The following is a 121,896-nucleotide window of genomic DNA, read 5'->3' on the forward strand; positions in this document are numbered from 1 at the left end:
CTGTACACACGTGCATGCATGCACGCGCACACACACACACACGCTTCAATAGTTTTGCTCCTCTAGAGAACCCAGCACGAGACAATTGCTACCAAGAGTGGTACTAGAGGGAAAAAAATCATAACAATGAGTTTTCTGAATTGGTTCTCAAGTTTTGCTAGCCTTAAAGGTGCTGATAACTCTGCCTCCATAGTAAAGAAACCAGAAACCCATTGTCGTAGAGTCAGTTCTGACTCATAGATAGTAAAGAGGACATTGCAAATCCATGCCGTGAGGTGGCAATAAAAATATACAAAATGTCATCACCAACAGATCCGATATTTGTGAGTGATTTGTGGGTGTGTTATGGACTGAACTGTGTCCCCCAAAAAGATGTGTCATCTTGATTAGGCCATGATTCCCAGTATTGTGTGGCTGTCCTCCATTTTGTGATTGTAATTTTATGTTAAAGAGGATTAGGGTGAGATTGTAACACCCTTACCCAGGTCACATCCCTGATCCAATGTAAAGGGAGTTTCCCTGGGGTGTGGCCTGCACCACTTTTTATCTCTCAAGAGATTAAAAAAAAAAAAAGGAGGGGGAGGGGACTTTATACCACCAAGAAAGCAGGGCAAGGAGCAGAGCGTGCCCTTTGGACCTGAGGTTCCTGCACTGAGATGTTCCCAGACCAAGGGAAGACTGATGACAAAGACCTTCCTCCAGAGCCAACAGAGAGAGAAAGCTTTCCCCTGGAGCCAGTGCCCTGAATTCAGACTTCTAGCCTACTGGACTGTGAGAGAATGAACTCTTTGTTAAAGCCATCCACTTGTGGTATTTCTGTTATAGCAACACTAGATGAGTAAGACAGGGTGATTGCATATTTGATACTTTCCCACAATTTTGTCACAATGGGAAGCATAAGGAAGCTGGTTGTCCTAATGTCAACAGACAAAGTGCTAAAAGAAAGAGATGAGCACAGGGCTTTGGAGTCACAGCTCAAACACCACATAAAAGACTTGAAATTTGCCATTTGTGCCCTGAAAGAAAGCCTTATTTCTTGTAGTAATGGAGTTGATATTGCCAAAAATCAAACTCAGAGTCTTATCATAAGAGTGGCTTAATTACAACGCCAAATTAATTTCCAATCTCTAATGGTGTCTGAAGCAGGTTTAGAACTGATTGGGAACAGTTCAGTAATTGCTGATGTAAAAATTACTGACAAAACTGTGGAGAGCAACACACATTTGAAGTGGCACAGTCCGCCACCGTCTTTGAGGAGGGCACCATTGTTTGTTTCCTACTTTTTTTTTTTTACTTGGGTCAAAATCCCACAGGCAACAGATTTGGTTGCAATGCTACATGTACACTGCCCTCGTTTATGCTGGGAATTACTGCACCTTCTGATCCAGTTCGAAGCCCTGGTTTAAAGTTAAAGTGAGGGCATTGATTGGGAAGAAATGGGATCCTGAAACTTGGAATGTGGACATATGGGCAGATAATCAGGAATCTGGGGGCACTGAGCCTCTAAATTCCATTGTATCACTCCTGCCAACAGAACCAGCTCTCTCATTCTCATTTTAAGAGATTACTTCTACTTTGTTGCTAAGCCACCTTCCCAGTCAAACAATTATCCCTTCCACCTTCATCTGATGAGATTAACCCAGCTGTACTTCAGGACTCTTTTTCTGAGATAATGCCTAGGGCAGCACATGAGGTGTTGCCTGGGGCATCACCTAAGGTAGATGCCTTATAAGACAATGCTGAAAGTCCCCAGGACTCTCCGCCACCACCCATTTTTGCTTCTAGACCTGTAACTAGGCTAAGTCCCAGAGAGCCCCAAGAGGTAAAGTACGAAGTGTGACCCAGTAGAAGTTACACCACATTCCAAAAAAACTGCTTGATTTTTCTAATATGCACAAACAGAAACCAGGGGGATATGTGTGGGATTGACTATTAGGGGTGTAGAATAATTGTTCAAGGAACATAAAATCTAAGTTTATTGATATGAGCCCACTAAGCACAGACTCTTCATTCAATGTTTCAGCTCGAGAGGCTTTTAAAGGATCAAACAGTTTATTTGGTTCACTGAAGCATGCATTAAGTGCTGGTCTACACTAATTAAATTGTAATGTCAGATCTGCCTTGGTATTCTGTAGAAGAAGGTATTCAAAGGCTTAGGGAAATTGGCATGTTAGACTGGATTTATAAGGTTGGACCCACAGACGGACCCAGAGGGTGCACCTTTTACCATACTAGTGAGGAACAAATTTGTAAAGGGAGCCCCAGCATCCTTGAAGACTGCTATGATTGCTATTTTATGAAAGTCAGATTTGATGGTGTACGGTACTCCGGGTCACTTTTTTGTGGCCTTTCTAGCCATGGTCTTGTAACTCCCACCCAAATGATTGGGTGAGACTGTGTGATAGGGTAATTGTGGCCCACACAGGGTATTGGTCAGCTTTGCCATCCTGCTGGGCTTGAACTGAGCCACCCCAGAGGCAGAAGAGAGAGGATCCCACCACCACCAAGGCAGAAAAGTCAGAATGGAAAGCATGTCCTTTGGACCTAGGATCCCTGCACTGAGAAACTCTTGCAACCAAGAGACCAAGACAGAGAGAAAACTGTAACCCTGAAGATGGTGAGAAGCAGTGGCAGAAGAGACCACCAGGAGATCGTGCAGTGGGCTTCCTGGCCCACGGAGCCAGAAAGCCAAGTGCCTGGGGTTCCTCTAGGCACTTAGTGGCAGGGGCTAAAAGAGCTTTGTAACACTTGCCTGAACAGGGCAGAGGCCTAGGGCCAGTGAAGTGTGCCTGCGAGTGCAGCTGAAAAGAGGGTGTCCTGATGGAAGAACTGTATCTGACTGTTCCTGAGCCTGAATTGTAACCTGTTACTTCCCTAATACGCCACATAATCGTGAGTATGGTCTGTGAGTTCTGGGTGGCCATTGCAATGAACTATTGAACCCAGAAGAGAAGTAGAGAATGCCATGGAGGATGGTTGGTGTCAGAGTTGATAATGATGGTGAAGAGAGAAGGCATGTCTGACCTTCGCCTCACAGGAAATCAGCCTTGGACTGTTGCTCTTCATTCTCCTTTCCCCTTGCGAAGTTAGAAGAGGTCAGACATTGACCCCATGCCATTTTTACACAGTAGGAACTTCCCTAACTAAATTAAGAGACCTAATTACCATGGGGCTGATTGGACCCCTTGGTGGTAGGGACCAAGTGGCATCAGTTAATCAACAAAGACAAGGTGGATGTGGTTACTGTAATGGGCAGCAGAGCCAAAGCAGTAATCACAATAGTCTGACTCATATGGACTTGTGGTGCTGGCTACTTAATCATGGTGTCCCTAGCCATGAAATAGATGGGAAATCTACTAAGTATTTACTCGAACTGTACAAGTGGAAGAATTCTAGGTCAAGTGAACAGCAGTTTAACTAGCATAGACAAAACACAGAGTCACGACATCTCAATCAATTCCCAGACTTAAGCCAGGTTACAGACCCACGACCCTTTAAATGAAGGGGAGGCCAGGCCCCTTTGAGGAAGGCCCCTACTACATTACCAAAAATGTATACCATTAATCTTTCTCCCAGTTTTCCCCAAAGGAATCTGGGGCCTTTTATGAGCGTGACTGTTAATTGGGGAAAAGGAAATAATCAGACTTTTAGGGGATTACTAGACACTGGCTCGGAACTGATACTAATTCCAGGAGACCCAAAATGTCACTGTTTCCCACCAGTCAGAGTGGAGTTGTATGGAGGTCAGGTTATTAATGAAGTCTTAGCTCAGGTCCACCTCACAGTGACTCCAGTCGGTCCCCAACCCCATCCTATAGTGATTTCCCCAGTCCTAGAATGCAAAATTGGAAAAGACATACTCACCAGCTGGCAGAACCCCTACGCTGGATCCCTGACCAACGGAGTAAGGGCTATTATGGTAGGAAAAGCTAAGTGGAAGCTGTTAGAACTGCTCCTACCTGGGAAAATAGTAAACCAAAAGCAGCACCACATTCCTGAAGGGATTGCAGAAATTAATGCCACTATTAAGGACTTGAAGTATGCAGGGGTGATGATTCCCACCACAACCCCATTTGTGTTAGGCTGGGTTCTCTAGAGGAGCAAAACCAGTGAATCCAGAGAGCTTTGTCAGAACATTCATATATATTGGAGGCAGACCACACCCCTGAGGAAACTCTCCTTACTACCGATTGACTGATCACATCAGGTCACAAAATGGAGAATGACTACATCAGATCACAAAATGGAGGATGACTATATCATTACATAACTGCCAAACTACTGGGAATCATGGCCCACCCAAGTTGACACACAATTTTAACCATCACACCATTCAACTCACCTATTTGGCCAGTGCAAAAAACACATGGGTCTTGGAGAATGCAAGTGAATTATCGTAAACTTAATCAGTTTTTTTTTAACCAGGCGATGACTCCAACTGTAGCTGCTTGTCCAGTTGTAGTTTCATTGCTTGAGCAAATTAATACATCTCCTGGTACTTGAAATGCAGCTATTGTTCTGATTAATGCCTTTTTCTCCATCCCTGTTTTGAAGGACCACCAGAAGCAGTTTGCCTTCAGTTGGCAAGGCCAGCAATACACCTTTGCTGTCCTACCACAGTGGTATATCAACTTTCCAGCCCTATGTCATAATTTAGTCTTCAGGGAACTTGATACTTTTCCTTCCACAGGACGTCACACTGGTCCTTTACATTGATGACATTATGCTGATTGGACCTAGTAAGAAAGAAGTATCAATGACTCCAGACCTATTGGTAAGATGTTTGCATGCTAGAGGGTGGGAAATTAACCTGACAAAAATTCAGGTACCTTCCACCTCAGTGAAATTTCTAGAGGTCCAGTGATGTACAGCATGATGAGATATTCCCTTTAAAGTGACAGATAAGTTGTTGCATCTGGTCCCTCCCACAAATAAAAAGGTGGAACAATGTCTGGTGGCTTGTTTGGATTTTGGAGGCAACATGTCCCTCATCTGGGTGTATTACTCTGGTGTTATCCTATCACTGACAGGTTGTACTTCAGGATAGATCTTGAAATGTTCTTTTTGACGATGAATGCAATGCCATTCCTCTTCAAGTTGTCATTCCTGGCATAGTATACTATATGATTGTCCAATTCAAAATGGCCAATACCAGTCCATTTCAGCTCACTGATACTTAGGATATCGATGTTTATGTATGTGTTCCATTTCAATTTTGACAATTTCCAATTTTTCTAGATTCATACTTTGTACATTCCACATTCTGATTATTACTGGTTGTTTGCAGCTGTTTCTTCTTATTCTGAGTCATGCCACATCAGCAAATGAAGGTCCCAAAAGCTTGACTCCATCCACATCATTAAGGTTGACTCTACTTTGAGGAGGCAGCTCTTCCTCAGTCATATTTTGAGTGCCTTCCAACCTGAGGGGCTCATCTTCTGGCACTATATCAGACAGTGTTCTGTTGCTATTCCTAAGGTTTTCACTGGCTAATTCTTTTTAGAAGGAAGCTGAGGGATCCTTCTTCCTAGTCTGTCTTAATCTGGAAGCTCAACTAAAACCTGTCCGCCATGGGTGACTCTGCTGGTATTTGAATACCGTTGGCATACCTTTCAGCATCAGGGCAACACATAAGCCTCCACAGTAAAACGAACTGACAGACACTGTTAGTTATAGGATAATATCCACACGACTACAAGGAAGACAAGTTAATATGATTATTATTCAAATTTACACACCAACCACTAAAGCCAAAGATGAAGAAATCAAAAATTTTTACCAACTTCTGCAGTCTGAAATTGATCAAACACTCAATCAGTATGCATTGATAATTAGTGGTGATTGGAATGCGAAAGCTGGAAGCAAAGAAGGAGGATCAGTCAGTATTTGGAAAACATAGCCTTGGTGATGCTGGAGATTGCATGATAGAATTTTGCAAGACCAATGACTTCATTGCAAATACCTTTTTTCAACAACACAAACGGCGACTATATACGTGAACCTCACCAGATGGAATACACAGGAAACACGTTGACTACATCTGTGAAAAGAGACGATGGAAAAACTCAAATGATCAGTAAGAACAAGGCCAGGGCCGACTGAGGAACTGATCACCAAGTGCTTATGTGCAAGTTCAAGTTGAAACTGAAGAAAATTAGAACAAGTCTATGAGAGCCAAAGTACAACCCTGAGTACATCCCATCTGAATTTAAAGACCATCTCAAGAATAGATTTGGCACATTGAACACTAATGACCAGAGACCAGACAAGTTGTGAAATGACATCCAGGACATCATGCAAGAAGAAAGCAAGAGCTCATTAAAAAGACAGGAAAGAAAGAAAAGACCAATATGGATGTCAGAAGAGACTCTGAAACTTGCTATTGAATGTGGAGTAGCCAAAGCAAAATGAAGAAATGATGAAGTAAAAGAGCCGAACAGGAGATTTCAAAGGGCAGCTCAAGAAGACAAAGTAAAATATTATAATGATATGGGCAAAGACCTGGAGATAAAAAACAAATGGGAAGAACACACTTGGCATTTCTCAAGCTGAAAGAATTGAAGAAAAAATTCAAGCCTTGAGTTGCAGTATCAAAGGATTCAACAGGGAAAATATTAAATGATGCAGGAAGCATCAAAAGAAGATAGAAAGAATGCACAGAGTCACTATATCAAAAAGAATTGCTCGACTTTCAAACATTTCAGGAGGTAGCATATGATCAGGAATTGATTGTATTGAAAGAAGAAGTCCAAGCTGTACTGCAGGCATTGGCAAAAAACAAGGCTCCAGGAATTGATGGAATACCAATTGAGATGTTTCAACAAATGGATGCATCGCTGGAAATACTCACTCATCTATGCCAAGAAATTTGTAAGACAGCTACCTGGCCAACCAACTGGAACAGATTCATATTTATGCCTATTCCAAAGAAAGGTGATTCAATAGAATGTGGAAGTTATCCAACAATATCATTAATATCATGCGCAAGTAAAATTTTGCTGAAGATCCTTCAAAATGGTTGCAGCAGTACACTGACGAAAAACTGCCAGAAATTCAAGCCAGGTTCAGAAGAGGACATGGTACCACGGATATCATTGCTGCTGCCAGATGGATCCTGGCTGAAAGCGGGGAATACCAAAAAGATGTTTAAAAACCTGTGTTTTATTGGCTATGCAAAGGAATTTGACTGTGTGGATCCTAACAAATTATGAATAACATTGCAAACAATGGGAATTCCAGAACACTCCATCGTGCTCACAAGGAACCTGTACATGGATCAAGAGGCAGTCATTTGAACAGAACAAGAGAATACTGAGTGTGTCAGGGTTATATCCTTTCACCATACCTATTCAATCTGTATGCTGAGAAATTAACCTAAGAAGCTGGGCTATGTGAAGAAGAATGGGGGATCAGGATTGCAGGAAGACTCATTAACAACCTTCGTTATATAACTGACACAACCTTGCTTGCTGAAAGTGAAGAGGACTTGAAGCACTTACAGATGAAGATCAAAGACCACACCCTTCAGTATAGATTACACATCAACATAAAGAAAACAAATATCCTCACAACTGGACCAATAAGCAACATCGTGGTAAATGGAGAAAAGATTGACATTGTCAAGGATTTCGTTTTAATTGGGTCCACAATCAACAACCATGGAAGCAGCAGTCAAGAAATCAAAAGACACATTGCATTGGGCAAATCTGCTGCAAAAGACCTCTTTCAAGTGTTGAAAAGTAAAGATGTCACCTTGAAGACTGACTAAAGTGAATCTGACCTGAGCCAAGGAGTTTTCAATCGCCTCGTATGCATGCAAAAGCTGGACAATGAATAAGGAAGACTGAAGAATTGACACCTTTGAATTGTGGTGTTGGTGAAGAATATTGAATATACCACGGACTGCCAAAAGAACAAGCAAATCTGTCTTGGAAGAAGTACAACCAGAATGCTCCTTAGAAGCAAGTATGGTAAGACTATGTCTCATATGCTTTCACCATGTTATCGAGAGGGATCAGTCCCTAGAGAAGGACATCATGCTTGGTAAAGTACAGGGTTAGCAAAAAAGAGGAAAACCCTCAAACAGATGAGTTGACAGTGGCTGCAACAATGGGCTCAAGCATAGCAAAGATTGTAAGCATGGTGTAGGACCAGGCAGTGTTTCGTTCTATTGAACCACTTATGAGTCGGAACCAACTTGATGGCACCTAACAAAAACAACAACAACAATGCTCTGGCATACTTACCAAGTGATTCAAAAGCTGCTAATTTTGAGTGGGCCCCAGAACAAGAGAGGGCTCTCCAACAGGTTCAGGCTGCTGTGCAAGCTGCTCTGCCCCTTGGGCCACATGATCCAGCTGATCCAGTGGTGCTTGAAGTGTCTGTGGCAGATAGACATGCTGTTTGGAGTCTTTGACAGGACCCTATTTGTGAATCACAGCAAAGACCCTTAGGATTTTGGAGCAAAACCTTGCCACCCTCTGCAGGTAACTACTCTCCTTTTGAGAAGCAGCTTTTGGCTTGTTACTCAGCCTTAGTAGTGACTGAACGGTTAACCATGAGCCACCAAGTCACCATGCGGCCTGAGCTGCCCATCATAAGCTGGGTGTTGTCTGACCCACAGACCCAAAACATTGACAATGCACAGCAGCACTCCATCATTAAATGGAAGTGGTATATACAGGATTGGGCTTGAGCAAGACCTGAAGTCACAAGTGATTTGCTTGAGGAAGTGGCCTCAGTGCCTATTGTCTTCACTCTCGTCACATTACTTTTCTTCTACCAGTTTGCACCTATTGTCTCATGGGGAGTTCCTTATGATCAGTTGGCTGAGGAAGAGAAAACTCCGTCCTGGTTTACAGATGGTTCTGCACAATATGCAGGCACAACATGAAGGTGGACAGCAGCAGCACTATAGCCCTTTTCTGGTACCTCCTTAAAGGACAGTGGTGAAGGAAAATCCTCCCAATGGGCAGAACTTCGAGCAGTGCACCTGGTTGTTCACTTTTCTTGGGAGAAGAAATAGCCAGGTGTGCAACTGTATACTGACTCACGGGCTGTGGCCAATGACTTGGCTGGATGTTCAGGGACTTGGAAGGAACATGGTCAGAAAATTGGTGACAAGGAGGTATGGGGAAGAGGCATGTGGACAGACCTCTCTGAATGGGCCAAAGAAATGAAGATATTTGTGTCTCATGTGAATGCTCACCAAAGGGTAACTTCAGCAGAGGAGAATTTTAACAATCAAGTAGATAGTGTGATGCTTTCTGTGAATACCAGTCACCCTCTTTCCCCAGCCACTCCCCTCATTGCCCAGTGGGCTCACGAACAAAGTGGCCATGGTGGCAGGGATGGAGGTTATGCACCGGCTCAGCAACATGGACTTAAGCTCACCAATGCTGACTTGGCTACATCCACTGCTGACTGCCCAGTCTGTCAACAGCAGAGACCAATACTAAGTCCCCAGTATGGCACCATTCCTAGGGGCAATCAGGAATCAACTAATACGCCTTGTGGCAGGTTGATTATATTGGATCACTTCCATCATGGAAAGAGCAGTGTGTTTTTCTTACAGGGATAGACACTTACTCTGGATATGGATTTGCCTTCTCTGCACATAATGCTTCTGCCAAAACTATCATCCATGGACTTACAAAGTGCCTTACCCACTGTCGTGGTAACTTCTTAGTTATCCAGTGCTGCTATAATAGAAATATCACAAATGGATGGCTTTTACAAACAGAAATTTATTCTATCACAGTTTAGGAGGCTAGAAGTCTGAATTCAGGGCACTAGTTCTGGGGGAAAACTCTCTCTATAGGCTTGGGGGAAGGCCCTTTTCTCCTTTCAGCATCTATGCACCTAGCATTCCTTGGAAACCTCCATATGTCTTGGCATCAATCTTCCTCTGGGTGTAGGAGGTTCTCAGCAGAGAATCCCCTGGTGCAAATGACATGCTCTGCTCCCAGCTCTTATTTCTTGGTTATACTGGAGTTCCTCTCTCTGTTTGCTTCTCTCTCCTTTTATCTCTTGTGAGATAAAAGGTGTGACTCCAGTACAGGTGTGACTTGAATAAAGATGGTAAGGGTGGTGACTGGGGTAAGGACAGTGACTTGAGTCACATCCTCTAGTAAGGCAGTGACTCAAGATACCTCCCACCCTGACTCTGCCTCTTGAACATGACAGACAGCTGTCTCCCAATAGGGACCATAACCACAGGCATAGATGCTAGGATTTATAACACATCACAAAATCGGGGATAGCTGCATCAGATCACAAAATGAAAGACAACCACACACCACTGGGAATCACATATTTTGGACCCATATTTTGGAGGGGGACACAATTCAATCCATAATAGTATCCCACACAGAATTGCCTTTGATCAAGGGACTCACTTCACAGCAAATGAAGTGTGGCAATAGGCCCATGCTCATGGAATTCGCTGGTCTTGCCATGTTCCCCATCATCCTGAAGCAGCTGGCTTGATAGAACGATGGAATGTCCTTCTAAAGATACAACTATGGCACCAGCTAGGTGGCAATATCTTGCTGAAGTGGAGCAATGTTCTCCAGGAGAATATACATGCTCTAAACCAGCATCCAGTATATGATGATGTTTCTCTCATAACCAGGATTCATGGGTTCAGGAACAAAGTGGAAGAAATGGGAGTGCACCACTTACTATTACCCCTAGGGCCCACTCACAAAATTTTTGCTTCCTGTCCCCACAAGCCTATGCTCCACGAGTCTAGAGGTCTTAGTTCCAAAGGGAGGAATATTCCCACCCGGAGACACAACACTAATACCACTGAACTGGAAGTTAAGAATGCCACGCGGCCACTTTGGGCTCCTCATTCCTCTGGATCAACAGGCAAACAAGGGAGTTACCATATTGGCTGGTGTGATTGATCCTGACTACCAAGGGGAAGTCAGGTTGGTGTTGCATAATGGAGGTAAAGAAGAATATGTCTGGAATACAGGAGATCCTTTATGGCATCTCTTAGTACTACCATACCCTGTGATTAAAGTCAATGGAAAACTATAGCAACCCAATTCTGACATGACTAATAATGGCCCAGACCTTTCAGGAATGGAGGTTTGGGTCACCCCACCAGACAAAGAACCGTGACCAGCTAAGGTGTTTCCTGAGGGCAAAGGGAATATGGTATAGGTGATGGAAGAAGGTGGTTCTAAATACCAGCTATAATCATATAAGCAGTTGTAGAAACGAGGACTATAATTGTTTTTAGTATTTTTTCCTTGTTTTGTTATAACTGTATGTGTGTGTGTGTGTGTATCTATATATATGTATATATTCTCAAGGTTGCTCAGGAGCAGATGGTCTTTGGATGTAGACAGCTTTTACAAGACCAGTGGAACAAGTAACCCAATAGACTTTTTAAACATTCTTTTAATAATGAATAAGTTGATTGTGTTTGTTTGCTTATCCCTGCTCATATTTAAAAACCAAACATTGGAAGATAATTCATTTATTAGATTAGTCAGAAGGAAATTTGACAGATTGTTGAATTCGCCACCCTTCTCCCTGCTCAGTACATTCTAAATCATACCCTTTAGCTTTACACATCCTTAATTACAGTGGAATCCCAAACTCCACTGTCAAGTCAACCATCCAAGTAACTCACATAATTCGAGATAGACTCTGGTATCCTCCAAATGCCCAATATTATTTAACTGCTTGTCTTAGGCTGGATTCTCTAGAGAAGCAAAACCAGTAAAGGGTATAAATATATATAGAGAGAGAGATTTATATCAAGGAAATGACTTATGTGATTGTAGAGGCTGGAATGTCCCAAGTCCATTGGTCAGGATAGAGGCTTCTCCTGATTCACGTAACCACAGGGGCTGGCGAACCCAAGACCAGCAGGTCAGGGAGCAGGGCTCTTGCTCACAGGCTGTGAAGACTGACGAATCCCAAGATCGGCAGACAAGACAGCAGGTAAGCTGCTAGCTCAAGTTCCAAGAACTGGAGGTCAGGTGAAAAGGAGCCAGATGCAGGATCCAGAGTGAGCAACAGCCCATGAGCCTTGACAGAATGTCCACTTATATTCAATGCAGGCCATACCCCCAAGGAAACTTCCTTTCAACTGACTGGTTACTCACTGCAGATCCCATCATGGAGATGATCTCATTATATCAAATCTCATTATGGGAGTGATCACATCATCATACAACTGCCAAACTACATCAGGACTGCCAAACCACCAAGATCACGGCCCAGCCAAGCTGACACACAACCTTAATGATCACACTGCTTCTTGCTTTAATCTCACTGAAATGAAAAACATAACCAATAACCATTCAGAATACTGAAAGTCAAATGGGATAATTGGTGAAACTTGGCCCGATTATAAAGATTGGGCCCCACTGGAATTTAAGTATTATAAAGGGATCCCTCAAACATTTAAGCTTTGCCAGATTTGGGTTCCATCCCTACAGAACAGGAGCTTAGATTTCCTAGATGAAAACTGTCCTTCAGAGGAAAATTCGAAGCTTTATAAAAGAGACACTTAAGTCTGTCAGGAGTTCCTCACTCCCCATGATTAGGGAAGACTCTTCATTTGCAATCATTCTCTTTCTGACAATTGGTTAATTCAGGAAAATAATACCATTCCCTATAATGGATCTGCTAATAATATTGCTGGAGCGAGTATCCTCTGTTCACCTAAAGGCTGTGTTTATCTTTGTGGAGGATCTAGCTGGTATAAAGACCATGAAACTCTTCCTAATTCAAATGAGTCTTGGGCCCTTCAATGCCTCAATAGCTGGAGAATGTCAGGAAGCTGGGCTGCACTCTTGAAATGTTTGGGGTCCCACTAGAACTCCACTCATACAATGAAAGTATACACTGGACTAGCACCCTAAATTTTTTTGAAAGAATTAGAAACAAATGAAATGTCTTGCCAGAAGGTGTTACCCCCAAAGTCTTTAGTTCCTTTGTTAGGTCCTTACTTCCCTGGCTGGGAATCAGTGCAAATGAAGTCATGATTTGTAACCCGCCTCAAACTATGGCAGGAATAGCTGGCTGTACAGCTAAGGCTATACGAGCTCAACAGAAGTCACTCAACTCTTTAGTTAGAGTGGTGCTAGATCATCGAATTACTTTAGATTTACTTCTGGTCCCACAAGAAGGCATCTCTGTGATAGCTAACACTTCTTCTTGCACGTGAATAAATTCCAATGGACAAGTTGAACAAGCTGTAACCAAAATCTAACAATAAGCACACTGGTTGCACCAAGTAGAATCTCATTCCAACTGGGTCTTTGATCTTGAATGCATTCTTTAATCTAAACAGGAATTATAATTTTTTTTAATTTTTTTTTTGATAACTTTTATTAAGCTTCAAGTGAACGTTTACAAATCCAATCAGTCTGTCACATATAAGTTTACATACATCTCACTCCCTACTCCCACTTACTCTCCCCCTCTTGAGTCAGCCCTTTCAGTCACTCCTTTCTTGACAATTTTGCCTGCTTCCCTCTCTCTCTATCCTCCCATCCCCCCTCCAGACAAGAGTTGCCAACACAATCTCGAGTGTCCACCTGATATAATTAGCTCGCTCTTCATCAGCGTCTCTCTCCCACCCGCTGACCAGTCCCTTTCATTTCTGATGAGTTGTCTTCGGGGATGGTTCATGTCCTGTGCCAACAGAAGGTCTGGGGACCCTGGCCGCCGGGATTCCTCCAGTCTCAGTCAGACCATTAAGTTTGGTCTTTTTATGAGAATTTGGGGTCTGTATCCCACTGATCTCCTGCTCCCTCAGGGGTCTTCTGCTGTGCTCCCTGTCAGGGCAGTCATCGATTGTGGCCGGGCACCAACTAGTTCTTCTGGTCTCAGGATGATGTAGGTCTCTGGTTCATGTGGCCCTTTCTGTCTCTTGGGCTCTTAGTTGTCGTGTGGCCTTGGTGTTCTTCATTTTCCTTTGCTCCAGGTGGGTTGAGACCAATTGATGCATCTTAGATGGCCGCTTGTTAGCATTCAAGACCCCAGACGCCACATTTCAAAGTGGGATGCAGAATGATTTCATAATAGAATTATTTTGCCAATTGACTTAGAAGTCCCCGCAAACCATGTTCCCCAGACCCCTGCGCTTGCTCCGCTGACCTTTGAAGCATTCATTTTATCCCGGAAACTTCTTTGCTTTTGGTCCAGTCCAATTGAGCTGACCTTCCATGTATTGAGTGTTGTCTTTCCCTTCACCTAAAGCAGTTCTTATCTACTGATTAATCAATAAAAAACCCTCTCCCACCCTCCCTCCCTCCCCCCCTCATAACCACAAAAGTATGTGTTCTTCTCAGGTTTACTATTTCTCAAGATCTTATAATAGTGGTCTTATACAATATTTGTCCTTTTGCCTCTGACTAATTTCGCTCAGCATAATGCCTTCCAGGTTCCTCCATGTTATGAAATGTTTCAGAGATTCGTCACTGTTCTTTATCGATGCGTAGTATTCCATTGTGTGAATATACCACAATTTATTTACCCATTCATCTGTTGATGGACACCTCGGTTGCTTCCAACTTTTTGCTATTGTAAACAGAGCTGCAATAAACATGGGTGTGCATATATCTGTTTGTATGAAGGCTCTTGTATCTCTAGGGTATATTCCTAGGAGTGGGATTTCTGGGTTGTATGGTAGTTCTATTTCTAACTGTTTAAGATAACGCCAGATAGATTTCCAAAGTGGTTGTACCATTTTACATTCCCACCAGCAGTGTATGAGAGTTCAATCTCTCCACAGCCTCTCCAACATTTATTATTTTGTGTTTTTTGGATTAATGCCAGCCTTGCTGGTGTGAGATGGAATCTCATCGTAGGAATTATAATTTTAATTATGATTATTCCTTTCTGTGGAATGAACAAAGCTATTACAAATTGTCTTCAGGGTGTTTGTAACCAATCTACCAACGTTCATTCCCTCCACAGAATAATGCTTTCAGAAGAACTGTTTTGTCTCTGACAGTAAAAAATAAACAAGCCATAGAGCCTTAACCCCCTTGATGCAGTTGATGACATTTCTCAAACACATTGTTACTCCATTAATCTATCAATCACCCCCTCTACCTCTGGTTACCATTGTCTGGAGAGTTAGACCTGGAAATAAGAGGCCATCGTCAGATATCGGTCAGAAAGCCCATGCCAGGAGAAGACCCAAGACAGGGCAAAATGAGATGCCAGTAACTTGATCAAAGACCTTCTTTGAAGGTCTTAATCAGAAAGGTGAATTGTAAAATCAAATAAAAATGAAATCGTGTGGTTGGCAAAATGACATCAGTGGTCAAGTGGACAATGCCCCTAAGACTTGTGCTTATTGAAACTTAAGCCTAGCTTTCCTGTAAATCAGGCCACCTTCATTGACCAATGAGATTCTGATAGTGCTTTCACCCTCATTGATCAATGAATCCTGACAGTGTACCAATAGTAAATTGTATAAGACAATCAGAAATAAGCTTCTTTTAGCTGGTAATAGGGAACCGAAGATCTAGAAGAGAGAGTGTTGATATGTTGTGGCGTTGATGATCAATGCCATAAAACAATATGTGTATTGTTTAATGAGAAGCTAGTTCATTCTGTAAACCTTCATCTAAATTACAATTAAAAAAAAAAAAGAAATAAGCTTCTTTCCTTTCACTTTTTTCCCATAAAATGCCAGTTACTGCTGATACTCAGTGGAGTACTTTTCCACATGTGGTGTGGTGCTACCCAATGCATGAGTTTTCTACCCAAATAAACCTCATCTAACAGATTAATTTTATTATTGACTCAGTTTCTTTGGGCAATATATAAGCACGATGGTGTGTGTTTTGAAGGTAACAAAACAGGATAACAGGAATGCTCAGAAAAGAGGCTGGGCATGTATAATCTAGTGAAGTCTGACCTCATCTAACTTCAGGAAGAGGAATGAGAACCGCCATCAGCCCAAAGCTGATTCCTATAAAGTGGAGGTCAGATATACCTCTACTTTCCAACTTTTCCACCATTTCTGACACGAGCTGTCCTCCTCATAGCACCCTCTACTTCTCTGCTGGGTTTGATAATTCATTGCAATTCCCACACTGAACTCACAGACCATACTCATGATTGTTGGGTTTATTAAGGAAGCAACAGTTTACAATTCTCAGCTTTTACAGCCTCTGGGCCCCTGCTCAGGCCTACTGCCGCTGGGTCCTTCACTCATACTGCTATTGCTGTCTCATGCCGTTTTCAGTGTTACAGCTCTATCTGTCTCCTGAGTCTAGGAAGTTGTCAGCACAGGGGCCCCAGGTCTAAAGAACATGCTTTGCTCCAGGTTCTTCTTCCTGATGATATTGAGGTCCCGCTCAACCTCTGTGGGATTGGCTTTTGAGCCTAGCAGGATGTCAAAACTGACCAATCCCCTTGGTAGGCCATAGCCACCTAGTTTGCGTAGCAATTGACCAATCCCTGCAGTGGTTTTACATGCCTTATTTACATTATTAACCAAACATTTTGCAAGATTGTGGTCTGGCAAATCATCTTAGCACAACTACAAACCCGGGGCCAGAAAGGAGATCTATAGAGAGAAACAAGTTGCCCTGCAGCGTATAATGATAGTTGCAGACCTTGAGTCTAGAGGTCACAGTGGAAGAGTTTGAAAGATCAACACTGGCTGGAAGACTGGGTCAGATCAGTGGATATACAGTATGGGAACGATAGGGACACTGGGTGGCACAGCTGACACTCTACTACTAACATAAATGTTGGCCATTCTAACCGACCCAGCGACACTGAGGAAAAAGGCCTTGCGATGTTCGTCCATAAAGATTACAGCCAAGTAAACCCTATGGAATTTGGTTCTACTCTAACACATGGGATCGCCGTGAGTCAGAGTAGACTTTACAGCAGTGGGTTTTGATTGGTTTTTTGTTTGTTTAATGGGGATGATACATGATGATGAATTAAGCGACCTGGTCTAGGAACCTAACCAACTTGCTTGTTTCTATGGGAAAATATGTTCTGAGTTCCGAAAAACTGATAAAATGAACTTTGGTAACACAACAACTTTGCAAGTTGGGGACTGCCACCTTGCAGTATTGTTTTAATATTATATAGTATTATTTAAAAACTGATTGTCATGCTGATCACACCAAGATGTTATAGACCTAAGGCAGACTAGATATTCTGGGTTCTAATTCCACCTCGTTCAGGACCTTATTCTTGGGCCTCGTTGTCTCATCTATAAAATAGGAGTGATAATATTTTGTCTGCTTAGGAAAAAAGAGGCTGGACCAGCTGATCTCCTATGCTTCATTCTGGAGTGAATATTTGAGATACACATGTGGAAAAGGAACCAAAAACGTAAGGAGGACAAAAAGGGTAATCTTATCTCTGAAATTCTTTAAGAATAATGTAAGAAAAGTATTATATGTCCAATTCATCTACGAACATCGACGCAAAAATTCCTAATAAAATACTACTTAACCAAACATCAAAGTGTATTTAAAGAGTAATACATCACAAACAAGTACAGTTTATCCCACGAATGCAGGATTGTTTCAATACTAGAAAACTCACCAATATATATAATTAACCACATCAATAGGCTAAGGAAAAAAAATCAGACAGTTATCTCAATCGATATTAAGTAAAAGCATTTGATAAGGTTCAATGCCTACTTTTGATAACAACTCTTGGTAAACAAAGAGTAGAAGGGAACTTCTTTTACTTAATGAAGAAATTTTAGGTTCATCCTTTTATGCTTGGGGAAAAAGACAAAGATCCCCACTGTTATTGCTCTTGTTGGCAAAGTCCTGGATGTCTTGATCAATGCTACAAGGAAGTAAAAGAAATAAGAAGTGCAAGATTGAAAGGGGCAAAATTATTTGCAGATGATATAAACATGTACTTAGAAAAACCAATAAAATCAATAGAAAGACTATTAAAACCAGTAAGTGTATTCAGCAAGTTTGCTAAATACAAGATCAACCTACCAAAAAAAAAAAAAAAAAAGTATTTTACTACACCAGCAATAACCAATTAGAAAATGAAAGTGTAATAAGTGAAAAAAAATGTAATTGATTTGGCATCTAGAATTAACCAAGTATTCAGAGACCTCAGTGGAAAAAAAAAAAAAATTAGTTCTCATAAAGGACAGAGAAGATGATTTGAATAAATAAAGAAATAGTCCATGCTCTTGAGTAGGACGACTTAATGCCAATTTTCCACAGAATAATTTATACTTCTATACATACCAATTAAATATCCAACTGGTGGTTTGTGTTTTTTTTTTAATAAAGATGTTAAGTTTACTCCAAATTTGTATGGAGCAGCAAAACACCATAAATGGTTAAGTCAACATTAAAAAGTAACAGTGGCGAGAGCCATAACCTTCCAGAAATTTAAACTTACTACAAAATATCATTTAAAAAAAAAAAAGGAGGGGACTTCACACCACCAAGAAAGAAGTACCAGGAGCAGAACACATCCTTTGGACCCTGGATTCCTGTGAGAAAAAGCTCCTAGTCCAGAGGATGATTGACAAGAAGGACCTTCCTGCAGAGCAGACAGAGAGAAAGCCTTCCCCTGGAGCTGACACCCTGAATTTGGACTTCTAGCCTGCTAGACTGTAAGCAAATAAGTTTCTCTTTGTTAAAGTCAAAAAGCAATGTGTAGTATTCGTGCAAGAACAGAAAAACAGACCAATGCAAATACTTGTATATATCAGAATTTGATATGTGGTAAATGTGGCTAATTAAAAACAAAAATTAATTGGACCCCTAACACCTAAAACAAGGATGAATTCTAGATAGATTAAAAAGACCTAAAAGTGAAAAGTGAAACTATAAATTTACTGGAAGAAAATTGTAGGAGGATATCTTAGTGATACATAGATGGAAAGTAACATAAACAGATTTTCAAAATCACAACCCACAAGGGGATAAACGGTCATCTTGATAGCACCAAAATTAAGGATTTCTATTAAATGAAGTTCACCAGGGAAAAATTACCAGGCAGACTACAGGATGGGAAAAGATTTTTAACATGTTCAAATCTGATAAAAGGCTGATAGTATTTTTCTTAAAAGAATTCTTGCCAATCAACAAGAAAAAGGCAACAGCTCTAACAAAACACAGGCAAAGAATCTAAAGATGGAATTTATAGAAGAGGAAAACCAAAATGCTAACAAGTGCTTAAAGGGATGCTCCAAGTCCTTAGTAATTAGAGAAAGCTTCAGTAAAATATCACTTTTCATCTATTACACTTTCTCATTTATTTAATTAGTATCTCATATAGTTCATCTGGTTAAAATTAAAAAGAGTGACTGTCTTAGTCTGGGTCCTCTAGAGGACCAAAACTGGTGAAGCATATGTATAAGTATATAGAGAGAAATTTTCTTCAGCGAAATGGCTCACACAATTGTGGGGGCTGGGAAATCCCAAATCCTTGGGTCAGGTGGTAGGCTGGAAGCCAATGCTGGCTCACTGGGTCACAGGGGCTGGTGAATCCAAAATCTTCAGGTCAGGCAGCAGGCTGAGGACTTCCGTAGGTTTACGTCCCAAGAACGAGAGCTCAGGTAATGAGAACAGTGTCGGGTCAAGAGAGAGAGCAAGCCTTGCTGGAACATCCATTTATATACTGGAGGCAGGCCATACCACAAAGGAAACTCCCCTTTCAACTGATTGGCTAATCATACCAGGTCACATCATGTAGATGATTATATTACATTACGTTATGGAGGAGCAACCAGTCAAACGTCTGCCTAACTGCTGAGAATAATAGCCTAGCCAAGTTGACACATAACATGAACCATCACACTGACCATCAAAGTGTTGGTGAGGGTGCAGAGGAACTGCAACTCTCCTACACTGCTGGTGTGAATAAAAAATGGTACAACCACTTTGGAAAACAGCTTGGCAGTTTCATGAAAAGTTACCTTATAATCCAGCCATTCTACTCCTATGTATTTCCCAAGAGAAATGAAAGCATATGTCCATACGAAGCTTTGTACATAAATGTTTGCAATAGCCAAAAACTGGGAATGGTCTAAATGTCTATCAGCAGATGAATGGATAAACAAACTGTGGTATACAGGTCGTCCCTGACTTACAACATATTCAAGTTATGATGAATCGCACTTGTGACCATCTGTTCTTGTTTGGTACATTTTATCATTAGTAATACGTATATGCATATGTATGTATTAAAATATATCTCAGGGCCAAAATCAAAGAATTATCCCTACAACCTGAACAAATAGAAAGAGGGCAACAAAAGAAACCCTCAGGCACCAGAAGAAAGCAAATAATAAAAATTAGAGCAGAATTAAATGAAATAGAAGACAGAAAAACAATTGAAAGAGTTAACAAGACCAAAAGCTGGTTCTTTGAAAAAATTAACAAAATTGATAAACCATTGGCCAAACCGACAAAAGAAAAACAGGAGAGGAGGCAAATAATCCAAATAAGAAATGAGATGGGCGATACTACAACAGACCCAACTGAAATTAAAAGAATCATATCAGATCACTACAAAAAATTGTACTCTAACAAATTGGAAAACCTAGAAGAAATTGGATGAATTCCTAGAAACACACTACCTACCTAAACTAACACAGAGGTAGAACAACTAAATAAACCCATAACAAAAGAAAAGATTGAAAAGGTAATCAAAAAACTCCCAACAAAAAAAAGCCCTGGCCCGGAGGACCACTTCACTGCAGAGTTCTACCAAACTTTCAGAGAAGAGTTAACACCACTACTACTAAAGGTATTTCAGAGCACAGAAAAGGATGGAATGCTCCCAAACTCATTCTGCGAAGCCAGCGTATCCCTGATATCAAAACCAGGTAAGACACCACAAAAAAAGCAAATTACAGACCTATATCTCTCATGAACTTAGATGCAAAAATCCTCAACAAAATTCTAGCCAATAGAATTCAACAACATATCAAAAAAATAATTCACCATGACCCAGTGGAATTCATACCAGGTATGCATGATGCATTCGTTTTTTTTTTGTTTTTATGCAGGGATGGTTCAACATTAGAAAAACAATTAATGTAATCTACCACATAAAACAAAAGACAAGAACTACATGATCTTATCAACTGATGCAGAAAAGGCATTTGACAGAGTTCAACACTCACTCATGATAAAAACTCTCAGCAAAATAGGAATAGAAGGAAAATTCCTAACATAATAAGGGGCATTTATACAAGGCCAGCAGCCAACATCATCCTAACTGGAGAGAGTCTGAAAGCATTCCCCTTGAGAATGGGAACCAGACAAGGATGCCCTTTATCATCACTCTTATTCAACATTGTGTTGGAGGTCCTAGCCACAGAAATTAGGTTAGATAAAGAAATAAAGCGCATCACGATTAGTAAGGAAGAAGTAAAAGTATCTCTATTTGCAGATGACATGATCTTATACGCAGAAAACTCTAAAGAATCCTCAAGAAAACTACTGAAACTAATAGAAGAGTTCAGCAGAGTATCAGGATACAGGATAAACGTACAAAAATCAGTTGGATTCCTCTACACCAACAAAAACAACATTGAAGGGGAAATCACCAAATCAATACCATTTACAGTAGCCCCCAAGAAGATAAAATACTTAGGAATAAAATAAATCTTACCAGAGACGTAAAAGACCTATACAAAGAAAACTACAAGACACTACTGCAAGAAACCAAAAGAGACCACATAAGTGGAAAAACATACCTTGCTCATGGGTAAGAAGACTTAACATTGTAAAAATGTCTATTCTACCAAAAGTGACCTATAGATACAATGCAATTACATTCCAAATTCCAACAACATTTTTTAATGAGATGGAGAAACAAATCATCAACTTCATATGGAAGGGAAAGAGGCCCGGATAAGTAAAGCATTACTGAAAAAGAAGAACAAAATGGGAGGCCTCACACTACCTGATTTTAGAACCTATTATACCGCCACAGTAGTCAAAACAGCCTGGTACTGGTAAAACAACAGATACATAGACCAGTGGAATGGAATTGAGAATCCAGACATAAATCCATCCACATATGAGCAGCTGATATTTGACAGAGGCCCAAAGTCAGCTAAATGGGGAAAAGGCAGTCTGTTTAACAAATGGTGCTGGCATAACTGGATATCCATCTGCAAAAAAATGAAACAAGACCCATACGTCACACCATGCACAAAAACTAACTCAAAATGGATCAAAGACCTAAATATAAAATCTAAAACGATAAAGATCATGGAAGAAAAAATAAGTGTGAACATTTTTCTGGTATTCTCTGCTTTCAACCAATATCCATCTGACATCAGCAATGATATCTGTCATTCCACGTCCTCTTCTGAATCTGGCTTGAATTTTTGGCAGTTCCCTGTCAATGTACTGCTGCAATCGATTTTGGAAGATTTTCAGCAAAATTTTACTTGCATGTGATAGCAATGATATTGTTCTATGATTTCTGCATTCTCTTGGATCACCTTTCTTTGGAATGGGTGCAAACATGAATCTCTTCCAGTCGGCTGGCCAGGTAGCTGTGTTCCAAATTTCTTGGCATAGACAAGGGAGCACTTCCAGCATTGCATCCGTTTGTTGAAACATCTCAATTGGTAGTCCATTAATTCCTGCAGCCCTGTTTTTCGCTAATGTCTTCAGCGCAACTTGGACTTATTCCTTCAATACTATTGGTTCTTGATCATATGCTACCTCCTGAAATGGTCGAATGTCGACTAATTCTTTTTTGGTACAGTTTACTCTGTGTATTCCTTCCATCTTCTTTTGATGCTTCCTGGTTCGTTCAATATTTTGCCCATAAAATCCTTCAAAATTGCAACTTGAAGCTTTGAATTTTTTCCTTCAGTTCTTTCAGCTTGAGAAATGCCAAGCATGTTCTTCCCTTTTGGCTTTCTAACTGAACCTGTTTGCACATGTCATTATAATACTTTATTTCGTCTTTTTGAGCCACCCTTTGAAATCTTCTGTTCAGCTCTTTCACTTCATCATTTCTTCTGTTCCCTTTAGCTACTTGATGTTCAACAGCAAGTTTCAGAGTCTCTTCTGACATCAATTTTGGCCCTTTCTTTCTTTCCTGTCTTTTTAATGACCCTTTGCTTTCTTCATATATGATGCCCTTGATGTAATCCTACAGCTCATCTGGTCTTCGGTCATTAGCGTTCAGTGCGTCGATTCTATTCTTGAGATGGTCTCCAAATTCAGGTGGGATATACTCAAGGTTGTATTTTGGCTCTCAAAGACTTGTTTTAATTTTCTTCAGCTTCAACTTGAACTTGCATATGAGCAGTTGATGGTCTGTTCTGCAGTTGGCCCCTGGCCTTGTTCTCACTGATGCTATTGAGCTTTTCCATTGTCTTTCCACAGATGTAGTCAATTTGATTCCTTTGTTTTCCATCCAGTGAGGTGCACTTTTATAGTAGCCATTTATGTTGTTGAAAAATGCTTTTTGCAGTAAGTCCTTAGTCTTGCAAAATTCTATCGTGTGATCTCTGGAGTCATTTCTATCACCAAGGCCATATTTTCCAACTACCTATCCTTCTTCCTTGTCTCCAACTTTTGCATTCCAATCACCAGTAATTATCAATGCATTCTGATTGCATGTTTGACCGATTTCAGGCTGCAGAAGTTGATAAAAAATCTTCGATTTCATCATCTTTGGCATTAGTGGTTGTGCATAATTTTGTAAAATAGTCATATTAACTGGTCTTTCTTGTAGGCGTATGGATATTATTCTATCACTTACAGCATTGTACTTCAGGATAAATCTTGAAATGTTCTTCTTGACGATGACTGCAACACCACTCCTTTTCAATTTGTCATTCCTGGCATAGTAGATCATACCATTGTCTGATTGAAAATGACCAATACCAGTCCATTTCAGCTCACTAATGCCTAGGATATTGATCTTTATGCTGTTCATTTCATTTCTGACAATTTCCAATTTCCTAGATTCAAACTTCGTACATTCCACGTTCCTATTATTAATGGATATTTGCAGCCGTTTCTTCTCATTTTGAGAAATGAAGATTCTGAAAGCTTTATTCCATCCACGTCATTAAGGTCAATTCTGCTTTGAGGAGGCAACTCTTCCCCAGTTGTATTTGGAGTGCCTTCCAACCTGAGGGGCTCATCTTTCAGCACTGTATCATACAATGTTTGCTGCTATTTATTAGGTTTTCACTGCCAGGTCCTTCTTCCTAGTCTGTCTTACTCTGAAAGCTTAGCTGAAACCTGTCCACCATGGGTGACCCTGCCGGTATTCGAAATACTGGTGGCATAGCTTCCAGCATCACAAAAACATGCAAGCCACCACAGTAAGATGAACTGGCAGATGCATGGTGGAATGGAACAGTACTCAGCAATAAGAAGGAATAAACTCTCAATATACTCAATAACACAGATGGAGCTCAAAATCATTATGCTAAGTGAAAGGAGCCAGATAAAGAGTACATTCTGTATGACTTCATTTACATAAAATTCTAGAGAATGCAAACTAGTCTATAATGACAGAAATCAGATCAGTGGTTGCCTAGGGGATGGAGGGTACGGTCAGAGGGAGGGATTGCAAAGGGGTGCAAAAAAACTATGGCGGATGATGGATATGTTCATTATCTTGGTTGTGGTGATGGTTTTACAGGTGTACGTATATATCAAGCATACTTAATTGTACACTTTAAATATATGCAGTTTATTGTATGCCAATTATATGTCAATAAAGCTGTTTAAGAAAAAGACAAAAACAATAAACCTGTGCAATTCAATCCATTATAAGCACTATATAAATAGTATAGTATTAACTCTCATTAAAGGCCTAAGATATAGATGCTGTCATCATCTCCCTTCTCATTTTACAAATGGGTAAACAAGGCACAAAGAGCTTAGAATACTGTACCTAAGTACAGAGCTAGGACTCAAACTCAGGCAGCTTGGGCTCAGCAACCATACTCTTCTATGCTGCCCCTGGGTGGACACTGAATGTTGAAGAGAATGTGGCGGTAGAAGAAAGATCCCGCACTGCTGATAGAAGCGGAGACTCGAACAACCATTCTGAAGAGCACTCTGGCAGTACTTAGTCAAATGAGATATCCATACACCCTATGACTCAGCAAATTTACACCTGGAGATAGGTACAAATATCAATAGATATAGACAGAACCAAAAACCAAACCCATTGCTGTCACAATTATTCATGGCCACCCCATGTGTTACAGAGTAGAGGTGAGCTCCACAGGTTTTCCTTGGCTGTAGAGGCAGTTCTACTCTGTCACATTAGGTCACTATGAGTTGACATGCAACAATAACAATCTTCACAAAAGCAGATCTCACGTCCTTTCTTTTTAGGAGCTGCTGGCTGGGTTCAAATCACCAACCTTTCAGTGTGCAGCCGAACACAAACCACTTGCACAACCCAGGAACCTTGACATAGACACAGGCATAAATATATCTCCAAAGAAGTTCTCATAAAATGTCGATTCTACACAAAGCAATCTACAAATACAATGCAATCCTGATCCAAACACCAACAACATTCTTTAAAGAGATGGAAAAACTAATCATTACCTTTATATGGAAAGGGAAGAGGCCCCGGGTAAGTAAACCACTACTGAAGAAGAATAAAGTGGGAGGACTCACACTACCTGACCTCAGACCCTCCTATACAGCTACAATAGTCAAAACAGCCTTGTACTGGTACTATGATAGGCACTGATCAATGGAACAGAATTGAGAACCCAGATGTAAATCAATCTACCTACAGTCACCTGATCTTCGACAAAGGCTTGAAGTTCATCAAATGGAGATAAGACAGTCTTTTTAACAAACAGTACTAGCAAAACTGGGTGTCCATCTGCAAAAAAAAATGAAACAGGACCCATACCTCACACCATACACAAAAACTAATTTGTAATGGATCAAATACCTAAATAAAATAAAATAAAATAAAATAAAATAAAATAAAATAAAATAAAATAAAATAAAATAAAATAAAATAAAAAGATCATAGAAGAAAAAATAGGGTCAACGCTAATACAAGGCATAAACAGGATACAAATCATAACTTACAGTACACAAACACCAGAAGATAAGTCAGATAATTGGGATCTTCTAAAAACTAAACACTTCTGCTCATCAAAAGACTTTACCAAGAGAGTAAAAAGAGAACGTACGGTCCGGGAAAAAAAAAATTTGCCTATGACAAATCTGACAAAGTTATAATCTCTAAAATCTACAAGAAAATCCAATACCTCTACAACAAAAAGACAAATAATCCAATTTAAAAATGGGCAAAGTGTATGAACAGACAATTCACCAAAGAAGACATTCAGGCACTAACAGACACATGAGGAAATGCTCCTGATCACTAGCCATTAGAAAAATGCAAATCAAAACCACAATGAGATACTAGCTCACCACAACATCACTGGCAGGAATCAAAAAAAGCCAGAAAGTAGCAAATGTTGGAGAGGTAGCAGGGAGGTTAGAATTCTTATGCTCGGCTGATAGGAAAATAAAATGGTACAACTATTTTGGAAAACAATATGGCACTCCTTAAAAAACTAGAAATAGAAATACCATATGATCCAGCAATCCCACTCCTAGGAATATATCCTAGGGAAATAAGAGCCGTCACATGAATGGTAAATACACACCCAAGTTCAATGCAGCATTATTCACAATAGCAAGAAGATAGAAACAACCTAAGTGCCCATCAACAGAGGAATGGATAAACAAACTATGGTACATACACACAGAGAAATACTACACAACGATAAAGAACAATGATGAATCTGTGAAGCATCTTATGACATGGATGATTCTGGACAGCATTATGCTAAGTGAAATAAGTCAATTACAAAGGGACAAATATTGTATGAGATCACTAATATAAAAACTCATGAAAAGGTTTATGCACAAAAAGAAACAACCTTTGATGGTTATGAGACAGGGGAGGGGTAGGGATGGAAAAACACTAAATAGACAATAGATAAGTGGTAACTTTGGTGAAGGGCAATCTTCTCACAACACTGGGGAAGCCAACACAACTTGAACAAGGCAAAGTCATAGAAGCTCCATAAAAAAAAAAAAAAATGCCATCGAGTCAATTCCGACCGATTGGGACAGAGTAGAACTGCTTAATAGGATTTCCAAGGAGCAGCTGGTAGATTCGACCTGTTAACCTTTTGATTAACAGCTGAACTCTTAACCACTGCACCACCAGGGCTCCCATCCAAACTCCCTGAGGGACCAAATTACTGGGCTGAGGGCTGGGGACCATGGTCTCAGAACATCTAGCTCACTTGACATAGTTAACAAAGAAAATGTTCTACATTCTACTTTGATGGGTAGCGTCTGGGGTTTTAAAAGCTTGTGAGTGGCCATCTAAGATACTTCACTGGTCTCACCCCATTTGGAGTAAAGGAGAATGATGAAAACCAAAGACACAAGGGAAAGCTTAGTCTAAAGGACTAATGGACCACAAGTACCACAGCCTCAGCCAGACTGAGTCCAGTACAACTAGATGGTACCTGATTACCACTACCGACTGCTCTGGCAGGGATCACAATAGAGGATCCTGGACAGAGCTGGAGAAAAATGTAGAACAAAATTCTAACTCACACACACACACACACAAAAACAGACTTACTGTTCTGACAGAGACTGGAGAAACCCCAAGAGCATGGCCCCTGGACACTCTTTTAACTCAGGAGTGAAGTCACTCCTGAGCTTCACTCTTCAGTCAAAGATTAGACAGACCCATAAAACAAAATGAGACTAAATGGGCACACCCAGGGGCAAGGACAAGAAGGCAGGAGGGGACAAGAAAGCTGGTAAGAGGGAACCTAAGGTTGAGAAGGGGAGAGTGTTGACATGTTGTGGGGCTGGTAACCAATGTCACAAAACAATGTGTATTGTTTAATGGGAAACTAATTTGCTCTGTAAACCTTCTTCTAAAGTACTAAAAAAGAAAGAAAAAAAAAAGATGTTCTCACAGGCTCCATATGGGACCTTGTATGAGAATGTTCATTGTCATATTATTTGTGCAGTTTGACAACTGGAGATCACAGGTGTCCATCGATGGGAATGTGAGCAGGTAAAATGCAGTGCCCTGGTAGTATGGAGTACTACGCAGCAATGGATTTGATAATCACACAACACCACGAGTAGATTTTTAAAACATAGTGCTTATTGAAAGTAAGAGCAGCGTGAGATATATAACAAGGCTCTATTTACATTAAGGTAAAACTATTCGCACACAAAAAAATTCACATTTTGCAAGGGCACAAATAAAAAATAAACGTTAAATGCACTGGAATGGTTGCCCATTCAGGGAAGAAAATTAAGAAAGGGGTATGGAGATAAAAGAGAATGATTTAAAAAAGAAAAATAAGATGAGAGGAGTTTTGCATAGATCAATAAAGACACTGCCAAGATCTGTGTCATTAATTCAGTCCTCTGCACCTGAAACCCAAATATATAACACAATATAGTGAAGGGACAAAGTCAGGAGAGATGGTGTCACTGGACCTCAGGGGTCAAGGTCTCCCCCCAGAAACTGAAAGCAAATCTGGCTGATAGAACAGGAGTTGGAGGAAGAGAGATGGGAAGGGGGGGATATCTTGGCTTTCTTCTGCCCTCCAATCTCACTTACCATGGGCTGAACCCAGTCAGAAGCCGGCAGACACAAGAGCTTCCAAAACCTAAAGCCTGCAGATTTCAGCTCCCTTTGATATAGAACAAGAGTCCTGGGGTGGTGCAAATAGTTAACGAACTGCTAACCAAAATGGTGGAGGTTCAAATCTACCTAGAGGCACCTTGGAAGAAAGGCCTGGTGATCTATTTTTTTAAAAACAGCCACTAAAAATCCTATGGAGCACAGTTCTACTCTGACACATAGGGTTGGAATCAATTCGACATCAGCTGGTGTGTGTCTGTGTGTGTGTGTATGTATAAAGCAAAATAAGAGAGGAGTTTTGCATAGAACAATAAAGACACTGTGCCAAGATCTGTGTCCTTCAGTCCTCTGCACCTGAAACCCAAGTATACAAACACAACACAGTGTCTGTGTATATATAGAGAACTTAGGAAGGGCTACAGTTGGTTCTGAGATCAAATGGGCCAAGGGTCACTCTACAAGATTCACACACATGCACGCCAGTGAAAAGCTCTCACTTGTGTCGATCCTCTATCAATCAACCTCTTTCCCCATCTTCCCTGCCATTGTTTCCTTCTCCCTCCCAACTCCCTCTTTATTCTTATTATGTCTCCTCTTCTACTTCCCCATCACTTTCTCCATAGATTTTAAACCACCTCACTTCCTGGATCTACCCCTTACTTGCTCTCTTGTTTCCACTTGCTCTGGGGTTTAAACCCCTAGAAAGGTCCATGAGAAGCAACAGAAGCAAAGCACCTGAGCCAGGGCAGGAGTGTACCTCGCCCTGGGTGGCAGGACCAGACCCCGGGGCGCCCTGCTCTCCTCCTACTGCACTGTCTTTTCTTCTGCCCCCAGCCTGTACCTTCCTCTAACTCTTTCCTCACAGCACCTTTCTCAGCTCCTTTTCCCTTTCCTTGCCCTCTTCCCTTTGAGGTATTTTCTGCGTCCAGCCCCACGGGCTTCCTTGTCTTTGAGCTATAGGCCAGCTCCCTTGTCTTCCAAGTCTCCGGCATCCCCCCGTTCTCCTTTTACCTCTCTGATGGGCCCCTCTTTGCTTCCATCAATCACTTCTCCTCCTTTCCGCTCATTAGCAGCTGATCCTCTCCAAGGCTCATCCCACAGGTCTTTGCCTATACTCCCTCAGCAGGTTGGCTAAATCATCTGCCAGATGGCTCCCTCTCTTGATTGCTCCTCAGTCTGCACTCTTGGCCATAAGAATTAGACCCTTATTTCATTCATTCAACAAACATTTCCTGAGTCCCCACTCCTAGGCTAGGTGCTATGGATACAGAGGTAAACAGGACCTTCTGCCCTTGAAGACGAAGTGCAGAGAGGAGAAGAAAGGATGATAATATATTATCTGTGGGGACACATAGCTTTCTGGAGGAAAGCCAAGGAAGACTTCACAGATAGGGAGAGCTTTTCTGATGGGTGCATAGAATTTCTCCGATATTCCAAACCGTGGGATTAGGATGGGAAAGGCACCAAGGGGGTGAAGCAGCATTGTGTGGCCTGGGTACAAGAGGTAGTTAGGTGTTGGTTGAAACATGAGGGCAAGAAGGTGAGGTAGAGGTGAGTGAGACATCAGAAAAAAGAGAAAAGGCAGGAGGTTTTGCTCACTCTGAAAAGGAATCTGAACTTGTCTCGGGGGGCAACAGAGAGTCAGTGAGGTTTGGGTCAGGGGCTGATGGGATCGGAAAAAAAAATTTTTTTTTTTAATCTGCCTTCCCGGTAAGGAAAGAGAAAAAGCAGGGAGACCAGTCAGGGTGATGGTGCTGGACTAAGCTGCCAGCAGTACAGGTGGAGAAAACCAGGTGAACGTAAGTGTTTACGAGGTCAAAGCGCCAAAGCTGGTAACTGGATAAAGGAGGCACAGGACAGGAGGAATCGACGATGATTTCCAGGGTTCCGAAGCCCTGATGGTGCAGTGGCTAAGAGCTTGGCTGCTAACCAAAAGGTCGGCAGTTCAAATCCACCAGTCGCTCCTTGGAAACCCTACGGAGCAGTTTTGCTCTGTCCTGTAGGGTCGCTATAGTCGGTATCAACTGGACAGCAACGGATTTTCCAGGACTCCGATAACGGTGACTGGGTGGCCAATGGGGCCATTCACTGGGATGAAGAAGTTAGGAGGAGCAGCAGTGTCGGTCCAGGCGGTAGCCGGACATGCGGGTCTGGAGCTCCGAGAGGGTCCTGATGTCACCGAAGCCTTATAAAGAGGAAATGACCGGGAACATGGGCCGGAGACCACCCGGCCCGCTGCGCTGCGGGTCCTCGCTTTCCCTCCAGGTGGCACCATCGACCTGCGCTTCCACACCCGTGTTCTGAGCCGCGAGCTCTCTGTATCCTGGGTGTCCGGCTCCTCTCTCCCGACACGCAGAGCCTAGGTCGCGCCCTCCCCGCTGGGCAGGATTTAGCTGGAGATCTAAGCCACAGCGGCCTCGGGAGAGCGTGTCCGAGCCGACCACGCGGCCAACACGTGTGGCGGCTCAGGGACCCTAGGGCTGGTGGCGTGGTCGGCATGACCACCCGTCCCTGGGGCCGCCTCCAGGAGCTCCGGGGGGGAATGAGTGTGAGGACGGGCCGGACACGCAGTGCCCGGGGCAGGAATGCAGGGAAAGCCAGGACCACAGAGCCCGCCACCGGACCCGCTAGGGACGGAATTTCCTGCCCCCAGAGCCACCCCCGCGTGGGAAGCTTGTCCCGGGCCCTTTAAGGTTCTATCTCCTTGCCCCCTCCCACCCCCGCCGGGAACAGGCCGGGACACTCGGGACCTGACATTTGGCGGCTCCCAACGTGGGAGCTAAAAATAGCCGCCTTGGGTTACTTGCGGCCATTGCTCTGCAACCACCCCGCAGCCGGCCCGCGTGAGCGGCCTCGTGCCCCCCGAGCTCCCCCCGGGCCGTACACCTGGCCCATCCCCTCCTCTGGGACCCCGCGATCCCCCCGCGGCGCCGGTCACTATCCAGCTGCAGCGTGCACCTGCTGGTGGGCGGAGCTCAGCACGTGAGGGGGCGGGTCCTCATCAGCTTGGGCCAATCGTCCGCGGTGAGGGCGGGCCTTCTGTGCTCCGAGAAGACTTTTCTCAAAAGTTCCCAGCGGGAGGAGGGCGGGAGCCCGAGGGTCGCGCCTGGCGGGCCGAGCCGCCTGCGCTTACACTAATGGGCGTGGAGGGGGTGTGGCCACACTGCCCCGCCCACCGCCTCACGCGGGGCTGAGGCCTCGGCGGGGGGGCGGGGCTTCCTGGATGTGCGGGCTTCTGGCCAATGGGTGCTGTGACGGGCGTGGCCGCAGTGTGGTGGGGGGTGAAGGGGTGAAGCTGCGGGGGCTCCTTGGGTCCTTTCCCGGCTCCTCCAGATCCCCGGGAGCCCGGCTGCCCTCTGCCTTCTGGGCTTGCCGCTGTGGGTCCCGCCAGGCTCGCCCTCTGCACGTCGCCGAGTCCTGTGGCCCCGCGCCCTCCTCTGCCCTCCAAGCCGGGGCCCGCAGACCCTCGTTGCCGACCTGTCGTCTACCGCAGCTCCTGCGCCGCCAGCTCCTGAGACAGGATGCCGTCGGGCTTCCAACAGATCGGCTCTGAGGTGGGGTTCAGCGCGCGGGGCGGGGAGGGGGCGCAGGTCCGGCTTTTCTCGGGCTGGGGTCACGGTCGGGGTCAGCTCGGGAGCGGTCCCTGAGTTGGTGCAGGGGGTGGGTGTGGGAGGCTGGCTATTTATACCGGGGCTGGACAACCCGTGACTGCCGGATTCCAGGCTGTCAAGAGGCAGAGTGGGTCTGGGGGACCGTTCCGGGGGCGCGGGGCACAGCCGGATTCTGGGACCCCGGGGTTCATCCGTTCCCTAGTACGCGGCACGGGATCGGTGACCCCTTGTCATTGATGCAGCGTGGGAAAGCGGATCCCACAGGCCTTGCCCTCCAGGAGCTGTCCGTCTGTCCCAACTCTCGGGCAATTTTTCGAGGACTGGAGGCTCCCGGGGCGGGGGGGTCCGCCTCCACTCCTGGCCGTCCTCCAGGACGCTGAACTTTCCCTTGGCCGCGAGGTTGGTGGAGGGGCAGAGGGGAGTGTCAGCCCCCCCCCCCCAGCTCAGATTTCCGCTTGGAGACAGTCTGTGCCGCCAGAGAGCAGCCACCACGCCACCGCCCCTCACACCACCTTCCTGCCCCGCTCCCCTGGGCATGGCTCTCCGGGGTAAAACCCTGGCACAGCACCACCACCTCTTGTCATAGCTTAGAGGGGGAAGGGAAGCCTGGGCGGAGACAGAGAAGGCCACCCCTCACCCCCGGAGCCATAGGCCGGGAGGAATGACCCAGACGTCCTTTTTGGAGTTGCCCTTCTTGGACCTGTTGAGGGCCTCCTGGAGCAAGCTGACAGGGCCCCCAGAGGAGAGGAAGAGGACCCTGGCTAAGGATGATAATGCACTAGTCAGCTGATATAGCCAGCACTGTCAGGGATAGTGTTGCCATTTGCTTTTCATTTTCACTGACCAGTAGCCAAGGCCATCAACATCATCCCCATCTCACCAGTGAAGAAACCTAGAATCAGAGTGGAGAAGTGACTTGCCCAAAGTCACACAAATCTTAAGTCAGGTCTCTTAAGGCCAAGCCTGTCCCAAAGTCACAGAGGAATCTTGAGACCTAGGTCCCAAAACATTTCTCTGCCTCCTGGACTCAAACACCCAGTGTCTTGTTCATGCCCCAGTTGCTGTCAGGTTCTGTCTGCTCCTGTTTACACTGAGATCTCCCTCTGATTCCTAATATGGCCCAGTTTCTCTTACTCAACATGTTGGATGGAACCCAGCATCCTAAGGCTCCTGCTGAGCCTGGGCCCGTGGAGGGAAGAAAAGGGACCATGATTCCGCATGACCTGTCCCTTCTCTGCTTCTGCAGGACGGGGAACTCCCCCGGCAGCAAGTGACGGGGACACTGGTCCTTGCTGTGTTCTCTGCCGTGCTTGGCTCCCTGCAGTTTGGCTATAACATTGGGGTCATCAATGCCCCACAGAAGGTGAGAGGCTGCAGCTGGCAGAATGGAGTCCCCAAACAAGGAGGGCAGGGGACATCAGGGGTGAGTGGAAAGGAAAGGGTCTGCAAGGACTCACTCCTGTGCTATTCTCCCCTCAGGTGATTGAACAGAGCTACAATGAGACATGGCTGGGTAGGCAGGGGCCCAAAGGGCCCAGCTCCATCCCGCCAGGCACCCTCACCACCCTCTGGGCTCTCTCTGTGGCTATCTTTTCTGTGGGCGGTATGATCTCCTCCTTCCTCATTGGCATCATCTCCCAGTCGCTGGGAAGGTATGGAGCTGGAGAGCAGGGGCGGGGGACCGGAAGCAACCACAGCGTGGGGACCCTAATTCTGATGGCCCCACTCTGTCTCCTGCCAGGAAAAGGGCTATGCTGGTCAACAATGCCCTGGCAGTGCTGGGGGGTGCCCTCATGGGTCTGGCCAACACCGCTGCCTCCTATGAGATGCTCATTCTTGGACGGTTCCTCATCGGTGCCTATTCAGGTACCCGTGGGCACCACCACACTGCCCAGTGCCCAGCTCTCCTTCCCCACTCCTGCCCTCAGAGGTGGGAGTGGGCAGCTGCCTTCAGCACTTTCTTCTTCCCTCCTCCCAGGGCTGACGTCGGGGCTGGTACCCATGTACGTGGGGGAGATCGCCCCCACTCACCTGCGGGGTGCTTTGGGGACACTCAACCAACTGGCCATCGTCATTGGCATTCTGATTGCCCAGGTGACTGGGCTGGCCTCATGGGGGCAGTTAAGCAGTGGGCTGGGGTGGGGCCCTGGAGAACAGGGAGATTTGAGGGTATGGCAGGAGGGCTGTGAGTGACCTGCCCTCCTTCCCCCCTTCTCCCACAGGTGCTGGGCTTGGAGTCCATGCTGGGCACTGCCACCCTTTGGCCACTGCTCCTGGGCCTCACAGTGCTGCCTGCTGTCCTGCAGCTGGTTCTGCTGCCCTTCTGCCCGGAGAGCCCACGCTACCTCTACATTATCCGGAACCTGGAGGGGCCTGCCCGCAAGAGTATGCCTTCTGCAGTCTAGCCCAGGGCTCCTCCCCATCTGTATCATACCTTCCCCTCCCAGGCCCCCTGCCCTGCCCTCTCAGGCTGACCTTCCCACCCCCAGGTCTGAAGCGCCTGACTGGCTGGGCTGATGTATCTGGAGCGCTGGCAGAGCTGAAGGAGGAGAAGCGGAAGCTGGAATGTCAGCAGCCACTGTCCCCGCTCCAGGTCCTGGGCAGCCGCATCCACCGGCAGCCACTCATCATTGCAGTTGTGCTGCAGCTGAGCCAGCAGCTCTCGGGCATCAACGCTGTACGTAGGAGTGATCTCCAGGAAGGGCAAGGGCCAAGCAATAGCTCAAGAGAAGGGGAGAAGGGAGCAAATATTTTTATTAAAACTCCGGATCAGTCAGGCTTGGTTTAGCTGGTGGGGAGGAAGGGGCATCCCTGCCATCCTCCTGTTCTTCTCCCCCTACCCCTAGGTTTTCTATTATTCAACCAGCATCTTCGAGACGGCAGGGGTAGGACAGCCAGCCTATGCCACCATAGGAGCTGGTGTGGTCAACACAGTCTTCACCTTAGTTTCGGTAATGCGCCCCTCTGGAGTGGCCCCTATCCTGGCTTCACATCCCTTGGTGTCCTGGCAGTCCTACTCTTGGTTACTCCCACCTGCCCAGCTCCCCCTACTTCCTATAACCTTAAGGGCCCCCTGCCAAGCTCTGACTCTCCCTGCAGGTATTCTTGGTAGAGCGGGCTGGACGCAGGACACTCCACCTCCTGGGCCTGGCAGGAATGTGTGGCTGTTCCATATTGATGACTGTGGCTCTGCTTCTGCTGGTGAGGCCTAGGAGATGGGGAGGGGCAGTAGCCGAACCCATGGGACCTGTCCCAAGAGGATCTGTGGTCAGCTAGGGCCACTGTTCAACACCCATGCCTTTAGTCCTGGGTCCAGCCAGTGTGCCAGGACCGTGGGGGCTTGGCACAGGAGCCGGTGGCACTGTGGTCTGTGCTCCTATGGGACCCAGACTCCAATGGGTCCTGCTTCAGAAGGAAGTTAAAGCACAACTCTGACAACCAGGAGGGAGAGCCTCGGGAGCACTAATTCCTAAGGACCCAGCTTTAGAGCCAAGGGGGAATTGAGCACCGTAAGAGCTGAGAAACCACACATCCCCTGTACCCTGAATCTGCATGGGGTAGCCAGCAGAATGCCCGTCTCAGAAATGCTCAAGGGCCTGTTCTAACCAAGGGCAAGAGGCCCCCCCATGAGCTACTGGGAGGGGCAGATTTCAGTCTTCCTCTGGGTTGAGGCCAAAGGGAGACTCAGAAAGGCCTTACCTGAATTCCCCACCTCCCTGCCTGGCCCCCAGGAGCGGGTTCCAGCCATGAGCTATGTCTCCATCGTGGCCATCTTTGGCTTTGTGGCCTTCTTTGAGATTGGCCCTGGCCCCATCCCCTGGTTCATCGTGGCCGAGCTCTTCAGCCAGGGACCCCGTCCAGCAGCCATGGCTGTGGCTGGCTTCTCCAACTGGACCTGCAACTTCATCATTGGCATGGGCTTCCAGTATGTTGCGGTAGGTTCCCTATCCCAGCCTGCCCCCACCCTAGGCCAGAGGGGGCAACTCACAGCTAGCCCACTTGCTTGCCAGTCAGGGCCTCCCCCAGCCTACGCACTCGTGGTCTGTGGCTCACTTCGGTGGACTCCCTGGGCCCTGAAGACCACCCGCTCCACCAGAATCATTGGAAACGGTGGAGATGTGCTAGATCAGATAGCAACAGAGTTGCCTTCAAAACATACTGGGGGCATAACTTATTTAGGCCAGGAATAAACGATAAACTTGGTTCTTAACACTACAAATGGCTGGGAATCCACTCTGAGTGCAGTGCCGCAGGACGGTGAAGAGAGCTAAAAACTAAAGGAGAGTTGGGATTCGAGAATGCTCTTTTGCCTCTACATTCTCGGCCCTGGTGATTTCCACTGCCCTACCCAGGAGCCACCTGCTTTCTGCAGCACCCCCAGACCCCTAAGAGGATCTTTAGTTCCTGGCTTACTTGAGACCACCCTTTCCCTCCCCATCCCACCCTGGCAACACCTCTTTCTCCACCTGTCCCAGGAGGCTATGGGTCCCTACGTCTTCCTTCTATTTGCGGCCCTCCTGCTTGGCTTCTTCATCTTCACCTTCTTAAAAGTGCCCGAGACCCGAGGCCGGACATTTGACCAGATCTCAGCTGCCTTCCGCCGGACCCCTTCTCTTTTAGAGCAGGACATAAAGCCCAGCACGGAACTGGAGTACTTAGGGCCAGATGAGAATGACTGAGGGGCAAGGCAGAGGGAGAGCCAACCTCCCTGTCCCCCCAGAGAGCCCATCCTTTCCTTCCTCTGCAGCACTTTAACCCTCTCTTCCCCAGTACTTCCAGGGTGGAGAAATCCCCTTCAGCCTGGTAGAATTGGGAAGCTGGAGGGAAGGGTGGTCTAAGCACCCCCTTACTCGCCTCGTGTGACTCTTGGATTATTTGTGTTGTGGTTAGGCTGTGGCCATCGGGATGGGCCAGTTCCCTCTCTCCCCCTTCCTCCATAGCCCAGCCCCTTCCTCCCCAGCCTCAGCTCCAGGATATTTCCTGTGGCTAGAGGGGGGCATTGGAAGGAGGGGAGCCTCTAGGACTGACTTTTTCAGTAGGGGCTGAAACTGAAGCAGAGGGCAGGGTGGGTGAAGTCAAGTTTCCTGCCACCTTAGACTCCTCCCAGGATCTGGAACTCTGAATTCTGGCCACCTAGGCTCTGGGGGCAGGGGGCTCTCAGTCTCAACCCCTCCAGGGCAGAGGACACACCCCTCCCCAGGCCTGATTTCCCCTCTCACTGTAGGCTCAGCCCTCTCAGCCAGCCTTCCCAGGGCGGCGGTGGGCGACAGGGAACACGAGAGTACATGCCAGTGTGTGGCAAGAGGAAGGGACCGCAGGCTCCTGTCTCTAGACTTAAGGTTCCGGGCCTACCTGATTGCTTACCAAGGCTGCCAAGTGAGGGCCCAGCTTGTTCCTCCTCTCCCATCCTGGAAGGATGCTGTACCCACAGGCTTTTGACCAGCTAAGGAGGAGAAGGGGTTTGAAAGGCTGCCTCTATAAACACTGGGCTGGGAAGAGCCTTATTTTTGTATGCTTGACAGAGGAGTAGCGATAAGAAACCAAGGGTCTGTTGTACTAAATGTATATATCTGTATCTCTCTATGTATAAAGTCACTGTATGAACACCAGTGTCCTGTTGTGGAAACAGTCAAGGGTGGGCTGAGACAAGGATAATAACTGCCCCCAATCTTCTTCCTCCCTCTTGGTTCCTACTTTAGCTCAAGGCCAAAGAATGTTCACGATGCTGTCACTCACGCCCCCACTTACATTTCTACTCATTGCTTTTATTAATAATAGTGAATGCTGAATAAATGGTAGCTGCAAGTGGCAGGCCCTCCCCTTGACACTGTACAAACACTCACCCTACAAGGTAGATGTTATCCCCATTCTACAGATGGGGAAAGTAATCTCACAGGGATTGAGACTGAAGCACTTGTCCATAGCTGCACCGCTAGAGATGTTAGAACAAGGATTCAAGACCAGGCTCTGCCCACTGCCCTGCATCCCCCTCTAACAGCAAGTTACCAGTGATTCTTTGAACAGAAAAGAGGCAGAGACCAAGACAACAGGAAAGCCTGTTTTTGTTTTTTACTGGAGGCTCAGGTGGCACATGACAGTTCATAAAATGGCTTCAGAGGTGGGGAGGTAGAGGGGAAACAAAAAATAAACTGGGGTGGGAAAGAAAAACAACCAGGAGGTGGCAAGAGCTGGCTGCTTCCTTCTCAGCCTGATTTAAGAGAGGGAGTTGGTGCCTCTGAATGATAAGGATGAATCCCTTCCTTCAACCCTTGGTAGGGGAGAGAAAAAAAAGCAAAAGGCTGTTGCTTTGGCCCTCCTGAGTCTCAAGGAAAAGGGGAAAAGCTGGTGTTTTGATGTCACAGATTATGGGAAAAGGGGAGGGAGAAGGGTGCAGGTCAGTTGGAAAAACTGGCAGATACCTGAGAGAGAAAAGGAAACAGACAAGTCACTAGTAATCAACTTATCCCGCCCCAGTCCTCAACTTCTTGGCCACCAGCCTTGGGTATGCCTCGGAGCAGCACTCACCAGATGGTAGCTCTGGGTGTCCTTACTCCAGTATGGTGGTGGGGGGATCCCCACTGTTGATAGAGGCTGAGGTCTACAGAGAACAGAACAGGCACAGCCAACTGAGATCCGCTTGTTCTTGAAAACCCCAACTTCAACCTTCTCCCACTCCTCCTCCCATTCCTCCCCAGCCAACTCCCCCGATTCACAAGCCAATGTGTGGCCCTAAGCAGAGCTAAGGGGTGAGTCTGCAGTGGTGACAGGGTGGGGGCGCCTGCCAGGAGTGGACCCAGCAGCACTGGCTCTTTGGCATTAGCCTGCAGGAAAGTGGGTGTGGGTGGAGGTGGACTGGGCCAGGGGAGGGGAAGAGCAGGGGAGGAGAGGACAGAGAAAGAAGGGAAGGAAAAAGAAGAATGGGAAGAAGGGAAAGGGGAAGTCAGCCAGCCTTTCATCCCACCTCCCTAGGAGCCATCCCAAGGTCTCACCTCCGGGGCTGTGGGCTGGCGGCCAGGGGGCTGCTGCCGTCGCCGCTGAAAGTAGGGGCGGTTCCGTGGGCGCTGGGGCTCAGGCCGGGAACCATCAGCGGGGCCTTGGCTGGGCTTGGTCTCACCATCCCCACCTTCTGTGGTAGGCTGCTGGGGGGGCCTGGGGCGGAAAGGCCTATGGAGAGAAGCAAGGGCCCTGAAGAGACAGGGAACCCAGTCCAGATGTCTCCCTGCTCCCAGGACTCCTCTAGTGGAGTTGGACTAGCCCTCCCAGTAGCTAGGCAGTGGTCTCTTAACTAGCCAGCCCTCCTTGCCACTGGCTTCAGGCTTTTCCTAGAACTGAACCCTTCCCCTTCCCATCCTCCTATCCCCTTGCCCCTGACTCAAATATAGGATGGTAAAGGAAGAGGGAGAGTTCCCGAAAGAGATCTTACCTTCGGTATCTGGGCCGGAATCTGGGTGGGGGGACCCGCTCATCCCCCTGCTGTTGGTCCCCCTCCAGTGGGGCTGTCTCTTTGGGTTCTACGCCATCAGTGCCCTACCGAAACAAAAAAAACCAAACCCGTTGCTGTCAGGTCAATTCCAAGTCATTGCGATCCTGGGAGACAGTAGAACTGCCCCGTAGGTTTCCAAGACTGTGAATCTTTATGGAAGCAGACTGACACATCTTTTTCCCGTGGAGCAGCTGGTGGGTTCGAACCACCAACCCGTCAGTTAGCAGCTGAGTGCTTTAATCACTGCACCACCAGGGCTCCTGTCAGTGCCCTAGGGATACAAAAATCTGGGCGAGCTATGGGAATGCTGACCGCCCAGGACCAGGTATCACAGGCCTTCCCAACCCACAGTTCCACTTCCTCTGGGGATCCCGTGGTCTCTGTACTCACCAACTCCTGCTTCTTTTCCAGAACATGGTAACTGGCTCCCCTACTCCCAGCTTCTCCTCACCTCTATAGGCTGCTGCTGGTTGGGGGGCCGAGGGCCTCGCACAAATCGCCGTCGGTAGAAGAAAGGTGGTGGGCGTCGCCGTCTGGGCCGCTGCCCAGAGTCTTCGGCCCTCTCTCCTTCGCTGCCTGGTTCTGTCCCACCTGAAGGAGCCTCTGCCACCATGGGTGGTGGGGCAGCTGGGCGAGGCCGGGGGATGAATCGGCGGAACCTACGTCGATTGGGGGCATAGCGGCTGCCCTTCACTGGCACCCCCCCAGGCCCAGTGACATTAGCAGCTTCTGCACCCTGGAAAGGAGGCAGAGAACGACTGGTCAGAGCTTGTTCCAACTCCAAATCCATAACATTCCCAAAAGTGCTTGAATCAAAGTCTTCACCCTCCTCCAGCTGAACTCCTCTCTCAGCCTTTCCTTAGCTCCTCTAACTCCCACTTCTTTCTACCTTCCCCTGAGGGTAATGGAGTGTTTGCATCCTTCTAGGAAGGCATAGGAGCCCTGGTGGCACGGTGGTTAAGAGCTCCGCTGCTAACCAAAAGGTAGGTGGTTCAAAATCACCAGCTACTCCTTGGAAACCCTATAGAGCAGTTCTACAGGGTCGCTATGAGTTGGAATCAACTTGACGGCAACAGTTTGGTTTTTTGGTTAGGGAGGGGCAACCTTTGCAACGTATCCTTTTGAAAACAGCTGCTACTCAACCCTCTTGAGTTTAAGCCGTGGGGGCTGTGGCACAGAGAGCGATCTGGCAGCAACATGTGCACCTCCATTCATCTTCTGCTTAGGGACGGCTCTGGGGTACACACCTGGGGGCAGGGGCCATGTGGAGGACAGACGTGGAAGTGCTTGGTGAACTACTGAGGAAAAACCCAGATGTTACCAATGGATGACGACAGGGACACATTCTTTAGGACAACCCTAACAGCAGCACTAGTGTTGAGGAAGACCGAGTAAGAACACAATCCCACTCCTAACAAACAAAAAAACCAGTTGCTGTTGAGTCGATTCCAACTCCCGGAGATCCCAGGTGTGCAGAGTAGAACTGCTTCGTAGGGTTTTCAATGGCTGTGGCCTTTCAGAAGCAGATCACCAGACCTTTCTTCCAAGATGCCTCTGGGTGGGTTTGAACCACCAACCTTTCCGTTAGTAGTTGAGTGCTTGACTGTTTGTGCCATCTGGAACTCCTCCCATTCCCACAGCCTGGGCTAAAAGGCTAGAAGCCAGAGGAAGAGCTGGCCCTAAGAGGGCCAGAGCCTGGGCTGACCTCCAGGCCACCATCTCACAAGCCAGCGGACTCTGTACCCCACAGTAGCCCCCAAACCTTCTCTCCTTCCACGACATCAAATTCCACAGTCTCTCCATCTCCAACGCTGCGCAGAAACTTCCTGGGGTTGTTTCTTTTAATAGCTGTCTGGTTGGGGGAAAGGCCGTGAGAAAGGTGAGGACAGCAAGATAGGAGGCCCTGCTGGGCCCACCTCCTCATTTGATTCAACATTTTAATTGGGGGCTGGGGCTGCAAGGAGGATCAAGAAAGGAGGTGGTCAAAGTTTAGTAGGGGAAAAGCCGTGAACTTGGGGCCTCAGGAATGACTATGCAGTTACCACTGTCCCCAGGACATATTCCCTCCCCCTCTCGTCCCTCAGGGATTTCAGAAAGGGAGGCAAGAAATATGAATGCAAAAGCCAAGCAAAAAGCAGACAGCCTTAAGTTGCAAAGTAGGTAGAACCGACTGTGCCTCCTACCTCACTCCCACTGAGAGCGCTTTCCACCACAGCACTGGTTCTCAGACTGTGGCATCATCAAAACCACCTGGAGGGCTTGTTAACACAGGTCGCTGGGCCCCACCCCAAATTTGACGCAGTAGGCCTGGGGCGAGGCCTGAGAGTTTGGGTGTCAGGTGATGCTGATGCTGCAGGTGCAGGGACCACACTTTGAGAACCAATGTACCCACGTAGCTCTAGCCTGTGTCCTTTCCCTGGGAAAATCGCCCAGGCCTCATCCCCGTAGTGTTAACAGACCCTAGTAGGTAGTGAGCACGCCATGCCCGGAGGGCAACACCTACACTTCTTGCAGAGACTTTCAGTAACCCAAGTGGTGCTCATGGAGGTTAACACAGGCACCTGAGACAGGTGGAGGGGACAACTATTTCTTGGCGGGCACCGCTGTGATGTAAAAGCTGGAGAAACCGGCTCAGGCTGCTAAGGATTAAGGCAAAGGCCTTCAAAGAGGGTCAGTTCCTCCCCTCAGAAAGCCAACCTAACTCTTACCTGGTGAACAAAGACATCCTCCTTGGTGTCATTCCTGCAGAACAGGATGAGTCATTAAAGGGGTGACTTTGAAAAAGTGCTCACCTCCACTGAAACCTGGCTAGCTGCCCATTCCTAACCAGTGGGCCCATCCTCTCCAGCATTCCACTGCTACCTGGGGGTAGGCAGGGCCCAGGGAGTGAGAGGCAAGAGCTAGCAAAGCCTCCAGGAGCTGGTATAGAGAGAAATACACCTAAAGCTTCAGTGAAAAACCTGGCCTTCCTGAGGAGAGGGAGAGGTGGGAGGCAAAGGCACCTTGGAGGAGCTGGGACGGCTCTTTACTTGCTGAGTGCTCCACCTTCTGCCCCAGGGCCCCACCCTCTACCCTAGGGGCACCTTAGAGCCCGGTGGTGCTGGGTGTAACTGTCCCTAACCAGCACCCCCTCCTCCCCCTCATCATGGTTGGAAAATTCCACTGTCTCCTTCCTTCTACACACAAGGAGAGAGAAAGCAGGGACAGGGACTAGAGAAGAACAAGTTTGAGAAGGAAGACAAGATACAGGAGCTTGCTTCAAACAGCCACAAAACCTTATTCTCACCTTCAGCCTGGGGTGAACCCAAGTGTTAGGCCCCTTTCAACATATGAGGGACCAAGGGTGAGAAAGAAAGTTTTGTCCATTCTCTATCACTCCTTTGCCTATTACCCCAGTTTATCCTAGCGCCCCAATCCTAGCACCCCAATGGGAGGAGAGCTGTGGAGAGGTTTTCCTTTAGCACCACTCTGGAAGCCTCAGTTTCCAGAATTAGGGTGGGACCCTTCCCAAGAACAAATGTTCTAGCTTGAAAGCACTTGGGTGTGCACAAAGGTCAGCTTGCTAAGAGGGAACTAGGGCCTCCCACCGGGGCTGGACTGGGCAGGGTGCCCAGGCTGGGGAAGAGCCCACTGGGGGAGACCTGGCTCTGATTAGAATCTACAACCACAGCCTCTTTTGGGTGCTGCAGGGGGTGGGGCTGCTGAAGAAGGCAGCTGGCTCCAGCTGGGACTCCTTTCCCCCACCCAGCCTCGATCAGGTGGGGGATACAAATGAGCCAGCAGCTCTTTAAGGACGAAGAGTTCTGAGAGTGATATGTGTGCAGCTCCGAGCAGGAAACCAGTGAGGATTCCATCCTGAACCCTGAGGCACAGAGGGCGCCTGTACATTCTGCCCGAAGGCATAGCAAACTAAAAATAAGGAGGCAATTCCAGAAGGTGAGACTCAAGCTGGGAGGGTCAGAATCAGGTTTGCCAAGTTCCTGTAACCCTCTGCTGCCCTTGAAGATGTGAAGAAGGCTTCATCTTGCCACTAAGCACACATTTGTGCTGCGGTTAAAGACTTTCAATCAGCGCCAGCTGGATATTCAGGAGGGCAACCATGTGCCTCAGCAGGGATAAAGATGAGGTCGGGAAGGTGTCCAGTCCCACAGGCCTGTTCGACAGGCACCCATTCCACCCCCTCCTTGGGTTCCTCGGATACCTGTTGATGAATCCATAACCATTCCGGACGTTGAACCATTTGACAGTGCCCAGGACTTGGATTGCTGCCAGGCAGAGATGCAATGGGGACAGTAAGACAAGGGGAAGAGAGGGAGAAGGTCTCAGTTTTGAGACACTCCAAAATCTAACCTACCTTCCTATTACTATAAAACAACTTCAAGCGAACCCAGTGGGTTCTAAATGGCAGTGCCCACACATCAGGGCTCAGGCTCTTAAAACCCAACACTAAAGCATGTTCCCCACATCCGTACAAATCCAGGCGCTTCACCTAGAACTACGTACTCAGCAGGCCCACGAGGTGGGCACGGGTCATGACCGAGGATTTTTCTAGCCCTCCCAGTACAAGGGTCCTAGTTCACCTGCTTCCCCACCTCACGGATTTACCTAGTACCAAGCGAAGTCAACCGAAACCAAGTTTCCCGCCCCGGGGGCGTGGCCAGTCCCTGAGCCTTTACCTCCACCCCAAGGCCCTAGCTGGACCTTCCGGCCTTATCTAACCCCTCGTGAAGGCCCGGCAGGATTCCCCACCAGGGGAACCCACTTTTTTTGGTCCACTGCCCACAGCCCAGCTAGTATTCTGGGTCTCCGGTCTCCACCAGGCTCCATGCTGCCCCTCCCCCAACCCGGTCGACCCCTTAGAGCCGCCGTGGCGCGCGCCCCCCCTCACCCAGCACCGGCTTGTCCGCCTGACTCCGGGCCGGGGGCGCGGGGGTCCCCGAGGCCGCCGTCGCCGGGTTGCCAGGAGTGCGGGGGCCCGGCGCCGAGGGGGTCCCAGCAGCGGGGCCCGAGGCAGCTCCGCCCCCGCCGCCGCCCGCCCCGCCGCCTGCTTTCTGAGGCTCCCCCGCGGGCACCGGTACCACCACCGCTACCACCCCTGCAGCCGTCGCGGGCACCGTCGCCGCGGGGGCCGCTGTCGCCACCGCTGCCGCCTCCGCCTCGCTCATCCCGCCGGGTCCAGTACCGGCCCCCGCCGCTGCCACCTCCTCCGCCGCCGCCGCCGCCTCCGCCACCGCCCCGGCCCCTCCCCCCGGCTCGCGAACCCGCCGCCCCGCTCGGTCCTCGCGCCCCGAGCCTAGCCCGCAAGCCGGCAGCGGGCCTTGAGCCGAGGCCAATCGCAGCCCGCAACCGCGGAGCGCGCAGACCCCGCCTCCCGGCCACAGGCCAATCCCGGACTAGCAGCCCCCGGCCCGCAAGCCGGCCCCGCCTCCTGGACTTCGCACCAAGGCCGTGGCCCCCGCCCGCTGCCCCGTAAGTACACCTGGGCCCCGCCCCTAGTGCGCCACGTGACCACGCCTCACCCAGCCCATTGGCCGATAGCCCTTTTCCCCTCCCCCCCGCCCCTTTCCACCGGCCGCGGGAAATCAAACGGGCTCGTCGCGCCCCAACCGCCACCTGGCCTCTGCGCGATGGGCGGGGCCAGGGGAGTGGCTCCGAGGTTGCCCCTGACGACGGGGTCGGGGCTAGGGGGCGGGAGTCCTCAGCTTAGGTTCTGGCGGTGAGCGGCACCACCGCTGCAAAGCGACCTCCACCCTAGAGGCAGACCTTGCCCGCATCCTGCCCAGTGCAGGCGCCGTCTCCCAGCCCACTCCCGCTCTCGGTACCCTCTATCTAGAGGACGTCCCCAGTCCCCAGGGCTGCGGCGTCTCCTCGCGATGCAGGAGGGAAAGCGGAGCCGAGCCATTTCTTCAGCTCCGAGTTGCTCTCACCATCCGGGGCCCCTCACTTTTATTTGGTTTGTTTTTGAGGTAAAATTTACATACAATGCACAGATCTTCAGTGAACGATTCGCTGAGTCTTGATAAACGTGTCCATCCTTGTTACCAAGGCCCGAGTCACGGTATTTTTCTGTCGCCCCGGGAAGCGCCCTGGAGCTTCCTTCCTGGCCATCCCAGCCTCCCGCCACGCCGCCGCTGCTCTGATTCCTGCGGCGGCCTTTCGCTTCAGGGCCCTCACTCGGCCTCCCGCAGGCGGGCCTCCTGCTCCCACCCAGCTCCCTGCCCTCGCCCCGCTCCGTCTTCTCGCCTCCAGCTGACCAGGAACGTGTCCTCCGCGTCTCTCAGAGTGACTCTCTTCTCCTTCAAGTACCAGCGTATGTATCACTCCTCACAATCACTTCATCCTTTATTTTTCTCACGACATATTTGGAAATTCGTTATCCTGTGCGTTTGCTTATTTATCCTGCTTCTCCCCTCGCCCCGCCCCTTCCCACACACTAGACCTTAAACTCCAGCAAATAAGAACCTCGTAATTTTGTCATTATGCCTGATGCCTGGAGCAGTGCCCGGCACAACGTAGGCGCTCAATATTCACTGAATAAGTGACTGGTCCCCATTCCCCAGATAAATAAGACTGAGGCCCTTTACGAGGCTTGTCCCAAGTCTCTCAGGAGCCTGGGAGACCCAGCCAGGGAGCCTCAGTCTCCCTCCCACAATAATGCGGCTCTTCCCGAGGGCCGCTTCCCCCACCCAGGGTGGCGGCGCTGGGCAGCGCGCCCGGGACAGCATAAGTGCCCCCACGCGCCCTCGAACCCTCGTCCTGGAGTCCCGGGCCCTCCCTAGGCCGGAGACCGGGCCGCCACTGTCCTGGTCCCGGCGCGCCCTCTGCTGGCCGCTCCCGGGGGCCTTCCACTCACCCAGCAGCCACCCGACTCACCCCATCCAACCGGCCCTTTTGGAAACGTTGTGAATCCCAGGGCATAGGACACAGTGGACAGAAAAAGGGAAAAGATGAGAAAACAACCAAATCACAAGGCAAGGCCGTGAAGGGTTCAAAAATGAATGCCTGTCCTCATTCAGCCGGCTAGGAATCAGTTTGTCTGTGCCAGGCCCTGAGCTCAGAGGACTCTAGAAAGAGAAGTCCCAGACCCTGCCCTCCAGAGGCTCGTGGGCTGGGGGAAGGCAAGTAATAAATTTCACAGCGTGACCTCGGCCACAAAAAAATCATTTGGAAGTTAGAGAGGGAGCTCAGGTGTAGACTGGTTAACTAAAGGTTAAGGCGAGATGAGAAGAGGCTAATAAGAAGGAAGGGGTGAGCTCTTTCTGTAGTAAGATTATGTCAGGAGAACAGGGTGGGGGGCTTCGGGGAAAGGCATTCCAGTTAGATGACCTGAAGGCCAGAAACAGCACCATTTCCAACAGTCCCATGCTCTCTAGCCCCATGGATAAGAATTAGCAGATGCCACAGAGAGATGTAGTTAACTGCCTTGTTCAGTTGAAGGGAGTGTGCTTGTAAATTTCTGGTTATTTAACTTTTTTTTTTAATACTAGAGGTAACAAAGGCATCCCCCTTTTTCTGTTACTCCCTTTCCCTTTGCTCCTGGCCACCTGACGTTTTCTGTGACCCATCTGCCTTCACTATTAAAATTTTACCTGCCTTCTTAACTGTTGCCCTATACATCTCCATCAATTCATCAGTTTAACACCAAACTTCCTAAAAGCAATCTTTACTGTCCCCACTTCCTCATCTTTTTCTCACACCCCACCCACCCATATCTGGTTTCTACCCCACTGAGAAGGTATCAGCAATTGTCCACAAAAAAGGTCCACAGTCCCTTCCTAAATGAGACATTCAGTTGATGGTTGTTGGTCCTTTTTCTATTCCGCCAAGTGAAGTGTTCCTGCCAGTTTCCACAGCCCAACCTTCCCCTATCCCCTCACACCTCACTCTCTCTCTGTTTTTTTTTTTTTTTTTGGTGGCTCCTTTTCCCCCACCAGCCCTGATGTTTCCTGGGCTGTCTTCTCCTGCAAGGTCTTTTCATCGACTATCCTGGCTTCAGTGACCACCTTCTCCTGATGTCTCCATCACTGATTCCCTCCAATGTTCTGGCTGGGCTCTGAGTCAGAGACTCTGCAGCCAGTTGCACCCCAGGCTTCCGAAACTTAACAAGCACACAACTCAGCTTCTCACTGAGTTATATCATCACCACTCACCCACAAACAGTCATCCTTTAGTGCCCATTCCTTATTTGTCAGAAAGTCCACCTGGATCCCCAGATTCAGCAAAAGTGAAGATTTACGGTATCAGATTAAGATATGATTTTTTTTTCAATGGGTTACCTCTGCACCCTAGTATTAAATACTCCCAGCAACCCCGCCCAATTCTCTGGCTGCAACCCAAATCAGAGTTTATCTCTTCTGTCCTCTAATACCTGCTCTAGCTGTTTCTCACATTTGCTGTCAACTGCTACAGAGAGAGTGTTCCATACCTGCGGCCTTCATCCTCTCCTCTCCCGTTCACTCTTTAGCTGCTCTTATTGCTGTCCTATAATATTTATCAGTACCTGATACTTTCTCACTCATTTGTTTAAGGGTTTATAATGTGTGAGCTTGGGATCTTGTCTGTCTTGTTCCCGGCTGTATTTCCAGCTCCTAAAACCATGCCTGGCACCTAGTAGGTGACCAGTAAGTACAGGCTCTGCTAGCACTCTGCCAGATCTGTGGCCTTTTCTCAACCCTCTCCTTGACCTGGCTGCTATATCCGATGTCATTACTCACCACTTCCATCTTGAAACCTCCTTGCCTTGTTTTTTTTTTTTTTTCTCCCTATTTTTTAATAGTAATAGTAGTAAGAGTTAACATTTATTGAACACTTAGTATGCACCACACACTGCACTAAGCACTTTAGATACATTAGGTCATTTAGTTTCTACAACAGCCTTAGGAAGCAGATACTATTAGAATTATCCCTATTTTATAGACAAGGAAATATAGAGAAGTTAAGTAACTAGCTTAAAGTAACACAGCTGAGAACAGGCCAAGCTGAGATTCAAATACTTATCAGCCTAACTCCAGAGACCATGTTCTAAGTGACCAGCCTCCACCCATTGTACTGGGACTATACTTTTCCATCCTTTCCAGTAATAACTTGGCCCCACATCGCCTCTAGAACTTTCTATGTGTCTGGCCTTTCCTTCCAAATTTGAATTTCTTTTCAAGTTCATGAAAAACTGCATTATGGAGACTCTGCTTCTTCCCTGGGCCCCGGCTTTCAGGAAACATGCTAACATCTGACTATTACGTAGTTTAGTGGACACGTCTTTGTTCTTCTACCTTTGCCCATGTGACTAGAGACTGCTTCCTTCTAGGCTTCTTCCTGGGCTCCTAGGTCCTTAACTTGCCCTTTCCTAAAGTTTAGGGTCCCAGGAGCCATCTTCAGCTTTCTGTTCTTCTGAGTCTATAACCTCTCACTTGGGTAGCTCATCCACTCCCAGTGCCTCTGGTACAGCCCAAATGCAGATGACTCTCAAGTCTGTGCCTCCAGCCCAGATCACCTTCTTAAGCTCCAGACCCACAATGGCCAGCTGCTGGCGGAATGCCTTCTGTAGCCCCTGCCTTCATAAAGGGCACCACCATCTCTGGAGGCAGAGACATGCAAATCTTCCTTGACACCCTGCCTCTGCCTCAAGTCCGGTGTCTGATTCTCTCTAGGTCCCATCGGTTTTGCATTCTCACCTCCATTTATTTCTCCCCATTCCACTGCCTACTTCATTCATGCCATCATCATGTCTCACCTGCATTACTGCAGTAACATTCTATCTACCTGGGCTCCATGCCTCCAGTAGTACCCCCCTTCCAATCCGTTTTCCATGAAATACCTCGCAAGCAAAGTAGCCCCCCACTCATTCTGCCCTACTGCCCTGCTTTATAATTTGTAAGCTTGCGATCTTGTCTGTCTTGTTCGCTGCTGTATTACTAGCACCTAAAACCTAGTAGGTGACCAGTAAGTGTTTCGTGAAATGAATGAAGGCAGCCAGAAAGATCTTTCTAAGATTTTTTTTTCTTAAAATACTTAGACACATTAAATGTATACATTCCCTATTTTTTTTTTTTTTTAATGACCCAGCAATTCATCTCCTGGGCACATGACCCAAAGAGATGCTTTTACAGGTCCACAAGGAGACATGCAGGAGAATGTAAAGATGGGAAGCTGGAGGCAACATGGGCCTCCTTTGCTGGGAGCCTGATGGGTGAAGTGTGGTGGGTGTACGCTATGCAGCAGTTGGAAGCAACGGATTTGATCTATGATGGCAAAATGGATGGATAGTAAAAACATAGTGCTTAGAGAAAAAGGGTAAGAAACAGAATGAAATATATGTGATACCATTTACATAAAGAAGACACCTTCCCACAAATAACAAATCATATCTCATTCCAGACCCACTGCCATCAAGTCAATTCCAAGTCATAGCAACCCTACAGGACAGAGTAGAACTGCCCCATAGGGTTTCCGAGGCTATAAATCTTTATGGGAGCAGACTGCCACATCTTTCTCCTGTGGAACAGCTGGTGGGTTTGAACCACTGACCTTTCAGTTTGCAGCTGAGCGCTTTAACCACTGCACCACCACAGGTCCTTCATATCTCACTAACCTGTCCGACTCTTACCCACCCTATAGGACAGAGTAGAACAGCCCCATAGGGTTTCCATGGAGTGGCTGGTGGATTTAAACTGTCAACCTTTTGGTTAGCAGCCAAATGTTTAACCACTGCACCACCAGGGCTCCTTCAAATCTCATTAGAATATAGAAAAACAAAAAGATATGCAATAGCATAATAGCCTGTGGAGGGGAAGGGATGGGAATGGGATAAGGGTTAAAAAAGGAAAAAAATTAAGCAAACTTATGAATGAATGAAATGATTTTTCTCTTTAAAACTGCTTAGTGACTTCCCACTGAAGATTTACAGGCAAAGCTCAAACCTCTTAGGTTAACTCTAGGGACCAAGATCCAGCCTTCTCTGTTCTAATTGCCGTCCTACCCATCCAGCCCCCAAGCACTCCCTCCCAACTGGTCTCCCTAACAGTGGTCCGTACTGTTCAACATGGTAGCCACGAGCTACATATGGCTTTTTAAATTTAAATTACATCAAGCTTTCAGTTCCTCAGTCATACTGGCCACATTTCAAGGGCTCAGTGAGATATGATTTGTTATTTGTGGGAAGGTGTCTTCTTTCTGTAAATGGTATTGTTGCATATATTTCATTCTGGTTGTGGATACCGTATTAGTGCAGATAGAGAACTTTTCCGTCATCACAAAGTTTTACTAGACAATGCTGCTATCCAACCATCTCTTTAAATCTCAGCTTTCATCATACTAAATCTTCTGCTCACAAAGTTTCGGGGACTCCCTATTTGAATTAATTTCAATGATGTTTATTGAGTACCTTTCTCTGACCATCTGGTAAGGGAGCCAAGTGCACTAATAACTAGTGATAATCACAGTGCTTGCTACTTATGTAAAAGTGTAACTCTGTGAGTCTTCTAAAAACCTCTCAGGTAGTTTACAATAAAATATGAATATTCATTGATTTATTCAAACATTTATTGAGTACGTACTGTATGCTGGTTACTGTAAAGTGTGCTGAGAGTATAGTAGTTAATAAAACACGCAAGATCCTTGCCCTCACAGAGCTCACATTTTAGTAAAGAAGACATGAAGTAAGTAAACAGATACACAAGGTAATTGCAAATGTAATAATAGCCATGAGTGAAATGTACGGATTGATGTCATAGAGAATAGGGGGATGAGGGAGGATAATTTAGACTTAGGTAGACAGGAAGATACCCCTAAAAAGTGGTCTATTTATGCTGGAACTTGAAGGATGAGAAGAAGGCAGCCAAATGAAGGGATAAGGGAATAGAGTTCCAAACATACAAAACAGCTATTGCAAGACAATAGATAAGTGCTAACAAAGGTGAAGGGTAAGACGGTACACAACACTGGGGAAGCCAGCACAACTTGTCCAAGGCAAGGTCTTGGAAGCTCCATACGCACATGCAAACTCCTTGAGGGGCCGAATTACTGGGCTGAGGCTGTGGGGACCGTGGTCTCAGGGAACATGTATCTCAATTGGTATAACATTGTTTATAAAGAAAATGTTCTGCATTCTACTTTGGTGAGTAGCATGGGGGTCTTAAAAGCCTGTGAATGGCCGTCTAAGATAATCCACTGATCTTGCCCCATCTGGAGCAAGGGAGAATGGAGAAAACCAAAGACACAAGGGAAAGATTAGTTCAAAGGACTAGTAAACCACAACTACCACTGCCTCTAACAGCCTGAGTCCAGCACAACTAGATGGTGCCCAGCTACCACCACCAAATGCTCTGACAGGGATCACAATGAAGGTCCTAGACAGAGCTGGAGAAAAAAGTAGAACAAAATTTTAACTCACAAAAAAAAAAAAAAAAATTTAACTCACACACACACACACAAAAAAAAACCAGACTTACTGGTCTGACAGAGACTGGAGAAACCCCAAGAGTATGGCAACCATATACCCTTTTAGCTCAGTAATGAAGTCCCTCCTGAGGTTCACCCTACAACCAAAGATTAGACAGGCCCATAAAACAAAACAAGACTAAATGGGCACACGAGACCGGGACCAAGAACAAAAAGGCAGGAAGGAACAGGAAAGCTGGTAATGGGGAACCCAAGGTCAAGAAGGGGAGAGTGTTGACATGTTGTGAGGTTGACAACCAATGTCACAAAACAATATATGTACTAATTGTTTAATGAGAAGCTAGTTCACTCTGTCCCCCATGTGTCTGTCAGTTTGTCATACTGTCGGAGCTTGTGTGTTGCTGCGATGCTAGAAGCTATGCCACCAGTATTCAAATACCGGCAGGGTCACCCATGGCAGACAGGTTTTAGGTGAGCTTGCAGACTAAGACTAGGAAGAAGGACCTAGCAGCCTACTTCGGAAAAGAATTAGCCAGAGAACACCTTATGAATAGCAGCAGAACATTGTCTGATATAGTGCCAGAAGATGAGCCCCTCAGGTTGGAAGGCACTCAAAATACAACTGGGGAAGAGCTGCCTCCTCAAAGTAGAGTCAACCTTAACAACGTGGATGGAGTCAAGCTTTCAGGACCTCCATTTGCTGATGGGGCACAACTAAAAATGAGAAGAAACAGCTGCAAACATTCATTAATAATTGGAACCTGGAATGTATGAAGTATGAATCTAGGAAAATTAGAAATCATCAAAAGTGAAATGGAACACATAAAGATTGATATCCTAGGCATTAAAAAAAAGCTGAAATGTACCAATATTGGTCATTTTGAATCAGACAATCATATGGTCTACTATGCCAGGAATGACAAAGAGGAGCAGTGTTGCATTCATCATCAAAAAGAACATTTCAAGATCTATCCTGAAGTACAACGCTGTCAGTGACAGGATAATACTCATAAAACCTACAAGGGAGGCCAGTTAATGCGACTATTATTCAAATTTATGCAACAACCACTAAGGCTAAAGATGAAGAAATTGAAGATTTTTATGAACTTCTGCAGCTGAAGTTGATGGAACATGCAATCAGGATACACTGATAATTATTGGTGATTGGAATGCAAAAGTTGGAAACAAGAAGGATCGGTAGTTGGAAAATATGGCCTTGGTGATAGAAATGATGCTGGAGATTGAATGACTGAATTTTGCAAGACCAACAACTTCTGCATTGCAAATACCTTTTTTCACCAACATAAACACCAAACCATACACATGGGCCTCTCCAGATGGAATACACAGCAGTCATATTGACTACATTTGTGGAAAGACACGATGGAAAGGCTCAATATCATCAGTCAGAACAAGGCCAGGGGCCAACTGTAGATCAGACCATCAATCACTCATGTGCAAGTTCAAGGGGAAACTGAAGAAAATTAGAACAAGTCCACGAGAGCCAAAGAACAAACTTGGGTATATCCCACCTAAATTTGGAGACCATTTCAAGAATAAATTTGAAGTGTTGAACACTAATCACTGAAAACCAGACGAGTTGTGGGATGACATCAAGGACATCATACATGAAGAGAGCAAAAGGTCATTAAAAAGACAGGAGAGAAAGAAAAGACCAAGACTAATGTCAGAAGAGACTCCGAAACTTGGTCTTGTATGTCGAGTAGCTAAAGCAAAAGGAAAAAATGATGAAGTGAAAGGGCTGAACAGAAGATTTCAAAGGGGGCTTGAGGAGACAAAGTATCATGATGACATGTGCAAAGACCTGGAGATAGACAACCAAATTGGAAGAACATGCTCAGCATTTCTCAAGATGAAAGGACTGAAGAAAAAATTCAAGCCTCAAGTTGCAATTGTGAAAGATTCTTCAGGGAAAATATTAAACAACGCAGGAAGTATCAAAAGAAGATGTAAGCAATACACAGAGTCACTATACCGAAAAAGAATTTGTCGATGTTCAACCATTTCAGGAGGTAGTATATGATCAAGAGCCAATGGTATTGAAGGAAGAAGTCCAAGCTGTACTGAAGGCATTAATGAAAAGCAAGGCTGCAGGAATTGATGGAATACCAATTGAGATGTTTCATCAAATGGATGCAGCGCTGGAAGTGCTCTCTTTGCATGCCAAGAAATTTGGAAGACAGCTACCTGGCCAACTGACTGGAAAAGATCCATATTTATGCCTATTCCCCAGAAAGGTGATCCAACTGAATGCAGAAATTATCGAACAATATGATTAATATCACATGAAAGCAAAATTCAAAAGCAGCTGCAGCAACACATTGACAGGGAACTGCCAGAAATTCAAGCCAGATTTAGAAGAGGATGTGGAAACATGGATATCATTACTGATGTCAGATGGATCCTGACTGAAAGCAGAGAATACCAGAAAGATGTTTACCTGTGTCTTATTGACTATGCAAAGACATTCGACTGTGTGGATCATAAGAAATTATGGATAACATTGTGAAGAATGGGAATTCCGGAAAACTTAATTGTGCTCATGAGGAATCTGTACATGGATCAATAGGCAGTCGTTCAAACAGAATAAGGGGATACTGCATGGTTTAAAGTGAGGAAGGGGGTGCGTCAGGATTGTATCCTTTCACCATGCCTACTCAGTCTGTCCCACACGTGTCTGTCAGTTTGTCGTACTGTGAGGACTTGTGTGTTGCTGTGATGCTGGATGCTATGCCACCAGTATTCAGATACCAGCAGGGTCACCCATGGAGGACAGGTTTCAGCTGAGCTTCCAGACTAAGACAGACTAGGAAGAAGGACCCAGCAGTCTACTTCTGAAAAGCATCAGCCAGTGAAAACCTTATGCATAGCAGCGGAACACTGTCTGATATAGTGTTGGAAGATGAGCCCCCCCAGGTTGGAAGGCGCTCAAAAGATGACAGGGGAAGAGCTGTCTCCTCAAAGTAGAGTCGACCTTAATGACGTGGTTCGAGTAAAGCTTTCGGCACCTTCATTTGCTGATGTGGCACGACTCAAAATGAGAAGAAACAGCTGCAAGCATCCATCAATAATCAGAACCTGGAATGTATGAAGTATGAATCTAGGAAAATTGGCAGTCATCAAAAAATGAAATGGAACACATAAGCATTGATATCCTAGGCATTAGTCAGCTGAAATGGACTGGCATTGGCCATTTTGAATCGGATAATCATGTAGTCTACTATGCTGGGAATGACAACTCGAAGAGGAATGGTGTTGCATTCATCGTCAAAAAGAACATTTCAAGATCTATCCTGAAGTACAACGCTGTCAGTGATAGGATAATATCCATACGCCTACAAGGAAGACCAGTTAATACGACTATTATTCAAATTTACGCACCAACCACTAGGGCCAAAGATGAAGAAATAGAAGATTTTTATCAGCTGCTGCAGTCTGAAATTGATCGAACATGCAATCAAGATGCATTGATAATTACTGGCGATTGGAATGCAAAAGTTGGAAACAAAGAAGAAGGATCCGTAGTTGGAAAATATGGCCTTGGTGCTAGAAAAAATGCCAGAGATCGAATGATAGGATTTTGCAAGACCAACAACTTCTTCATTGCAAATACCTTCTTTCATCAACATAAATGGCAACCATACACATGGACCTCGCCAGATGGAACACACATAAATCAAATTGACTACATCTGTGGAAAGAGACGATGGAAAAGCTCAATATCATCAGTCAGAACAAGGCCAGGGGCTGACTGTGGAACAGACCATCAATTGCTCATATGCAAGTTCAAGGTGAAACTGAAGAAAATCAGAGCAAGTCCACGAGAGCCAAAATATGACCTTGAGTATATCCCACCTGAATTTAGAGACCGTCTCAAGAATAGATTTGACACATTGAACACTAGTGACCGAAGACCAGATGAGTTGTGGAATGACATCAAGGACATCATCCATGAAGAAAGCAAGAGGTCACTGAAAAGACAGGAAAGAAAGAAAAGACCAAGATGGATGTCAGAGGAGACTCTGAAACTTGCTCTCAAACAGCGAGCAGCTAAAGCAAAAGGAAGAATTGATGAAGTAAAAGAGCTGAACAGAAGATTTCAAAGGGCCTCTCGAGAAGACAAAGTATTATAATGACATATGCAAAGAGCTGGAGATGGAAAACCAAAAGGGAAGAACACGCTCAGCATTTCTCAAGCTGAAAGAACTGAAGAAAAAATTCAAGCCTCAAGTTGCAATAGTGAAGGATTCCATGGGGAAAATATTAAACAACGCAGGAAGCATCAAAAGAAGATGGAAGGAATACACAGAGTCATTATACCAAAAAGAATTAGTCGATATTCAGCCATTTCAAGGGGTGGCATAGGATCAGGAACTGATGGTACTGAAGGAAGAAGTCCAAGCTTCTCTGAAGGCATTGGCGAAAAACGAGGCTCCAGGAATTGATGGAATATCAATTGAGATGTTTCAACAAACAGATGCAGCACTGGAGGTGCTCACTCGTCTATGCCAAGAAATATGGAAGACAGCTTCCTGGCCAACTGACTGGAAGAGATCCATATTTATGCCTATTCCCAAGAAAGGTGATCTAACCGAATGTGGAAATTATAGAACAATATCATTAATATCACATGTAAGCAAAATTTTGCTGAAGATCATTCAAAAGCGGCTGCAGCAGTATATCGACAGGGAACTGCCAGAAATTCAGGCTGGTTTCAGAAGAGGACGTGGAACCAAGGATATCGTTGCTGATGTAAGATGGATCTTGGTTGAAAGCAGAGAATACCAGAAGGATGTTTACCTGTGTTTTATTGACTATGCAAAGGCATTCGACTGTGTGGATCATAACAAACTATGGATAACACTGCGAAGAATGGGAATTCTAGAACATTTAATTGTGCTCATGAGGAACCTTTACATAGATCAAGAGGCAGTTGTTCAGACAGAACAAAGGGATACTGATTGGTTTAAAGTCAGGAAAGGTGTGCGTCAGGGTTGTATCCTTTCACCATATCTATTCAATCTGTATGCTGAGCAAATAATCCAAGAAGCTGGACTATGTGAAGAAGAATGGGCCATCAAGATTGGAGGAAGACTCATTAACAATCTGTGTTATGCAGATGACACACCTTGCTTGTTGAAAGTGAAGAGAACTTGAAGCACTTACTAATGAAGATCAAAGACCGCAGCCTTCAGTATGGATTACACTTCAACATAAAGAAAACAAAAATCCTCACAACTGGACCAATGAGCAACATCATGATAAACAGAGAAAAGATTGAAGTTGTCAAGGATTTCATTTTACTTAGATCCACAGTCAACTCCCATGGAAGCAGCAGTCAAGAAATCAAAAGACGTGTTGCATTCGGCAAATCTGCTACAAAAGACCTCTTCAAAGTGTTGAAGAGCAAAGATGTCACCCTGAAGACTAAGGTGCGCCTGACCCAAACCATGGTATTTTCAATCACATCGTATGCGTGTGAAAACTCGACAATGAATAAGGAAGACCGAAGAAGAATTAACACCTTTGAATTGTGGTGTTGGCGAAGAATATTGAATATACCATGGACTGCCAAAAGAATGAACAAATCTGTCTTGGAAGAAGTACAACCTGAATGCTCCTTAGAAGCAAGGATGGCGAGACTGTGTCTTACATACTTTGGACATGTTGTCAGGAGGGATCATCCCTGGAGAAGGACATCATGCTTGGCAGAGTACAGGATCAGCAGAAAAGAGGAAGACCCTCAACGAGGTGGATTGACACAGTGGCTGCAACAATGAGCTCAAGCATAACAACGTTTGTAAGGATGGCACAGGACCGGGCAGTGTTTCGTTCTGTCGTGAGTAGGGTCGCTATGAGTTAGAACTGACTCAATGGCACCTAACAACAACAACAACAATTCAATCTGTATGCTGAGCAAATAATCGGAGAAGCTGGACTATATGAAGAAGAAAGGACCATCAGGATTGGCGGAAGACTCATTAACAGTCTGCATTATGCAGATGGCACAACCTTGCTTGCTGAAAATGAAGAGGACTCGAACTACTTATGGATGAAGATCAAAGACCACAGCCTTCAGTATGGATTACACCTCAACATAAAACAAAAATCCTGACAACTGTACCAATAAGCAACATCATGATAAATGTAGAAAAGATTGAAGTTGTCAAGGATTTCATTTTACTTAGATCCACAATCAACTCCCATGGAAGCAGCAGTCAAGAAATCAAAAGACTCATTTCATTGGGGAAATTGGCTTCAAGAGACCTCTTCAAAGTGTTAAAAAGCAAAGATGTCACCTTGAGGACTAAGGTGCGCCTGACCCAAGCCATGGTGTTTTCAATCACCTTATACGCATGCGAAAGCTGGACAATGAATAAGAAAGACAGAAGAAGAATTGATGCCTTTGGATTGTGTTGGCGAAGAATTTTGAATATACCATGGACTGCCAAAAGAATGAAAAAATCTGTCTTGGAAGAAGTACAACCAGAATGTTCCTTGGGAACAAGGATGGTGAGACTGCATCTCATACTTTGGACATGTCATCAGGAGGGATCAGTCCCTGGAGAAGGGCATTATGCCTGGTAAAGTAGTGGGTCAGCAAAAAAGAGGAAGACCCTCAATGAGATGGATTGACACAGTGGCTGCAACAATGGGCTCAAGCGTAGCAACAATTGTGAGGATGGCGCAGGACCGGGCCCTGTTTTATTCTGTTGTGCATAGGGTCACTATGAGTCGGAACCAACTCAACGGCACCTAATAAGAGTTTGCTTTGTAAACCTTCACCTAAAGTATAATAAAAAATTAAATTAAATTAAAAAACAGCTTTTGGAAAGGCCCTGAGGTAGCCAAGCGATATTTTTTAAATATTTGAAAATATTTTAGCCTATTGGAGGATAAAGTTTAGTATGACTGGCATCTGGTGAGGAAGGAAAAGGGTGGAAAGAGATGAGATTTTTGAGGTAGGCTGGGCCAGATCAACCAAAGCATTGTGGTCTGAATTTTATTCTAAGAGTGATAGGAAGTCTTTGAGAGGTTTTTAAAAGGGGAGCAAGTGATATAGCCTGACTTATGTTTTAAAAATATCACTTGGCTGCTGCGTGAGAATAAACTGGAGGGAGGCAGAGGTGATAGGGCTTGAGTTAGTGTGGTGGCAATGAGGACAGACAGAAGTGGACCAATTTGAAGTATGTTTCAGAAATACAGTCTGCAGGACTTGGTGGTAGACTGGATATGGGGTGAAGGAAAAGGAACCCCACGTTTTTAGCTTGCGCATACTTGAGCGAATGATAATGCTATATTTATTTCAATGAGAAACCCTAGAGGAGGAACATAGTCAGGAGCTTGGTTTGGGGCCTGTTGTTTGAAACATCCAAGTGGAGCACTACAGCAGGCAGTGGGAGGTGTAAGTCTGCAGCTCAGAAGAAAAGTCAGGGCTGGAATTACATACTTGAAGTCATGAGCACAGATTATATTTACAGCCTTAGGATTGGGTGAGTTCTCTATGAAGTGTTACTGACTCCCAGAGAGGCTAAGTGACTGGGCCAAGGGTGAACAAATACTGGGAGGCCCAGAAGTGAGAAAGGTGTGAATGAGTTTGGGAAGCACAGGAGACCTGTAGGGCATCTGTAGGGGAACAGCTGGGATACATAGGTTGGAGACTAATTTTGGCAGGCTTTGAACCCAGGCCAAACTTGTCCTGAATTGAGTGGCCCCTGAATGATTGTCTAAAGCCCTTTGCTGGGTTCTCGGTTCAACTGTATCATCCCAAAGGACTGACTCCCTTTTTTTTTTTTTTTTTAACCATTGATAATCTTTGGTTTTAATGTATTTGCTTATTTTGTATAAGTGAAATCACACATTATTTGTCCTTTTGCAACTGATTTATTTCACTCAGCATGCTTTCAGTGTTCATCCATATCGTGGCATGCTTCAGAACTTATCTTTATGGCTACATAAATGTGTATATATACCAAATCTTGTTTATTCATTCATCTGTTGATGGACATCTGGGTTGTTTCCACCCTTTGGCCATTGTGAAAATGCTGCAATGGACGTTGGTGTACAGATTTCCATTTGTGTTTCTGCCTTTACTTCTACTGGGTATATGCCTGTGATTGGGATTGCTGGGTTGTGTGGTAATTCTATGTTCAACTTTTTGAGGAACTGCCAAACGTTTTCCCACAATGGGTGTACCGTTTAACGTTGCCACCAGCAATGGATGAGGGTTGGACGGTTTCCTTTTAACTCAGGAGCTCCGGCTGTCTAGGATCAGAGAAAGTAGCACATGGACAACTGGCATCAGAACTAAACAGGTAAGTAAAAAGTGGGGAGTTTATTAATCTTTACATTTTGAGGATATTGAATTATTTGATTTGAGATCTCCACATCAACGCTGTGGGGAAATGTGTTTCTGAACGGGCATGTCTCTGGGAGCTCTCAGATCAAACTCCTCATGCAGGGGAAATCCTCTCCCTTGTCCAGGTACCTTCTCTAAGGCTGGTTTCCCCGTTGTCAAGACTAGGATTTGGTGAATTCCACTTACCTCTGGGCTTCCCAGCCCCCTTTTCCTTTAAAGGGCAAATTGACAGCACCAGTGCTAAGAAGAGCCAGATTATGTAAGCTGGACCAAGCATCACAAAAAGGAGGGGAAAGGAGCACAGGAGGGAGAAGGGCACAAAGGTCTGGGGCTTTTTTCCTGGCCATTTGGGCCAAGGTGGCCCCTGAAGCATGCCCTGAGTGTATTCTTCAACCTCCGACTTCAAGCTCACCTCACGGTTTTACAATGCTTTTCCTTCTTGATTCCCTCTGAGCATCTGACAGTTTCTCCCACTTAAATTACCCTCCCTATTCATTTATTCCATGAGCATTCAGAGCCAACCACATGTCAGGCTCTGTGGTGGATGCTGGTGCCCCCATGGACCTCGTGGTCTGGTGGGGGCTGACCATGGGGGCTATAAGGCAGAGAAGATGCCATCTAAGTCAGCCTGGGAGTGTCAGGAGTGGCATCTATGGGTAGATAAAGCCAGATTCCTGTTCTGAAGGCACAGAAGAGTTGGCCAAGTGGAGAGGGAGTAGGCAGAAATGGGGTTAGGATTGTGGTCAGATACAAAGGGCTGGGACCCAGGGTGCAGCAAGGGCACCCTGTCTATGGATATGAGGTTAATCCAGCTAGGGCTAGAAAGGAGTGGGACCAGATCCTGAATCTGGCCCATACGTCAAGGTACCAACCTACCCCGCACTTTGAATCATTCCTCTCTAAACACAGATTTCACTGCCCCTCACCTTCTCTCTTGCATCTTGAGGAATTCTTTTCATGGGTCTAGACAAGCCAAGAAGGGTTGATTGATACCCAGCTAATGTTTCTTTATTCCTCCTCCACAGAACTACCAGACCCTACCTTACCCTGCTGAAGGTCAATCCTCCCTCAGTTTCCTCAGCTCTGGTGCCTGCCCCTGCCAGAAGGATCTTCCAGTCTTCTAAGCTGGATTTGTGCCCCGCCTTGGTGCCACTCTGCTCCCATGTTCTCTGCAGTAGGTCTTATCATTTGCCCTGTAGTTGCCTGGCTACCTCTTAATCTCCCCACTGGCCACAGGGCCTGGCACAGAGCAAGCTTCAGTTACTACCTGGAAAGTGAATCAATGAGCAAATGAGTGATCACAGTGAACACTTGCTTTGATTGCCCCCTACCTCTGTGAGCTGGGTCTATATTCTATCCCCAGCCCTATTCCCCACTCATTTGGTCCAGTTTCTAAGACGCTTTCTGACTTCCCTGCCTAGTACCCACCTCTTCCCTTTGCAGGAGAGAGAACCAGGTTCAGCAAGACTTCTGAGAATGAGGACTGGGGAGGACTTTTAGGTAGGTTTTTCCTCCAGGCCCAGAACCAACCCAGTCTCATTCTTTCCCACCTCCACCTTCTTCTTCTTAGCTTTATTGAGGCAAGGTCAAAATCACATCTTTTTAGGATACCTTTCCCTTACCATTCATTCACTCATCACTTATAGTGCTAGCCTGGGCATACAACCACATTTGTTTATTATCTGATTGTCTCCTTCTCCCACCTTAGGTCAGGAACCATGGTAGCTAAGCACACCACCTTTGTGTCTTAAGTTAACCACTTGCCATCGAGTAGATTCCAACTCATGGCGACCCTACGTGTGTCAGAGTAGAAGTGCACTCCATAGGGTTTTCAATGGCTGATTTTTCACAAGTATGTCACCCGGTCTCTCTTCCGAGACACTTCTGGTGGACTCAAACCTCCAAATTTTGCAGCTGAGCGCGTTAACCATTTTCTACCAGATACTTGGGAACAAGGATCAGTAGTCAGAAAATATGGCCTTGGTGATAGAAACACTGTCAGAGATCGAATGATAGAATTTTGCAAGACCAACGACTTCTTCATTGCAAATACCTTTTTCACCAACATAAACGGCGACTATACGCGTGGATCTCGCCAGATGGAACACACAGGAATCAAATTGACTACATCTGTGGGAAGAGACGATGGAAAAGCTCGATATCATCAGTCAGAACACGGCCAGGGGCCGACTGTGGAATAGACCATCAGTTGCTCATTTGCAAGTTCAAGCTGAAAAAAATCAGAGCAAATCCATGAGAGCCAAAATACAACCTTGAGTATATCCCACCTGAATTTAGAGACCGTCTCAAGAATAGATTTGATACATTGAACATTAATGACTGAAACCAGAGGAGATGTGGAATGATATCAAGGACATCATACGTCAAGAAAGCAAGAGGTCATTGAAAAGACAGGAAAGAAATAAAAGACCAAGATGGATGTCAGAGGGGACTCTGAAACTTGCTTTCAAATGTCAAGCAACTAAAGCAAAAGGAAGAAATGAAGTAAAAGAAGTGAACAGAAAATTTCAAAGGGCAGCTTGAGAAGATAAAGTACAGTATTACAATGACACGCGCAAAGAGCTGGAGATAGAAAACCAAAAGGGAAGAACACGCTCAGCATTTCTCAAGCTAAAAGAACTGAAGAAAAAACTCAAGATTTGGTTGCAATAGTGAAGGATTCTATGGGGAAAATATTAAACAATGCAGGAAGCATCAAAAGAAGATGGAAGGAATACAGAGTCGTTATACCAAAAAGAATCAGTAGACGTTCAACCATTTCCAGAGGTAGCATATGATCAGGAACTGATGGAAGTCCAAGCTGCACTGAAGGCATTGGTGAAAAAAAAAAAGGCTCCAGGAATTGATGGAATATCAATTGAAATGTTTCAGCAAACAGATGCAGCGCTGGAAGTGCTCACTCATCTATGCCAGGAAATATGGAAGATAGCTTACTGGCCAACTGACTGGAGGAGATTCATATTTATGCCTATTCCCAAGAAAGGGATCCAACTGAATGCAGAAATTATCGAACAATATTATTTATATCACACGCAAGCAAAATTTTACTGAAGATCATTCAAAAGCAGCTGCAGCAGTACATCAACAGGGAACTGCTAGAAATTCAGTCAGATTCAGAAGAAGGCGTGGAACCGGGGATATCATTGCTTATGTCAGATGGATCCTGGTTGAAAGCAGAGAATACCAGAAGGATGTTTACCTGTGTTTTATTGACTATGCAAAGGCATTTGACTGTGTGGATCATAACAAATTATGGATAACATTGCAAAGAATGGGAATTCCGGAACACTTAATTGAGCTCATGAGAAACCTGTACATAGATCAAGAGGCAGTTGTTCAGACAGCACGAGGGGATACTGATTGGTTTAAAGTCAGGAAAGGCGTGCATCAGGGTTGTACCCTTTCACCATACGTATTCAATCTGTATGCTGAGCAAATAATCCAAGAAGCTGGACTACATGAAGAAGAATGGGCCATCAGGATTGGAGGAAGACTCATTAACAACCTGCGTTATGCAGATGACACAACCTTGCTTGCTGAAAGTGAAGAGGACTAGAAGCACTTACTGATGAAGATCAAATACCATGGCCTTCAGTATGGATTGCACCTCAACATAAAGAAAACAAAATTCCTCACAACTGGATCAATAAGCAACTTCATGATAAACGGAGAAAAGATTGAAGTTGTCAAGGATTTCATTTTACTTGGATCCACAATCAACACCCATGGAAGCAGCAGTCAGGAAATCAAAAGATTCATTGCATTGGACAAATCTGCTGCAAAGGACCTCTTTAAAGTGTTGAAAAGCAAAGATGTCACCTTGAAGACTAAGGTACACCTGACCCAAGCCATGGTATTTTCAATCGCATCATATGCGTGTGAAAGCTGGACAATGAATAAAGAAGACGGAAGAAGAATTGACACTTTTGAATCATGGCGTTAGCGAAAAATACTGAATATACCATGTGCTGCCAAAAGAACGAACAAATCTGTCTTGGAAGAAGTACAACCAGAATGCTCCTTAGAAGCAAGGATGGCGAGCCTGCGTCTTACATACTTTGGACATGTTGTCAGGAGGGATCAGTCCCTGGAGAAGGACATAATGCTTGGCAGAATACAGGGTCAGCAGAAAAGAGAAAGACCCTCAACGAGGTGGATTAACACAGTGGCTGCCAACAGTGGGCTCAAGCATAACGACTATTGTTTAAGGATAGCACAGGACCAGGCAGTGTTTCGTTCTGTTGTGCATAGGGTTCCCATGAGTCAGAACCAACTTGACAGCACCTAACAACAACACTTGAGACTCCTGTATCCCCAATATCTGGCACTTAAGACACTCTAAGGAAATAATTGTCAAAAGAAACTGAGTCAAAAATAAAATTAACCTATTTATTCAGGCAGAAGATTTGAGAATCAGGTAGCACCAAACCACATGTGGAAAGGTACTCTACTGAGTATCAGCACAGCAGAGATTGGTTTATGTTGACAAAATGAGGAAGCAAAACCTTATTTCCGATTGGCTTATTACAATTTACTATTGAAACGCTATCAGGATTTCTTTGGAAAGTGAGGAAGCGATGTCAGAATCTCATTGGTCAACAAGTATGGCCTGATTTCTAGGAAAGCTAGGCTTTAAGAAAAAGTTTCGGTAAAAACAACTCTTAGGGGGGCCTTGTCCACTGGATCACCCAAGCTATTTTGTCAACCACACAACTTCATTTTTATTTCATTTAACATAATTGAATAGCAAAATGAATAAGCGAGTGAATTTAGTCAAGGTGTCTGTTCTGATCTCAGTGGCTAGGTGCTGTGAGAAGGGTCCAGGCACCCCTCTCCCCACAACAAGGGACTACCTGTTTGCCCATTCTCAAGGTTTGTTTGGTGTATTTGACTTTTATGCAAACCTTTGAGGGTGAAAGGAAGAATAGCCTCTGTCCAGGCCCTTCATAAGGCAAATTCTCACTGTAAAATATTTGTACCACAGACAACTTCCACCTCCACCCTAAACCTTGCTTGTTTTCTTTACATCTGGAAGTTTCTTCCAGCAGCTGACTTAATTTACTGTCACATGCAACACTGAATATGGTCAGTATGATCTCAGATGTACTTTTAAAAAAGGCGTAGGAAGGAGATTGGAAAAAAATACAGCAAAACTTTAATAGCAGCTGCCTCTGGGTGTTGCGTTTATGGTTTTTTTTTTTCCTATAATTTTCTATGTTTTCCAAAATTTTTCTACAATTAATTTGTATTTGTATAATAAAAATATTTGTGTATTTATAATTTTAAAAAAGAAACTTCTTAATAGCATAAAAATATCCTCTTGATACAACTGGAGCCCTTACCCTTCAAGCTAAGGGAGGTGAAGTACAGAAAACAACTTGTTTGGTCCCTTCCCCGCCCTTCCCCCACCTTTTAACCTCATCTCCCTCATTCAGTTAATTACCAAGTGCCATCAGTTAGATCTCCAAGATGTCTCAGGTACTCATCTCTTCCTCCCCACCTCCCTACCCAGATCCAGGCCTTCATTCTCTTTCACTTGGACTACTCTTCCCTGGTCTCCTGCTTCCAGTACAGTTCCATTTTCACTTCTCTGTCACCCATTTCTCGTGTGAGCTTCTTGGAGCACAGCCACATCAGTGACTGGCATTGCCTGTTCCCTATAGAAAGAAAGGTCTTGCTCCTTTGCACAGATTCAAGATTCTGTGATCTCGCCCATGCCTCCCTTTCCCCCTTACCTTTCATTTGCACCTCTGCTCTCCATTGCCAGCCCTGACATGACTCTTTTCCTCTATTCGCTGAGCATATCTTCTTCCACACCTTTGTTCTCACTATTCCTTTTGTCTGGAATGCCCTTCATTCTTATTTCTGCCTTTTTTTTTCCCCCCCTAAATTCCACCATTTTTCAAGATCCAGTTATTAAAATGTTGCCTTCCTCCGAAAACCCTAGGCTAGACCCTCATTACTTGACATCTGGCCCACCATGGCAGCTTGTTAAGGGCCTTCTTACTTTGTCTCTTTCTCCTTCAGCCCATCCCTCACACCATTGCTGGACTACGTGAATATCACATCAGTTTGTATACATCGGGAGTCCCTGAGGGCTACAAATGGTTAACTCACTGTTAACCAATAGGTTGGAGGTTTGAGTCCACCCAGCGGCACCTTGGAAGAAAGGCCTGGTGATCGACCTCAGAAATATCAGCTATTGAAAACCCTGTGAGGCACAGCTCTACTTTGACACACATGGGGTGGCCATGAGTAAGAACAGAGTTGAGGGCAACTTGGTTTGGTTTTTTCATTTTGTATACAACAGACCACCCTTCCCTGTCAGTGGTCCCTATCAGTGTTGTGTTGGTAAATGTTTAACAACCAGTTCTGGGGAAGTAGGGGCTGATTTGCAACATCTGTCAATTTCCATGGCGTAAATACTTTCACCATGGCCGATTTCAAGCTACCAACAAGATGTCATTGAAAATGGAGTTGGTAAGAGATACACACAGTTAGTTGGTTCTTATAAACCTATGCAAGTAGCCTCCCCCATTCCATTGGTCCACATTAAAAACTTTTCACTGGTGCTCCCTAAAGTACTATTTGTACTATCTTTGCAACTCTTCTGTAAGTCTAAATTATTTCCAAAAAAAAAGTTTTTGAAAGTCTACCAGAATAGATATAGTCTTAGTCGGCAAACCTCTTTCTCAGCAAAACATGTGTGGCCTCTAAACTGTTACCTTCTGAGAAAGAAATGAGGAAATAATGAATGAGATTAATTGCTAATACATACATCATCCAAAGTCATTGAAAATCTATAGAAGGATAGCTGGAGAGCCTACCAAGAATATCTGAATTCTCGGAAACCAATGTCACAAAACAATACGTGTATTAATTGTTTAATGAGAAACTAATTTGCTCTGTAAACCTTTGTCTAATACCAAAAAAAAAAAAAACAACAATATGTGAATTCTCGAACAACCTCTTCTAACCTGAGACCAGAAGTACTAAATGGTGCCCAGCTACCAATACCAACCATTCTGACCAGGGACACAATCCAAAAAACCAAACCAAACCCAGTGCTGTTGAGTCGATTCCGACTCATAGCAACCCTATAGGACAGAGTAGAGCTGCCTCACAGAGTTTCCAAGGAGAATGTGGCGGATTCGAACTGCTGACCCTTTGGTTAGCAGCCGTAGCACTTAACCACTACAGCACCAGGGTTTCCTAGGGACACAGTGGAAGGTCCCAAATAGAATGGGAGAAAAATGGAGAACAAAGCTCAAATTCCTGAAAAAAGGTCAGACCTAATGGACTGGTAGAGACTAGAGGAACCTGAGAGACTATCACCCTAAGATACCTTTTGAATTTGGAATTGAAGCTATTTCTGCAGGTCACCTTTTAGCCAAATAGATTGGCTTATAAACAATGCCACCTGTTAGTAATGTGCTCCCTTAAACAATTAACTGTATGAGACCAAATGGTGACAGTTACTCAAAAGCAAAGAGGAAATGACAAGAAGGGGAAAGGAAGCTAGATCAATGGAAACAGAATAAACAATGGAAATAATGAGAATGCTGACACACTGTAAAAATCGTAACCAATGGCATGGAACAATTTGTGTAAAAATTGTTCAAAGGGAACCTAATTTGCTGTGTAAACTTCCACCTAAAACACAATAAAATATTATTAAAAAAAAAAAAAAAAAGAATATCTGAATTCTGGAAACCCTGGTGGCATAGTGGTTAAGTGCTACAGCTGCTAACCAAGAGGTTGGCAATTCAAATCCACCAGGCGCTTCTTGGAAACTCTGTGGGGCAGTTCTACTCTGTCCTATAGGGTCTCTATGAGTCAGAATCGACTCGACGGCAGTGGGTTTGGGTTTTTTGGTTTATCTGAATTCTAATCTTAGTGACCAAGAAGGTAGGAAAGGAATGTGAGTATCATTAAGACGAGATAGAATCTGATCAATTATATTTGAACTAGTTCTCAAGAAAGAAACTTCTATATGAACAGAGGAAGAATGCTTAGCATGCAAAACAGAAAAGAAAGCTAAACGGAGATTCTTTTTGTGTGTGTGTGTGTGCCTTAGGTGAAAGTTTACAGCTCAAGTTACTTTTCTCATACAAAAATTTATACATGTGACCCTACTTGCTCCCCATATAATGTGACTGTACATTCCTCCTTTCCACCCCGAATTTCCTGTGCCCATTCAACTGGCTCCTATCCATTTCTGCCTTCTCACCTCACCTCCGGAGAGGAACTGCCCACTTAGTCTCTTGTATCTACTTGAACTAACAAGCACACTCTTCATGAGTATCACTTTATGTCTTACAGACCAGTCTATTCTTTGTCTGAAGAATTGACTGCAGGAACAGTATTAGTTCTGGGTTAACAGAAAGTCCGGGAGCCATGCCTTCTGGGGTTCCTCCAGTCAAAGAGAGATTCTTAACTAGTGTTCAGGGGAGTCATGATCCAGTATCATTAATGTTCTAGTGTTGTTCTTGAAGGGGACAGACAGGCCTCTTCTTACCCTGAAGACAAATGCACCATGCTCTTAGAACTCTATGGTACTAGTAACAAAGCAGGTGCAACTAATTCTCCTTATTGATTCCAAGGATCCGTGCCTGGATTTTCTCTTGCAAGTTATATTTTCTTTTAAAAAGAGTGGACAGACTGACCAGCCAACACAGATGTTCCGGTGCCCTTGACCATTTCACTATTTACAAATGGATAAGTTGATATCTCCATTTCTTTGTCAATCTATCATGAATATGGCTAGCTTGAATCAGGTGTACCTTTATTCAGCATTCAACTAATATTTACAGTGTACCAAGTATTTGCCAGGCACAGTTCTAGGAGCTGGGGATACAATAGTAAACGAAACAGACATAGTTCCTGTCCTTATATAAAAAAAAAAAAAAAGTTACATTTTAATGGAGAAGACTGGACATTGATAAAATAATTAAATAAGTGAATATAATGACCTGATAACTGCTCTAATGTTTGCTATGAAAACATATAACATGAGAAGTTGACTGAGTCTGGTAGGTCAGGAGAGGCTCGGCAAAATAAAATGTTGGAGCTTATAAAGCTGAGGACTCTAGCCTGGACTGTGTCGATCTCATAGATGCAATGCCACTGGTGGATGGGCTTCCCAGGTGGTGATCTTCTCATTATCTACAGTATTTGCCCTTATCTTCCTCTGAGTATGCCTTAGTCTTCTGTCAGGATTATTTGTGCCTCTCCTGTTTTGAATGGAAGCTCTTGAGGGCTGTGATTACTCAGCCCTTTTTTGCAATCACAGAGCTTGTGCCTTAGCCTTAGCTCAGCTAGGACACTTCATGAATGTCCGAGAGGAATGAACTAATTAAGTTCATTCACATTATGCATGGTATGTACTGTCATACAAAGATGACAATTTTTTTTATGTTTATTGTTATAAAAATATATATAACATACATCAATTGGTCCCATCCCACTCGGAGCAATGGAGAATGAAGAAAACCAAAGACACAAGGAAAATACTAGACCAAAGGACTAAAGCACCAAATGAACCAGAGGCTCCACCAGCCTGAGACCAGAAGAACTAGATGGTGCCCGGCTACCACCAATGACCACCCTGATGGAGAACACACAGACAGTCCCAGACAGAGCAGGAGAAAAATGTAGAACAGAACTCAAATTCACAAAAAAGAATAGATTCAATGGTCTGACAGAGACTGAGGAACCTCCGAAACTATGGCCTCCAGATGCACTGTTAATCCAGAACTGAAACCATTTCTAAAGCCCACTCTTTAGACAAAGATTAGACAGGATTATAAAACAAGAAATAATTAATTTATATTTAAATCGTTTTCCTCAATGTTTGTCATAAAGGTGTTGGGGAAAAAAAAAGAGCTCAAGAGTTTACAACCATATCAGCCTATAATTTGTCAAGTAGTACTATGAATTAAAATGCCTAATGTTCATGCCTAGCCCTGGTGGTGGACTGGTTAAGAACTTGGCTGCTAATCAAAAGGTTGGAATCCATCAGACATTTGCTGGAAACCCTACAGGGCAGCTCTACTCTGTCCTATAGGGTTGCTATGAGTTGGAATTGACTCAATGGCAATGGGTAAGTGGTTATGTATCATTGTGTTTTATTTTAAGAGTAATAACATTTCATTTTCATCATTCTAATCTATTTCATCAAACTGTCTCATGAAAAATCAAGAGATGTTGTAAGAAGAGTGTCTGAGTAAGTATTGTTTTAGTTGGCTATATTTGGCACCTGAACCTGTATGTGATTGCTGTCCATGGCATTAGAGCAATAAGTATAATTTGATTTTTTTAATTCTATAATCTACTTTTGATATGTTTCTGGAGTTTAACAGCTCCTTTTCAAAGTTAAAGAAAAATATCATCCCAGATAGAGTGGGGGAAAAATGTAGAACAGAATTCAAATTCACGAAAAAAGACCAGACTTACTGGTCTGATAGAGACTGGTGGAACTCCTGAGACTGTGGCCCCCAGACTCTGCTAACTCAGAACTGAAACTGTTCCCAAAGTTCACTTTTCAGACAAAGGTTAGACAGGCCTATAAAACAAAAAAATAACACACGTGAGGAATGTGCTTCTTAGTTCAATCAGACATACGAGATCAAATGGGCAACTCCTGTCCAAAGGGAGACAAGAAGGCAGAAAGCGACTGGGCGAATGGGCACAGGGAACCCTGGGTGGAAAGGGGGAGTGTGCTATCACATTGTGGGGAGCGAAACCAATGTCGCAAAACTATATGTGTATAAATTTTTGAATGAGGAATCAACTTGAGCTGTAAACTTTCCCGTAAACCATCATAAGAAAAAAATACTAAAGCGAGGATACATATAAAATCTGTATATATACACGTATATAATACAACATTTGCCAATGCAACCTTTTTCAGGTGTACAATTTAGTCATATCAACTACATTAATTATTTTCTGCAACCACTTCCCGTTATCTTTGCCAAATATCCCATTACCGTAAACACTCACTGCTTATGAGTTATAATTTTGTTATATTTTTGTAACAAACCCAAACCTGTTGCCATCGAGTCAATTCCGAAGCACAGTGACCGTATAGGACAGAGGAGAACTGCCCCATGCAGTTTCCAAGGAGTGCCTGGTGGATTCGAACTGCCAACCTTTTGGTTAGCAGCTGTAGATCTTAACCACTACGCCACCAGGGTTTCCTCCTAAATAATGGACGATATATATGTATATTTTTTAATAACAGCTTTATTGAGATATAATTCACATAAAAAATATTGAGATATAATTCACAAATTTAAAGTGTACAGTTCAGGAGTTTTTAATATATTCACCAAGTTCAACATTTTCATCACCCCAGAAAGAACCCCCACCACTGACAGTCACTCCCCATTTCCCTTCAACCCCTTAGCCCTAGGCAACAACTAATCTACTGTGTCCCTATGGATTTCCTGTTCTGGACATTTCATATAAATGAAATTCTACTATGTCTTTTGTGATTGGCTTCTTTTCTTAGCATAATGCTTTCAAGGTTTATCCATGTTGCAGCATGTATCAGTACTTCATTTCTTTTTATTGCTGAATAATATTCCACTGGATGGATATACCACATTTCCTTATCCGTTCATCAGTTGATGGACATTTGAGTTTCTACCGTTTGGCTATTATGAATAATGCTTCCATGAACATTAAGGTACAAGTTTTTGGTGGACATACGCCTTCATTTCTCTTGGATATATACCTAGGAGTGGAATTGCTCGATCATGTGCATTGGACCTTTAAACAATGCATCCAAAGAAGTTATTTACAAATGAAAGGGCAGGGATTTCAGAAGACTGAATGGAAGGAACTGAGGGTGAAAGTGTAATGCATTACACAAAGACAGTAACTCAGGTTAGTCTTTGCAGTTCACCCTATATCATCTCACAGGATTGTTTCAATATCCTGGTGAGTAGAGAAGATCAGACATCATTATTATCTTCGTTTTATGGAGAGGAACCTAAGGAAGAGCGATTTGAATTTCTCAAAGTCACACAGAAAACAAGAACCAGATTAAGAGTTTTGAATTCCAAGCTCAGATCTTTGGCTATCTCGTCCCACAGTCCTGTGGTCCACTTAGCTTATTGGAGCAAACAAAGTAGCCATGGAGGTACTGTTAGAAACCTAGGAACTGGAGGGGAAAAGAGTAGTTTCAGGAAAAGCAGCTTTCTTCAACTGGATGAGGGCCAAAGAAATACAACTCCGGAGATAACTCGTTTCCAGCTTCCTGGTCATCTTCTCTGACTTACAGCACGTCAGTGGATTTTAACATTCCGCTCTTATGTATAGACAACTTTTTCTAAGGGTGCTTGTAGACAGTTTATTTTGGACACCGCAGAGCATACAAATGCTATGTAAATGATATGTAAATCTTTTTATTTAGATTCAGGAGTGGAACCGACCCTAACGAAGCCATAGGGACCAATACGGACCGTGGTTTAAACAAGATGGTGGCTGGGACTGGACCGCTCTATCTTTCTAGGTGAAACTCTATGGCACAACAGTGGCGTACAGTTTAAAGAAGTGAAGCTGACACGGGAGGTAACCTGACCATACAAGCGCGCTAGGAAGAGAAAGGCAGAGATTCGCTCGGGCTTGTGTGGGTCTGGAAGCCCCGGGTTTCGAGACAATAGGACCTCTCCACACTGCAAGCTTTTTGAAACGTGAGCTTCGTACAAGCCCGGCGAAAGCTGAGGTGGGGCGTTCCCTAAGACGCATGCGTTCTAGAAGAGACCAGCGATACAGTGGCGTGGTCTTTTCAACGTGCGGCGTACAGAAGACGTCTGAGGTGGAAGGGGCGTTTAGGATTCCCAGTACGCATGCGCCTTGAGGCCGAGGCGTTTCCTACAGAGGGTGTGGAGTGCAGGGCTCTTTATTGCGCAGGCGCAAGGACTGTCCGGTAAGGCTAGGGATCTATCAGAGGGAGAGAAAAAGAGGGTGAAGGGATTAAAAAACCGGGAACGCATGCGCGTTGCTGACTGGTCAGGAGAGTTTAGGACTTCTGAGGGGCGGGGTCACGTGTGCGCGTCATTGGTTGGGTAGGTGGAAGGGAGGGTGGAGCGGGGAAGGGGCCTATGCGCTTGCGCAGTGCGTGGGTGGAGGGCGGAGAAGACAGATAGCACGCTTGCGCGGCTGTCATAGGGCTGCTTGGTTGGTCAGTGGGGAGTCGGCGCCTGCGTACTAAGACCCGTGTGCAGCAGCGGCGGCGGCGGTAGAGGCGGCGGCGGCGGCGGCGGCAGCGGGCTCGGAGGCAGCGGTTGGGCTCGCGGCGAGCGGACGAGTCGAGTCAGTGCGTTCGCGCGAGGTGAGAGCAGACTGGGCGCGCGTGCGCGGAACCTTGTCTTGGGTCTGGGAGGAGAGATGGAACTACGCGGGGGTCGGGGAGGGGGCAGAGTGAAGCGGCGGCCTCCGCCGCACGGGGTTCGGTGTGGGAGCGGCGCGAGGTGCGGGGAAATGCGGGCGTGCTCCCTGGTTGGCGCGCGGGGTGGCGGTTGGGGCCGGCCGGGTGACGTTGGAGCGACGCAGGGCGGGGGACGGCGAGCCGCGAGGCCGCCACGCGGGAGAGGCCGCCAGGCGGCCACGCCGGGGCGAGGGCCGGAGCCGGAGCCAGATCGGCCCGTCGGGACAAGGGTACCTGGACCGTTGAGCACCGGGCGCCGCGCGGACACGTGAGGTGGGGGAGGGGACGACTCGGTGAGAGGGCATGTGGGGGGGCTGGCGGCCGCCGAGGGGGAGGGGAGGCGGCGTGGCTCCGGGCCTGGCTGCGGCCTTTGAAGAGGGGGCGGCCGCGGCACCGGAAGTGCCCCCCATGGGCGGCTGCCCTCGGGGTCGGAGGCCACATGGCCGAATGTGGACGGGGGCCGCATGGCAGCGCAGGGACCCCTCCCCTCCCCCAGGTCCTGGCCACCGGAAGCCCCGGGCGGGCACATGGTGGGCGGGAGCCGGCAACCCCCGGTGCGGGGAGGCTTGGGCCTCGCGGGTGTCTAAAGGAGCCTGGAATTGGGGGGAGTGGGAGCCGCTCGAGGCCCGCGTCCTGACAGCCCTGAAGAGCGCGCTGCGGGCATATGTTAGCGCTCCCCCACTTCACCGGCCTTTGGAAGCTTTTCTCCCGCTCCTCATGTGAAGTGAGGCGTCCGGCCAGGTGTAAGTGGCACTCTGAGCTGGGAGGCTGGAGAAGTGGGGAAACCGAGGGCGACTGAACGGTCGCCCAACTTTACTCGGCAAGTCTGGATAGCGCCTTCAGGCCCCGGCCAGAGGAGTTCCTCACCGTGATAGGCGCTCTTCACCTTGTCACTGTCTTTTCCGTTGTGACAAATTTGAGAGTTCCTCGGTTTTAAGAGTCTTTAACTCATGTAGCCTGGTATAATTTCTGCTACCAACTTTTTGCTTTCATTTTATTGTTGTTCATCGCCCCCCATATCTCCACTTTCTACTGACTGCACAGGCCAGGCCTGAAAAGCCGACAGGACCAATGCATCCTGGGAAAAGTGGGAGGGCCCTCGAGGAGAGGCTGGGTGCCTGGGTTCTCTTCGGGAACCGAGATCGTTGTGTTTGGCAGGAGGATTGGTTAGGAAACAACTTTCCTTTCTCCCTCTCAGCCGCATCTGCAAATGCGTGTTGGGGAGGCGGGAATCCCCCAAAGAGGCCTTGTGGTTTCCTGTACCAGTGACTAGGTTGTGTGTGGATGGTGGAGGGGGGGTGGTAACAGACGGGTGGGGCCCTGTCCTCCGTTCTCCACCCCCCCCATTAGCCCCGCCCTTTTGCTGGCTCATAGCTGCTCACCTAATTATAGCCCTGGATATGTGTGTGGAAGGAGCCCTGGTGATGCAGTGGTTAAAGCACTCGACTGCTAACCTAACCGAAAGGTTGGCAGTTCGAACCCACTGGGCGCTCCTCGGGAGAAAGATCTGGCAGTCTGCTTACATAAAGATCTACAGCCTTGGAAACCCTATAAGGCAGTTCTACTCTGTTCTGTAGGGTCGTTGTGAGTCTGATTAGACTCCACCGTGGTGGGTTTGGTTTGGTATGTGTGTGGGAGAAGGGTGGGTGGTTTCAGCAACACCTAAGTCCTCCCTCTCCCAGGAATTCAGCCTTTGCCCATCCCTGAGATTTGGTATTCCAACTCCTTAGATCCTTTCTATCCCAAGCCACTATAGGTGGATCCAGCTATCCAGCCCTCCATGTGTACAGTAGTTTTTAGGTATCTGTGATTCCAATCAGTATTTAATGCAGAAACTTAGACCTGATTTTAGGTGGGTATGGTAATAAAGCCTTAGGGGAAAATGGAGCAGTGTTTCCACATAGGAGTGGGATAGATTGAAGGTCCTGTTACCCTTCATCTTTACTGACCCCAGTTCTTTTCTTGATTCCAGTTGGAATCGAAGCCTCTTAAAATGGCAGATGATTTGGACTTCGAAACAGGAGATGCAGGGGCCTCAGCCACCTTCCCAATGCAGTGCTCAGCATTACGTAAGAATGGCTTTGTGGTGCTCAAAGGCCGGCCATGTAAGATCGTCGAGATGTCTACTTCCAAGACTGGCAAGCATGGCCACGCCAAGGTTAGAATTTCACTTCTCCACATTTGCCTTCCCCACAACTTCAGTGTCCATGGGGCTTCCAGTAACAAGCTGTCGACAGTCCTGGCCCTGTACCTCCTTTTGCACCTGTCCAGTTCTTCTTTTTCCACATTCAGTCCTTATGTTTGTTCAGACTATATTTGTTCCCCAAGTTTTCGGCCTTTCCCATGCTGATATCTCTGTGCCTACATCATTTTCTGGTAATCCTTTTTCTTTCTTCATTTTCGTACTAGTATGCCAGCTGCTCTTCTTGACCGTTTTTGCCTCTATTTGGTTGGTCCTCCTTATTTCTGGTTTCCTGGCTTTCAGTTTTTCTGTTTGTCTCTTCCTTGGAGTCTTTATTGGTGCTGTTTTCATAACTTTGCCCCCAGTTTTTCTAGTCCTAACACAGAATGCAGCCTTCCTCTAGAGGGGCTCCAGTGTACCTCTGAGCCTCCACGTCACCTTGCTGCCCCATTCCCTAAATCCAGCTTTCCCTTTAGACCTCTTATTGGGTAACTGTCTCTGCTAGCCCCCTCTTCTTGAGTTCCTTGCCTTCACTTTGCTTTCTTGGTTCTTAACATTCTTGCCCGTGTTTCTCTTAAGCCCTCAGGCTTTTTCTTCCTGTCAAGAGGCTATCCCAACCTGGGTTATCCTTGTTGCGTTTCTTGTTGTTCTGTTCCCTAATCACTGTTTTTCCATCTTGTGTTGACTTAACATTCATTCTGTAATACTTCCTGATGTCTAAATTCTCTGCGTGCTGCATTCTGGTTTGTTTTTTTCCTAATTGCATAATTTGAGTCTTTTTTCCCTATCCTGCTCCCCTCTTGCCTTTTCTTTTTTTTTTTTTTTGGTCTTTCTTCGGTTCCTTCTCTTCTCTGTTCCTTATTTCCCACATTTTCATCTCCTTAGGCTGGTGTCCAGAAAATCCTTTCCTTTTACCTAGACTCCTCCCACTTCCCTGGACCCTTAGCACCTTGTCTAAATCTTGATAATTAAAGGTAACTTCATTTTTTTTAAGCTTGCCTGTCAATTTCCCTTGTATTGTCAACCCCAATCTCAATGGTGGGATTTTTTCCCTCAGGTTTTTTTTTTTTTTTTTTTTAGAGGCTTTAGTATTTCTTTCCTGAATTGGTTCAATTCCAGTTCCCCGTATCTTTGCCCTAACATCCTAGTTTGCCTTTCCTCACCAGCCTGGAACACTGAGTCTATTTCCTCTAGCCTAGAGTTAGTTCGGGTTTTTCTTTGATGTGATACATACATACAGGTTCACCTGGTTGGTATTGACATCTTTACTGGGAAGAAATATGAAGATATCTGCCCCTCAACTCATAATATGGATGTCCCCAACATCAAAAGGAATGACTTCCAGGTATGTAGATGGTCTGGGAGAGCCTGGGTTAGTGGTTTATGAGGCGGGGGGCGGGGACGACCAGAGCTGCTTGTAGGAGAGGAGGGAAATGACAGGAAGGATATTTGGTATTAGCTATTCGCTGCCACCCCAGTTTGCCCATGGAGGCTTTGTCTTCAGACTACTTGGAGCTGTCTTCAGCTTCCTTCCCTATCTGCTCCTAGCTGATTGGCATCCAGGATGGGTACCTATCACTGCTCCAGGACAGTGGAGAGGTGCGGGAGGACCTTCGTCTGCCTGAGGGAGACCTCGGCAAGGAGATCGAGCAGAAGTATGACTGTGGAGAAGAGATCCTGGTATGGCGCACCCCTTCTCCCTTTCCTTTATGCCCACCTTTGCTCATTTTGCTTCTTTCTGAGCTTGGGTATCTGCTCAGTGGTCCTCTCTTGCTTCCTCAGATCACAGTGCTGTCTGCCATGACAGAGGAGGCAGCTGTTGCAATCAAGGCCATGGCAAAATAACTGGCTCCCAGGTAAGCAGGTGTGACGGCCTCTCCCCACCAGCACTTTGTTACCCCCATCAGACAAAGAGTTTCACTGCTCTTAATGGCCCAAGGCTTACTGTCTGCCCCCAGAATGGTCCTGCCCTCCCCACCTTGTCTCCTGTGTTGAAGGTGTTGTACTGTCTTACCTGGTTTCTCTCTCCTACCCAGGGTGGCGGTGGTGGCAGCAGTGATTCTGGAGCCTACAGAGGCCCCCTCCCCCAGCCTGGCCCAGCTCTGGCCTGGCCCTTGGCTGGACTCCTATACAATTTATTTGATGTTTTATTTTGGTTTCTCCCCCCAATCTGTCGGGGACTCCCCTGCCCTTCACCCCGCTCCCTTGGCCAGGAGCAAGCAATGGCCTTGGTGAGGCTGCCCTTCTCTTCTCCCCTCGTACTACAGCTCTGTTGGGGGAGAAGGGGTGGGTGCTGCTTGTGGTTTAGTTTTTTTTGTTCCTGTTTTTTTTGTTTTTTTTGTTTTTTTAATTCAATCTGCAATCAGAATGCTGTGGATTCTGGCAAATGGTCCTCTCAGCCTTTCCCTCACTCATTCCTGGTCTGGTCCCCTGTTCTCCATAGTCCTTTGCCCTTTCCCCTGAAACACCAGCCCCACAGACTGGGGACCAGTCCCTTCCCCTGCCTGTATCTCTCTCCAAGCCCCTTTAGATGGGGAGGGAAGAGGAAGAGAGGGGAGGGGCCTGCTCCCTCCTCAGGCATCTGGGAGGGCCCTGCCCCACGGGCTTCACCCTTCCCTGCGGGCCCTCTCCCCGACACATTTGTTAAAATCAAACCTGAATAAAACAAGTTTAATATGAAGTCCCTAACTCAGTTACTTCTTCGGGGATTTGAGGCAAATGGGTATTTGCTGTCTGGAAGCCAGAAATTGATTCAATTTGCCACTGACTTAACTGTGTACCAATGACTTGCTCAGGACCTGACCAGCCAGGTGCCCCTCCACCCCCAGGCAGCTGCCTGTTCTAGACAGCTGGGTTGGAGGCAACACAAACAGCAGCAGCCAGGCGCAGTGGCAGGTAGATTTTATTGGTCTGGGACACATGGAAGGGAGCCCTCACCCGTGGTGGGGGTGAGGCTGAAGATAGAATCTGGTCACTTGTGGTAGAAACGTGGGTTCTGGCTGTGCTGGATGAAAGGAAGTCGAGGCCCAGGTTGGCTGGTGGCTGCGAAGCCCGACTGGTAGTGGTAATGACATGAGGACTTTCGTCAGTGTGCATACTCTCCCATGTTCCACTTCAATAACCTTACTGGTATCCACCCTCAAAAAGAAAGGGAAAACTGGGGGGGGGGGGGGGGGGGCACCACCTGTCCTACCCAGTCCAGTCTTCCTGGTAGCGATTCTGACCATTTGATTACCATCCTCACCTTTCCTGCTGGCTGCATCTGCACAGGAAGCTGGGGGGAGGCAAGGAGTCCAGGGGCTGGGTGCAGAGCCTGGGGGTGCATGGGGCGCAGGGAGGACTAGGAAAGAACAAAGTTGGGTCCTGAGGCAGCCTGGGCCTCTCCTTGGCATAGTCCTTACCCTGGCCTCCCATGGTTCCACACTTACTGAGTCAGAGAAGCCAGTCTGCTGGTTAGCATGTTCCATCTGCTTTTGCAAGGACAGGGCACCCCCAGGTTGGAGAAACCCTAAAGGGGTTTGTGAAACGAACAGAAGAGGATGAAAATAGGACAGGGAGGAAGAGAAGACTCATGGAGCTGGGTCTCCTGTATGGGGTGTTATCACCTGTCTGGGTGGGCTGAAAGTGGCCGTGCACGGCATAGGGCTGTGGCTGTGGCTGAGACAGGTACTGTACTGCAGGAAACGCTGAAGGTGCTGAGAAAAGCAGGCACGGCCATTAAAACCTCCTTTTATTCCATTTATAACGGTCCTCCCTCTGGGCCTCCCTCTTCCCACCACTCACCTCTAAGCTGCTGACTGGGACTATAGGCTGGCTGTGTGGGCCCATAATGAGGTGGGGGCTGAGCAGTCCCATAGGCACCTCCTGGGCTGCTTTGGAATTGCCCATGCTCTGGTGTCCCTGCAAAAGCAGCTGCTGAGCCCACGTAGTGTCGGGTCTAAAGAGGGAGGGTGAGAACTCACTGCCCGTCAACCCCTTGAAAGCAGACGCTCTGACTTGCACATATCTCTCTAGGTCCTATTTCCCCCCACAGCGCTTAATACGTTCATGATTCCAATACTGGTAGTGCAGATACACAGGTCTGGCTGAAAGAAGCAACAGGGAAAAGTAATGGCTACACACCCAACCCTACCCCACTCACAGTAAGCACTTGCGGTCCAAACATCTGTTTGGCTCTGTCAGCTGCCATGAGGGTACCTGGGCGATTGTGTCCTCCAGGGCTCCCTAGAAAGGGATAGGTGCTTCGTGATGCTGCAATGGGAGGCTGCGCCCTCAGGAGGGCTCATTCTGTCCCATGGCTTTTTTTGTCCTCACCCTGCATGCTGAGGAGGTGCGTTCCCGTATGAACAGTCAGGCTCTGCTGATACGCAGCTGATGTTAGAGTGGTCAGGTCGCTGGAGTGAAAGGAAGGTCAAAGTCAAGGACAAGTTCCCCGTTAAACTGATCTTTGGTTACCTGACCCAGTTCCATTTTTGTCCCAATTTTATTTTCAGCTATCAGAACCCACCTCTGCTCCTTTCGTCTCCGTTTTTCTTCCTCATGTAAGACCTTCTTGAGCTGCAGGAAAAGCTGGTGCTTCTCTTCCTGTAGGGCCAAAAGCTTCTCCTGCAACTTCAGAATCTGGAAGTGGAGGATAGAGAAGATGATGAAGGCAGGAAAGCCAAGACAAGAATGCAGAGCTGGGAGGGACCGAGGAACTGCTTACTTGTTCCTTAGTCTCCTCTAGTGACATTCTCTCTTCCATCTCCTTCTTCTTCCGCCTCTCCTGCTCTTCCTTCATCTTCTGTTCCATCATCTTGTCCACCTCTTCTTCCTCTGGAGGAAAAGTAGAGCAGAATAGGAGAAGTGGCAGGGTGATTAAAATAGGAAAAAGGTAGACAGTAAGAGCCAGCAGAATTAGGTTATCCCAGCGCTACGGTATGCCCTAAGTAATAGCGCTTTCCCCCTTGAGGGCACAGGTTTCCCCATCGCTGCAACAGAGGACAGGGAGAGGGAGACGAAGGTTTTATTAGGTGCTCTCCAAGGTCCTTCCCGGCTCAAGAGTTCTGGAGCACAGACCCGGCCTCTGGACACAGCGGGGCTGCGCATCCCTCCTCCAGCCCCGGCGCCGGCACCCGGGGCTGCGCGTGGGTGAAGTCGGCCCCGGGCTGGTGGTGTCTCCCCGGCCCGTGGGCCCGCCCGCTCTAGCCCCAGCTCACCCTGCCGCTTGCGCTCCCGCTCCATCATGATGTGCCGGTGCAGCGCCCTGGCCATGGCGTTGGAAAGCTTGGGGCGCTCCAGGAGCGCGGGCATGGTGCCGCCGGGGACGCTCGGGCCGTGGGCGCCCGGCTCTGTCACTGACTGCCAGACCTCGGACGGGGCCTGCGGGGAGGCGGGCGCTCAGGGGACCGCGCCCGGCCGAGGGGAAGCCCGCCCGGCCGCCGGCCGCCCGCCGCCCCGGTCACGTGTCCCCGGCGCCTAGCCGGCCCGGCCGCAGCCACGGCTCGGCCGCGTGCCCGGGCGACGCCAGGGGTTCCAGCCTCGGCGCTCCCGCCCCCTGCTCGCCGGCCCCGGGCCCCCGCCCCTCCCTACCCGCCTGCTCTGCGCTTTCTCCGCGGCCTCCTGAACGCCTCAGCCGCGCACGTCACATCCGGCGACTAGGGCTAGTTCTTCCGGAGTCAAGGGCGCCGCCGGCCGTGCGGCTGGGGAGGAGAACGGGCGGAGACGCCGAACGACGGGTGCCCGTGGCGTCCAAACCCTCCCTGGCAGCGGCCCCGGGCCGGTCGTGAGAGGCTGTCGTCACTGCGGACGGCCCGGAGCCCTCTACTTCGCGGGGCCCGGTGCACTGCGAGCAGCCCGAGGGCCGGGGCTCCGCCGAGAGGGGCGCGCAACAGAGAGGCCGAGGCGGGGGCTCGGAGACGGTGTTTATTGGCGCCTTAGAAATCTGAGCCAGTAACAACTGTACAGACGGTTCCCATCTTACCTCCCCCGCCCTTCCCCACTCCCGCCCGACGGCCCCCCGAAAAAGCAGCTTCATGTGGGGCACAGGGAGAGACTCCTGGGATTCACAGTAACCAGAAAAAAAACGGAAATAAATTAAGTCATATGAGGAGAGGAGTGACAGGGAGTCTTGTTCCCCAAATCAGTGCATGAAGAGGGGTACCCAGGGCCTGCAGAGGGATGTTCTGGCCCCCTGGACATGGAGATGTGCTCCACTTCCTTCCCACCCAAACCCGAGCCTGCCTACACGCTCCTGCGCACCTGCCAAGACTGAGCACGGTGCATGCCACGGGTCACTGGAATGAGGTGGAGGCAGCCGTCACCCGGAGTCCCTGGGCCCAGGGCCCAACTGTGCTTGTAGTAGTGGGGTATCACCCCTCATTCCACCCGTACCAGCAGGGCATAGAGGAGTGTGGCTCCTTTTTCCTTGGTTACCCACTCCAGTTCAGATGGCCTGAAGTGAGGGTCAGGAGGCTCTTGGAGGGCAGCAGAGGGCGGCCCAGGGGTGTAGGAGCCTGGGCGCACACACACCTGGAACGCCACCTGGGCCTGGTGTGTCCTCTGGGATTTGGGGTCCCGGAATCTGTCAGGCAAAAGACAGGGGAGTGAGACCTCTGACCCCCATCACCTCAACCCTTGTGTACTCGGCTCCAACCTGGTCTTGCTGTCCCTAAAATACTCCCACCTTAGGGACTAACTGTTCTTGATACTAAAATCTGTCTCCCAATACCTGTTTGGCTAACAGTGGACATCTTCCCTTGTCCTGGGAGTCATTGCCAGCCCACCGGAAAGGCTCAACTTCCCTGCTTCTGCCTGTGCCCTCTTTCAGGTCTTCTTTCTTCAAGTCCTCCTGAAATCTCACCTTCTGAATGATGCTGCCCTGACCACCCACCCCAACAGCACTTCTGGTCCACTTCGCCCCACTCTTCTTTTCCATAGTACTTACCACCTTTAAAAACACTAAATACTTATTATACATAAACACATTCTAGGGATAAAGACAAATTCCCCAAGAGAAAGGTTCCTTTCGTTCACAAGACAGCACAAAGTTAAGTGCTATCTGTTCAATGAATGAATGAAAAAAAGGAACTTTCAGGCGACTGATGAACTGAGCAAGACAAGGTAGAGACAGGGGAGGGCAAGTCATGGAGACCAAGTGGCCCTGGTCTGAACTCCCAGCCCTCCCGCATACTCACTGCACTTTAGATGCCAGGGTCTCGTCCCCAGCATACTGAAGGGAGGGGGAAAGCAGCACCGGAGGGGGCTGCTCCTCCCGAGGAGGTGCACAGTTCTCGCCAGGCTCCTCGAACCCCACCCCAGGCTCTCCCTTCAAGGGCCGGCAGCTCAGGATGGAGGCAGTGCCTGTGGGGACATCTGGGTCAGGGCAGCCCTTTTCATTCCTTCCATGGACCACAGGCCCAGCCTGCCCCACCTCTGCCTGTTCCACAGTACCTGCTCCCAGCTCCCCTCGGTCCAGCACCCTTCGTACAGCCGCCACATTGCTCCCATGATAAGCCATGTGCCACTTCTTGGACAGTGTCCCAGCCTCCAGGTGGGGATTTACCCTGAGAGATGGACAGATGGGGCAGAGCAATGTTACTGGCTTCCCAAGATCACCTCTGGACAGAAAGTCCTATACTTCTTCCAAGCACCCTTGTGGGGCCCGCCTTTCTCACGGGAGCAGTGAACAGTAAGGGGGATGCGTGACCCTACCCACAAGTACCTGAGGTTGAACCTGCACCAGCCGAAGGGCAGGGCATACTCCTGGGGGGGCTCTCCTCGGCGCCTGTGGGCCTCATCCCCTCGAAGCTTCCGGCAAGACTCACAGTAGCACAAGCTGCGCTTGGGCGGAGGCATGAAATAATCCTCTGCAGAAAAGCATGTAGCAGGCTTGATGCTGTGGTTCCTGCCCGGGGTCCCAACCACGCTGGCTCCTCCCGACCAGTCTCTGGGGCTCAGGACATGGCCCTGGACTGGCCTGGGAATGAGGCGGATTCAGGCAGGGATTGGGGACTCACCAGGAAGCAGCAGCAGCTCTTGGAAACGGGCGCAAAGGGCATGGTACTCGCAGCTCTTTAGAGGGCTAGCAGCCGGGGGTGGCCCCCAGCATACACTCTCCTTGATACCTGAGGGAGCAGAGGTGAAATCGGTCACAGGAGCAGGGGCTCCATGTGTGGGTGGGTGTGGATGTCAGAGCCTAGTCCCTTCGGGCTGCCTCACCGTCTACCATGTCAGCTTTCTCCATGTCCCCTTGGGTTGGAGCACCCTTGCCACTGGCAGCCCCTGGTTCAGGGCTCACGATTGTCACCTGCAGGGGAGAAAGGTGGTCAGCAGAGCCTGGGCAGCCCCTGGGCCTGCTGAGGCCCTTCTCTGACCACAGCCCGCCCCTCACCCCGACAGCCCAGTCTCCCAAACACCCCCCATTGCCACTGACCTGCTCGCACTGCCCATAGAGGTCCACGAGCGCATGGCAGGGCTGGGGGACATCTGTCACAGCCACCCCCTGGTCCACTCCATTGACATGGAGGTGCAGCCCCCCGGAGCTGTCCAGCCGCAGTCCCAGGATAGTGCCTTCAGGACACGTGTCCAGATTTGGCCCAAACTTCTCACAGATCTGGGAGGAGAGACCTGCTGTCTTCCAGAAACCAGCCTCCACCAGCAGCCCCCGCCTCTGCTCACCTGCAGTGCCAGTCCCTGGGCTTGCCTCCATGCTGCCCCTCACTTCAGTGATCTTCCATCCCCCAACTGTGACATTCTCAATAGCAGGGACAGAGGGAGGGGTCAGCAGTTAACGACACTCCTGCCCTTGCCCGCCCAATATAGGGCCAGGCCCAGAGACAGTCCCTCTTTGTTCCTGCGGTCCTACGTCCAGAGCTAAGGGTCCAACTTCCCCCTTTTGCCCAGCCCTCTCCCTTCTCTCTAGCTCCCTCCTCACCTTGAGACCGTTATGGAAGACCCCACGGCCCCGCAACAGCCAGACTGCCCGTTTGAGGGCACAGGCAGAAGCAGGGAAGTTGAGCCTCTCTGGTGGGCAGGTGATGACCCCCAGGACAAGGGAAGATGTCCACTGTCGGTTCAGGAAATCTATCCGCACCTGGGGGAGATGGCAACTATTTCCCAGTCAGGGCCTCCTGGGATGAGGTCACCCACCAAACAGAAGCAGGGTCCTCACCCACCAGGGAGGGAAGACTGCAGCTCCCTGCGACACTGCCCCTGCTCAGGCTTGGAGGGACCGGAAGCTACACATGCAGTTGTTTCCTTCCCTTTGGGCCTTGGTCTTGCTGTTGCCTCTGCAGGGACCCTCATCCCCAGGGGCTTCCTTCACCTGGCTAACCTTGACATATCCTTCACCTTGCAGCAGAAAGGACCCTCCTCCTTCCCTGTTCCCACACCTAGGATCAGGCATCGCCTCTGGGCTCCCCCAGCACCTCCCCACTGCTTCCCACGCCACAGCCCTTAGCGCTCCAGAGGGTAACTTTGTGGCAACTGATCTGCAACCCCCCCGATAGAGTGTGAACGAAAGCCCAGGAAATTCACCCAAGGGGTTTGCCTGTCACTTCTCCCGCAACCTGGAAAGGGCTTTCTCCAGGAAGGTTGGCTCTAGGTCACCTGGAGCCAAAGGAACAGGGGTACAGAAGCAAGGCCCACCTGGACTAGCAGCTGGGGCACCAGGGGCTGGTTGATGACCACGATGCCCTGATTGTAGCTGGCCACTCGCGTGGCTGTACGGTTCCCATTGGATAAAAGGATGTTCTTCCCATGGTTCTCCAGGAACTCAAGGGCTGTGGGCAGAATGGCCACCTGATTCTGGCCCTGGTATGGAGAAGAGACTGAGCTGCTAGGGTGGCTGAGGCCGCGCCTGACCCATCTCCCTTGGGTTTACACTGAGCTCGGGCATGAACCTATGCCTATCCATGGTGACCTGGATCAGAGACACCCGTGGCCACCAACCACCCATCCCTGAGCCCCGCAGGCCCTGCTGCAGCTTCTTACTCCCAGGCCATGCTCCTCGCCCTCCTCGTCCTCCTCGCCCTCACTGCCGGTATCCGAACTGGGGGAAGGAGGCTGGGTGCCTTCTGGCTCCTCCAGCCTCGTGGAGCTGACAATAGACACACTTCGAACCGGCCCGTACAGATCCAACACAGCCCACACGTTCTGGGGGCACACAGGGCACCGGAAGTCAGAGGTCAACAGTAACACTCACCCCACTCCCAAACCCCAAGGAAGGCCTTAGGTCTACCTTGGCAATGCCAGTGGCAGCCGGTCCCATGTCCTCTCCATCTACCAGGATGTGCATTGTATCATCTGCCCCCCGACGGATGCCCACACGGCTCCCCACCTAGGACCAAGGTGGGGCCAGGATAGATGCTCAGTCCACTTCTCTCTACCAGCCCCAGCCCCACCCCCAAAGCCAGATGCTTCACCCCCAGCCTCTCGAGGTTCCGGCCATAGTTCATCCTCTGGAGCTGCCCATCGCGCCTCACTTCACAGCTGGACACCATCCAGGTGGTCTTAGTCCGGAGCTCTGGCAGGGAGGGAGGCAGCCCTGGGCCGCCTCCCGCTCCAGCCCCCATCTCCCCTGGTGGCAGGGTGGTCAGCCCTAGCCTGAGGGAACCTGCCCACTTCTCATCCAGCTCTTCCACTTTCACCTGGAAAAGAGAACCACATTAGGTGGCACTAGCTGGGGGCATAAGGGTAGAAGCAGTCTGTCACACCTCCACAGCCCACCTCAAAGACTTCTTCAGCCTTGAGCTCCTTAGTGCTGAAAACCAGGCCATGAGCATAGCCAGCCGCACGCACTGCCCTTGTGCCATCCTCCTCAAGGGTAACATTCTTGCCACAAGTACTGTGGAAGCGGTGGGCTACACCAGCCACTGTGGAAAGAGGGCACCAGAGGAAGGAGTAGGAGTGGGCCAGCAAGCTTCAGTCAAGAAACTGACACAAGACAGAGCATAGATTTCAGGTCAAACAGGAAGCGGATATAAGGCCCCATTTGCCTTTACTCCTTCAGAACCTCTTGACACTTCTGTTGGTCAGAAGAAGAGTCCCTCTCGAGCCTGACATGCCCAATGTTATAGGCTGAACTGTGTCCCCGAAAAATATGTGTTGTAAATTGTAATCTCTAAGCCTGTGGCTATGATTCCACTTGGGAATGGGTTGTCTTTGCTACGCTAATAAGACAGAATTAGCGTAGGGTGTGTTCTGAGTTAATCTCTTCTGAGGTATAAAAGAGATTAAACAAGTAAGTGAAGAAGAGATAAGAAAGAAAAATGCCAAGCCATATGAAGACCACCCTGGAGCAGAAGCTAAGAGACAAGGACCTTCCTCCAGAGCTGACAAAGACAGAAAGCCTTCCCCTAAAGCCAGCACCCTGAATTCGAACTTCTAGCCTCCTAAACTATGAGAAGATGAATTTGTTAAGACCATCCATCTGCGGTATTTCTGTTACAACAACACTAGGTAACTAAGACACCGAGTTTATGATATCCTGGCCCCTTGGTGGCAGGAGAGTGTTATGACTCTGTACGCCAGGAATAACTGATTCCCGCCCTTGACCATTTCCCACTCTGGCTTGTTCCCTCCCTTTAGCCTGCAGCCCCCACAGCCAGCCTGTCTGCAAGCAGATTCCCTGCCCTGAATGCACTCCACCAAATCCCACAACAGACAAACCCAGCCCTCCCCGCTTCCCTCCCTCCCTGCTGGTGGAACCTGGGGAGTGCAGGGGGAATGACTTCTCAGTGGCGGTGTTGCTGGTCGCCAGGCTATTGTCCATGGGGCCGGTGGCATTGGTGATGGACACTTGGACACACTGGCCATACAGATCCACTACTGCATACACCTCTGGGTGGAAAAAGGAGCAGTCTGAAGCCCAACAGCCTGGGGTAAAGTAGACTGAAGGTGGCCGGTCGAAAGCCACAGAGTAGTCACCTTTACCCGGAGGCAAGCCTGAGCAGGCGGCGCCTTGGTCCTGGCCATTGATGAAGTAGTGCAGATCACCCTTTGCAGTCCGCATCATGCCGATGCGAGCGCCCGTGCCCAGCGCATCCAGGTCGCATCCATAGTTATTGCGCATCGTGTTACCATCTTGCATGATGGCTGTGCCACTAGGAGATGGCAGAAGGGGTGGGTCAGCCTCCCAGCTTCATCCCACACAGGCCCCTGCCCAGTCTCTGCCTGTCAGAACCTTGGCTTGGGGTTTTGATCTGGGTCAGAAGCCCATTCCTATCTCCTTCATTTCTGAGATCACCCCAGGGAAAAGTAGGAACTACCCTACAAGGAAGGAGGGGTGTGGCCCCAACAGGGCTCGGGGGCTTACCAGAACTGAAGGGAGGGAGCAGCCCGATCCCCCATGGCCACCAGAGGCCCCAAACCCTGATTCCCTCACACACAGCTCCACCTAGCCCAGCCATTCCCAAAAGCAGGCAACGCAACCTCAGCATCCATGTATCATAGTCAATGTCTGTCATAGTGTTGGGAAATTCAAGGTCTTCAGGCCGAATAGCAGTCACTCCTAGGAGAAGACAAAAGGAGGTTAGGGCTGATCCCCCAGCCACAGGCTTCCAGCAGCCCACCCCCTCCCCACCCCGCCACAAACACACACACAGACGCCCCTCACCAGCCTCAATGGAGCCTGACCAGCGGTCCACCATCTTCTGAATGACAATTTCAAACAGCTCTCCATCCCGCAGGGCTCTGCCACAGAGCGTGGTGATCAGAGAAGGCCTGCCTGGGTAGCCGAGGCTGGGCAGTAGGAAAGTAGGAACACGAAGCCCAGACACTGACCGGTTGGAAATGACGATGGCGTCATTGAACTCGCTGCGGCAGTTGTGACGGAGCGCGGTGCGGCCCCCATTCGTGATGACCGCGTTACTGCCATGCAACTGGTGGAAGCGCAGGTCGGAGCCCCCGGCCCCTGATGATGGGGAGCTCGGGGACGTCTGGTTGTTTCCCTCAGGGAGTGGCTCAGAGACTGGAGGCACCTCTGCAAGAGTGGATACTAACCATTAGGCATACAGGTGTTTCCAAGGCCTCCCAAGGCCACCCCAGCTCCCTGTCCCGGCCCAGCCCGGCCCTCACCCACGTCGTCCACAATGGTGGCCTGGGCCGCCTGGCCATAGAGATCCACGACAGCATAGACGCCTGGGGGCACATTCCAGGCCGCAGGGCCCTGGGTCATCCCATTGACAAAGAAGTGGAGAGTCCCGTCCTCCCGCCGCACCACGCCCACCGTGTCCCCTGCCTTGGAAGAAGGGGGGCTGCAGTGAGGAGTCAGGCAGAGCCCCGGCCTGGGCTGGTCCTGCACCAGCTCTGCTCACCTACTGCCCCCACCACGCCACCTGGTGCAGCACCCACGCTCCCACCTTGAGGCGGTCCAGGTTGTGCCCATATTCATCCAGAATGGTGGTCCCATTGTGCATCACCCCATTCCCGGTCATCATCCAGGTCCCTAGAGGGATAAGCAGTGGCGGAGGAACATGAGGGGGAAGGCAGGTCTCCCTCCTTTGAAGACAGTCCCTACCTCACTGCCCTGAGCCCAGATAACCGAGCTTGTCTTTTTTCTGACAGAGGGCTTTCTTACCTGAGCAAGGCAAGAAAACTGCAGTTCCCAAGTCAGTCACGGGCCCTGGCCATGTGGCACTCGCCAGCCACTGAATTAAGTCGTCACAAATGTGACAAGTGAACAAAGGGCTAGAGAACAATGCCAGGGCTGCGGGGACAGCGTCCTCCCTGGGACCCCACCTGGGCCGCCCTCCCTGGGAGCTCACCAGAGCGCAGGTTGGTCATGGTGGAGGGCAACTGGAGGTAGGCAGGATTGTGGGTGGTGACACCAATCTCGATGGAGCCAGCCCATTTGTCCACCATCTTGTCGATGCGCACCTGGAACACCTCACCATCCCGCAGGGCCCTGCTGCTCAGCACCACGCCGTGATTGAAGTCATCGGTGGCACTGAGGGCAGAGAAAGCGGGCACTCAGACCCCTGACACACACTCTAAGCATGCCAAGCCTTCACCCAGTGATGCCTGCCCAGCCCCCACTGCCCCACGTCAACCAGTTAAACTTCACCCCCAGGAGGCTCCCCCTTTCTGTAAAGGATTCCCCAGACCACTTCCCTCTGCTTCCCACTCCCCAACACTCCCCCAAACACATTAGAGCCCCTTCTGCAAGCTTCTCCCCACCCCATGGGCCATACTGGGGCCTCAGGGCAGTGCGTCCCTCGTGGGTGATGGCTGCCTTCTGACCACAGTTGGGATGGAAAAGCAGGCGCTCAGGTTCTGCCTGGGCAGCCGGAGCAGCACGGCGGAGCGCACCCTCAGGGGACAGCGCCCGCAAGATGGCATTGTTCCGGCGCAGACGATCACTGTGGTTGTTATTATGGACAATGGTCACCTTCACTGCCATCCCATACAAGTCCACCACACCATATACCACCGGGGGTGTCAGTGGGGTAGCCACACCTGTAGGGACAAAAGACGGGGATGGCAGGGTTGGGGGGAAGGGGAAGTAAGACAGGAGGAAGGTGTACCGACCCCAGTCCCCACCCTACCCCCAAAAGCCCTGGTCCAGCAGCCCTCTTTGGGCTTTCTCTTACCCTGATCGATGCCATTAATGAAAAAGTGCAGGGCAGAGTTGGACTTCCTTGTGAGACCAATGTGGTCGCCCTCCTGTTCAAAGCAGAAAAATAACCGGGTGTGGAACCTATCCGTAGGCAACGCATGGACTTGCCCTAGGGACCACAAGAGCAGAGTGGCCCTGGAGTCTTCCCACCACCCCATTCCACAAGGAAATTGCTCCAAAAAGTGTTCACATAGTCTCAGACCACCCTGGAACATACACAGGGCAGGCCTACGTCCCCATTTCCTGGACACCACGATTATACATCTATCTAACGCTCAGTAATACGCACCACACGCTGAGTTAAACCATTTTACAGACGTTTCCAAACAATCTATAAAATAAACGCTACAGGGAAACCTGTGAGAGCTGGAACTCGACGGGACTGCCTTGCTTTTTCGAGTCTCACGGGTTTTCCTCCTTTGATGGAATGCAATCTTAGCATATTCCCATGTCCATTAATTGAAAATCTTTGAGTTTTCCTTCTCTCACAGGCTTCTGCCTTACACAAGTTCTGGCTTTATCGTTTGTACTGTATTAATATTCTCATTTTAAAGACTAAAGAAAAAAATACTAAGAAGAATAAGCTTTTTGCCTCCGGTCACCACCACAAATGGTAAGACAGTAAGATGAAGTGAACCCATCTGAGTCCAAGATCTGAGTGCCTGACTGTCGGGCAACCTGCCTTCTCAGAAGGAACCTTCGGGCAAAAGACAAAGGGACTTGCTTTAGGTCACAGATGAGCCCATGGTACCAAGGCAGGGATACAGAGTACCCATGGCTCCCTGGAGACAGGCTGGGGGCTCGGGGCCCACCCTCACCTGCAACTCATCCAGGCTGAACTCACAGTACTCCCGGCGGGTGCCCTTGCCATTGGTTAGGATCCCACAGCCACTCATCATGATGGTGCCTAGGTGAAGGTGGACACTCTGGTTAGGGTGAGGGCTTCCTTCTCCTCAACAACCCCCAGGCCCATGCCCCCACCCTTATCTGAGGCTGTACCTGACTGGAGGTTCGTCATGGTAGCCGGGTACTCCAAGCTATTGGGGTTGTGAGTGGTGACGCCAATCTCGATGGAGCCCGACCACTTGTCTACAAGCTTGTCAATGCGGATCTTTAGTGGAGTTATACCAAAGGGAGGTCGGGGAATGTAAACGGAGAGAAGAGACCCTCAGCTTTCAGATCTCTGCTAGGCCCCACCCTCCCAGCATCAAGGACAGAGTGTCCGTCTTTAGCTAATTGGCTGGGAACCCAATCAGACCCCAGGATCTTACACACCTCAAACATCTCATTGTCCCGAAGGGGGCGGTTAGTCATGACAACCCCATTGTTGAATTCGTCCAGGGGCCGCCGGCGCTCAGCCGTCTTATTATTGTTGCTCAGTTTGATCAGGGTCCCACACTTCTCATGAAAGAGCAGAGCATCATTGGAAGTGAGGATAGGTGAGGTGGCAGCACAGCTGGACCCTGGCCCTTCCTCTGCTGGTGGGGAGCTCAGGTTCACATTCAGGAGCCCCCCGTTGTAGGCAGAGAGGATGGCGTTGCTCACCACCTCTGAGAGCTCCATGCTGGCAAAGTCTACAACATAGAGGAAGGAAACGGAAATGAGGCTTAGCGTGTTCTCCCTACCAATCTCGTGAGTTCCCTCCCAAACTCTCCCTGAGATCTTACCCTTGTCCACCTCACTTCCCGTTCCCCTTCCCAGGGCCTCCCCAAGCCCTCACCATTATGCGACTCAAGGCTCTTAGGAAACGTCTCTGGCCGGGCCTGCGCTGGGGACACCATGAAGGCTGGGGACCAGGTGGGAATAAGGGGAATAAGGGTTCATCCTCTGCTTCAAGGCCCACAGCCAGGAGACCCCTCCTGTAGCTCCTGTTCTCCCCTTCAACAACTAGGAAGTCAGAGCGGCCCTGTCCACACCCAGCCCCATATTTTATGGCATCTCCCCTAGTCCTTCAGCCATTCCGTCTGCCCCCAGCCCTCCACCAACACCCCAGCTGTGTTCTCACCTTCATCCCCAGAGGCCCCCTGCTCAGCCAAGGCAGAATCTTCAGGGGGCGCAGAGGGCTCGAGGGGAGGCATGGGGGTGGGAGTAGGGGGGCTGAAGCCTGGCTCAGAGGGTAGCACAGTGATCTGGGTGCACTTGCCATAAAGGTCCACAACAGCCCAGACTCGAACAGGCAGGCCTGTGGCAGCCACACCACAATCCCGCCCATTCACCCAGAGCCGCAGCTCCCCAGCCGCTGTGCGCTCCACACCCACACGGTCCCCTTCACCAAGCTGGTCCAGGTCCTGACCATACTCCTCCAGTACAGAGCGTCCATCCCGCAGCACCGAGCAGCCTGACACTACCCACGAGCCCCCCTTCAGCCCCGTGGCACTGCTTGGGAAGTCCAGGACACTGGGGTCCAGTGCCGTCACCCCGATCTCAATAGAGCCACTCCAGGAGTTGACCTGTGATGGAAGGGTGGGGAGTGGAGAAAAGCTCAGAATGGGACACCAGTGGGTCTCCCACCACCAAGAAGCCACATTCCACAGGCCACTACATCTTCCTCTTCTCATCTCTCAGACTCTTCCCTTCTCTCTCTGAAACACTAATCCAGAGACAAAAACAAGTCTTTTTCTGGTCTGTCTCACGACTGTTTGGGCTGCTCATCCCTATCCTATCCTCAGATCCTCAGCATCTACCACACGGTTCCTTTCCCCACCTGGCTGTCTGAATTTCCTGGCTTCAGCCCCTGGTCTCCTCTAACTTCCCTGGTTTCTGGGGCCCCTCAACCACCCAAATGCACAGCTTCCCTGCCGCTCTCCCTTATCTATCACTCTCTACCCCAGGGCCAAATTCTCTCCCAGGCTTTCCGACTCCACCCAATTCACTCTCCTCCCAAATTCTATCTCTGGGAGCACACACACCTCCCTCATCCAACTTTCAGGCCATTTCTGGATTTGTCCTTTCCTTGGTATCTCTCTTCTCCCACCACATCTCGGACACCTCTCCAGCATCATCACCCAAGCAATTGTTCCAGGAGGCCTATTCCCCAGCCATTCTACTGATGAGCCCGTGTCTTCTGCGTCTCTTTCTCCTTCAGACTGCATGTTTCTGCTTTATGATCCTATCCTGCCCGTCACCTGGTGTCCTACGATCTGTCGATTCCCTCTCGGTACCCGGCTGTGGGCTCCCCCCAGCTGCCCTACGCCGTGTTCTTCTGGTGCCCTCCTATCACTCTCAGCCTCTCGGTTCCACGGCCCCGGCTCCGCACCTTGCGGTCGATGCGGACAGTGAAGACGCGTCCATCGCGCAAGGGTTCCCGGCTCAATACCAGCCCGTGGTTAAACTCCTGGCCCGGCTGCTGCCGTCGCGCTGTGCGCCCACAGGCCGACAGGCTCACCAAGCGCCCGGTGCGCGGGTGTAGCTCCCCGCCACTGCCGAGGCCCCCGGTGGACCCCGGTCCTGGGCCACTCCCGCCGGGACCCCCACCCCCGCCCGGCCCCGGCCCGGGGCCTCCCCCAGAGCCCCCACTCCCACCCGACCCCGCCGCCATCGCCGCTGACACCGGGGCCGCGCGACAGCCGCGCTTGGCGGCGCCGTGGCAACCGCGGTGGACCGATAGCCTGAGGGAATAGAACCGGGGGCGGGAGCCAGGTGTGCTTTACGGCATTGCCGGGCAACGCAGCGTCCCGGGCTAGGGAACTAATGACTACCACGGTGGGAACAGAAGGGCGATGGGGTCGGGCGGGTCTGCTTTACGGCACGGCAGGGAAACAGTGCGGCTCCGAGCAGGGCAAAGATTTAAGCAGGGAATTTTTGCGACAGTGGAAGGACGAAACGATGCCTCAGGTATCTTTACGACGGAGGGGGTTCCGGCGTCCACTTTGTTTTGCGACAGAGGCACCGACGACCCCGACGTCGTTGAGGGAAGAGACACCTCGAAACACCCGCTTTACGGCAAGAGTAGGAGGTTTCTTCTTTCACGCTACACGCTTTAAAGCTGTGTGAGCGGCACTTGTAGAAGCGGGGAGAAGCGGCGGCTTTGTAAATGAAAGTCTCTGCCCTCCACGCTTCCGAGACTGGAAGTGGCTTGCGACACTGTCGCACTTCTCCTAGCTTGCCTCACGCCTCTCGTGAAAGGCAGAGCTTTTGGGGAAAAAAGCTCGCAGATGTTTTAATCCAATTCAACAAAAATCTTAGATTTAAAAGCCACGAATAAAGAATCCAAAGAAACTTCGTTAGGCAGTTTGGAGCAACGGTGCAGATGGTTCCCAAAAATCCCCCAGACCTGTTCGCAAACCCCCAGCCCAACTCTCCGATACTCGCGCTAAGGGTGAGGGACTGTGACGTCACAATTCAGGCTTCTTGCTCCCCAGCAAGGCCTCGAAACTATGATTGGCTGATTCGGACGTGGGCAGTGAAGGGGAAGAAGGGCGGGAACAAACACGAGAGACAAAGAAAGAATACAGAGAGGACTAGGAAGGGAGGGGCGAACAGCGGGGCTTCCAGCCCGAGGTCGCGCTACAGGGTCTTGATAACGCCCACAGGGGCTCCTGGGAGCAGAGGGATTGGGGACCAAGGCCTGTGCCCAAGTACCGCCGGCCCATCGCGTTGGGGTTGGGGTCTCGGGGGCGGGGCTATGTGGTGCAGAGAGGCGGGGCCGGGGTAGCTGAGAGTGGCCCCCAGGTGGGGTCATGGAGAAGCCAGAGTCTCTGGGGACCGCTGGCGGCCTCAACGGGGAATCCGCCGGAGTGGCATCCAGGGGCTTGCCCCGAGGGATCCGAGGAGTGGAGGCAGGCGCCGGGTTGCCATCCGGAGTAATCTTGTTTCATGGTTCTGGACCCTCCTTGCACCCCGGGGGAATCGTAGTTCCTAGTTCTGGTTCCAGCCGGTCCCCCGGGGGAGTCCTCGGTTCGGGGCCCAACCAGCACCTCGGGGAGGTTGCGGGCCACAGCCTTGGGTCCGGCACATACCCTGACGGATTCAACACCCCCGGCCCTGGAACCAGCGTATCCGGGGTATCCAGCCCCCGGTCCGGGGGAGCAGGGGCGTACAGCTTGGGGTGCAGTCCGCGTTCCGGGATACCTTGCCCACATTCCTACAACTCCTATGAGGATCGGCCACGCGGCATCCTCAAAAACAACAGCACCGTCTTGATGCAGAAATCCCCCAGTGCGGAGAAGTAAGGGACCCAGAGCAGCTGACCCGCAGTCGGGAGCCGGGAGGGAGGGTTTCTAGACACAGGAGGGGGCGGAGCCAGGAGGGAAGAGGCGGAGTCCTGAAACTCAGGAGTGAGAGTAGATGAAGGGCAATTGGGTGGGAAACCGGAGGTCCTGCGCCTTTGGGGAGAGTAGCAGGGGCCCGGTAAACCCTTGCTACCTAGGTGGTTGTCTTTGGCTCTGACTCCAACCCACCCCCATACCTCTGCCCACTTGGTGCTTATAATTACAACGGGATGCAAGAAAGGATTTTTGAACAAAAGAATGAGGGAGGGGTTTGAGGAGGGGATCACTAAAACATTTCCTCCCCCCCCTTTTTTTTTTCTTCTGCCCCGCTTCGCGCCAACCCCCACCCCCGCTTTTTCACCCCGACCAGGAAAAAGTCTCAGCGCTGGGATGAGATGAATATCCTGGCCACCTACCACCCTGCTGGCAAGGACTATGGATTTATGAAGGTGGATGAGCCCGGCACTCCCTACCACAGGTGCTAAGCTCTCACCCCCAGCTTTTCCTCCCAATTCAAAAGTGGAAGGGGGGGAGGAGGCCAGAGGCAGAGAGGCTCAGGGACGGGCTACTGCCTGATGCCGCCCTCTGCATGGCTTCTGCCTCCTCCGCAGGCTGCAGGACAGGGATGAGGACCTGTCCCCAGGCTCCTCCCACACGGTAACACCTGAGGCGCTGGCAGAGAGGTGAGAGTCCTCCCAGAGATCAGTTGGGGTATGGGGCCTCTTTTTCCAACCCTAAACTCTGGAGTCTTGAGCCAGTTCTGCCTTTTGGCCCCCAGAGTAAGAGGTGCTACAGTTCTCATCAGGCCTGACCAAGACCCATCAGGAGGTCCTGCCAGCTTGGCCCTGTCCACCATCTGCCCCCATTGTTCTTTCACTTCAGTATCCCCAACTAGTCTCCCTCTCCTTCAGGTTTGCAACAATGGACAATTTCTGCCCAAAGGTCCTCCAGTACGGTGATAACAGAAGCTCAGGGTCTCCAGACAACTTTTCCAAGACATGTGAGATGAGGGGTAGGGGTTGAATGGGAAGGGAAGGCAGAGTGAGCCTTCAGTGAGAGCTGGCAGGAAAGCCAAGCTCTCACACTGGCTCACAGACTCCAGTGATTTTGACAAGCGCCGCAAGGCCCACTATGATGAAGGGAAGTTCCTCAAGACCCAGAAAGCCCTGCCCTTGGATGATGAGGAAGACAACAGTGGGGGCAGTGCAAATATCAGCAGTGGCAGTCAAGGTGTTATGCTGGATCCAGAGCCCAGGCCTGTGGAGAGAGGCTGGGCAGGAGAATTGGCCAGAGGAGTCAAAGATGAGACTGGCCTAGTGGCCAGGAACCACATCCTGGAAGCCAAGGGTTAGCTTTGAGGGGAGTCGGGGTGCTGAACTCAAGGAAGCTTTAGTCCAGAGCCAGTTCCTCCCTTCCCTACCACAGTCCCTCTTCCCCAGTGGGTATCAGACCCAGAGTCCTGCTGCCTGAGGGGGAGGTAATGCTGGGAGGTGACCCCAGGGCAGATAGGACAGCTGGAGTGGAGTCCCCATTCACGATAAGATGCCCAGGGAAGGCTGACTGGTGAGGAACAGAAACCCAAGAGAACCATGAGAGATGGAGAGGTTACTAAAGATTCTCTAAAATGGGAGGAGGAAAAGAGAAGTAAGGGAGATGCGATTCTAGGGCTTATGCTTCTCTCCTGTGGCGGAGCCTGTAGTGTTGACAGCCAACCTCGGGGCAGGAATACCCCAGGTAGCCATAAGAATCAGATTGATTTGGGTGACTTTGCAGATTCCTCTACCTCCAGAAATCCATCCCCAGCTTTGACCCCTCCTGCATCGGAACAGGAGATCGATCATCAACGCAAGGAATATTACAGCAAAGGAAGATACCTGAGGTCCTGCTCCCACCCGGAGCTTGAGGACACAGAAGATGAGCAGCTGAACAGTGAGAGATGGGCCTGGCCAGGCTGGTGGCAGGGAGCCTGAGACCAACAGCCTGATGTCCCCCAACCCTGCTCCGTGTGGTGCTTCCAGGCTCCACCAGCTTGACCTGGGTGGTTGAAAATCCAATCAGCACTGAGGTCCATCTGCTGGACCATAAAGAGAGCCCCTTTCAGGATCACAAGCCCACTGAGAACTCCCTGACAGTGACAGTGACAGTGACATCATCACAGCTGGGCGAGGGCACCGGGCCACCATCACTCTGGGCCTGGTTTCTGGCACATTCCCACTCCCAAGCTCTTGCTCCTTTCAAGCCACTAGTTCAGTAACAGGTAGTAAGATAGGCCTTAAATATCATGGAGCCCGAAGCTGACATTGTATAGGAGAGGAACCAGGGCAGTCCAGAAGGGGTTGGGGCCCCCTCCAGCTTGGCACCAGTCCTTGACTCCACTCTGCCATCCCAGCCCTACTCAATACTACCCTGTCCTCTAAGGACAGTAGATCCCAAATGGTGTCTAGCTGGTGTCAGTGAATGGTGTCCAAGGGGCTGAGCTGGCAAAGCCCAGGGGGCTCAGAGTGGGAACCTGGAAGCAACCGAAGTCCCCCAACCAGGATGTAAACCAGAGCAAGGGCCAGGGCGGTGCTTGCACCGGCCAGGGAGGTAGAGGGCCTGAGTGGGTAAGTTTGGGGGAGTCTAGGGGGGTTGCAGGGATAAGACCTCATGCCTGTTGCAAGGAAGCCATTAATCCAGCCCCTTCTCTTTCCAGATGAAACCTTGAGGATTCTATGGAGTCAGGAGGAGACCAGACAGTGGAAAGTGTAGCCAGCTCGGGATGGGGTGGGGGCAACTTTTTCTGTCCTCACCACCCTAAGCGTGCACAATAAAGAGAGAACAGCAGGAGTCTGGGTACTGTGAATTGAGTGCCCAGGCTTGGCCTGGTTTCGTTGGCAAGGAGAGGGGAGGAGGAAGGGAAGTTCACACACAGGAAAGCTTGAGCAGGGAGAGCAGAGAAGCAAGCTTGGAGCAGCCCAGGGCCCTGGACTCCACAGAAAGCTAGGAGCCCAAGGAGGCCCAAGCTGCAGTTGGATGGTGTGGACTGGTGTGTTTACTTTAGTCCATCACAAATATACTGGTGTCATTATTAATTCTTACAATAATTCTGGAGGTAGGGGTTCTCATCCCTGGCTTCCAGATGAGGAAACTGAGGAACCAGCGAGCTTGCCCAGGGCTACACAACCTCTGAGTGGCAGAACTGGGATCTGCTAGGCTCCAAAACCTCATCCACTAAAGGAGAAGCAGAGAGACTAGGGCCTGGTAGGAAGGTGACAGCAAATAGCCTCTGAGGGCGGGCCTGTGGCTTCTTTGATCTTGGGCCCCTCTCTGCCCTGGCCCCGCCCCTGCCCCTCCCAGGCCTGCCTAGAAGTGTGGGGTAAGAGCTCCTCCTAGGATACCCCTTCACCTCGGGGAAAGAACCGTGCCCCCCAGGCACTACTCAGGAAAAGACCCTCCCCTGCATCACCAACTCCCCTTCTGGATTACATCCCCACCTGCCTGCTTGGCCTCCAGGGCCTGTAGCCCGCAGCAGCCTGAGATGACGGTCAAGCTGGATTTCGAAGAGTGTCTGAAAGACTCACCCCGGTTCCGGTATGTGCAGGACTGGAGGTGGGGATGGCGGTGGGGGGAGAGGGCAAGGTCCACATCCCCCCTCCACCCCCACCACACACACACACAACATTCACCGCCAGACCTCCTTCCAGGCAGTAGGCCTCAAAGGAACGAGAGAGTTCGTATGCCCAAGTGGTACCTCTACTATCAAATCTAGCTACTCCAGTGCTCCCTGCTCCCTGCCTGCTCCTCCTGGCCTCTCCAGCCTCCCTCTCACCCCCAGAACTGGCATTCCCTCCTCCCTCTCGATGGGACCCCTGCCCCTCCCCCAGCACCTGCTCCGGGGCGGTTAGCAACTTCCTGCCTTCGCCACATCCACCCATGTCTACCCTTCCTGCTCTGGCCTGGGCGGCAGTAGCTCCTAGACTGTGTACTCTGTATAGAGTGTGCAAGCAGGAGAGGGCAGGTGGGGGGGCCTTCTCAACCCAGCAGCTCTCTCTGACTGCACCCACCACCCCACAACCCCAGCCCCCAACCCCAAGTAGGCTGGCAGACCAGATGGACCCAAGCTCTGCTCCCGTGACCCCAACCCTCCTTTCCCAGAGCCTCTATCGAGCTGGTGGAAGCCGAAGTGTCAGAATTGGAGACCCGTCTGGAGAAGGTGATCCTGACAGACAAGATCCCAGGAGCAGAATGAGAAGGAGAGAGGGGCAGCGTGAGGATTAGAGGGGGCAGAGCTGGGGGAGAAAATTGGTAGGGACTGGGTTTCAGGAATTATTGAATTATTATTGTGGGGTAGATATTTTGGGGTCTACAGAGAAGCAAAAAGGTGGTTCTGTGCCCTTGAGGAGCTCAGGATCTTGGGAAACAAAGATTCACTGTTCAGCTCTTAGCACCCGCATCGTGCCAGGCCCTGGGTGTATGTGGAGGGCAAGACCATCTCTGCTGTGAGGGAGCCCACAGACCGACTGGATAGAGAAACCAGTGAAAGATTTAAACACAGTACAGTAAGGCCTTTCTTGACCACTCTTTATAACACTGCACTCACACACACCACACACACCACACACACATACTCCCATCCCACCTTAAAAAAACAGTTGCTGTCCAGTTGATTCCGACTCGTAATCCCATGTGTATCATAGCAGAACTGTGCTCCATAGTGTTTTCAATGCTGATTTTTCAGAAATAGATCGCCAAGCCCTTCTTCCGAAGAGCCCCGGGTGGTCCCAAACCTCCGACCTTTTGGTTAGCAGCTGAGTACGTTAACCGTTTGTACCACCCAGGGACTCCCATCCCCTCTTACTTTGCTGGGTCTCTGTAGCACTGAACCCTAACCGACGTGTTATGTGCTTACTTGTTGTATTAGTTTCCTATTTCTATTCAAATTGTCACATGTTTAATGGCTTAAAACAACACAAATTATCATCTCACAGTTACTGTGACTTAAGAGTTGGAGCAGACTCACCTGGGTCCTCTACTGACGGTCTCACGGGCTGCAATCAATGTCTTGCCCAGGGCTGGAGTCTCATCTGAGGCTTGGGGTTTTCTTCCAAGCTCATGGGATTGCTGGCAGAATTCAGTTCCTGTTTAGGACTGAGGCCTTCATTTCCTAGAGGTCACCTGTAGTTCCCTGCCACGTGGTTCTCTCCCTGGCAGTTCTCATCATCGCAGCCTGCTTCTAATGTGTGCTAGCAAGACAGAGTCAATATATGTCATAATGTAATCACAGAAGTGACATTCCTCATCTTCGCCACACTTTATTCATTAGAAACAAGTCACAGTCCTGCTCACGCTCAAGGGGAGGGGATTATACATGGATGTGACCTTACTGTGTGGGTCACTTTAGTGTGTGTCAGCCACAGTTACGTATTTGTTTTCTTGTCTGTTTTTCTCCACTGGAATATAACTGCTATGAGGACAAGGACTTCCATGTTTTGTTTTTTGCTTAATCCCGAATGCTCGTACCAGGTCCTGACAGCTAGTACCCATTGCCATTGAGTCAATTCTGACTCATAGCGACCCTATAAGACAGAGTAGAGCTGCCGTACAGGGTTTCCAAGGAGCGGCTGGTGGATTTGAACTGCTGACCTTTAGGTTAGCAGCTAAACGAAACCACTGCACCATAGGTGCTAGTTAATATGTACAGAGGGAACATTCAACGAGCACAGGATAGGACAAGTACGAACAGAAAATACTATAGAATTTAATACCAGCCACATGGAAAATTCCGTGAGCCAGACAGTGCGTGCAGTAGAGTTTCTGGGGTGCTCTGGGTCCAAGCAGATGGGGCAGGGCAGGGAGAGATATATGGGAGTAGACAATGACAAACACTGTAAAGGTGAAGCTGACACTGGCCTTGGTGACAGGCTGGGAGGAATGGACAGGGGGCTTATTCTGGACATGGACCATGGCAAGCAAAGAGACAGAGCTGAGAATACACTGGGTGTGTTTTGAAAACGTGGGAGACAAAGATAACATGAGAAAACTACAGGCCAATATCTGTTATGAATACAGATAAGAAATCCTCAACAAAATATTAGCAAACAGAATCCAGTAGCATATTAAAAGAGTCATACACCACGACCAAGTGGAATTTATTCCAGGAATGCAGGGATGGTTGGAACAAAGGACAAGAACCACATGATCATCTCTATGGACGCAGGAAAAGCATTTGATATAATCACACCCTCTCTTGATGAAAACCCTGAAGAAGATTGGAATAGAAGGAAAATTCCTCAGTATGATTCAGGCCATATATGAACAGCCAGCACTATATTTAATGGAGATAGACTGAAAGCTTTCCCCTTGAAACTGGAAACAAGACAAGGGTGCCCTCTCTCAACACTTAAATTCAATAATATATTAGAAGTGCTAGCCAGAGCAATAAGACAAGAAAAAGAAATAAAAGATACCTAGATTGGAAAAGAAGAAGTAAAATTATCTCTATTCATAGATGATGTAATCCTATATATAGAAAACCCAAAGAGTCCACAAGAAAACTTTTAGAGCTAATAGAGGGATTTAGCAAAGTTGCCGGGTACGAGGTCAAACAAGTATCAGTTGGGTTTCTATACAACAGCAATGAGAAACCTGAAAAGGAAATCAGGGAAACAATTCCATTTACAATAGCATCTAAGAGAATAAAATACCTAGGAATAAATCTAACCAAGGACATGAAGGACTTACACAACAGAAACTATATAACACTGCTGGAAGACATTAAAGAAGACTTAAATAAATGGAAAGATCTTCCATGTTCATGGATTGGAAGACTTAATGTTGTTAAGACATCAATACTACCCAAAGCAATCTTTAGTTTCAGTGCAATCCCTACCAAAATCCCAACAGCCTTCTTTGCAGAAATAGAAAAACCAATTCTCGACCTTATATGGAATGGCAAGAGACGCCTAATAGCTAAAACAATCTTTAAAGAGAACAAAGTATGAGGACTCACACTTTCTGATTTTAAAACATACTATACAGCTGCAGCAATCAAAACAGCCTGGCACTGGTATAACAATAGATAAACAAGTGGAATAGAACTGAGAGTCCAGAAATACACCCACACATCTGTGGTCAACTGATTTTTGACAAGGGTGCTAAGCCCATTCAGTGGGGAAACAAGAGTCTGTCCAATAAATGGCGCTGGGAAAATTGGATTTCCACAGGCAGAAAAATGAAGATCCATGCCTCACACTATACACAAAAACAAATTCAAAATGGGTTAAGGACCTAAATGTGCAAACTAAAACCATAAAATCCTTAGACCAACAAGCAGGGGCGATGCTGTCAGGCCTAGCTTTCAACGATGAATTATGTAATAACAAAAGACTAAGTAAATGGGACCTCATAAAAATTAATAACTTTTGTTCATCAAAAGTCTTCACCAAAAAAGTAAAAAGACAAACTACAGACTGGGGGAATATCTTCAGAAGCCACATATCCAACAAGAATCTAATAAAATATATACAAAACTGCAACAACAACAAAAAGCAACCCAATCATAAAATGGGCAAAGGACTTCAATAGACATTTCACTAAAAAGGACATTCAAATGACCACCAAACGCATGAAACAATGGTCAGCGACATTAGCCGTCAGAGAGATGCAAATCAAAACCACAATGAGATACCATTGCACTCCAACTAGGATTACTAAGACTAAAAAATAAACAGAAAATAACAAACGTTGGCGAGGATATGGGGAAATTGGAGCCCTTATCCTGTTGCTGGTGGGAGTGCAAAATGGTATGGACATTGTGGAAAACAGTGTGGTGGTTCCTCAAAAAACTAAAAATAGAACTACCATATGACCCAGAAGTTCTACTCTCATGTATATACCCAAAAGACTTGAAAGTGGAGACTGGAAAAGAGACATGTACACCAATGTTCATTGTAGCACTGTTCACAATAGCCAAAAGGTGAAAACAGCCTAAACACCCATCAGCAGATGAGTGGATAAACAGAATGTGGTACATACATACAATGGAATACTACTCAGCCAGTGGGAGAAATGAGGTCTTGATGATACATGCTACAGTATGGATGGAGCTGGAAGACATTATGCTGAGCAAAATAAGCCAATCACAAAAGGACAAATATTGTATGACTGACTTCACTTAAATAAAAATAAAAGGCAGATGTATAGAGAACAAAGTTTATTATTGGTTACTAGGGTCTGTATGAGTTGGAATCGAACTGATGGCAACAGGTTTTTTTTTTTTTTAGGGGCAGGAGGTAGGGGGAAAAGAGGGATTAATTGTGATAGAAAAAATCACATTGATTAAGGGTAGGGCTGCATAACTGATTATTGTAATTACTGTCATTAAGTTGTACACCTATAAAAATTTGAATTGGTAAAACTTCTATGATAGATATATTAAAAAAAAAAAAAAACAGTAGCTATTGAGACTGTTTATGTACATCCAAATACCTCATGGTATTTGGTTCCTTGGTTTGTAGGTTTAAGGTCATGGTTTCATGGGACATCCCAGTTAATTGGCCTGATAACACGTTTAGTGCTTCTGTTCTACCTCCTAGTTTGTTGTGTAGTGCCTGGGGTCTTAAAAGCTGGCAAGCGGCCATTCAAGGCACGACAACTGGTCTCTACTCACTGGAACAACAGAGGAAGGAAGAAGGAGAGTCAGGAATAAAAGAAGGATATAAAATGTGTAGCTAATTGCCTCCATGAACAACTGCCTCCTTCGTCATGAGACCAGAAGATATGGATGGTGCCCAGCTACCATTACTAGAACAATCCTGATCAAAAGGGGGAAAGTGCAGAACAAAATTTCAAATTCTCATGGACTCTAGACTTTCTGGGACCATGGAGGCTGGATGAACCCCTGAAACCGTTGCCTGAGATAGTCTTTAAACCTTAAACCAAAAATATCCCCTAAAGTAATCTTAAAACCAGACAATAATTTAGCTTAACTAGTAACAAAAAGGTCTGCCTTAGCATTATGCTCTGTTAAGAACTATCTGGGATCAAATCGACAACAGCAGCTTGAAAGATAGGAAACTTAAGGGGCAATGAGTTTATGTTAATGAGGGAGAAACAACTCAGAAAAGGAGAGTAAGAATGATTGCACAACCAACTCGAAAAATGTAACCAGTGTCACTAACTTGTACATATAGAAAGTGTTGAATGGGTGTTTGTTTTGTTGTGTATATTGTCAACAACAACAACAACAAAATAAATAAAATTTAGAAGGAAGAAGAAAACCTGGGCGAGCTGGACTGAGCTGGGGAGAAGCGTAGATGGGGTTTGAAAGAAAAGGCACGGACATGGGGGTGAGGAAGTGGCACGGGATGGGGGCCTAACTAGGTGTGGTGACAATCAGCACAACTCCCTGTTGCCCTTTGTTGCTTCCCAGCTCCTCAAGCTGGGGACCTGCCTCTTGGAAAGCGGGCGCCATTACCTTGCTGCCGGTCGTGCCTTCATTGTTGGCATTTGTGATCTGGGCCGCCTGGGTCCACCAGAGCCAATGATGGCGGTATGTGGAGGGCTCCAATCAGGGTGGGACAGGGTAGGGGATGTAAAGAGGTCCTGTGGACCAGGAAGGTTGACTTTGGGGTTTGCATGATCCAGGCCAGAGCAGAGCTGGGGCTGCTACCGGAGTCAGCCATGGCAGGCTGGGTCTAGCATTGGGAGGGCCACACTGCCCCATGCCTGGTTCTCTCTCCTTGCCTCTTCCCACCTAGGAGTGTCTGGAAAAATTTACCGAAAGCCTGAACCACAAACTGGACAGTCACGCGGTGAGTGTGAGGAGGTAGGGCTGGTGGGGGAGCCAACGTTGTCTGTGGTCCTGACCCCCAACCCCAACTTCTGCTTCCTCTCAGGAGCTTCTAGATGCTACCCAGCACACACTGCAACAGCAAATCCAGACCCTGGTCAAGGAGTGAGTTGGGAGGGAAGGGGGCCTTCTTTACCAGAAACCAGCCCTCCAGCCCTCTTCCCATTGCCACAGAGTCTTCCCAGAATAAAGGAGTTGGTCCCCTTGAAATCATATTCCATCACCACCTCTTTCCCAGATGTCTATAGGATGTAGATTGAGAATTCCAGGTGGCCTGACTTCTGTCTCCGCCATCCCGAAGATCCCCTTGGATTTTAGTTGTAAATAGGCTAACCGAGGGCAGTGGTGGTTCCGTGGTAGAACACTCACCTTCCATGTGGGAGACCCATGTTTGATTCCTGGCCGATGCACCTCATGCACAAGTTTCACCAGAGTTTCTAGACTAAGAAAGACTAGGAAGAAAGGCTTGGCAATCTAATTCGGAAAATCAGCCAGTAAAAACCCTATCAATTACAATGGTCTGATCCCATCATGCATGGGATCACCGTGAGTCGGGGGTCAACTTGATGGCAACTAACAACAACATAAATAGGCTAACTTAAAGGACTTGAGCGGGCCTTATCCTGGGGTTTCTCTGTAGCGGCAGATGGGTGTATCTGTGATTCTGTATTATCCTCCCCGCTACCCCCAGAGGTCTCCGGGCTTTCCGAGAAGCTCGCCGAGATTTCTGGCGGGGGGCTGAGAGCCTGGAGGCTGCTCTTACCCACAACGCAGAGGTCCCCAGGCGTCGGGCCCAGGAGGCAGAAGAGGCAGGCGCTGCTCTGAGGACTGCTCGAGCCGGGTACCGGGGACGGGCATTAGACTACACTCTGCAGGTGCCTACCCTCAACCTGTCCCCCCGGGTGCCAGGGCCTCAGGTGTCAGATCAGAGGCCGGGGCAGTCCTGATGTATAGTGGGAGAGGTGCTCTGTTTTCCAGACTGACCTGAGGTGTTTTTGGGCCCTTAGATCAATGTGATTGAGGACAAGAGGAAGTTTGACATTATGGAGTTTGTGAGTTGCGGTGGCAAGGGTAAAGGGGGGAGGAGCCTGTAGACAGAGAGCAGGGGGGAAGAGAGAGAGAGGGGTCCTTCCTCAGCTCTACCCTGCCCACCACACCCAGGTGCTGCGCTTGGTGGAGGCCCAGGCTCTCCATTTCCAGCAGGGCCATGAGGAGCTGAGCCGGCTGGGACAGTATCGAAAGGAGCTGGGTGCGCAGGTAGCAGGAGGTGGAGGGAGGTTAGGGGCTCTGAGATGACTCTCCTGGCATAGCTGGGGAAGGCCGGAGGAGTCTGAGATGTCTCTCCTATGGCCAGTTGCACCAGCTGGTCTTGAATTCAGCACGAGAGAAGAGGGACATGGAGCAGAGACACGTACTGCTGAAACAGAAGGTGAGGGGCTGAGACTGCTGACTGGGGCAGACAGACTTATGGCCTTGTTCTCTGCCCAGCCCACTTGCCCTCTGACCCTCTTGTTCCCCAGGAGCTAGGTGGGGAGGAGCCAGAGCCAAGCCTAAAGGAGGGACCTAGTGGCCTAGTCATGGAAGGACATCTCTTCAAACGTGCCAGCAATGCATTTAAGACCTGGAGCAGGTGGGCAGAGGGTACTCAATCAGTCAGTCCCATCAAATTAATTTTTTGTTTGTTTGTTTGAGTGGTTATAGGATGCTAAGCACAGCAATGAAAAACAGACAGAACTCTGTCTTCATAGAGTTTACATTTCATCAGCAAGATAGACAATATAGTAATTAGATAATAACATATTATGTTAGAAGATAAAAAGATAGTGCCATAGAAAAATCCATTGTCACTGAGTCGATTCTGACTTATAGTGACGCTATAGGACAGAGTAGAACTGCCCCATAGGGTTTCCAAAGAGCAGCTGGTGGATTTGAATTGCCGACTTTTTGGTTAACAGTCAAATGCTTGACCACTGTGCCACCAGGGCCCCAAAGTAAGGTGACAGGGGTGTGAAAACCTGGGATGGATTGCAATTTTGAATAGGGAGTCAGTGTAGGACTCATGAGAAGGTGACTTCTGGGCACAAGCTTAAAGGCTACGTGGGGAAAGTATGTCCTAGGCCGAAGGACAAGCCAGTACCAAGGCCCTGAGGTGCCTGGAGTGTTAGAGGAACAAAGAGGAAGCCGTGGGCCTGGGCAGAGTGAGGGAGAAGGAAATAGTAGGAGATAAAGTCGGAGTTAATGAGGGTGTGGATGACTGTAGGCTCTTGTAGCCTTTGTAGGGACTTGGGCTCCACTCTGAGAGCACTGGGGACCCACTGCAGGATTTGGAGCAGGATAGTAACATGCTCTGACTTGACTCCTTCCCCCTGCAGAGCCACTGCAAGCACATATGGGGCCTTCGTGCAAGTTAGAAAATTGAGCCCCTTCCCCAAGATACTTCCATCTGTCAAAAAAAAATTAGCGGTAGATTTTATTAGGAAAAGCATTTTACTTCATAAATCTATCAAAGCTGGATTGTCTAAGGTATGAATAGCCCTGCTTAGATGTCCACCCTTCTCTGGAATGTCTCATGGGATGTTCAGCCCACGTCTCTCTCCTCTCAGCAAGATCCTTATGGGGCAAAGGGCACAGCCTCTCTTCTGGCCCTGTCCCAAGCCTCACCCTGATGCTCTCTGTCTCTATAACTCTATTTCCACCCTTTCCAGACGCTGGTTCACCATTCAGAGCAACCAGCTGGTATATCAGAAGAAGTACAAGGTGGGTAAGCCCAGGGCCCTGGATGCCCAGGCCCCAGGGAGATGCAGCCTTTGCCTGCCGCTGGCTGCATGGCTGTCCCCTGTCCCCTTTCTGCCACCTCCTGCCAGGACCCTGTGACTGTGGTGGTGGAAGACCTTCGGCTCTGCACAGTGAAGCTCTGCCCTGACTCAGAAAGGCGGTTCTGCTTTGAGGTGGTGTCCCCCAGCAAGTGAGTGCAGACCCAGGGGTGACACTCAAGGATTTGCCAACCTGAGAGCCAGAGCTAATCTCAGTGGCACCCTGGAGCAGGCTATCAGAGGCATCCGTGCAGCTTCTGGCATTACCCTTAGTGGCTGGTTTGTGATGGAGTCTAGGGGATGGTCGGGGTGGAGAGACCAGGATAACAGATGATATTTATGAGGATATTATCAATTCATACAGAAATATTTCAATACAACAGATACCAGTTGAGTACCAGCTGAATGTCAGCCTGTCCAGCCTGCCACATTGCTCCCCAGGCCTCAGTTGTCCTTCCCCATCCCTCACCCCTCTGGCCCAGGTCCTGCCTCCTCCAGGCTGACTCAGAGCGCCTGCTGCAGCTATGGGTCAGCGCTGTGCAGAGCAGCATTGCCACCGCCTTCAGCCAGGCTCGCCTTGATGACGACCCCCGGGCTCCAGGCCAGGTACCTTCACATGGGAGTGCAGGACAAGGCTACCCCAGGAAATGGGGCACTCCTTCTTGAGGGCTCCCTGACTACCCCCTCTACCCCTGTCTCCCCCCAGGCCTCAGGACACCTTGCCATAGGCTCTGCTGCCACCCTGGGCTGTGGTCCGATGGCCAGGAGCAGGGAGTCTGGAGGAGTTGGGCACGTGGCGGCCCAGGTCCAGAGCGTGGATGGCAATGCCCAGTGCTGCGACTGTCGGGAGCCAGCCCCGGAGTGGGCCAGCATCAACCTTGGAGTCACTCTCTGCATTCAGTGCTCTGGCATCCACAGGTCACCCCCCAAAGCCCTAAGCATGGGCCCCACTCCTTCCAGCTGCATACAGGCCCCCCAGATAGAGCCCATCGTGCAGACCCCTTGCCTTCCTACCTACCCTGCCTTCCTCTCTTAGATTCTGGTCTGTCACTGGGTGCCAGGCCTGGGCTGAGCCCAGTGGAACCCAAGATGGACCTAGGTGGGACCTCGGTGTGTGGGCTGGGGCAGGATTGGGGGATCCCTCATAGGAGTTTATCAGCTTGGTTGAAGGAGGATGGGGGAGCAGAAATGGAAAAGCAGAGAGAAGAGATTGTGAGCCTTTAGCAAGTCCATAAGATCCTCACTCGGACAGTTTGGTGGAAGGAGGGAAGGGGAATGGCATGGAAAGAATTGTCCAGACCCAAGTACCATGAGAGAAAGGAGGTGGCTGGAGAGGATGAGGGCCTTAGAATGAAATACAGGAAAAGAGGGAACAGTGAGCTCACAGGATCTGTCCAGAACCAGGTCAAGGCTACTCCTGGTCCAGCTCCCACCCCCCGATGCAGGACCTTGCTGCCAAATCTTTTCTGGAACAGCAGCAGCCTCCCCAACCCACTGTCCCACAGAGGCTCTGATTCCCACTCTGGCCCTCCAGGAGCCTTGGTGTCCATTTCTCCAAAGTCCGGTCTCTGACCCTCGACTCGTGGGAGCCAGAGCTAGTGAAGGTGACTTGGGGTATAGTGAAGACTGGGGCAGGGGGAAGGGGCACAAAGGGCTGAAGAGCCTTGAGAGCTCAGACACCCTCACCCTGTTTGTCTGTCTGCATCTGCTGGGGCCCCCTGAAGCTGATGTGCGAGCTGGGAAACGTAGTCATCAACCAGATCTATGAGGCCCGTGTGGATGCTATGGCAGTGAAGAAGCCAGGGCCCAGCTGCTCCCGGTGAGGCTGCAGGGTGGGGTGTGGAGCTGCTATCTGTTGGCTTGGATGGTGGTGAGGAAGGTCTGGGATGGGATGAGGGAAGACCATCTCCTCTCTCTCGCCCAGGCAGGAGAAGGAGGCCTGGATTCATGCCAAGTACGTGGAGAAGAAGTTCCTGACCAAGCTCCCTGAAGTGCGAGGGCGAAGAGGTGGCCGGGGGTCCCCCCGGGGGCAGCCTCCTGTGCCCCCAAAGCCTTCCATCAGGCCCCGGCCAGGGAGCATCAATCGGAAGCCAGGTAAATGGGTTAGTTGGGCAGTCGTGGAGGGCCTGCTGTGTGCTGAACCCCGCGCCAGGCCCTGAGGGGGTGCACAGCCTATGAGGCCCAGGCCTTTCCCTTGAGAACGTTGGGGACCAGACAACACCACCCCTGATCTTACAGGGGAAGTGTTTCAGGGTTACAGTGACGTGTGGCACTAGGAATGGAAGGAGCATGGGGCTGGGAGTAGACAGGAGGGCTCTGTCAACAGCCTGAGAAAAGGTGGAAGTGGGAATGAGCTCGAGGTCTCTAAAGGCCGTGGAGGGGGTTGTGAGTCTGGCTGGAGCAGAGGGAGTCGAGAGCTGAGGCTGTGTCAGCGAGAATCAGGTCACCCGTGACATCCCAGCCAGTCTGGATGGACAGGGTGAGGCAAATGACGCCACCTGTCCCCCACACCGTGGCGGCACCCCCCATGAACACCCACACTTAAACACTCACACACACGCCCGCCCAGCTCCACCTCCCATCACGGCCCCCTGCGTCATGAAGGCCTCACCACAAGTTAGCAGTGATCTAGCTTCACACTTGACTACTAACCTACAGGTTTGCTGTTTGAACCCACCCAGCAGCACCACAGGAGAAAAGCCTGGCAACCTGCTTTCGTAAAGATTACAGCCAAGAAGACCTTATGGAGCAGTTCTACTCTGTAACACATGGGGTCGCCATGAGTTGGAATCGAACTCAGTGGCAAGGGGTCTGGTTTTTATTCCGTTACAGTACCATGGATCCATGAGGAGGGTGTTCGTCCCACACTCACAGCTGATGTCCCCTAACAGAACTAAACCCTTCTAACAGAGCCCCCCTCTGATGACCTGGGCAGCCTGCACTCTGGGGCCCTGCTGTTTCGAGCCGCTGGGCATCCTCCATCCCTTCCCACCATGGCTGATGCCCTTGCCCATGGAGCCGATGTCAACTGGGTCAATGGGAGTCAAGAGAATGCCACGCCACTGATCCAAGCCACAGCTGCTGTGAGCACCTTACACCTCCCCACCCTGCCCCTCACCCTCCACCTGCTCCCAGGGATGCCCACACCTCACCCTCCACCTGTTCCCAAGGATACCCACCCCTCACCCCCCACCTGCTGCAAGGGATGCCCACCTCTCACCCTCCATCTGCTCCCTGGGACCCTTCCCCCTACCCCCCACCTGCTCCCAGGGATGCCCACCCCTCACCCTCCACCTGCTCCCTGGGACCCTCACCCCTCATACTCCACCTGCTCTCTGGGATGCCCACCTCTCCCCATCCACCTGCTCCCTGGTACCCCCACCCGGTAAAGAGTAATAAGCAATATGAACTGGTTGCTAAAAGTGCAAGTGTTGGAGACAGACAACCTGGGTTCGAATCCAGGCTCTCACCACTTACAGGAGACTCTGAACAAGTTACTAACCTGTCTGTGCCTGTTTCCTCACCTGTAACATAGGGTGTACTGCGGATTTAATGTATGAATACATATAAAGAGCTACAGCAGAGCCTGACACACTTAGCTGTACCCCACACGCCTGATTCCCACCGCACCCTGTGCACTGACTGACCCTACCCCAAAGCATCTTTAAATCTGCCTCCAAAGATGCCACCCTGTCTCTCCCTTCTTGACTCCTTGATGCAGAATTCTCTTCTGGCCTGTGAGTTTCTCCTCCAGAACGGAGCGAACGTGAACCAAGCGGACAGCGCGGGCCGGGGCCCGCTGCACCACGCAACCATTCTTGGCCACACGGGGTAGGGGCCTCAAGGATGGCGGACTAGGGGAGGAAGGCTTCGAAGGAGGTGAGCGCCCCGCTGAACCTGGCTCTGCTCTCTAGGCTCGCCTGCTTGTTCCTGAAACGGGGGGCTGATATGGGGGCTCGGGACTCTGAAGGCAGGGACCCTCTGACCATCGCCATGGAAACAGCTAACGCTGATATCGTCACGCTGTAAGGATGCCTGAAGGGGCGGGCTAGCACTTGGGCGATCCACATGGGGCGGGGTGACGTGGAGACCCGAGCGTGCCCGGCGGGGCCCAGGGAGGGGCGGGGCCAGCGCCTGGACCAGAAGCCTCCCGGTGCTGCCAGGCGAGAAAGGATGCTACCAGTGTGGACTGGGGCGTGTAGTAGGAAGGCAAGCGGGAAGGGGTCCGCGGATGGCGAGCTCATCCTGAGCGAGAAGCATCTCTCATGCATCAACACTGTTGTCAGGCATCTTTTAAGTACTAGATCCTGGGGAAACAGATGAGTGAAGCACAACCGAAACCAAACAAAACCAAACCCGGTGCCGTCAAGTCGATTCCGATTCATAGCGACCCTATAGGACAGAGTAGAACTGCCCCACAGAGTTTCCAAGGAACGCCTGGCCGGATTTGAACTGCCAACCACTTGGTTAGCAGCCGTAGCACTTAACCACTACGCCACCAGGGTTTCCAAGCACAACCCAGTATCCCTAAATGAAGGGATATGGGGTCGGGGAGCGGGTGGCTAGGAGAGTGGCATTCATTCTTTAATCCCCTTCCCTTCAGGCTGCGATTGGCAAAAATGAGGGAGGCCGAAGCGGCCCAGGGCCAGGCAGGTAAAGTACCCACCCCCAGGCCCAACACCGGAACTCCAGGTTCCCCGGTTTCCTGACCCCTGGTGGCCTGTCTGCGTTGATTGATTTATTAAACAAATATGTATTGGCTGCATTTGACGTGCCAGGCCCTCGAGACAAAAAAGAAACAGCAAGGGTGCTGCGCTCATGGCGCAGCGGTTCCCTGCACCCACGATCGAAGTGCGTGCTTGTAGCAGACCAGGCCTAGCTGTCCCGATCATGCTCTTCCGCCCTAGGGCCCAGCTGTCCGCCACCCCGACTCTTCCTTCCTCCCCCTCAGGAGATGAGACGTATCTCGACATCTTCCGCGACTTCTCCCTCATGGCATCGGACGACCCGGAGAAGCTGAGCCGGCGTAGTCATGATCTTCACACGCTTTGATCCCAGGCCTTCGGAGCCCCGCACACCCAGGCCGTCCCCTCCCCACCGCCGGCCCCGTCACCATTAAAGCCTCTGTGCTTTGCTCTTTCCTTCATAAGTAATTTATTGGGCGCCACCTTCGGTCCTGGCAAGGTGTTGGGTACTGCAGCCCCAGGAGTGCGGGGAGAGGATGCAAGTGTGCGGACTTGAGTCACGCAGCAGGCCCCGGGGAGGGAAGTGGGAGCTTCAGCCCAGCGCGAACGCAGGCGGCCGTGGGGCGGGGCTCTCGGGCCCAGGCGACGTGGCCAGGCTCGTCCCGCCCGAGAGAGGCCGCCTGCGTGGGGTGGGGGACGGCCTTCCCCTGGGTGGAGCTGGCGCCCGGCCGGGCTGGGATGGGGCGAGCGCGCTCCAGCCGCCCCGGCCCGGAGGCATCCCCGGAATGCCGCGGCTCAGCACCCGCCCCTCAGGAATCCCCCACGGGAGCAACCGGTAGGGAATGGCTGGGCCTCCGTCTTCTCCAAGTGGCGGGTTCGAGGTCCCGGCCCGGGCCAAGTTGCAGACGTGAGATCGTGCACACCTGGGGGCCGGCGGGGCCGTTGCAGCCACATCCGGGGAGACGCGCCTGAGTCACAGTCCCAACCCCACCCTCGCTTGCGCTCGCCTGTCCGGCCCGTTCGCCCCGTCCCTCCGGTCCGTGAGCCCCGGCTGCCACCTCCACCCGAGCCTCGCGGGCCTCGCGGGGGCGGGGGGCGGGGCGCCAGGGGCGGGGCTGTCCCTTAAAGGGCCCCCGGCCGCTGCCCTTAGGCCACTTCCTGGGGACAGAGAGGACCTCAGCGGCCGCAGCTTTAGCCGAAGAAGGCGACAGCGCCCGGGCCCCGAGACTGCCGGTTGTTTCCATCAGGCCCACGGACTCTTCCAGCTCGAGCTGAGAGCACCGTCGCCCCCCAGCCGCTACAGGGGCGGCTCCGCCATCCGTTCCCGTCAGCACAGCCTTCGTCCCTCCCCTGGGACCCTCGCCCGGAGCCCAGGCCAGGCCTCTGACCGGCCGCCGGAGCCCTGCGTGGACTCGCCCACTGCGACAGCGATCTGCCCTGGAACTCGGAAGCTGGGTCCCTCAGTCAGCCCTGTGCTCGCCACCGTCACCTGCTGGTTGGATTCCGGAAACCCATTGTCTGAAGACCACAGAAAGGAATCGCTGACCGCCCCAAATCGGATACGTCTGGACTGAAAACTCCCTTCCCCGCTGGCTTTGCTCTGCTCTTTTTATCCGTTCGTTCTATAAGCCTTGAGGAAGTTTCTGGGCCCTGAAACCACCCCCACCACAAAGTAGCTGGGGTGAGCCCCAAACCTTGCTGCTTGTACTCCAAGCGCCTGTGCCTCCAACCCGGCGAGTCTGAGCGTTAAAACCCAATTCTTCACACATCCTGGAAGTTCTGCCTTTTCTTCTCTTGCAGTGTCTCCTGTACCCCCCAAAATTTCACCTCCTCCTGTGTCCCCTTCGCCCCCCTCCTTTGGGGGCCCCGTGACCCTGAATGTGGGGGGCACACTATATTCCACTACTTTGGAGACCCTGACCCGCTTCCCAGACTCCATGCTGGGGGCCATGTTTAGGGCTGGCACCCCCATGCCCCCCAACCTCCAACCTCAGGGAGGCGGCCACTACTTCATCGACCGCGACGGCAAAGCCTTCCGGCATATCCTCAATTTCCTGCGGCTGGGCCGCCTGGACCTGCCCCGCGGATACGGGGAGACGGCTCTTCTCAAGGCAGAAGCTGACTTCTACCAGATCCGGCCCCTCCTGGATGCCCTGCGCGAACTGGAGACATCTCGGGGGGGCCCTGCACCCACAGCTGCCCTGCTCCACGCAGATGTGGATACCAGCCCCCGCCTAGTGCACTTCTCTGCTCGCCGGGGCCCTCACCACTATGAGCTGAGCTCCGTCCAGGTGGACACCTTTCGTGCCAACCTTTTCTGCACTGACCCTGAGTGTCTGGGTGCCTTGCGGGCCCGATTTGGCATAGCCAATGGGGACAGAGCAGAGGGAGGTCCACACTTTCGGTTGGAGTGGGCCCCCCGCCCCGTGGAACTCCCTGAGGTGGAGTATGCCAGACTGGGGCTGCAGCCGCTGTGGGCTGGGGGGCCAGGAGAGCCGCGGGAAGTAGTGGGCACACCGGGCTTCCTGGAAGAGGTGCTGCGGGTGGCTCTGGAGCACGGCTTCCGCCTGGACTCGGTCTTCCCAGACCCTGAGGACCTGCTCAACTCCCGATCCCTGCGCTTTGTCCGGCACTGAGGATGCTTCATCGTGGGGGGAGAGGGATGGGGAGCTGTGAGAGTCAGGGCCCACTGCACCTGACTGGAGCCTAGATGTGGGCAGGAATTCTCAAACCTGAGCCCACCTGGGGGCTTGCATGTAATCCAGAGGGTCTGAAGTGTTGCTAGGCCTGGGAGGGGCGGGAAGGTTTCCCTGCCTTGTTCTCACCTGAGGTTAGGGACCCCAGCATCTCCTTCATTGGAGCTCAGTGTTCAGGGTCTGCAAAAGCAGGGAACAACTCCCTGCCCAGGCTATGCCTAGAAGAACCCTGGGGGGACACTGAGGTCCAAGGGAGGGGCTTTGGATTGCCCTAATGTGGTCTCCTGGACAGAACACTGTGGCTTCTGAAAATGGTGGCCTGGGCTGGCCTGACTAATGAGAGGCCAGAAAACTCTGGAATGTGGGAAGGAATGTTCTTTGCTTTGTCCCAAGCCACCTACAGAGGGAAACAGAAAGGCTACTAACTCCATCCAGGTTGGCATGAAGAAGCTAGGAGAGCCCCATTAGCTACTGGGCTTGAGCACCCCTCTGGAGATCCAAGTAGTATTTCAAAGGATCCCATATTAAGGGCGGGGTTGGCCATGGGGAAGAGGGTGGCATTTCCTTGGGTCCTGGCCTCAGTTCCCTCATGGGGACCAGGGTGTATGTACGTGAGAGTCAGCCAGTGTGTGTCTGACTCACGTGTGAGTCCCTGGCATCCTGGGTCCCCAACTGCGTTATTGCCTTTGGTGCCTGTGTGCTGGTCCTCCTGTGGTCTCTGCAAGTGCAGGCCTGTTGGGGTTGCCCAGCAACTGTTTTGACACAGGGTGTGTCTGTAGTATGTGTGAATAGACTGAGAATTAGTTTAATCACAGGGCGTGTGTGTATATGTGTGCGTGTGCATGCTCACACATCATCATGTAGGCAGAGAGAGGTCTTTTGGAGTTTCAGTCACTAGGATTTCCTGGTGAGAAGGGAGAGAAGTCGCTGGGCTTAGCTGGTCTCTGAAGCCTGTATGGAACTCTCGGTTGCTGGGGCAACCACGTGCCTGTTGCTAGGAGATAGCTGGGTAGGGCCCAAGGCTGCCCAGGGCAGAGTGAGGAAATGAAGGGAAGAGTTTGGGAGCGTGGGGGAAGGGATGGGATTTCTAGAACCCTGAGGGAATGGGATGCTAACTTACAACTTCTTTATGGGGGTGTCACTTATCATCACTGGTCGTGATTTATGAGAAGAAAATAAAATTGCTTTGTAACCACAAACTTGTAAAGGCTGCTAAGGGCCAGGTTGTAAGTGCTGCCTTTCTTCTAACAGAAGTCCTGCTTTCCTTGCCCATCCCCCTCTAGCGACATCTTCTGGCCCCCAGTTCCTGGGGTCCCAGCTGTCCCCCAGTCAGGGTTGGGACAGTGACACTGTTCTGGAACACTCTAGAACCTCTAGAAAAAGGGCTAGAATCCAGGTCACAGAGCATTCTGAAGCCTTTCCAGCCCAGGTGGGGCACGCCCCCCCAAACAGGCCTCATGTGGATGCTGATACTAGGTGGGGTTTTCCTGGCAGCCGCCCAGGCCTGTGTCTTCTGCCGCCTCCCAGCCCATGACTTGCTGAGCCGCCTGGATCGGCTCTGCAGCCAGATGGAGGTCCAGTGGGAGGCATGTGAGGCCTCTAGAGACTTCTCAGCCTTTGCCTTAGGTAAGACCAGGCATCCAGGGGCAGACCCAGCAACAGTCAGCCTACACCCTGAGGGAGGCAGCATGTGGCTTCCCAGCTGCGTCCTACAGGCATCCCCTCAGTCCACAGCCCTCTCTGAACACACTAGCCTTTCCCTCCAGCAGAGCTTCTCGGGAATCCTGGGTAGGCCCAGGATTCTGGGCTGCTGAGGGAATCTCTGACCCTTGCCCATCTCCACAGATGAAGTATCCATGAACAAAATCACAGAGAAGACTCACAGGGTCCTGAGGGTCATGGGTGAGGTCAAGGGGGAAGGCTGGTCCTAGGGGCTTGGGAGGACCCCAACAAGGGCCTGGGAGGACAGGGCTGGGGAGGGAAGGAGGGAGATGAGAGCAAGTGGAGCCAGGAGGGTGTCATGGTGGGGTGGAGTGGTAGAGGTGAACTGGCCCTGCGGTGGGACCCTGGGCAATATCGCTGCTCTCTGCCTCCCCAGAGATCAAAGGGTCTTTCTCCTCACTCCCTTTATATTGGGAATGGCTTCACAATACCAAGCTCCCAGAGTACACCAGGGAAGGTACTGATGTGGTGAAGGGGTGAGGGGGGCCTAGGACCTCGGTAAAGGGGTATGTGACTATGGCTTATCCACCCTCACCCCTTCCTTGCCTCTCATTTCAGCTCTCTGTGCACCCGCCTGCCGTGAGTAGAAAATGAATAAGGTAGCAAGGACAAGAGGCCTCCTGGGCCGGGCTGTTAGAGGGCAGAATGGTGGGTGGTCCCGAACGATGGGGGCCGGGGCCCCGCCTCCCCAGATCGGGTCCTGCTATCTCCTGCAGGGGGCAGCACCACCCTGTACAACTGCTCCACCTGCGAGGGCGTGGACGTGCACTGTTGGCCCCGAAAGCTCTGCTTCCCAGGTCCTTACTCACTGCCCCTGTTTGCCCCTCGCACAAGATCCCTGAACCTTAGGCCCCCCCGCCCGTCCCGGCAGGCGTGGCCCCTAGGACAGCTCATGCCTCCGGGGTTCCCTTCAGGAAGTCACGATCTTTGGGAAGCCCGGATTCTGCTCTTCTCTGTCTTTGTTGCTGTCCTGCTTCTGAGTGTTCTGAGCCTCGTGGTGGAGTAAGTTGAGGGACCAGGCAGGAAACGGCCTCACCACCCCTCCCGGTGCCTTCTATCCCTTCCAGTCCTCCCAGCACCCACCTTGCCTCTGCCTTCCCAGCCCCTTTCCTGGTGGAGTAAGTTGAGGGACCAGGCAGGAAACGGCCTCACCACCCCTCCCGGTGCCTTCTATCCCTTCCAGTCCTCCCAGCACCCACCTTGCCTCTGCCTTCCCAGCCCCTTTCCTTTGCTCTCCTAGGCCACTGTTTTCCCTCAGGTCCCGCCAACTCCAGGCAAAAAGTGGCTTGTGAAGATGCTGACAGCCGCCCAGGCTCCCAACCTCCAGCTCTAAGGGTGTGTGTCCACAACTTTCACTTCCCTTGGGGAGCACCTAGCCAGCCCCTTAGTCCCAGCCCCAAAGGTTCCATTTTCCATTTATTTCCAGCCCTCAAAACCCAGACATCCCTTAATCCCAGCATCAGATGGCTTCCGGGGACCCAGACACCCACGCTGGAAAGTTCCTCCCCTCCAGCCCTCAACCAATCATACAGGGGCAGCCAACAATGCCAGGAAAATATTTACCAAGGAAAGAATCCCCTCCAGGAACACCACCACTCCCACACCCCACACCCCCTTCTGCCTGTTCCCGGAAAGCAGGCTGTCTGCCCCAGAAACTGCTCTGGGCCTTCCCATAACTGATTGGGAATCTGGGAATGATTGTTCTGGAAAGCTCCCTCCCTCTGGAGTAAGGGCACATCAGTCAGTCTGCTGGCATGCTGTCCCTCCATTGTGTTAGCCTTGTGAGGCCCTGGCCTCCTGGGAGGCCTCCCTGCTGCCAGGCCCAACTAAACCTGCTGTGGATGGCTTCCACCTGCCTGGCCTCTGTCTGCAACCCAGGAGGGCTGAGGAAAGGCACAGTGGTTCTCAATTGGGGATGAGTGTACACCCCTGGAGACATTTGGTGACATCTAAAGATATTTTTTTACTTTTTCTACTTGGGTTGTGCTACTGGTATCTAACGGGTAGAGGCCAGAGATGCTAAACATCCTACACAGGACAGCCCCCCCGCCCCCACACACACACAACAAAGAATTCTCCTGTCCAAAATATCAATAGTGCCTCAGTTGAGAAACCCTGGCGTTTGGTCCCCTGCCTGTCACAAGTTTTTGGTTGGGGGCCGAGAGAAGGGAATGAAAAAAAGAGGCCTGTCATCAACCATCAGACTTTCAACAAGATGGACTGACACAGTGGCTGCAACAATGGGCTCAAACACAGCAACGATTGTGAGGATACTGCAGGACCTGGCAGTGTCTCATTCTGTCGTACACAGAGTTGCTATGAGTCGGAACCGACTCAACTGCACCTAACAATAACGACAATCATTGACCATAGGCCTCAGTCCAAAGGCCTAGGCCTGAGGGGACCTTAGCCCAGTGGTCTTCAAACTGGGTACCTGGAGGCTCCAGAGCAGGGATTCTCCACCAGCTGCACATTGGGCTCACCTGGGCAGCATTGAAAACTAGCCATGCTGGGCCCCACCTCCAGAGATTCTGAATTCAGTGGTCTAGGGTGGGGCCTGGGGTAGTCTCACCTACAGTCAGGGTTAGAACCACTACTCTGGGGGTACCCGTAGAGGCTCTGGGGATGAGGAGATAGACCCCACCCCTTCCAACAGAGTTCTTCCCTTTTTGTTTCACATTCTAGTTCAATCCTTTCATTTTACACACAAAAAATAAATGAGGCCCAGAGAGCAGTGACTTGCCCAAGATCATATAACAACTCATTTATTCATTCTGTAAATACTTAGTGAGTGCCACCAGGTGCAAGCCAGCATTATATTGCCCAAGCTGAATAAGACCCCACACGCCCCAACTGCCTGGGCACCGTAGTGCTCTTGGGGACTGTACTAGCTGCCTATGCCCTCCCATGTTGTACCTTCTTTCCAGGGTATAATCTTTCTGGTTTGTCCTTGTTTTCACTCCCAGCATTCAGTGGGTCAACAAGTCCTGCCCATTCTTAAGGGCCCTCTATCCTATTTGTCCCCTCCCCTGCCCACTCTAGAACCTTCTCACAGTGGACCCCAGTCTCCCAGATGTGCCACCTGAGTCTGCCTGTTCCCATTTCAACCCACACTGCTCACAACCTCCTGTCGAGCATCAGATGATGGTTAAGAACTTGAGCTCTGGAGTTGGGCTGCCTCATTTCAAATCCTGGCTGTGCTCTCACTGGACCTTGAACAAGTTAATTTAACCTCTCTGGGCCTCAGTTTCTTCATCTTTAAAATGGAGAGATTAATGTGTTTCATTGATTGTATTTTTTTTTTTTTTTTGCATTTTAACCTCTCTGAAGTCAGAAGGCATCTTATAATTGAAGGCATGTCGTGGTTTAATTTATGGCATTTTGTCCTTAAAACCCGTTGCCATTGAGTCAATTCTGACTCATAGTGACCCTATAGGACAGAGTAGAACTACCCCATAGAGTTTCCAAGGAGCACCTGGTAGATTCAAACTGCTGATCTTTTGGTTAGCAGCTGTAGCACTTAACCACTACGCCACCAGGATTTCCATTTTGTCCTTAAAAAAATTTTTTTTTTTGTCCTTAGTGATACATAAAATAATGATATGTATTACAATTGACAATATCTTAAATTAGACTAAATGCAGTCATAATTCCCTCACAGGGATGTTGGGAGGTCCAGATAAGTTAATATAAAATGCTTGGGACAGTGCCCAACATATAATCGACACTCATTAAGCATTAACAATTATCTTGCTCACTTAAAAACCTTCCCTATATCCTCCTTGCCTATAGAATCTAGGCCTGGCTCGTTACCCTGGCATCCAAGGTTCTCCATCAGCTTTCTTAATGGCCTTATCTGGTCCCCAGGCCAGATCTCCCCAAACCCGGATTTAACTGGAAGCGCTACTTAAATGCCCCATAGGCACCTCAGACTCCACCTGTCCCAAGCTTACCGTCCTCCCCAGCCCCAGCCCCCTCCTGTGATCTCTCTCAGACTCAAGGGCAGCACCAACTACACAACTCTCCAGGCCTGGGTCATGGATACTGTCCTTGTCTGTTCTTCCTCAAGTACCCACATGCTTGCTTCTCATCAGGAGTCAGGCTTGTCATCTACCTTTGCAATGCTTCTTGGGATCTGGCCCCCTTATCCCTGGAGCCTTACCACTCAG

At 49.2% G+C, this 121,896-nt stretch overlaps 9 protein-coding genes across 17 annotated transcripts; 6 read left to right on the plus strand and 3 right to left on the minus strand.

The window, feature by feature from the left end:
- Nucleotides 1-30,807: 30,807 nt before the first annotated feature.
- Nucleotides 30,808-37,944, plus strand: SLC2A4 (solute carrier family 2 member 4). Its single transcript, XM_064270355.1, has 16 exons — nt 30,808-30,930; nt 31,022-31,213; nt 31,500-31,647; nt 31,734-32,191; nt 32,388-32,495; nt 32,742-32,824; nt 33,504-33,639; nt 33,756-33,928; nt 34,018-34,142; nt 34,255-34,370; nt 34,499-34,661; nt 34,766-34,953; nt 35,123-35,227; nt 35,376-35,477; nt 36,008-36,211; nt 36,752-37,944. The coding sequence occupies exons 1-16, from the start codon at nt 30,808-30,810 to the stop codon at nt 36,953-36,955; spliced, it is 2,628 nt and encodes an 875-aa protein (XP_064126425.1). The 3' UTR covers nt 36,956-37,944.
- Nucleotides 37,945-38,336: 392 nt separating this feature from the next.
- On the minus strand, nt 38,337-44,924 carry YBX2 (Y-box binding protein 2). The gene is made up of 9 exons (XM_064271703.1): nt 44,648-44,924; nt 43,961-44,024; nt 42,468-42,501; nt 41,522-41,611; nt 40,211-40,495; nt 39,700-39,803; nt 39,266-39,440; nt 38,802-38,874; nt 38,337-38,695 (listed from the first exon to the last, which is right to left on the minus strand). The coding sequence occupies exons 1-8, from the start codon at nt 44,922-44,924 to the stop codon at nt 38,824-38,826; spliced, it is 1,080 nt and encodes a 359-aa protein (XP_064127773.1). The 3' UTR covers nt 38,337-38,695; nt 38,802-38,823.
- A 28,474-nt stretch (nt 44,925-73,398) lies between these two features.
- EIF5A (eukaryotic translation initiation factor 5A) lies at nt 73,399-78,856 on the plus strand. Of its 3 annotated transcripts, none has more exons than XM_010596567.3 (6): nt 73,399-73,493; nt 75,967-76,152; nt 77,417-77,521; nt 77,725-77,856; nt 77,959-78,032; nt 78,213-78,856. In XM_010596567.3, the coding sequence occupies exons 2-5, from the start codon at nt 75,988-75,990 to the stop codon at nt 78,019-78,021; spliced, it is 465 nt and encodes a 154-aa protein (XP_010594869.1). In that variant the 5' UTR covers nt 73,399-73,493; nt 75,967-75,987; the 3' UTR covers nt 78,022-78,032; nt 78,213-78,856. The 3 variants fall into 3 exon arrangements, with proteins under 3 accessions (XP_010594869.1, XP_064127779.1, XP_010594868.1); XM_064271709.1 differs by lacking the exon at nt 73,399-73,493 and adding an exon at nt 73,771-73,898; XM_010596566.2 differs by lacking the exon at nt 73,399-73,493 and adding an exon at nt 74,189-74,267.
- Nucleotides 77,212-81,813, minus strand: GPS2 (G protein pathway suppressor 2). Its single transcript, XM_003416889.4, has 11 exons — nt 81,748-81,813; nt 81,375-81,537; nt 80,882-80,991; nt 80,684-80,796; nt 80,491-80,570; nt 80,318-80,400; nt 79,960-80,113; nt 79,782-79,871; nt 79,605-79,684; nt 79,421-79,516; nt 77,212-79,231 (listed from the first exon to the last, which is right to left on the minus strand). The coding sequence occupies exons 2-11, from the start codon at nt 81,466-81,468 to the stop codon at nt 79,148-79,150; spliced, it is 984 nt and encodes a 327-aa protein (XP_003416937.2). The 5' UTR covers nt 81,469-81,537; nt 81,748-81,813; the 3' UTR covers nt 77,212-79,147.
- A 310-nt stretch (nt 81,814-82,123) lies between these two features.
- NEURL4 (neuralized E3 ubiquitin protein ligase 4) lies at nt 82,124-94,310 on the minus strand. 4 transcript variants are annotated; one of them, XM_064271705.1, is made up of 29 exons: nt 94,029-94,310; nt 92,778-93,222; nt 92,493-92,558; nt 92,048-92,346; nt 91,772-91,883; nt 91,591-91,679; nt 90,747-90,819; nt 90,348-90,612; nt 89,922-90,103; nt 89,517-89,602; nt 89,233-89,395; nt 88,939-89,137; nt 88,772-88,848; nt 88,588-88,666; nt 88,090-88,259; nt 87,865-87,996; nt 86,884-87,029; nt 86,580-86,804; nt 86,396-86,494; nt 86,149-86,310; nt 85,804-85,968; nt 85,091-85,249; nt 84,590-84,769; nt 84,376-84,463; nt 84,174-84,281; nt 83,879-84,023; nt 83,608-83,720; nt 83,352-83,517; nt 82,124-82,738 (listed from the first exon to the last, which is right to left on the minus strand). In XM_064271705.1, the coding sequence occupies exons 1-29, from the start codon at nt 94,308-94,310 to the stop codon at nt 82,534-82,536; spliced, it is 4,680 nt and encodes a 1,559-aa protein (XP_064127775.1). In that variant the 3' UTR covers nt 82,124-82,533. The 4 variants fall into 4 exon arrangements, with proteins under 4 accessions (XP_064127775.1, XP_064127774.1, XP_064127776.1 ...); XM_064271704.1 differs by having other exon boundaries at nt 88,084-88,259; XM_064271706.1 differs by lacking the exon at nt 92,493-92,558.
- A 134-nt stretch (nt 94,311-94,444) lies between these two features.
- On the plus strand, nt 94,445-97,862 carry LOC111752515 (uncharacterized). The gene is made up of 5 exons (XM_023556401.2): nt 94,445-95,939; nt 96,353-96,460; nt 96,594-96,665; nt 96,894-96,982; nt 97,078-97,862. Exons 1-5 carry the CDS (start codon nt 95,452-95,454, stop codon nt 97,332-97,334), a joined length of 1,014 nt encoding a protein of 337 aa, XP_023412169.1. The 5' UTR covers nt 94,445-95,451; the 3' UTR covers nt 97,335-97,862.
- A 1,211-nt stretch (nt 97,863-99,073) lies between these two features.
- Nucleotides 99,074-114,830, plus strand: ACAP1 (ArfGAP with coiled-coil, ankyrin repeat and PH domains 1). Of its 4 annotated transcripts, XM_003416891.4 has the most exons (22): nt 99,080-99,552; nt 100,117-100,174; nt 105,392-105,511; nt 105,720-105,773; nt 105,858-105,916; nt 106,503-106,686; nt 106,819-106,863; nt 106,973-107,068; nt 107,166-107,240; nt 107,332-107,441; nt 108,517-108,568; nt 108,676-108,776; nt 109,107-109,230; nt 109,331-109,542; nt 110,159-110,228; nt 110,349-110,443; nt 110,549-110,718; nt 111,535-111,707; nt 112,346-112,455; nt 112,539-112,649; nt 113,228-113,277; nt 113,576-114,830. In XM_003416891.4, the coding sequence occupies exons 1-22, from the start codon at nt 99,500-99,502 to the stop codon at nt 113,674-113,676; spliced, it is 2,223 nt and encodes a 740-aa protein (XP_003416939.1). In that variant the 5' UTR covers nt 99,080-99,499; the 3' UTR covers nt 113,677-114,830. The 4 variants fall into 4 exon arrangements, with proteins under 4 accessions (XP_023412166.1, XP_003416939.1, XP_023412167.1 ...); XM_023556398.2 differs by lacking the exon at nt 105,392-105,511 and having other exon boundaries at nt 99,074-99,552; XM_023556399.2 differs by lacking the exon at nt 113,228-113,277 and having other exon boundaries at nt 99,081-99,552.
- A 307-nt stretch (nt 114,831-115,137) lies between these two features.
- Nucleotides 115,138-116,966, plus strand: KCTD11 (potassium channel tetramerization domain containing 11). Its single transcript, XM_010596569.3, has one exon. The coding sequence runs from the start codon at nt 115,247-115,249 to the stop codon at nt 115,943-115,945; it is 699 nt and encodes a 232-aa protein (XP_010594871.1). The 5' UTR covers nt 115,138-115,246; the 3' UTR covers nt 115,946-116,966.
- A 366-nt stretch (nt 116,967-117,332) lies between these two features.
- On the plus strand, nt 117,333-121,210 carry TMEM95 (transmembrane protein 95). The gene is made up of 5 exons (XM_023556402.2): nt 117,333-117,631; nt 117,851-117,907; nt 118,104-118,184; nt 118,286-118,306; nt 118,420-121,210. The coding sequence occupies exons 1-5, from the start codon at nt 117,463-117,465 to the stop codon at nt 118,731-118,733; spliced, it is 642 nt and encodes a 213-aa protein (XP_023412170.1). The 5' UTR covers nt 117,333-117,462; the 3' UTR covers nt 118,734-121,210.
- The last annotated feature ends 686 nt before the right edge of the window (nt 121,211-121,896 follow it).

Source organism: Loxodonta africana, chromosome 18, assembly GCF_030014295.1.
Source record: "Loxodonta africana isolate mLoxAfr1 chromosome 18, mLoxAfr1.hap2, whole genome shotgun sequence".
NCBI lineage: Eukaryota > Metazoa > Chordata > Mammalia > Proboscidea > Elephantidae > Loxodonta > Loxodonta africana.

Excerpts from the sequence above, each read along its gene's own strand:
- SLC2A4 (XM_064270355.1), top strand. The coding sequence starts at position 30,808 with ATGCGGGTCTGGAGCTCCGAGAGGGTCCTGATGTCACCGAAGCCTTAT. Across the intron at positions 33,640-33,755 it reads TCATCAATGCCCCACAGAAG|GTGATTGAACAGAGCTACAA; the intron begins GTGAGAGGCTGC and ends TTCTCCCCTCAG. Across the intron at positions 34,143-34,254 it reads CCTCATCGGTGCCTATTCAG|GGCTGACGTCGGGGCTGGTA; the intron begins GTACCCGTGGGC and ends CCCTCCTCCCAG.
- YBX2 (XM_064271703.1), bottom strand. The coding sequence starts at position 44,924 with ATGAGCGAGGCGGAGGCGGCAGCGGTGGCGACAGCGGCCCCCGCGGCG. Across the intron at positions 42,502-43,960 it reads GGTTATGGATTCATCAACAG|GAATGACACCAAGGAGGATG; the intron begins GTATCCGAGGAA and ends CCTGTTCTGCAG. Across the intron at positions 39,441-39,699 it reads TTCCGGCCCAGATACCGAAG|GCCTTTCCGCCCCAGGCCCC; the intron begins GTAAGATCTCTT and ends TTCTCTCCATAG.
- EIF5A (XM_010596567.3), top strand. The coding sequence starts at position 75,988 with ATGGCAGATGATTTGGACTTCGAAACAGGAGATGCAGGGGCCTCAGCC. Across the intron at positions 76,153-77,416 it reads GCAAGCATGGCCACGCCAAG|GTTCACCTGGTTGGTATTGA; the intron begins GTTAGAATTTCA and ends ACATACATACAG. Across the intron at positions 77,857-77,958 it reads ACTGTGGAGAAGAGATCCTG|ATCACAGTGCTGTCTGCCAT; the intron begins GTATGGCGCACC and ends TTGCTTCCTCAG.
- GPS2 (XM_003416889.4), bottom strand. The coding sequence starts at position 81,468 with ATGCCCGCGCTCCTGGAGCGCCCCAAGCTTTCCAACGCCATGGCCAGG. Across the intron at positions 80,114-80,317 it reads TTGGACCGCAAGTGCTTACT|ACCCGACACTACGTGGGCTC; the intron begins GTGAGTGGGGTA and ends CTCCCTCTTTAG. Across the intron at positions 79,685-79,781 it reads CTTTCAGCCCACCCAGACAG|GGTTTCTCCAACCTGGGGGT; the intron begins GTGATAACACCC and ends AAACCCCTTTAG.
- NEURL4 (XM_064271704.1), bottom strand. The coding sequence starts at position 94,310 with ATGGCGGCGGGGTCGGGTGGGAGTGGGGGCTCTGGGGGAGGCCCCGGG. Across the intron at positions 92,347-92,492 it reads GAGCCTTGAGTCGCATAATG|ACTTTGCCAGCATGGAGCTC; the intron begins GTGAGGGCTTGG and ends TCTATGTTGTAG. Across the intron at positions 84,770-85,090 it reads TCTTCCATAACGGTCTCAAG|ATCTGTGAGAAGTTTGGGCC; the intron begins GTGAGGAGGGAG and ends CTCTCCTCCCAG.
- LOC111752515 (XM_023556401.2), top strand. The coding sequence starts at position 95,452 with ATGGAGAAGCCAGAGTCTCTGGGGACCGCTGGCGGCCTCAACGGGGAA. Across the intron at positions 96,666-96,893 it reads CCTGAGGCGCTGGCAGAGAG|GTTTGCAACAATGGACAATT; the intron begins GTGAGAGTCCTC and ends CCTCTCCTTCAG. Across the intron at positions 96,983-97,077 it reads AGACAACTTTTCCAAGACAT|ACTCCAGTGATTTTGACAAG; the intron begins GTGAGATGAGGG and ends ACTGGCTCACAG.
- ACAP1 (XM_003416891.4), top strand. The coding sequence starts at position 99,500 with ATGACGGTCAAGCTGGATTTCGAAGAGTGTCTGAAAGACTCACCCCGG. Across the intron at positions 110,229-110,348 it reads GGGAGCCAGAGCTAGTGAAG|CTGATGTGCGAGCTGGGAAA; the intron begins GTGACTTGGGGT and ends GGCCCCCTGAAG. Across the intron at positions 110,719-111,534 it reads GAGCATCAATCGGAAGCCAG|AGCCCCCCTCTGATGACCTG; the intron begins GTAAATGGGTTA and ends CCCTTCTAACAG.
- KCTD11 (XM_010596569.3), top strand. The coding sequence starts at position 115,247 with ATGCTGGGGGCCATGTTTAGGGCTGGCACCCCCATGCCCCCCAACCTC.
- TMEM95 (XM_023556402.2), top strand. The coding sequence starts at position 117,463 with ATGTGGATGCTGATACTAGGTGGGGTTTTCCTGGCAGCCGCCCAGGCC. Across the intron at positions 118,185-118,285 it reads CCCAGAGTACACCAGGGAAG|CTCTCTGTGCACCCGCCTGC; the intron begins GTACTGATGTGG and ends CTCTCATTTCAG. Across the intron at positions 118,307-118,419 it reads TCTCTGTGCACCCGCCTGCC|ATCGGGTCCTGCTATCTCCT; the intron begins GTGAGTAGAAAA and ends CCGCCTCCCCAG.